This window comes from Cotesia typhae, unplaced genomic scaffold, assembly GCF_013202065.1.
Source record: "Cotesia typhae breed Kobodo isofemale line unplaced genomic scaffold, CoteBio_Ctyphae scaffold_13, whole genome shotgun sequence".
Taxonomy (NCBI): Eukaryota; Metazoa; Arthropoda; class Insecta; order Hymenoptera; family Braconidae; genus Cotesia; species Cotesia typhae.
The window spans coordinates 11,282,182-11,391,335 of record NW_027423774.1 but is presented as its reverse complement, the minus strand read 5'-3'; the positions used below and the strand labels follow the sequence as shown (position 1 = coordinate 11,391,335).

At 33.7% G+C, this 109,154-nt stretch overlaps 5 protein-coding genes and 2 long non-coding RNA genes across 7 annotated transcripts; 5 read left to right on the top strand and 2 right to left on the bottom strand.

The window, feature by feature from the left end:
- Window positions 1–28,840: 28,840 nt before the first annotated feature.
- Window positions 28,841–29,905, bottom strand: LOC141535436 (uncharacterized). The gene is made up of 2 exons (XR_012480590.1): window positions 29,721–29,905; window positions 28,841–29,063 (listed from the first exon to the last, which is right to left on the bottom strand). It is a non-coding gene; the product is annotated as an uncharacterized LOC141535436 (long non-coding RNA).
- A 472-nt stretch (window positions 29,906–30,377) lies between these two features.
- Window positions 30,378–31,613, top strand: LOC141535164 (uncharacterized). Its single transcript, XM_074254987.1, has 5 exons — window positions 30,378–30,454; window positions 30,601–30,784; window positions 30,894–31,095; window positions 31,180–31,362; window positions 31,444–31,613. The coding sequence occupies exons 1-5, from the start codon at window positions 30,378–30,380 to the stop codon at window positions 31,611–31,613; spliced, it is 816 nt and encodes a 271-aa protein (XP_074111088.1).
- Window positions 31,614–33,276: 1,663 nt separating this feature from the next.
- Window positions 33,277–35,455, top strand: LOC141535435 (uncharacterized). The gene is made up of 3 exons (XR_012480589.1): window positions 33,277–33,348; window positions 33,493–33,576; window positions 35,259–35,455. It is a non-coding gene; the product is annotated as an uncharacterized LOC141535435 (long non-coding RNA).
- A 22,828-nt stretch (window positions 35,456–58,283) lies between these two features.
- LOC141534034 (uncharacterized) lies at window positions 58,284–60,863 on the top strand. Its single transcript, XM_074253178.1, has 4 exons — window positions 58,284–58,340; window positions 58,436–58,567; window positions 58,640–58,811; window positions 59,002–60,863. Exons 1-4 carry the CDS (start codon window positions 58,284–58,286, stop codon window positions 60,861–60,863), a joined length of 2,223 nt encoding a protein of 740 aa, XP_074109279.1.
- A 440-nt stretch (window positions 60,864–61,303) lies between these two features.
- Window positions 61,304–62,332, top strand: LOC141534033 (ATP-dependent DNA helicase PIF1-like). The gene is made up of 2 exons (XM_074253177.1): window positions 61,304–61,492; window positions 61,823–62,332. Exons 1-2 carry the CDS (start codon window positions 61,304–61,306, stop codon window positions 62,330–62,332), a joined length of 699 nt encoding a protein of 232 aa, XP_074109278.1.
- Window positions 62,333–71,061: 8,729 nt separating this feature from the next.
- Window positions 71,062–72,378, bottom strand: LOC141534032 (uncharacterized protein F54H12.2-like). The gene has a single exon (XM_074253176.1). It carries the CDS (start codon window positions 72,376–72,378, stop codon window positions 71,062–71,064), a length of 1,317 nt encoding a protein of 438 aa, XP_074109277.1.
- A 17,549-nt stretch (window positions 72,379–89,927) lies between these two features.
- LOC141534031 (uncharacterized) lies at window positions 89,928–90,596 on the top strand. The gene has a single exon (XM_074253175.1). The coding sequence runs from the start codon at window positions 89,928–89,930 to the stop codon at window positions 90,594–90,596; it is 669 nt and encodes a 222-aa protein (XP_074109276.1).
- Window positions 90,597–109,154: the final 18,558 nt, after the last annotated feature.

The following is a 109,154-nucleotide window of genomic DNA, read 5'->3' as shown; positions in this document are numbered from 1 at the left end:
AAAAAGGCGAGACTTCGACAGCAGTAGCTATTAGCAGTGTTTATAAACCAAAACATCGTTCCAGTTAACAAGATCATCAAAAATCATTTCATTGACTATTCAAGATATTTCTATTTAATTTTCCCTTGTACATTGTGATGAAACACGCTGATACTTTGAATCCTCTAGCACCGGTTAAAGATGAAGGATGATTTTGTAAACTTTAAGACCCAAAAGTGCCGGTGCCACTTATTCGTGTTGTACCTTTATTTTGTCATAAAAATGATATAAATTTATTGTCTATCAGCTTTGATATAGAGGAACCACTTCCAGTAAGTTGGGCTCACTTGATGGTCGCTGATAACAGAATAATAATTGTAATCTTAAATTGTGGCTAATATTACAATTAGTTTTACCACTGAGAAGCCAGGTTATGAAGCACATGTATCGTCTTGCTAATAAAGATTTATGAACACCAGCTGTTAGAACAAGTGCTGATTTTATGTGGAGCGCTGTTAAAGATGCTACTGATGCAGAACTCCCAATTTTACATCGTGATGAATTATATTTGGCTTTGAAATATTTTACAAGCATTAACAATGAGACTTGCGGGAATCGCTCAAGTAAATGCACTCATTACTGCGTTCAATGAATTATGTAGTAGTGAAATATAAATAGTTGCTGAAGTGGAGCAAGTGGATCACAAGTTGGCTGTCCGGATAACTGAAAATATCATAATATATATTCGGACTAAAACTAAACGTTGATGATTAAACAGAGTCGTATTGTTTTGAGTTTCCTGGCAATGAAGGGCTGAATATCTTCGCAGATTTTGACACTACGTAGCAAACTGCATAGTTGGAACACTGCGCACGTCCAGTTTACGATTTATTAACTATTCTAGTTAAACATTTAGCAGCAAAACGAGTCTTGCATCTTTATTCACTGCTTGAGAAACTTGAACTGAAAGATTACACGAGACAAAGTCTTTTTGCCTCAGAATTGACCAAATTTATATGGACATCAAGAGCTCGAGGTTATAATGGAGGCTTGTCAATTAAAAGTCGAGATTTATCACGTGGTCTATACTTTAAATGTTAAAGAGATCCGTCAATATTCACGTATGTACTTTTAACTTTAAAAACTGTTTAACTTCAAAAACTGTAGTAACTTGCTAACAACTATTTTATTTTTTAGCTCAAAGCTGGATTTAAAAAAAAACTATAAACCAAAGCTAATTGTGTGAAGAGAATGTACTTGTATTTCTAGGTAAACACCATTGACATTCTATTTAGATTATTGTGTTGTTTAGTATTGAATTAATATTTTTATTGTGGTTTTTCAGAGTATAAGTATTGAGTTTTTAAGATATAACAGAATTCAAAGTCAACATGGTTGATATTATTAGCAATAAAGCTATGCCTGAAAACTTGATCCATGGTATTCTCGACCGATGTAAAAATGGTAATTATTGATATATATTTAATTTCAAATCGTATTTACTTTAAATTAATCACACCAAAAAATTTTATTGATTCAGTATAGTACTTCTAAAATACAGAAACAGAAAATTATAAATATGAAAAAATATCCCTACTTCTAATTTCTTTTATTTTTTAGAAATATAAATATGAATAAGTTGAAAAAAATGTTAGTTTCTTGGATAAAATAATATTGCTTATTTTAAATTATCGATATATAAAAAATTGTTTTTTTTTCTTTTAAGTTCCGAAGTCGCCATCTAATTGTATAGTTTAGTTTTCAGATAATTATAAAAAAAAATATAATTAGATATTTAGCAGGTTCTAATTATAAATTATAGAAAATGTTTTATTCTAAAATCACAATTTCGGGTTATGAATTAAAATTTTTTTATTTAAAAATTAAAAATGGCGCCATTTAAGTATAAAGAAAGTCATGGCTCAAAACAGAATTTAATAACAAAAGACAATCGGCGTCAATACACTTTGCATGAAAATAGCCCATATATTATATACACGTTTATAAGTTCATAATAGTTAATAAATGAATTATTTAAAGATCATTGTTTATCTCAGTATTCCGAGATTTTATAGACTTCATTAATTTTAACATTCCAATTGTTAAATTATAATAATCAATTATAAATAAGAAACCATCTATCATCCTGATATCTTTGGTAATAATACGTCAAATTTTTCATTAAAGTAGAGGATATTGTTAATATTTTTTTATGTTCATTTGTTAATAATAATTATCAAATATACCAGTACATTATTTATAAAAGTGGTTTTTTTTTAGGATATCCAGAGATGCCACGGGTAGCAAAAGTCACTGTTCAAGAAGCTGTTCAAGTAATAAAAGAATTTATCAAGAAAGGAAATTTCCAAGATGATAATTTTCCGATAAAGAGTTCAGAGATATGGAAACAAATAAGTGAGCAACTTGAAAATAAATGGAATGCACGAGATGTTTATCGTGAAGTGCGTGAAGATCGTAGACAAATATTGGGTAAAGCTCGAGAAGAAGTTGGTGTTTCTAGTAGCAAGAGTATTTTAAAAAACTCGTCTGAAGATGAATTTTCGTCCGATATAGAGAGTGACAATTTAGCTGACTCTGGTGATAGTGATTGGGAAGCTCCAGAATTGGAAACAGTTCTAGTGCCTATTACTGAAGAGCTTTTCAATCTTTTGCATGAATCAGAACCAGTGACTTATAACAAACGAAAGTATAATGTTTTACAACGATTCCAATGGACAAGTATTTTAGCAGATCAAATTTACTTACTTACTTACTTACCTTGTTCGTTTGTTTTCAAAAACTCAAAAATTTATCAAGATGAAGGGAGCATTCATTACTTGACGATGCAAGGAAAATGCCAAAGCAAAATTTGTTCTAATAAAATTTTCGGGTTTATTGACAAAAAGCCGACAGATTTTCCGTGCTATCTCAGAATAAGAACAAAAGATACGTTCGGTCAACCCCATGAAGACGTACGTAGACCTGTTCGTAAATTTGAGAGGATAAAAATTGGTGAGCAGGCGTACAATGAAGGTGTTGGTAATTACACAAAACGTCAGGCTGCTATGTATGCTAAAACAAATAAACGTCTACCTCCTATTCATCCAAAACAAAATATCATTAGACAGTGCAAAAACGAATTTATTCATCACAAATTAGGTGTAAAGCTGGGAGATGGACGCGATGTTGTGAATACCATAGAAAATATGAGATATGACCCATTTTATCCTACATTTATTCAAGATTCGAAAAGAGACAAGTTTTATACTATTTACAATACCAAAAATCAGTTGCTTGCATATAAGCACTATTGTATGTGGAATTAAACGTCTAAAATTGCAGTTGATGGTACTGGTAGCATCATTAAACCAATAACTCATCCAAATGGACAAAAGACGGGTCACATATTTTTATATGCAATCGTAATTAATTATAAAAAAAAAACGCATCCAGTGTTTCAAATGTTAACAGAGTCGCAGAGCACTAGGACATTACTTTGGTGGCTAAAAACTTGGCTTTCACTCGGAGCACCTAAGCCCAAAGAAGCTAACTGTGATAACTCTAGGGCCCTGATAAACGCTCTTTCATTCGCTTTTAATGATCAATCGATCAAGACTTACATCGAAACCATGTATTTACGAGGTATCGGTGATGCTTCTTGGAAATCACGACCTAAAATTTTCACTTATATTCGTCTAGATGTTGCTCATTTTGTCCATATGATAAGCGAATGGACATGCTTGAAAAACCAAAAAAATTCTCTTGTAAAAAATTTTATCTTTATTGCGTAGCTCTTATGATAGATTGTCAGAGCATTGAAGAATTTAAAAAATCTTTAAATTAATTTGTATTGTTGCTTTAAATGAACGTGACGACTCAATAATTAAAAGCACAGGACAAACAGTAGCGCAGGCCCGTCATGAGTTAAAAAAATTATTGCTACACGAGATCTTTCTCAGATTTTAAGCAAGTTGGACTCTAGTGAAATAAATGAAAGTAAAATAAATAACTGGCTTGATAAAAAAACACTGAATGCGATATTGACCCAAGTGAACCTAGTCCTATCAAAATATTTATTGAAAATATTTTTAATTCGGCCAAAAATTGAAATTATTAGGAAAAATTGCTAATGCATACTACGCTGATGATTTTATTCAAGTTTTCTTACCGAAAGCTCGTGAATTTCCATTGTGGACTTCTGCATGTTTTTCAGAAGAAGTTGAGCATGCAACGACTAGCTATGTTGAACAATTTTTGGTGATAAAAAAGAAAGAAATTTCAGTAAGTGGAAGAGCTTAGTACGTGCAGATGTGTTTTTAAAACATGAATATGAAGAATACAGTGGAAGTTCAGCTGAGTTAGCATCAGATTTAATAGTTGATATGGAACGTGAAAAATTAAATATTGATAGACAAAAAAAAGAGTAAACTAACTAAAAATTCAGATAAAAGTGAACCAAATAAAAACAATGATACTACTGATGATTTAATACCAAATAATTCTGATCAAACGTTTGAAAAAATGATACTACTACTATAAATCACTCAGACACAGACATTCCATTCACTTCTACACCAGAAAAAAATTCTAAAGCAGATCTAGATAATAGTATCATTAATGACTCCCAGGAAAACATCGCACTTGCTTCTACACCTGATATGAATGTTAGTATCGAATTCGATAATTACTTATGTGGTTCTATAGATGGAATTCCCCAAAATAGTAGCAGCTTTGCTTTCAGTGAAATTGACAAATTTACAACCAATGACAATAAATCAAGCAATACTTCTAATGAAATCCTTTTAAGTGATAAAAATAAAGATGTGACTAAAAACAAGCTAACGGGCATTATAAAATATAAAAATTATGAAGAAAGTATAATTGAAAAAGCAGAAGAACTATTAGAAGACTCTGATTTGGTTGCAGTCGATAATTGGCGAAATAAAGGTCGGCTTTCCCATCGGGATTATTATAACTCTCTAAACAATGATACAGAAAATAATGAATCGCCAGTTAAAGTGTTCAAAAAAAGATGTTTAGCATCACCTGACAAATTAAAAAGCGAAACCTCAGAAGAAGGTATTAATGGAATCGTTTACTGATAATAAAAATATAACTATAATTTCGTCATCAACATCTACACAATCAGACTTACGGAATGAACTGAAAAAAATTGAAGGCAAAGAAGATCATAAAATTAACAATAATGACGAGCCAAGGCAGAAAGGCTTCCACTTTAGACCGACACCTGATATTTTATATCAAACTATTAGTCCAATTAACATAACTAAGACAACTACAAAAGAAAATAATAAAAAAAAATAAGAAATTAGGAATTTTGGAAAACGGCAACAACCGAAATGCTACTTCTGTAAATGGAGTAAATAGTTTACTATTTAATACTTGTGCAATTGATGCGCTTATACATATTTTAGCTTCAGCTGGAAGGGATGATGAAAAATTCTTGAAGTACATGCAAGAGAATTCTAATCCAATGATGCAATTTATTTGTAAGTTTATTGATAAAGGAGCTGTAAACTTGATTTACAAAGAAAGAACGATTTTATTGTATGAATTATTTAAAGACAAGGTTGTTGATAGAAGAAAAGAATCTGTCTTGTATGGAAATGAATTAGACATGTGGTCAAGCATTTGCGATATGTGGATAAGATGCTTTCCACGAAGTGCATGCTTTAATCATGTTTGTAAAATATGTGGTGAATACAAAGTTCCCGTTCCAACGGTAACGGTAAACCATGAAATATTATGGGAAGGTGGATTTGATCAACTTCAAAAATCTATCAGTACGATTGATTCTAATATACGATGCTCTAAGTGTATATTATGTATGATAAATCGAACTCTTCTGTTCAACTGATGTATTTGCATTGAGCTCAATATCCAAAATCTGAGACGTGGACAGTTATCGTGCAAACTAAAAGATATGCCTGCAATCATACAATTAAATAATCTGAATTATCGGTGAGTATTATTTATTTTTATCAACAACACGATGTATTTAAATGCAAAAAATTATTGTTTTTTTTTTTTATATTTCAGGTTACGAGGAATAATTGAATGTAACGAAGGTCATTTTAAAGCATTTTGTAGAAGAGGTCAGGATAATTGGGCTTTGTATGACGATAATGCAACGAAAGCAACAAGGGTTTTAGCTTCAAAAGAAATTGTCCCTGATGCTGCCATATTCACTAGAATTGACTAAAAATTACGCCTTTAATATACTTGGCTTATTAAATACTTTAATTTTATTTTCTGACTGTTATTAATATTTTCATCTCACGTATACATTATAATTACATGCGTGTGTGTAAAGAAAATATTACTGTGGTTAGAAATCTTCAATAAGTATCAAGATCGTTGAACAGAGGAACTTAATTTTATTTTAAAAATGCCAAAAACATGAAGAAAGTACATTTTTAACGATAAAAGTTAATCTAGTCATTCCGAAGATGAGAAAGCCAAAAAAAAAAAGCCAAAGCATGAAGAAAAAAAGTATAAAAGAGGATTGGCAACAAGAATCAGTGTACGTTCATTCAACGTAAAATTTTACATTGATAAAGTACGTGGATTCAAGTGATGAACTTAAGCCTGATGGCGAAGGAATTGCATTGACTCCTGAGAATTAATTGCTCGTCATGAATAACTTTATTTAAATTGTTCACCTATTTCTTATAAATTTTTAATTCTTAATTATAATTAGTATCACTATTTTCATAAGTTATTTAGTATTGATAATTAATAATCTGAATGATAGTTTTCTGAATAGAAAACAAGAATGGAATATATTAAAAATGATTCTAGAGGCAGGTTTAAACTCGGCACTGTGTTTTATAATTCAGTTTTATTACTCAAATTATTTATATTCATTGTGCATCTATAATGGTCACTATTATATATCAGTTGATATAAAGGATCTCAAAAGCTTTTTATCGTCAACTTTTATAATTTATAAAATATTTACTTTAGATTAAGTTTTAGTATTTGTTACACATAACTGAATATTGTTACCAATGCTCATCAAAAGTAATTATACATGAAAAATTCGTTAATTACATCTAAAAGTTATATAAGATTTATTATAAAAATTAAATCAAATATAAATATTTTTGTGCAATTCGATAAAAATGAGATGAGATTAAAACAGTTGATGACAAATAGCATTTAGTATTATATATACAACAAGACGACAGACACGAAAACGTTTTTTAAAACTAACTACCGTCAACATTTAATAATAAATATTGAAAGAAAAATTAATCACTTAATAATAAAATTAATACTTTTTATTATTAATGTAAATTTTTAATTTCTTCTTTTTTTTTTAATAAAAACAAAAATTTTAACTAGAAACATACAATTCATAATAAATATAACAAGCACGTAATGAAACAACAATAATAACTGTATATTCGTGTTTGTGTTTGTTGATACATTCCTTGTAATAAAAATTCAAAATAAATAATTTAATAAATGATACTATAAGCCCAACATTAATTTCCTTTTTTTTAATCGAAATAATTTAGGGTAGTTTTAATGTAAAAAAAGTAATATATGTACTATTATCATTAATTACTATTAATTATTATATTAAATATATATATATATATATATATATATATATATATATATATATATATATATATATATATATATATATATATATATATATATATATATAAAATAAAAAAATGACGTAACAACTGTTTTTAACAGTCTTTTTTGAGATTGATTTGTATTTTATCGTTTTTTTTATTAAAAATTCAACGCATTTCCAATATAGTGACATATTTCTTTTGCACATTACTAACCAACTCTTTATTTAATTATTAAAAGTTTTGTTTCTGTTTTCTTTTTTAATTGATTTAAATTAAAAATATCAAACTATAATTGAGTCAATACGCTTACACCAATAAAAATATTTGCATTAATATTATCATTAATTAATATTAATATTACAATATAAACGAACTTTTGTTTTACATTTAATTAAATTGTAAAACAATAAAAACATCTGTTTAATTATCTTCGATCCATTAGTTTTTTGTTACGACGATTTGCAGGAAGTATCACATCAATTCAGGCCTCTTGTGATCTTTATTTTTAAAATTAACTTTAATTACTTTATTTATTTTTTTTTAAATTACTTTATTATTAAATATTAAAATTTAAAAACACAGTTTTGTTAAACTGTCATCTAATTGTTGACAACAATAATTCGTCATACTCCACAAAATTTAATAATGGGCGCATCGGGTCAATTTGACCCTTGCGCCTGATATATGTTGGGGTCATAGTTACCCCATGCGACGAATCACGGTTGATACATAGTGATTAATAATATTTATTTATTAAATATAGACTATCAATATTACGGTCACATACATATGTAACAGTTTATTATTCGGCGTATTCGGCTTACAAAACCTGCTCCGGGTTAGACCAAACAGATGAAGTCGATTAGATCTAAAAATAAATTTAAAAACTTCTGCTCCAATCAGATGTCTTTATTTTGTTCTACCCCGGGGTAGGTTTTGTAAACCGAACACGACAATTGATAAGTGTATAATAGAAATCATATATTGAAATTGAATCGCGCTTAATTATTTTTAAAGGTATCAGCACTGCTGCTTTGATATTCAATACCGAAAACCAGAAGCAATTTAAATTTCGCGCCACATTTATACGTAGTATACGCATGTGCAGGCCTCAATTAATTTATAATTACTAATAAAAAAAATAATATAATTAATATAAAAATCAAAAGGATAGACCAATAAGGACCTTACGATAAAGAATGTAATTTTTATTTAATTTTTTATTTTTTAATTGGATGAGGTGCTAAAATGCATGCAAAAATTTGAAAAATTATTTTAAAAAAAACCAAAAAGGACCTAACAAAAAAATTGTAGGACCTTAAAGGACCTAACAGGGACCTATCGCTTAAGGGCATTTTCGATTGAAAATTCTTTTAATGAGGTGCTAAATTTGCGTAGGTTATTTTAGTTGATGACTTGAATAATGATTTTTTTTTTCATTTTACGTAATTTATTCCATTATTTCCTAAAATACTGAATTTCCTAAATACTTTCATGTACTTAAATAAAATCTAATCAGCAAAATTTGAGAGAAAAAAATCAAGAAAACCTACATGTAATTGAGCACGATTTTTTTTTTTTGCAAATTGTGTCGATTCTACATTAGCCAAAGGAACTTCGTTCCTACCTAGTGTCCCCCGACACCACACAATTTTTTTTATAAATTAATCTTCTGGACCAAAAAATAATTTAACAATCCAGATCGCATGATTCTAATTCGGTTGCACGAAGAGGGGAGTAAAAAGTTTCCTATGGTAATTGTATATACATTAAAAAACCAAAATTCATATTATAAGCGAGGGAGGAGTTGCTAATGATGAATATTCATTAAAAAAAAATTTTTTCACTGATAAAAAAAATCTTATAGTTACAGAATTATTAACGAAAATTTTGAAGAGGGAGAAAGTTTTACATAAAACATAATTCCGAATAATCAAATTTTTTTGTCTTATTTTGGTTAAAATTATTTCATAGCTAAAAAATTTTTTTCTTAGTTTTATTGAGATTCCTTGGAATCTACCGGTTTAAATCGGTTCTTGTCTATAGAAAATCTAAGTTTAGTGAAGTTCTTTCGAATGCCAACAGTTTTGATTAAATCAGTTTAGCCAATCAAAAGTTATACGAGGTTTACATACATCCACACACGCACACACACACATTGCTTCCAATGCAAAAATTTTTATACATGCTAACGATATTTTCATTCTAGGCGAAGAAATAGCTCCCCGGGAACCAGGTATTTGTTACTGCCAACCCTCAGATTTGTTTTTTTAAATAAATAATGTACTGATTATCCCTTTATTTCATGAAATTTATATATAATTACAAAATGAAATTATCTGGTTACATTTTGGTAATGTTCAGAAAAATTATTCGTAATGTGAAATCTGGAAGTAGAGTTTCATGGGACACCTTGGCCGTGGACTCTACTGTTGCGCCGCTCCAGTACTTGGATTGTGTAACCCGTCACTTTGGCTCAGTCGTTGACACCGCTCCGATACGTGGACTTGGCTATCTGTCTCCAGACTTTGTCGCTGTCTCCGTGACTTCTATGGCCCTAACCTTCAACTTTGGCTACACCAGCTCTGGAATCCTCGTTGATTTCCGCTGTTGTCTGTTGTTAACTCCTCTGTTACTTTCCTTGACTTGGTCCGTCTTTTTCTGCTCCTCGGATAAAAGTGAATTCTACCATCGATGCACCGTCTTCTAAACTGTTAGGTTTGGTAGAGGAAAAGATGCGCGGAGCGCGCCACTCCGTGGTCCTCATTCCTCTGCGATTTTAGCGGGACTTCTTCCACTACTCGTATTTTCTTACTGACTATGTGGGGACTGTATTTTTATCTCTATTAGCGCGCGAGCTCCTATTTTTCTATTGGTTATTCAACCACTTACGAGTAAAATAAAAAAAAATCTATCTATATTTTTAACTCAATTTATAAGAGTTATATTATAACGGGGTAAAAACAATAACTTCCCGATTTTTCGAAAAATTTTTTATTTTCTTAGCGGGATGTTAGAAATTTCTTTTTTTTTTATTTTGGCATCACTTCATTACAAATGTTAAAAGAAAACTTCTGACCAACATTCGTCCACGTCGACAGGAGTCGCTTTGATGTAAAATGCCCTCTACACAATAAAATCTTTCATACGGAATAAGTTTCAGTTGCGGAAGAGCTGAAACACACAATTTTCTAACTTCCTGCTAAAAACATTAATGATTTTTAAAGAATCAGGAAGTAATCGGTTTTAACCCGTTTTGCAAAAATCGAGGTTTCAACAGATCTTTACGACTTGAAGCCCTAAGAAGCTTTCCTGACTATTTTTACGATTATGTTTGTACGTTCGCTGAATGAACAGAATTATGAAATCAAAGTTGACGGTCAAACTGCAAATAAAAACGGAGAAAAATGAACAAAACCGACAAAATCTCCAATCTAATAATTTTTTTTGCATGGGAATTGATATTATAATTTCTGTTGTTTCCTGGAACTTTTTACCTTAATTGACCGTTGCAGCAGATTTTTGCTACGCTGTTTTCCTCTGTGTTGAGTTTTTCGTTGTAGCATCCAGCAGTAATTTGCAAACATATTTACTTCTCACTGTCCTACAAATTGTCGTTCAAATTCACTGAGATCTTGATAAAATATTTCTCTTTGCTCTTCACTAAAGTCTCCATTGTTTTCCGGAACGTAGTTGAGATGCGAATCTAAAAAGTGAAGTTTCAAATTCATTAGGCAATTTAAACGCTGAAAAATTGCGATTATATTCGTTACAATATTTTCGTAATGAGCATCTTTGGTGTTACCAAAAAACTTGGTACACACTTTCTTGAGACTTAGTTATGATGCTTTTTTTTATCATCTCAAGGTAAAGGAACCAGGGTCAAACGCTGATAAGCGCTCTCAACCCTGGGTTGAGGTTTTAATGAATATCCACTGTAATTAATTAACAATTAACAAATATTTATTAGTAAGGAATTAGCAGGCTCAGCCTCGGACCAGCAGAGATTGCTCCTCTGCTAAGTCCTCGGACTGACTGCTCGAGATAAAGTCTGAAGACAAAATGAATGTCGAATGATAATTACAATGAGTTGTTATAATGATTTTTAGCAACGTTGCATCTCAGGTTACCCGACACGGATAAAATTTAATGATAAATACAACTATCCAAGTATTGTAAAACAGGCTTCTTAGTATGAATGATTGCAACAAGTATCCAAATTTTTAACTGAACCACCCAGATAGTTACATTTACCATCTGAATAATGATTATTATTATCTGGCTGGTAACTTAAAGATCGTAAACTTAATCATCATATATGTTAACCGCTAAAATCATGTTGATTAAAATTCTACAAACATGATTGTAAACATTACCATCAGAGCTAGTGGTATAATACATTTTTTAAATTCCCGTCAAAAAAATTAAAAAAATTTTTTTTTTAAATGTCGAGCACTGCAGTCTTATTTCCATGTGTTTAAATAATTTACCGCAATCCAACAGTATTTGTGAACATAAACTCAAAGTTCACGATTTCTTCTGTAGACATCGACGTCAGTATAAATTTTAATCAATTATAATTTAATTAGTCATAATTAAGAAAAATAAATTCAGAAAAGTTAATTTAGCAGATATTTTATAATTTTAAGAATTTATTCAATAAATAAATTATGTCAAAGAAAATGAGAAAAAAAATTGACATTAAAAAAATTAAACAAATAAAAATGCAATTTTTTAGAAATATTTTTTCAGAGCAAATTTATTTATTAAAAAGGAGACTGCTAACTTCAATGTCATATTAAATTATCTGTAATAAAATGGATATATAATATATCCATAAATATTTTTTTAACTAATTTTTTTCAAACATTTATCGGAACTGTGAATATTTTTGTGTAACAGGTTGTAGAAAAGTTAAATAAAATATGAGTGCAGTTGATCGGTGATAGTGATTGTAATAGTGATGAAATTTGAGAACAGGAGAAATACAAATAATTCTATTTTAATGGAGCCGATTGAAAATTAACCACAATTTTATATAATTAAAAAAATAATAATACTCAACAATGAAGAAATTTTTTTATTTCTCAAAACTCACATGATTGTTATTTTAATTGATTAACATGTTACTGTTAATAATCCTTATTCTTGAAAAGTTTATACTTATCCTGATTTGAAGTGTTGTACAATAATGAATTTTAATATTTTAAATAAACAAATCCACGTCACTAAACTATGGATATAAATCAAAAAATTTGAATATATATATCCACTAGTCACAAAAATTAAAGGATATAAAAAAAATTCCAAATTTTTGGGTGATTTTTAACAAGCTGTTACTCCGAGGAAAACGGTCGTACAGAAAAAAAAAAAAAAGAAAATTGTAGCTCCACGTGTCTAGATTTCAGATATGACCATGTAAAATTTTTGTCATGTCTAGGTCTAGAGAAATCCTAAAAAAATTACCGAAAAAAAATTTTTCCAAATTTTTTCCCCTCTAAAAAAAGGTCCACGGGATTCAAAAAAATTTTTTTGATTGTTTCGTTCAAAAGCTGTTTTAGAGAATTTGATACTCTTTGACATAGCGTATTCAACAAGCCTGTACGACGGTTTGCCGCGGATTGATCGTCAATCAAAGCAAAAAAGTTCTTTTTGACTTTGATATCCACTAACTCCCAAAATAATGATCCTACAGAGAATTAAAGGAGGGTTTTGAAAACGACTCGATATTCTCTATGAGAAAATGTAAACATCTTTTGGAAAAAAAATTTTTTGTGAATTGAAAACTCGGACTGTAGAAAAGACAAAAATTCGCATAATTAAGGATATTTGGATAACTTGGTATTACTTTAGATGAAATTGATAAACGAAGGATATCGTCGGTAATTTTTTAACCTCAAAGTGTCTCCTAAAATCCCTCAAAAATTCAAGGCGCTGCGATTTTTTTTTCATTGTGCTCCGAACCTTCAAATTCTTTGTCTTGGCAAAAATCACCATTATGAGCAATTTTGTGATTTTTATTCATTTTTTCAATGAAAAAAATTTTTTTCTCTCTAAAATCTTAATTTTTTCGATTGAAAAGATTGATTTTTTGAAAAATTTGAAAAAAAAACATTTTCAATTTTTTTTCGAAATTTTCTCGATTTTTTTCGACTGCTGTTTTACCGCCGGCATTAGCGTTACTCAAAGAATACCAGGTGGAGGTTGCTCGGTCGGATTTACGCTTCTGTTTGTGTGTGTGTATGTGTCTGTGTGCTTCTGTGTGTTTCTGTGTGTTTGTCTGTCTGTCTGTCTGCAGCTATTGAAGGACCTCTGTACGCACGGCAGTCTCAGTTCAGTACCGTGTATTGCCACCTCTGTTCGGAATCACAGCTCGTAAGCGCTCTTGCATGTTGATACATCGTCGAATGTAGCGTTGCGAAATTCCTTGCCAACAACGTAACAACGCTTGAGTCAACTGTAGAAGATTGTTCAGTTGCAGATAGTCTCGCCGCAATCGACGCCCTAGCATGTCCCAAACATGCTCAATTGGGTTCACATCAGGACTCATAGCTGGATGATTAAGCGTTGTTACGTTGTTGGAGCGGAGAAAAGTTCGCGTGCGAACTGCAGTATGAGAACGAGCATTATCTTGCATCAAAATGAACCGTCTTGCTTCCATGGGCGTGCGCATAGGCAGGACGTGTGGTCCCAGAATCTCGTCGACGGACCTGTCGGCAGTCAACGTCCCACGAACGATGACCAACGGGGTTCTGGTATTGAAGGACACGCCTACCCACACCATGACTGATCCACCATTGAGAGTGGTAACTGGTCTCGTAAAACCATCCTGATCTCGTTCATTACGACGGCGCCAAACGAGAGATTGTCTATCGCTGCCATGAAGACAAAATCGAGATTCGTCAGTCCATAAGACACTGGTCCATTGTCTACGACCCCAATGGTGATGGAAAATTTTTTTTTTAATTTTTCAAAAAATCAATGTCTTCAATCGAAAAAATGAAGATTTTAGAGAGAAAAAAATTTTTTTCATTGAAAAAATAAATAAAAATCACAAAATTGCTCATAATGGTGATTTTTGCCAAGACAAAGAATATGAAGGTTGGGAGCACAATGAAAAAAAAAATCGCAGCGCTTTGAATTTTTGAGGGATTTTAGGAGACACTGAGGTTACAAAATTACCGATGATATTCTTCGTTTATCCATTTCATCTAAAGTAATACCATGTTATCCAAATATCCTTAATTATGCGAATTTTTGTCTTTTCTACAGTCCGAGTTTTCAATTCAAAAAAAATTTTTTTTCCAAAAGATGTTTACATTTTCTTATAGAGAATATCGTGTCGTTTTCAAAACTCTCTTTTAATTCTCTGTAGGATCATTATTTTGGGAGTTAGTGGATATCAAACTCAAACAGAACTTTTTTGCTTTGATTGACGATCACTCCGCGGCAAACCGTCGTACAGGCTTTTCAAATACTCTAAATCAAAGAGTATCAAATTCTCTAAAAGAGCTTTTGAACGAAACAATCAACAAAATTTTTTTGAAGCCCGTGGACCATTTTTAAGACGGGAAAAAATTTGGAAAAATTCTTTTTCGGTAGTTTTCTTAAGATTTCTCTAGACCTAGACATGACAAAAATTTTTCATGGTCATATCTGAAATCTAGACACTTGGAGCTACAATTTTCTTTTTTTTTTTTTTTTTTTTTTCTGTACGACCATTTTCCTCGGAGTTACAGCTTGTTGAAAATCACCCAAAAATTTGGAATTTTTTTAAAAGTGTAATAAATTTGTCAATTTGTGCTGGGATGATGTTATTTAATAAATATGTATTATGTTATATTTTGGCTGTAAAATCAAAAAAGTTTAATTTTTTGTACTTCCTATTTAGGTTTTATATAATTACAATTATGATGATTTTAAATATCTCCGATGGTAAAAGTTACCATCTAGATAATGAACCGTATCATCATAATTGTGGGAATTTATATATACTGTGTCACGGGAATTTGATTTAGATTTCCGCGTCATCTTCTCCCAGGCTTGCCGCTGGCATAAGCGTCGCTAGGGTCTGCCACTTACCGGGCACCAGCCCAGCTGGTCCCAGCGCGTGGGATTTGTTTGTAATGTAATGCGAATTCATGTATGTAATAAGATCGGATCGAGCAGGAAGAGCTAGAATCGTATTTAGTAGAAAGGTTACACGATTGAATTAAAATCTAGTTATTGGCTCATCAGAAGTTGACAGTGAGGGGGATATTGAATATATTTGGGAAAATGATCGTAAGGGGACTATTTGACAGATGCGGAGCGCGCAAGCGCGAAGCTAAGAAGAAGATAATACACTGAAAGAAAAATGTTGTCAAAAATTTTTAACGGGGTCTATTTGTATGGAATCATAAATTTGAGTAAGCCTGAATTTTATAAACTTGCCATGGAAAATCATGTTATCAATTTCAAGGTAATTCCGTCGTCGGTGGGTTCACCCCGGGAGTGAATTATAACATGAAGCCAACTATAGTCAATGTTTTGACTAGCCTCGTGGCGTAAGAACACGAGTTAAGAAAGTAGGGCCGCAGAGGAGAGGCATTCTGGCGGTAGCTATTGTGTGCACGTGTTGTATATTTTTCTGATTTGGCAAAAAAATAAGAATTAATTACTCAAATTATTACCCGTTGGTTTTGGTGACCGGAAATAATTAAATGCACACGAGTATACAGTCCTGCCTGTCTCCGTGAGAGCTAAGATGGGTGAGTGCATACATTAATTTAGTTACATTTTCGCGGTGGTTGTACCGGCACTGGCGACGGCGGTGAGATTGTGGTATTCATCCCGACATGTGGTCGGACCGAGTTAATTGCTAACGCTTCTTACTTAAGATTGTCGACTCTCATGCTTAAATAAATGTCAAGGGATTGCCGAATCCTGATAGTTATAATCTAAATACCATATATAGTTTAACGCACCGTCAGCGGCGTTGACGCAATAAATAAATAAAGTGAATATAGATAAGTGGCTAAGAGAAAAAGCGTTGTTTATGCATATACATATATTCAGGAGTTTCTAATAATTATTTTTGCGGGCTGTTCGATAAACGATCCAACGTTATTATTCTCATTGATGTCATAATATCTTTATCATTATTTCTGGTTTTAATATTATTAAATTTACATTATTATTATTCAGTTGATATCAAGATATAATTGCTTTATGATAATTATTATAACATCCTAAATATTCTTGTGTGACTTATTATATTTAATATTAAAATTATATTATAATGATTATAATTCTTGAAGTATTGTTTCTACATTCCTGATGTTATAATAACATTATTATTATAATTCTAATACTCAGAAAACTACTAAAAAGACATTAAGTTGTTCTAAATCAATTGAATTGGATTCAAGGAGTATTTATCGATTGTAATTAGGTTAATTATTGTTGCTAAATATATGATTTGTAAATTTACCACCACCGTGAGGATAATTGCTTGCCTAAAAATATTTTGCACGATCCTTTATATATTTTTTACTTCCCTTTCTCTCTGTCTTGACTATCTATTGCCTATTATATTTAAACCTCGCTGTCGAAAGGCACTGGAAGAATTAAGGTTTGCTATTTCCAAGTAAAAAATAGCTAGCGCCCAACTATGTGTAACTGCGACGCCTACTCCTAATTACTGGTTACTGATTCCGTTCCGAGGTTTTTGTTTTTAGAAGGCGCTGCGCGTAGGCTGCGACAGCTGATCAGTTATCTTCTTTTTCGAACATATAGGTTACTAATCTTTCTGGGGAAAGCGTGGTGCCTATTATTTCTTCTGTGCTGCTTCTGTAGTCTTTCCACCGTACACACTCAAAGACAGTGTGATCAGGTTTGTCGATTTGATCCGGGCAATATTTGCACATCGGCGTGTCCTGTAGCCCCATCTTGTGGAGGTAAGCGTTAAACTTGCCATGGCCTATCAAGAACTGGATCAGGTAGAAATCCGTTTCCCCGTGATGTCGAGAGAGCCAGATGGTTATGTTCGAAATCAGGCGCGCCGTCCATCCGCCTGTCTCCCCTGACGTCCATCGGTCTTGCCACTCCTGTAGCGTTTCCTCTTTTATTTTTGTCCTTGTCTCCTTGAAGTTGTCACTGTTTCTTTTAGCGTCATGGAGTTTTACCCTCTCGAACGAAAGTAAATTGATAGATGCGGCTCCTGCTATGACCAATACAGCCGCTTCAGAAACCGTACGGTAGGCACAGGCAACTCTGATAGCGCCCCGAAGCTGCACCGCTGCCATTTTACGTCGGTATGTCTTCTGCTTCTGGATTTGAGCCCATATCTCCGCTCCATAAAGCAGTACAGGGTGGACTACCTCAAGCAGGACTCGTCGTTTTTGGATCTGTGGTCCTATGGAGTTGGTCAAGATCCTTGATAGGTTGGATACGGTCTTGCTTGCTTTCTTGCATATATTATCTAGGTGTTCGCGGTAGGATAGTTTCTCGTCTATCATTACCCCTAGATAGCGCTGAGCCTGTGTTGACGTTAATGTTGTACCTCCCATGTCTACTGTAAATAGTTTTGGAAACCATTTTTGACGAGTCAGGACAACCATCTCTGTTTTTTGTTTGGCGAGCTTTAGCTGGTGTTTCTCAAGCCAGGCTTCGATAGCATCAGTGGTGTCTCGAACTAGCAGTTCTGCCTCCTCGGTACTGTCTACTACAATCGTAGCCGCGACGTGATCCGCGAAGCCCATGGTTTCCACCTGCTTCGTCAGCGGAATTCGCAGGAGCTCGTCGTAGTCAGCGTTCCATAGGTCGGCCCCCATCATTGATCCTTGGGGCACGCCAGCCGTTACGTCATGCTCTTGATAGCCCTCTGTTTTTTCTACTATCAGCTTTCTCTCATCAAGGTAATCGTCGATCATTCCCAGATTTTTTGGCTCCACGTCAAATTTGTGTTCCAGGGCGGCTAAAATATTCCCCCAATTCGCGCTGTTGAAAGCGTTTTTAACGTCGAATGTTAGGAGAAGACAGACCTTGCGAACTTTGAGACTACCAGACCATGCTTCTCTTGCTATCTCCGTTACCTTCTGAATTGCACCCACAAGGAAGTAGCACAAGGAAGTAGCCTCCCTTGAATGAGCTTCTCGAGCAGCTTTCCGGCAATGTCCAGCATGCAGAGTGGTCTAAACGACGAAGGTGTTATACGGTTGTCAGACAGGCATTGTAGGCGCTTAAGAGTATGTCTGGGTACTCCAGGGCTACAGTCTTGATGACAGATGCCGGTATGCTGTCAGGACCAGGTGCTTTTCCTGTCTTGATAGTCTTTGCTGCGTGCTGCAGTTCTTTGGTGGTAAAGGGTGTTGTTTTGCCATTTTTCGCATAATGTCTCTTCTCTCGGAGCGGGTGTCTGGGAAACAGCTCCACCACGATGCTGTTCATCAAGGCAGGACATTTTGGCACTTCTCGTAAAGCCTTTCCAACTAGTTTAGTAACAATTTGGTAGGCCTGACCCCAGAGGTCATTGTTGAGGTCGTTGCAGATCTCTTTCGACAATATCGCTTTACTCGCTTTAATAGCTTTATTCGAAGCCTTTTTGGCCTGCTTGTACTCCATCGAATATTTATTTTGGCCGAGAGAATGCTTCGCAGCTCTTGTTGCTCGTTGACGTAGATTGTAGCATGTTTTTCGAAGCTCTGCTATCTCTTGTGACCACCAGTATGCCGGCCTATGGGAGCCTTGCTTTTTCAGCCGTGGCATTGAGGCATCACACGAGGCAACAATCAGTCCCATCGCTTTGGAGACTATTGTTTCCGTCTCTTTGCGGGTACTTGGAATCAGGCTACTCCGTTCAATAGACAAGCTCTGATTCAAGGATTTTCGCAGTGCTTCTTAATCAAGCTTCCTGGCATTCCACTTCCGCAGTTGATTGTCATGCTGTGAACGTGGATTGGGTGCTAGTCCAACACTAAATGTCACATACTGACGATCACTGCCACTATATTCTTCGAATACGGTCCAGCCTTCAATCATATTCGCAATCCTTGGGGTCGCCAACGTAATGTCAAGAATAGATTCCCGGTATCCTGGTCTTCTGAAAGTCGTAGTAGTACCGGTGTTCAGCACTATGAGGTCCGTTCTTGCTGCGAAGTCCGCTACTTCCTCTCCTCTAATGTCCGAGTATTCAGCGCCTCATTCAGCCGATTTCGCGTTGAAATCACCAGCTACGATGACTTCTCCGTCGAACTTGCCGACAGCATCCTCTATGTTTGCCATTTTCTGGCGGAACACACTAATCTCTTCATTGGGTGAAGGGTAGACGCTCACGAAGTACGTCGTGGGGGTTTTGATCCAGACAAAGCCGTCTTCGCTTCCGCTGTCGTTTACGGTGGTCTTCGAGTTAGTAATCCAGATTGCTGCCGTGCCGGATTTATCATCGGACCATGTTCTATCCTGAATATTTAGATATTGTTCGGAGATAAGGCAGATGTCAATCTTGTCTTCGAAGACACGTTGGCGCAGCAGGTTTTGCGCTAAGGCGCACCTATTCAGGTTGTCCTGTAGTATGCGTGTCATTTTTGACCTCTCGTGGCTTCTGCTAGTGCTGTGCGGAATGCCTTGCAAGCTCCGGTACCAGGAATATGGCATAGATCGTCTTTGGCATCTTTGTCCGGAGTGTAAAGGAAGCAGCTTGGCTTCTCAGTGCAGTTTACAGCCCTGTGATTTTTTTCGCCACATTTGTAGCAGCACCCGGTTCTGTCTGGTCCCGCACACTGCTGTGTGTGGTGTCCGAACCCTAGACACTTAAAGCAGCGGGTTACTTTTGCAACTTGGCGTATGCGGCAGTTAACCCAGCCGATCTTTATACGGGCCTTGTTGAGGACTTAAGTCGCATTGACTTCGTCGATCTCGCAGAAGGCTGCCCGATTACCTCGTGGTGTGGGTGTTGTCAAATTCACCCGTTTGATCTCTAGGCTGTCATTGAATTCACGTTTAAGTGCTTTGCGAACTTAGTTCTCGGTAGGGATTTTATCCAAGTCGAGGATTGTTGTTGGTGTTAGTGTTGTTGTTGGTGTTAGCGTTTTGACCGTGCCGATGTTTGCAGTGGCTGACCTTACTACATCGGTAAAAGCCTTGCTGTCCTCGGACTTTCGAGCCATTTCAAGGAGACCGCCTCCGTGCCTCGTCCTTTTCATAGACCTTATGTCTACTCCAGTCTCTGTCAGGCTAAACTTGGCCTTGATTTTCTTGAGGAGATCGGCGTACATTCGCCCTTCAGCTGGTTGGACAAGCACAGCCTTTGTTCTTGTCTTTTTCCTTCTCGGTTTTTTCGAGCCACCCTTACTTGGCTGGTTTTGGGCTTTAGTAGTTTTTGCCCCTGGCTCCTGTTTTCTTTCCTTCTTTTTCTTTTGCCGTGTCACCTTGATCCAGGTATTATCCCGGGGTGTCTTTTTCTGTGCTGGCTTGTCAATTTCAGAGGAAGGGCTGGATGTAGACAGCGGCCTCTTCTTTTTGTTCTCTTTTCCTTGCTGTGGTTTCTTAGGAGTGACCAAAAACGCTTGTGGTTTTGTGGTCATCTCCGGAGATCTTTGCGAGGTTGTCGCCGACATCAATGCTGGTTTCTTAGCCAACTTAAATGCCGTGGCAATGGACGCTACTAATTTTCTGAGTTCATGATGGAGATTTTTCTTGTCCTTCATGAACTCAGTCAACTTTTCGATCTTGCTACCGAGCCGTTTCATTGGAGATTGTTGGCCGGTGACAGTCGGTAGAGAGTTGATCCTCCCTCGACATGTGTTAGTGTTGACGGGAGCAACAGGTCTTCCACTTCTTGGAGGAACGCCTGTTTGCTGTGCGTCTACTTCCATCTGAGCTTTTTGAGTACTTCCTGTAGCATTGCTAGCATTGCTAGACGGTAGAGCCATGGGGTCCACACTGCTGTTCAAACGGTCGCTTGATAACGACGAGTTCAGGCCCGTTTGTAGGCCTTTCCTCGCCGGCACTGAGGTATCCCCCTTCTGCACCGTAGACGATGTTTGAATGTTTTCTGACATTTTATATCATCTTTTTGCTTGGTTTTGGTCCACCCCGAGTATTTTATTTCCTCGGTACCCGACGTATCTGGCCCGCAGGTATGACGAGTATTCCCCTATCCGCCACCTGGGGAGGCGCCCGATGCTGGACCCAGCAAGCCCGACACGAGGTGTGTGTGTGTGTGTGTGTGTGTATAAGTATGTGACCCTCTTATAACTTTTAAACGGCTCGACCGATCGGAACGGGGTTGGTGGCATTTGATTAGGTTCCACTAATCTCAGATTCCTAAGTTATATCTTAGTTCAGAGGCGAACTACTTTGTCAGGTAGACGGTATAGTGATAATGATAACAATGTTCACAGTTACTAGCTATTGACTACAAAATAGCGACCCCAATTCTCAGTAGATCGTTTAACTGTTGAATAACGATATAAATAATCGAAAATCGTATTTGACGATTACTTCAATGGAATATGCTCAAAGTATCTTGTTGCGTTATCATATACGAATTCAATTATAAATTTAAAGCATTACTGCTGATTCGAAGACCCAAATGCGTGATTTTCGGGACACGTACTTTGTTACGATACCCCTTAACTTCCTTCGCGATCAACTTGATCAAATCAGAAATATATTCAACATAAACTAATTTACACACTTCATTTACATGAATGTGAGTTCCCGCGTTTCTTGCAATTATTTTCGCTACGAAAACCTCTGAGGCCTTGTGTTCGATCACGAGGGCCTCTCAAGCTGATTGCCAGAATTACTAGTCCCATTACTCGAAATCAACAGTACTGGGTATCACCCGGGTGCGAGTAAGGGCTATGATCTTTTATCGACTAACAATATTATGCTTTGGCATTTCTATTCTTGTTTATCCCGATATTCATCGTGGGACCTTGAACTTTAAATGCTGTAACAAGCTTACAATATGATTAGATACGATGTGGCATGGACTCATGATGATACATGCATTCAATAATCATCTAAAATCATAGACAACTCAATATAAACTCTTGGAATAAATACACGGTCAACACTCAAGTACTACTTTAAATAATTCAATAATCGTTAGATGTAAATCCTCTAATAAAAAGTACATGACAAAAATATGAGGCCTCAATAACTCAGCTTCTCATTCGTTGAAAGTTAAAACAGCATAAGAATATATGCAATTGACGTCATATTATAGTAGTATATATATTTTAAATAAAATATGGATAACTCCACAATGTGATAATTATAATTATCATTATTATTATTATTCTAAACTATATAAAAAAAAAAATTGTAACTAAATCAATAACACTAACTTTCATGGTAATTAACCAGCTACTTAACTTATTTTGTCAACTTTCATCGCAGTAAGTATATCAGAACAAAAACAGTTTCACTGTTAAAAATTGCACCAAGTCCACGTTCGTAAAACTCATCTCAATAACATCTGCACTTTGCAAAAAAATAAGACTCGTTACAATAATTTTCATTCTATACAAAAAAGAGTTAAATACAAAAAAATACCAAGAAACCGTCATAATGTTGAAAAAATTGAAAAAAATTTGTTCAAAATTTAAAAATTAAGAAAAAATTTTTTTATCGTACTTGGCGCGCGTCATTGAGTACCCCAAATTTTTTCAGGATACATGAACATCCTTTTAATGTTTCAACATTTATAAGTAAGACAACCTATAAAATGCATAAATGTAATGAATGAAATATTATTTTATGATCCGTTTAACAAAAGTTAGGTAAAATCAACATGGCATACGTATTTGAAATTTTTAAATTCTCCGCACATCGTTTATGATTTCAATAAAACGCCCTCTCCTGTTCGGTTATGCAATTTGCTTACAAGTGAATACGCCTGCATACGTTGACTCTGTAGTGGAATCACTGCGAAAATTGAGTTGACTAAAAAATAAAACGTATGGCCGACTAAATTGAGAAAATGCGGTGTGATTGCCAATCAAAATGAGTTAATTACAATTAAACGAAGCATGATCAAGTTTCTTCATGAAAGCTTAATGACGGCACTGAAAAAAATTGAATTAAAAAATTTTGTGTTATTTCAGATATCTTCACCAGACTACCATATTGACAGTTATTTTTACTAAAAATCTGAAAAAAATTTCTGAAACGGATTTTTTCACTGAAACTGATATTGATCCAGTAAGCAGTGTTTTTAATTCGTTGAGTATACTTCAGTGATGTGAATCTATAAACATAACAATGTATGAAATCATATATTATATAATTAGAGCCGATAAAATATAATATATATATATATATATATATATATATATATATATATATATATATATATATATATATATATATATATATATATATATATATATATATATATATATATATATATATATATATATATATATATATATATATATATATATATATATATATATATATATATATATATATATATATATATATATATTATACATATTTACATTACATAAATTCAAGCGAAATCGTATTTTCTCGGGTTGAAATTCGTCCGAAAAAATTTGGGGTACTCAATGACGCGCGCCAAGTACGATAAAAAATTTTTTTCTTAATTTTTAAATTTTCAACAAATTTTTTTCAATTTTTTCAACATTATGATGGTTTCTTGGTATTTTTTTGTATTTAACTTTTTTTTTGTATAGAATGAAAATTATTGTAACGAGTCTTATTTTTTTGCAAAGTGCAGATGCTATTGAGATGAGTTTTATGAACGTGGACTTGGCGCAATTTTTAACAGTGAATCTGTTTTTGTTCGGATTTCATATCTTTTTGTTAAGTGTAATTTTTTGCTCGCCTCTTAATACATTCTTAATTTTAAAATTGAACTTTTCCCGCACAAAATTAGAAATATGTAAATAAATTAATTAATGCAGGTAAAGTTATCATCATATAAAAGGTTATTTGTTCGTTAATTTTGAAAATCAAATCCTAACAAAAAAATTAAAATTCTGTTTCTCTCACAGTAGCTAGTAGCATTAAAAAACTTAACGTGACTGACCCGTGTAAACTCTTCGGTTTCAATCAATTAACTAGCTTATCAATGGGGATTTTAAATTTTTTATGTATATATAGTTAAAGTTTAACATTTTTTTGAATTAAAAAAGTTGTTAATCTAGATTTAATGCTCTACTACACATTAATTTATCATTACCGATATAATAAATTTCATTTTTATAATGATTATCATTGTTATTGTTACAATGACATTATTGTTAATAAAGGGGAGAATGCATCATACGCATAATTGTAATACCTATGGCCTAAAAATTACAATTATTTGAAATCTGTTCGATTGAATAATAATGCCACCTACAGGCAACGACTACAAAGTCGTAGAATGTATACACTATCCAATGAGAATTGCCTAAATCTTGAACTGCTGGCCTGAAGGAAGAAAGTAAAACTCAAACAATCTTTAGCCTGTTGTGTATTTAGTCTAGTTAATAATTGAAATTCAATAGAAAGAATAAGTTTGAAAACCATCCACATATGAAGTTGTTTGATAGTTTGTTCTAGAAATTTTGTATTTATAAAGTAAATGTGATTTTTACTTGTATACAACCTTAGTGTGTTTTTACAAGGAGAGGGTGGGGATTATTTTTACTTCCACTTTTGTCTCTCATCTATTCTTACTATGTTTTTATACATTAGTAACTACCACATTTATTTCCTTCTTTTCCCTCACCCTCTCGGATAGGTAGATTTCTACCCCACCTTAATGCGTTCGAGATAGCGGCTGTGGCCGACTTACAGGTACTGTACGCATTTGCCTGTGCCTGCCCATTTAAGCTTTAGCACAGTGACCAAGGAAAACCACAGAAAACCTGATCAGTACAGTTATTTATAAAGTATTTTAACATTCTTAATTTCAAAATTAAATTTTTCCCGCGCAAAATTGAAAATTCATAAATGAATAAATTAATGCAGGCAAAGCTATTCTGATATGATAGGTTGTTTATTCGTTAATTTTGATAATCAAATCCTAATAAAAAAATTGAAATTCTGTTTCTCTCATAGTAGCTAGTAGCATTAAAAAACTTAACGTGACTTATCCGCGTAAACTCCGCGGTTAAAAGCGATTAACTATCTTATTAATAGGGATTTTACATTTTTATTTATATACCGTAAAAATTTTAACATTATTTTGAATTAAAAAAGTTGTTGATTTGGATTTAATACTCTAATACACATTAATTTAATAATAACAATAATTCATTCAGTAATAATAATGATAATGATATTTTTAACCTCAATTTGGTATTACTGATATAATTAATTTCAGTCTCATAATTTTTATTATTAGTGTTATTGTTATTATGACATTGTAGTAAGTAAATGACACAATACACCATGCGCATAATTGTAAGACTTTTCACCTAAAGATTACAATTATTTGAAATCCACTTAATTGGATAACACTGCAACCTATCGGCAACGACCACAAAATCATAGAATGGTACACTATCCAATGGGAATAACCTCTGATTATGATTGTTCATGTACAAAAAACCTTTGTTCCAACTTCAAATTGTTTATTTCTTGTTTAATTAACATTTTTAATAAGCTGAATATTTGTATTCTAAATATTTGCACTGCGCATGCGTCAACTTTACGTTTAAACGTTCAGCGCGGACTTTTGAAAATTATATTGACCAGCACAGTGATTAGAGTAAGTGTATTTTTCTTGTAATTTCAATTATAGAGGTCACAGGACAAAAGGGCAACGTGTAGTTTTTAATAATTTTATAATAAGTTTTATTTTAATAAAGTATTGAAATTTTTTGTTAATTGTTATGGATTTCTTTTTTTTTTTTTTTTTTTTATAGTTCGTAGTATTCATGAAAATAGAATTGATGAAAATAAAAAAAAAATGTACATGCATTGATTAACACTTCTCTCGATATTTTTAAAAAATTTAGAATGAAATGAATATTTATTAGTTATTTATTTATTTACTTAATGACATTGATATTGGCTGACGTCTAACAATTTTTTTTTAATTATTTGAATTTATTAAATAGTAATTCCTAAAAAATTACACTAGTAAATTTTTTAATTTTTTACACATGAGATGTGCTTTTCACTATAATTTTCAAAAGACCGCGCTAAAAGTCTATATACGTAAAGTTGACGCATGCGCAGTGCAAATATTTAGAATGCATACATACAGCGAATTAAAAATGTTAATTAAAAAACAAATAAAAAATATGAAGTAGAAACAAATGTTAAATATAAATGAACAATCAAAAATACAGGCTTGATGACCTAAATTGCTACCAAAATATTAAAAAATGCGACAGGGGGGCTAACTTAAAGGTACATTATTAATAAATTCTTTTTAAAATAAATAAATGGAGACCGATAAAATATTGATAGTGAATAATAAAGAACAAACGAAAAGCTGAAAACGTGATAGAAAAAAAAATCAAAAATTAAAAGAAAAAAATTTGGGGTTCTAACTTCAGTGAGCTATCCCGTTGAATCTACAGTTTATGTAGAAATAATTCCAGTGCACTCTGGTGGTTGTAGATGCAAGCTGTGAATTAACTTTTTTCAGTGTAGTTGCGTATCTATAGTAAGATTACTACACATTTTTATTTTATCTAGTCTGTGGCGGTGACTTTTCTCCATGAAAAAAATGTCAGGATCGAAATTTCTGGGCTTACTATAGTTTGTGCTGATAAAATTTAATAATTTTAAGTGAATTAAATGTTATAATTGATTATAATTAATTTATATCAGTAAAATAGAGTATGATTTACTTTTATGATATATCATTTTGGAAAAAGGAGTACCATATAATTAAATAAAATTTTGCAACCTCGAAATACCATTCTGTTTACAGTAAACACAGTCGGTAGTCTGGCGCTCCGTTTACAACGGAATTTTTGAACGGAACTTGGCGCCAGATTCTACCGAATCTGTGGATAACAACGTAGGTAGTGACATCTGAAAGCGACTAAAAATATCACACTGATTTTTAAGTGTAGTATAAAAATATGAAACATTGGAAATTAGATTTTTAGTTAAGAAGTGTTTCTATGCAGAGATTTTTGAATAAAAAAATTTAATTTAAACAGTTATATTCAACGTTGTCTGAATCGAAATAATTCTGATTTATTAAAATAAATCATTTTTTCATAAAAAAATTTCTCCCTAGCACTTTTGCTATTGAAAAATGAAAAGATGAATTTAATTTTTTAATTTTTATATTTTTGTAATAAAAAGATAATTTTTTATTTTTCATTTTTTATTTCTGTGATAAGAAGAATACTTATCATTCAAAATAAAATATAAACTTATTTCACGAAAAAATATAAGTATGAAAAGAAGAATAGTTTATATTGATGGACTAAATTATCAATTAGAAGCTTTCCATTTCAGATAAATTTTAAAAGAAAATTAAGTAACTTTGAAATTTTTTATAATTAAGAAAATTGTAAATTTGAATTTAATAATTCAATGATTAATGATTTAATAACAATCATGATAAGAATAGAGATAAATATTTTTATTCCTATTATTTTTGTCATTAATTTAGTATTACCATTATTATTATTTTCAGTATTATCGTTACTATTATTATTATTATACGGCTCCGTATACATGCGAAGTTTTTCGAGTAAAATTTGAATTTCCCGGGAAATTATATTGCTCCGTACACATCCGGAGCCGTATCGTTCATTTGCCGTACCTTTAGGCACATTCAATTTGAATTTATTAATACTTTCTCGCGAAAAGTTTAAAGTAAATCAAAGCAATTAAATAAGAAGGTAATTGTAAGCGAATCACCGTAGTTCATTAGAACATATGTGTGTGAGTCCCTTCAAGATTGGAGTTTACTTGAAGCTACAGTATATGTAAAAAGAACCAGTGCACCCTGGCGAGTGTAGATCCAAGCTGCGAAATATCTTTTTTTAACTGTAGTTTCCCATCTATCGAAGGATTACTATGCATTCTCGAATTATTTAGTCTGTGGCAGATCACTTTGCCCATTGAAAAAAAGTCAAGATCGAAATTTTTGCGTTGCTATAGTTTGTGCTGATTAAATTTAATAATATTAAGCAGATTAATTGTTATAATTGCATATAATCAATTCATATCAGGAAAATAAGGTATGAACTACTGTAAGATAATTGTCTTAACATTAAATATTTATTTGCCGGGACCAGGTGTTAAAAGATGCAGGAGGCACATTCGTGGTTATAATGGTATTTATTCTAAAATTAATCACAGGCATAGCTTTGGTTGTACAGAGTTTGAATAGTTCACAAATATTGAGCACTTTGAACATAGTTATGATCTTGAATTATCACATTAATTCATGAGTACGCGTTGATTGAGTTTAATTGAGTTGTATTAATTAATGCATATTAATTAGACTGAGCATGAGTTGTAGAAAGTTGATCTTCAATTGAACTGTTAATTAATTTACAATGTAATTGACACTAGCAATTATGAGCGAGAAATATGAGTAATGTTGTAGAATTAGGTCACCAGACGATTAATTAATTACACTTAATTAATAGTCATAGTATGAGCGTATAAATTGGATTGACTGAGTGTAATGATTGATAGAGTGAATGAATGCAAGTGTAGTGAGAGCTTGAGCTTGAGTCTGTGGAGTTCACAGTAATGATTAATTGGATGAGCTGTATAAATTAGAGTCACTGGATTATTAATCAATTAACAACATAATTAACTCTCACAGTGTGAGCGAATGAGTCTTAAAACTAACGAGCTCAATTGAGTACTTGAGTCTCGGGATACGAGATAGAACACACAACGTTGAACACGGAATGGCGACAGGCCCAAGAGCTGGTGGCAGTCACCCCCAATCTCCACCAAGCAACATCTGCAATGCGGCATTTGATTTTGCCGCATGATGACGAATTTCTATTGACAATTGTAATATTATCGTTGCTAGGTAGAAGTGTAGGTGACTGTTGTACATGTGTATGAGAGAGAGCGACACATGAGTAGCCATGTGACAATGAGTAGGAGGGAGAGGGAGCATGTGGGTACGGATTGTGATAAAGTGATCTCAGATGATTTACAATAAATACTTAATTGTACCTGAGTTGCCAATGATTGCTGGTGAATAAGATGAGTAGCGATGCTGTAGTTGGCTTCAGTAAAGCTGAATGGATGAGCTTGATGATTTCGTAAATACACAAAAATGCACTGGTCACGGTAAATGCGTGTGTACGCCGTACAATTAGCACGTGTTATGAGGAGTATGGCCGCTTGCCGGTGGGCCAGTTGTGTTGAGGTAGAACACCCGAGGGCGCTTGTGTAGCGGCGCCTCGGTGCTACCAGTTTGTTGCGGGAGGTTTGAATGATTCCGCAACAACTACCGTTATAATACTAATTTAACGAAAAAAAGGACCATAGAATTAAAAATAAATTTGCAACCTCTAAAAAACGTGATGCTTACAGTAAACACAGTCGGTAGTCTGGCGCTCCGTTTACAACGGAATTTTTGAACGGAACTTGGCGCCAGATTCTACCGAATCTGTGGATGTAAAGTGACATTTCTATTTAAAATTTCCTGTATATTGTTTTTGCGCTTGGTGGCGCAATAGTAGTGACCATAATAACTAAAGTGCCTCGTGTGATTAGCGTTCTTTTCGCTGAGGATTTTACCGAGTACGGACGTGTCAACTTCTCTTCTAAGCTTTGTGCATCATTTGATTGATTTTTGTGTTATTATATTCTAAAAGAAATCTAACAATGGCACGACAAGCCCTTATCGATACTTTTACAACGAATGACGAAATTAATTACTGGGTTATAGGTGATGATACGATGTGAGTATTGAATTGAACTTTGTTGATTAAATCGTTTCGTAAAATATTTGAAATTTTCTTTCATCACCATAAATTGCACAAAGTAGCTATTTTAGATTTTTGTATTTATTCTTATGTATTAATTGAGATTTTTTTTTAATTTACAGCGAATTGTGTGGATATATTGACCAGATCGAAGGAATGAAAAAAGTTTCAGGCGGCAAAAGTCAGGGTCAAGGAATGTCCTCTCTTTTTAAAATAATTATTAATAACGGAAGCGGTAGTCGAGTTCGAGTACTCTTCTGGGGACAAAAAGCCATCGAATTTTCTGGAACGCTTCGTAACGGTAACGTACGTATTTTTTTAATAATTAATTAATATTATAATTTTTGAATATAGGTCTTCTTATAATTATATATGCGCTAATAATGGAATATAATAATAATTAATTATTTTACAGATCGTTACAATCAATCGCTCAAGGGCGTCGGAAGTAAACAGAAGATTCAGTAATCCAGCGGATGGCGTAGGACCAGTAGAATTATCGATTACGAACGCCTCAGCAATTGAAATTGCTAACAACTTATTTGATAGTGATGATGATGATTCACAACCAAAAATCGTCAAACTTGAAGATGCTCCTGATTCAAGTGGCCGATTGTGTGAGTATTTTACATTCAAATATTTTTTTTAATTTGTTTGTTGATAGTAGATGATCATTTATAATTTTTTGAAAATTTTTTTAGCCATTTCAGGTTGGTTGAAATTACCATTCGCTTCTGTGGTATCATATGGATCTACGATTGGCAGTGGAGTGATTATTGACGGAATGTATAAATTGCGCGTCTCTATATCAGATTATCGGACCCCGGTGACTATTCTTAAAGGAGCCTACGTGACCATTATTGGTGAAACTACGTTAGACAGCAGTGAGTACAATCTATGAAGTTATTAATTTATTAATATTTATCGGTTAATTAAATCTAATTCCGCCTATTGTTGTGTTCCAGGTCAAAGATCGTCTATTTTAATGGTTCGAAGCAGCGCAGATATTCGTCTTGACACTGATAAGCCACCCCTCGAGGTCGTACAAATGAGATCCTTTGGGTTGATCACTGCATCGAAACGCAAAACTACTGAAGAATCTGAAGTTGCTTATAAAAGACCCCTAATAGCTTAAGTCTACCGTGTGTCCAGTCGCGTCACGTAACTATTTCACTAAAATTATTTTACGTGATCTTTAAAGTTTTTAACAAAAAGAAAAGTAATAATTACTGCAAGTTTTTTATTTTTAATGATCGTTTAATTATTTAATTAAACAGATGTGTGCGACTAAATTTCATTACTTAACCGGTTGACAGCATGTTATAGTGGTCAGAATCTGTGAAATGTTTACTTTTGTTTCTCATAATTATTCTTTATTGATAAAAATCATTACTTTTTCTATAGTCCGACATTAAAAAATGAAAAGTATTTAATTTGCTGAAAAATTTAATTTCAGTTTCTTTGAAAACAATTTTCTTTTATTTTCTTAATTTAGTTTTACATTCACAATTATGTGCATTAAACAATTTACTTATGGATTTTGAAACCTATCGTAGTGTTGTCAGTAAATATGAAGACTGACACCTACCTGGTACCTGACGTTCGGATTATTTATGTAAGTGATACTTAATAAGTGTACCAAAAGTACCCAATGTGAAATTGTAATACCTGATAGATTAGATAGGTAATATCATTAAGACTATAAGTAATAATTATTATTATTGTTATAAGAGACATAGAAAGATAAAGATATTTATAACATATTATAACTATTCAAAATAACATATCAATATAATTTTATTAATATGATTGTGATGTCACTATTATCTATTGTTTATAAGTGAATTCTTTAAATAAAATATAATTAAATCGTAATAATGATTCTAAAAAAGTTAAGTTCAACAAATGTTTTTTTTTTTTTATTTTTAGAGCAGAAGTTATTTTCGGTAAGCAAATTATTATTTAAGAATTTTTATTCTGAGAATTTAAAAACGTTTAATTTTAATTATGCTTTTAATTTTTTTTTTATTTACACTATTATAAGTTTATATTTATTGAAATTTATTTTCTATTTAAAAAAATTTTTTTTTTTAATGATTTGTTTAAAAATTCCATTTCATTCATTTTAGATTATGCATAATTTTTATAATTATCTCCAAATAGCGGTTGCCATTATTATTATTTTTATATTGACTTTCTAAAATGGTACATTCATGAAGTGTGCGTTCAATAGAATAGTATATGATTATTATACTTTCTGTTGTGAACTGCCCTCTTCCCCGTATATTCATTACATTTTTATGAACAACGGTTATTTACCAAGTCTGACAACTTTCACCTTAATACAGATATACATATTTGGCCGTTTTTGCTATTTCTGACAATTGTACTAAGGTCATTATTTCCCCCACCGAAGATAGTATAGGGAGGTAATTTCCGTATATTATTAACCTTAATTTTTTATTGCTACGACAGGGTATAATTTGCATTCGACGAAAAAAAGAATTTCCGTTAAATTTGACCAGCATTTGTATTTCGATACTTATATTTAGACGATATATCAATGTGATTATCGTAATTGCCGTTGATTAGCATCGTACAATAAAGTTATACTGTCATTGAAGTTCTCAGTGCTTACAAATAAAAACATTTTCACCAAATACGTTTGGGTACGTGTCTATACGTGTGATAATTAATAAAAGTACAACTAGAACTTACGTTATCGCGAAACACTACCAGTGTCGGTGAAGTTTTTTTTATATCATTTACTGTTGATATTCTTAAAAAAATTATAGTCATGAGAATTAAGCAATTTATTATGAATCTGATTTTTCTGCATCCGTTATTCGAGTAAAATTGTATGTCATTTCGTAAGTATTTGATTTTCAATAAAAAATATGTCTTTCTTTAAATACGAATATTGTAATAATTGTACTGATATTATAATTTCCGATAAATGTAATAATAATTTTAATTATAGATGTTTATAAATAACTTTTTTTTTTTACTTTTAGGTACGGTCGTGTTTTACGGATTTCCAATGCAACATTTGCTAATCTCATGGGGATAGATTGATCGACTTTTAACTCATTTGATAGGTAAGATGATTTTTCGTTTTTTATATCGTAATTTTATCGCTCCGTATTTTTAATTATTGACAGATATTAATATATATTATCGTGACTGTGAACTGACCGTTGATTTCATTGTTGTCTTTTAATTGTTTGATGTCTCAAACACTGTTACATGGCAAGTTTTTTGAACTATCGAATATTACTACAGTGTAAAATTGATTAATTGTAAACAATTATAAATCAATAAGTTAAATTACTGAACCTTCGACGTATATGTTTTTTAACTCCATTATAAATATCATAAAATTCTTATCATCACTTTATTATCTTTCATACAGTACTTGAATATCATATTCATTTCATTACAACTATATATGGAACCTTCCCTGCTAAATCAACCACTTTTTTTCCTTAGTCTCTTAATTAAGTCTTTTTTATCCTTTCATACTTTGTCAAGAACATTGCTCCGAACTTTTTTTAAATGATTTCACCAAAATAAAAAAAAAGACTTGTGAATTTTAGAGAAAAAGTTATTTGCTATTTTCGTTTATCCATAACGTTGTCGAAAATTAACTTTTAAAAAAATTTTTTTCACAATTTTGTCTTTCAATTGATTTTTCAGAAATGAATATCATGAGGTCATGTAAAGTTATCTTTAATGTCTTTTCGAGATGTTAAGCAAAAAAATATTTTCGAGATTTGTAATTATTTTCTTTACTTTATAAGATCATTGGAAATTTTTTTAAATTGACTGAATTTTTTTGATTGGGATTAGCTTATTTTTTTTACAAAATCCCATTTTCACAAAAGTTTAATCGAAAACAATTAGATTTTTGTTACGATTGACTTATTTTCTTTTATACTCTTTGAGTTTTAAGGCTGTTACACACCTCGAAATTTTTCACGGTCGAGTTAAAAATTATAATTTGAAAAGAGAAACATTCTAATTTATAAAATATAAAGCAATAGAAAGCGCATAAAAACTTCATTTTAAAAATTTTAGGATGATAAGAAATAAATCAAAGTATCTTAAACAGGAATAAAAGTGACTCCAAAAATTTCTACCATTTCATGTTAGTAAGATTATTTCAAAAATCTCGAAATAACATTAAAGATCAATTTGCATGAATTTTTCGTATTCTCCTGAGATAATTAAATATATATATATATATATATATATATATATATATATATATATATATATATATATATATATATATATATATATATATCAAGAAAATAAAATAGCGTCCCGACAGTTGACTTTTCACAAAATTACAGATATTTCGAAATAATGATTTATTTTTTAATTTGTAACTATCTTGAGGTCACATAAGAACATTAAAAAAAATTGTATGAAATGTGTTTGACAGAGTACAAAAAGATAGAAATTAATCAACCACATATGAATGGATCACCCTGGTTACGAATAATGATTGAAAAGAATTGAGAAGCGGTCACTCCATGCAAACTGTATATCTATATATACAAATAAAAGAATTGAAATTATTGAAAAGAATTCGAATTTCATCATTTTTAATTCTTTTCAATCAATATTTTTAAACAGGGCAGGTTCAAAAGTGATCGATTTGGTGTAAAGTGCTTTATGTCAACTTTTTTCATCATTCCTTAATTGTTTTTTGTATTGGTTTTCTATTATCAATCTACGTAGGATTTAGTTTTAATGAATCCTTTTTTTGTTTCAGATTCAAAAAGATCACGGTACAGGGATATCTGATAATCTGATTTGATAACAAGAACAGAACTTTACCAGTAAAGAACAGATACGACTATAGAAATATATTATTTTATAAAGACGAACATTTATACCATCGTACTAATTAATGCCAGAATCTACCTATTAATACGAAGATATTACCGACCTACCTAAGATTAAACAATACGAATTTGATGAAAATAAGATCAGATTAAAATTAATAAAAAACCTAATACAATTATTTTTGTAGTGTATCTTATAATTTTTTGTTATTGTTGTATCTTATTTCAATAAACTTATTGATTCTACTCTGTAGTTCTATTGTGAAAACTTACTCTATAATAAAAAAATCTTCCCATTGCAAATATTGTAATAATTTCTGTTTTACTTTTTACTTGATTTAACTTCTTCTATAAGAATGCCACGCCGAAAAATCATTCGAACACCTACCGAAGACGCCGAATTTAAAAAAGCACGGAGAGAAAAAAGAAATGAGCAACAACGAAACCGTCGGATGAATAAACAACATAACGATTGGAATTTATCACTTTGCAATTTAACTGATGAAAATATTCTTCCAGTAAGTAGTGAAAGTGATTCTAAGAATAGAGAGAATCCGAATATGACAAAGAAACGTGAAACTTCATCAAATTCCTCCAGTATACCCTTGCGTACTATAAATACATATCACGATATTTTTGCAACAGTGATTAATGATCCAACACAATATATTAACGCAGGTGATTCAATTTTTCATGTACTGAATGATCTTAATACAATACATGAGAATTATATAGGCCAAATGGATATAATATGTCAACATTGTGGGTCAAAACATTTCGCCCTTGAACAAGTTATTAATAAAACGAATTCTTTTAACGAGTGTTGTCGTCATGGAGAAGTTAAATTAGAACCGATGCCTGAACTTCCGGTAATTTTAAAATCTTTATTTGAAGGAACACATCAAAACTCGAGACACTTCTTCGAACGAATACGTAATTATAACAGTTCTTTTTCATTTGCATCATTTAATGCTAATTTATACAATCTCAATTCTCAAAGGAGAGGACCATATTGCTTTAAAATTCAAGGACAGATTTATTATCAAATGAATACGGCATTGTATCCATCAATTAATGAAACACCAAGTTATGGTCAACTTTTTATTGTAGAGACCAATGAAGCAGCAGAAATTCGTCTACAGCAAAATATTGAATGTGATTTAGATTTATTTAGAACTATAGATTCCATAATTCGTGATCATAATGTATTCGCAAAGTCATATCAAATGATGAAAGATGTTATAGAAAATGATTCTACGCATGATTTGCATGGAAATGTTATTGAACCTGAATTAAATCTATTATTTACTCTAAAACCCGGCTTAGATGCCCGACGGTACAATTTTCAAAAGGTAAATGAAGTTGTAGCAGTTTTTTCAACGACTGCGGATGGTGACATACCGGAATCATACATCACAGTTGCAAATAAAAATACCAAAACCCTTCAGCGTTTAAGTACAATGGACCCTAATACAGAGCCATGGGTGTATCCCTTATTTTATCCTCATGGCAATCAAGGTTGACATTCGAATATACCATATACTAAGAAGACGACACGAAGAGTAACACATGCGGATTATTATAAGTATAAATTGGCAATCCGTGACGAATTCAATGTTTTTTTGATGGGTCGTCGTTTAACACAGCAGTGGGTGGTGGATAATTATGTGAAAATTGAAAAAGATCGATTGAATTTTTGTCGGTTTAACCAAAAAAAATTACGAGCAGAATCATATCAAGGGTTATTAGATCATTTGAAATCGAGAAATGAAAATAGTAACACATCCGGCAACATTGGTAAAGTAGTGATACTTCCATCAACATTCACCAGTTCTCCGCGTAATATGTTACAACACTATCAAGATGCAATGTAAATTGTCAGACAATTTGGTAAGCCAGATCTTTTTATTACAATGACGTGTAATCCGAAATGGCTTGAAATTACGGAAAACTTAATGCCGAATCAAACAGCATCCGATAGACCAGACTTAGTAGCACGCGTATTTGACATAAAAAAGAATGCATTAATTAAATTAATAACTGAGAATGATCTTTTCGGTAAAGTTATTGCCTATAATTGGGTAATCGAATTTCAAAAGCGTGGATTACCACATCTACATATGTTATTTACATTACAAAGTAATTTTAAAATTAAAACTCCCGAAATTGTTGATAAATTTATATGTGCTGAAATACCAAATAAAGACCTAGATTTCAGGCTATATGATATCGTTACAAAAAATATGCTTCATGGTCCTTGCGGTGATATCCTCTTTATCGTCGCAAAAATGATGGTAGAACGTTTACTCGAAACAATGAATTTTTTTTTGATAATCGATACGTAGTACCATATAACCGCACATTGCTTTTGACGTTCAATTGTCATATCAATGTTGAAGTAGTTTCATCCGTAAAAGCAGTTAAGTATTTATATAAATAGGTCTATAAGGGTCATGACAAAGCTGCAGTAACAATTAATGGGAGTTTACATAGTTTAAATGCAGATAGAACACATAATGATCCACATCCTCAAAATGAACCTGGCACAACTATAAACCATGATGAAATCCGCGATTTTGTTGATGCCCGGTATGTAGGTCCCGTTGAAGCGGTTTGGCGGATTTTTTCAAAAGTATTGCAAGATAAAAGCCACTCAATTATTCGTTTACCGGTACACGTACCGAATGAACATAATATTACAATAACCGAAGATTGTGATGAAAATGCCTTGCAAGAAGCATTACAAAAACAAACCATGTTGATAGATTATTTCAAATTGAACGAACGAAGCGTAGAAGCTAGACAATACACTTACAGCGAAATCCCACACCATTACGTTTTTAAAAAGTTAGACAATACGAATACTTATAGTTGGCAACCGCGTCAAAAACACTTTAATGTAATAGGTCGCATGTATTCAATAAGTCCATCCCAAATAGAATTATTTCATCTTCGGCTTTTACTTGTCAACGTCAAGGGTGCAAAAAGTTACGAAGAAATCAGAACAGTCGATGGAAAAGTACTCGATACTTTTGCAAGCGCATGTTTAGCGTTCGGTTTAATAGAGGATGATCAAGAATGGAAGCGTGTGATGAGTGAAACCGTAGTATGGATGATGCCGCGACAGCTGCGCTGTTTATTTGTACGCATATTAATCCATTGTCAGCCTCTTTATCCAGAAGATCTATGGGAACAATTTAAAGAATACATGTCTGAAGATCTCTATAGTCGATTTGGTGTAAACGATGGGATTCGAAGAGCATATAGTTTCATAATTTTTATGCTTAACAAAGAGGGCGTTCATCTATCAAATTATCCGAAAATGCCTCAAATAACCGAAACCGAGAGTATTTCTGATGACTTTGAAACACACACCTCAAGTAATGATGAGTCCGAAGCATATTATCAGAAATTAAATGTAAAACAAAAAGAAATCGTAGATTTTGTTATACAGATTATCAATGAGAAAGGCAATCACCGTTCTAATTGCGTTTACATTGATGGACCAGGAGGTTCAGGAAAAACTTTTGTATACACGACGTTGTGTCATTTGTTGAAAAGTCAAAACAAAATAGTTTGTACTATGGCTTATACCGCTATTGCAGCTACTCTCTTACCTAACGGAAAAACAGTCCACAAAACGTTCGGTTTACCGGTTCCAATGTTCTCCGATTCATCGTCAAATATTAAACCCAATTCCATTCAAGGTCGATATTTAAAGAGTGTGGATGTTTTTATATGGGACGAGGCTCCTATGTCTTCTAGATATGCATTAGAGATAATCGATCGAACCCTTCGTCATATCATGAATGTTAATGAACCATTTGGAGGAAAAATAATGATATTAGGTGGAGATTTTCGTCAACTTCTTCCCGTTCTAACTCATGCAACTCGAAGTGAAATGGTTAATTTATCAATAAAATATAGTAATCTGTGGAGAACGTTTCATAAATTCACATTAACATAAAATATGCGGGCGTTACCAGAAGAAATTGAATTTTCACAATTTTTATTAAATGTCGGCGATGGCTCATTGAATGATATAAATGATAACCTTCTGTTACCGGACGCATGTCCAACTTCAAAAGCTAACGATATCGTAGAATATTTATACGGAAATATTATCAAAACACAGCGTTTTGAAGAACTAACTAAGTTCGTAATTTTATCCGCTAGAAACGTTGATGTTGACATGATCAATGAACAAGTTATTGAGCTTTTACATGAAGCTACAGAAAAAATTTATATGGCTATAGACAGTACCGAAAACTGCGATAATGGAGACATGACTGACGCGATTTTGTCAGAATATCTTAATACTTTAAATCCACCAAACTTCCCTCCTTATAAATTACGATTAAGAAAAAATACTATAATAATGTTAATAAGAAATTTAAACTTAAGTGAGGGATTATGCAATGGAACGAGGCTCATGGTACTAGACTTATCAACTAATGTCTTGCGATGTAATATATTGACGGGCGATAAAGCCGGTGAAATCGTTTTTATAAATCGTGTGACGTTATATTGTGAAAATGTTTACCCATTTACATTTAAGAGACGACAATTTCCCATAAAAATTGCATTTTGTATGACGATCAATAAAGCTCAGGGTCAGACATTTAATAGAATAGCAGTTGACCTCATAAAAGATGTATTTAATCATGGTCAATTATACGTAGCTTTATCCAGAGTTCGTTCTTGGCAATCATTACGTCTTTATTTAAGTCGAGAAAAAGTAGACAATTCGGTGAAAAACTTTGTTTTCAAAGAATTGTATTCATGAAATGTATATTATGAGTTGCATTTTTATACGCAACGAAATTAGTATTCATAGACGCGCGCGCTTGCGCGCGCCACATAATGTAGTAATGATAAATGATTGAAAATGGATAAATTGACAAAACATAATAAAAATCAGAGACATACCGAATGTGGATCTCTTGCTCATTCTTCGCGCAGGGAGAAACGCAAACAGGAAATAGAAACCCCTGTGACAATGTATTTATTGTAAACAGTAGGTGTGATAGCTTACACTCAGATTAAAAATTACGTTTTTTTTTTTTTTTTTCAGGTCATCGCGGAAGCCCGCATCTATCACACTCTCTTTCATGGTCAAGACAAGCTGATGTAACTTCAAATGGTACAATGTTTGCAAAAATATGGACTCCAGAAGATCCTCGTATTTTGAAAATCTCCCATACTGCTTATTTGAAAAGTGAAAATGCTAATATAAGAATTTTACGTTCGAACATTAATCGACAATTTTCACGTAAAACCAACATTGATACATGTGAATAGTTATTTTCTGCATGATTTGTTAAAGCTACTAAGCTAAACATTAATTTTTCATTGCTTATGTTGCTTGTGTTCTGACGCACTTCTGTATTTTATGGAATTCGAGATAATTTTTTTCATTTAATTACTAAGAATAGTTACAAAAAATATAGGAAAAATTGCAAAAACGATTCAGTCACAGAAACAAATTAATACAAATATTAACATGTGGAGTTGAGTCATGCTTGCAGTTGAAAATTGTAAATATTGCCGAATAGAAGAAAAAAAGAAACTTTTTTTTTTACATATCTCGAAACGTAATTATCTTTATTCAGTATCAAATCAATTGATCGACTTTTTTACAATTGGATATATGATATTTACAAAATTGATGTAAATGGTACTTTATAGATATGGTTAATAAATAACTATCAACAAGAAACAGGAACGTTTGTAGTAGTAGGAGCGCTGATACTTTACGTGTATTTAAAAACTGTGAATTTTCAATATATTCACGAGGTTAATTACTCTCACGTAAAATTCATGTAAACTGTTCATTGCCAATAGAATAAAGGTACTTTCTAAGTCTCATTGTGTGGTTTAATGTTCCGATTCTCCAGTACCTGTAAAAAATATCCTTCTGATCAATCCTACACCGTTGCTATTCCATGATGCGATCTCTTCAGCAATACTTCGTAAGCGTTTAAGTGATAAAATAGCTTGTTTTTGAATTTTTTTAGCAGTATTAATTAAGTTGCCTTCGAGAACTGATGGAAGTTGCGCGATATTAGTTTATTAGAAACTTGGTAATTGCTTGTAATATCATAATAATTCTTTTTGTTAAACGGTTAGGATCGATAATTGTTGGGCATTCTAAGGTATCTTTGTGACACTTAAGAGTAATCTATCCATTTCGAATTGTCATTATCAAATTTGCCTGTAGAGGATATCGTACATTTCATCATCAAATTTTTCTCAAGTTCTCAACATTAGCAGTATCCTATTTCGAATTATGTCTAGAGATGAAACGTTCCAAACTGATACTCTCAGCATTTTCTTCTGATATTAGGACCATTTAACCATGATGCTCCTTATTCATCAGGCTGTGTTACAGGTCTACTCATATAATCTCTACTCACAGCATGTAACGACATCTGTACTCAGATACATTTTGATTCTAATTTATTTTTATTCGGATACAACTTAATTCATTTAAATATCTAGGCCAATTCAATTTCACTAAGTAACATTCATATTCACGTGAAACTCTAAACAGTTAAAAATCTACTCATATACAACGGTAGTCGCCTTCAACCCTGCACAGTTTCGTTTATATTCATTCTCAAGTCTGTTTACTGAATTTTTAACTCAGTTACATCTCTATTCATAAAAAATTTCATTTACTTAAATTTGTAATCATTTACAACTGTACTCAAGTTCATCACTACTCACAAATTTATGGTCAATTGATAAAGTAGAAATTTATTGATCAGACTATCTGTAAAATGTATAACTTGCGGGAAAACAACGAATCGGGTTTAGACTGGTTATCAAAATTATATCAGCGAAAATATTATAAATAATATCAAATATGACTCTATTTGCACTAATTACACTTAATATTTTATTATAAAGTTAGCGGATTGTTGTTATAAAAGCGGATCAGTTTGTCTGAGTGTTACGTTCTGGATTTTCCGAACTTCAAGATTTATTTCCAGGCTGGCCGCGTAAGCTGATCGATAGATCTCCGGTGGGCCGCACAGATAATGTCTCGTACCATGATTTTTATTTATAAGGTTATCATTAATTTTCTTTGATAAGAACAGGGTGAAACAGCTCATAAGCGCTCGCCCCTATTGAAATATTAGGAAAGAGGGTGGAACGCTAAGAAGCGCTCGCCCCTATTAGAAGTAATTAGTCAAGATTAACATTGTAACATAAAAATTTAATGTTAAGAAAAAGGTTAGATAGTAGTCAGTGGACAAAGTCCAAGCTCGAGGAGCTCTCCCGATCGACTGACTTAGATAATTAGTTAATTTTACAAATAATCAGTGGCAGCCATTGTTGGGCTCAGGTTACATTTCGGGAACGTCGTCGAGGCCCGGATCCCATTCTGACGTAGGTACATTCACGTTTCGCGGGCCGCGATGACTTCTTATCGTCAAAAATTTCCGTTGCCGCGTTGCCAATTCAGCAACGAAGCAACAAATCTCATTTTGAATGTAATTCTGAGAAAATCATTTAATAGTTTTACAATAAATTATCGATTTAAAGTTCAAATTTTTGCCAGAACGTCACACTGAGCGTGATTGGAAAAGCCAAGCCAGTTGGCACGTGGTGTTCACGAACTCGGTATTGGAAAAAGCTGAGAATAAATTGCACAAATAACTTAAATTATCTGTAACTAATTAAAAAAAGGATTAAGTACAACTTATTAAGGCGAATTAGTAATCAATTAAGCCAAATAGCGTTAAATTAGCACTAGCAAATTAATATTTGCGGAATGGCGGTGCGTTTACTCAAAAGGTTGCAAAACGATAAAGATAATAATGTGTCCTCTTTTTCGTCAGCTTCAGGAAGAAGTCTGACTGCGCATGTCAGCGGAGCACGCGGCTAATCAGAAAAATTTGGTCTATCGATGTCGACATCGATAGCCAATAGAATAAATCAATGCATCTGGCGTGATCGTGTCGTCAGAGTGACTCGGTATGCGCAAGCGTGAGAAAATTCAGAGCGTTGAATTTTCTGATTGGCTAAAAGTTGCGGGAACCAGCGGTTGACAGGTGCGACTCATTAGTTTTGGAGTCCCCCAGGGGCGAATTTATCGCGGCTGGGCCTGTTCACCGAACACTATCAAAAAAAGTGAAAAAAAAATGAAAGATGTTAAAATAGCTCTCTTGAATTGAAACAGGAGTGCTCAACTTAAATATCAAACGTAAATACCTTACAAAAAAACAATATAACATTACTACAATTAATTTATATATTCGGAGACAAGCGAAAAAGTTTAATATTAATTACAAAATATAATTGACTTACAATAATATTTTAATCTAATGCGCCTATTATTCTGTTCCGTCCCGGTTACCTCATGGGTTTGTGAGTAACCAGTAGAACAACTAGAGCTGGAGATAAAGATTTTAAGACCTCCAGAGTCGTAAGTAGGGGTTTTCGAAATAACTCCGAAATAACTAACTTCGGTGAATTTCATTAATAGATGGATTTATTTAATTATTAAAATACACTTTATGAATACATGACAACTTCCGTGGCGTACGTGGTTATTATTCTTTATGGTCTCCCGACAAGAATTAATTATCGAGCGTATTAAGATCGTAACTTTTAGATCAAGAAGAGCCGCGAACTACTCGTGCCCCCTGCTTATATCTCCTCGTCCAAAGGCCGCGCATTAGGAGGAGTAGAGTTGCGTATCAGGCCCCGAATGTCCGCCTCTCTTGAGTTGATGCGTGTCACGTTTCCCAGATTTAATTGGATGATCCGCGCGCTGACTCAACTCCAGAGTCCAGGACATACAGGCGTTCGTTATCAATTATTTATTTAGAACAATCTTCGAATGTTCTTAAGCATACTTATGTACTCAACACTAATTGTCTTACAACGAATCATTTCAATAAGTATCGATTTTCCATTAACATTCTTCGTAAGAAAATGTTAATGTAAACTCAAAGATATTTTTGTTTACTCGGCTATTGACTGAGTTACTTTTTCTTATCAGTTTCTATTTCCTGTGAACGATTATATAATATTTAACATTCTTGACTTATTATTTAGCGTAATTATTCATAAGAAAAATGAATGTTTATGAAATTATTATATAATTCTTAGCGATTGATTTAGCGCGCGTATTTGCTCTCGGTATGTATAATTATATATTTCTAATTTGTTTTTGAAATTTCATCTATATAAAAAAAAAAAAGTTTAGAAAGGAGGAAAAAAAATAAGGGGTGACGATTCTAACGTCTGTACGTATCAGAGGGAGTGGTCTCTGCGCGTGGTTATACTTTTCTTTGGTTCCGGTTCGTGTTATAGTTTCCACCTAATATTGCGCATCTATACCGGATGGGGATACATGTTCTATTGTCAATTACTTTTATTATTTTTTTTTCTTGTCTTTTTGTTTAAAAGAAAAAAAAAAGAAAAATTTGTCGTCGTTGCGATTCGTGCCGTCCTGCCCGAGTAAGTAACCAATAACATTTCATTAATTTTTTTTTTTTCATACTAACAAAAATTTTTTTTTGGTTTTTTTTTTATTATTATAGAACATATTCGATATTTTTATGTGGGTGTCAATGGTCAGGGATTAAACTGACCATGGCCGCGACCTGTGTGGCGGCTTTATTACCTGGTGGTGTTCTGCTCGGCTGTTGGAGGGCCTTATCCAGAAGTTCCTCCGATTACACGAGGAGTCGCGCCTTCTCGTTCTTCCGGTAAGTTTTTCTTTATTTTTTTCTTTGTTTTTCATGAATTTTTATTTAGATTTTTTTTAACTTCCCGCTAAAAATCTCAGATTTTCAAAAATCGGGAAGTTATTGTTTTCATCCCGTTTTGCAAAAATCGAGTTTTCATCATATCTCGACGTTAAAAGGTCACAGGAAGCTTCTCTGACTACCCCTGCAATGTTGTCACTATGTGTGTATGTGTGCGTGTGTGTGTGTGACTCGCTTATAACTTTTGAACGACTGAACCGATCGGAACAAACTAAACGGTGTTCTAAAGAGTTCCCTCAAACTGAGATTTACTGGGAATTTGAACCGATTCGGACCGATAGATTTCAAGAAATCTTGAAAAATCTAAAAAAAAAAATAAGAAAAAATTCATTTTTGAAAGTGGTTTTTTTGGAATACCTTTTAAACGGCTATATCGATCAACTTCAAAAAATAATCCGCCCTTAAGCTTGAAAAACCACATCGATCGCCACTAAGCTGGACGGAATTGATTGTTTCGTTCAAGGGATATTATGAACGAAAAATTTCAAAATAAATGTTTTTTTTTTTTATATATAACTCGAGAATTTTTCAACCAATTTTCAACAAATTTCTTCTATTGTTTTGAATCTTCCAAAAAATTTGGAACACTACATCAATCACGATCAACCATTCAAAAATCGATAAATTCGTTCAAAAATATAAATTTTTCAAAACACTAAAAAATGTGATTTCTTAGAATTATCTAATTACTAAACAGATTAATTTTTGCGATCAAAGAACTAATTAAAAATTGGTTTTTTTCTTTTTGTTTTCGTTCGTAATTAATGAATTTTATGTTAAGTCGACTTTTCATTAATAAATTTGTTCTGTTTGAAATTGTGGTATAATAAAAAAACCGACATTGAATACGATTTTCAAACGAAATTAAATGATTTTATTACAATACATAGTCGTTAAAAAAATTTCAATAGGAAATAGCATTATATGTATTGTATCCGATCGAAAATTAATTAAAAACAAATAAGAATAAAAAAACGAGCTAAATGAAATTTTCAAATTAAAAAATTCACGTAATTAAGTATTGATTAATTATAAGAACATAAAATCAAAATATTGCCCATACATATACAGCAAATATACTCTCAGTAGTTAGATCTTTTTTCAACACTTACTTTCTGATAAATATTCTTTCACCAAAATTTAAATCAACGTATTATTTAAATTTTCAATAATTTATTTTTTTTCTGGCTACCGCTATATTCTTTTCAATTATTTATTTATTTTTAAAAACTATAATTAATCCAGATTCAATGAAATTTTTTACACGTTAGTAAAAAAAAATAAATTAAACATAATAGCCAAAATCTTAAACTGAAAATATCATTTAAAAAAATAATAATTATCTTCAGTGAAGCGAATAAATTCATGATTCAAAAATTTACTTAAACGAACAATAATTTCTTAAATCAAAATTCAATTCTTTGAATCGAAAAAATCAGTTCCTTAAAATTAGTATCTTTAGTAAAAAATTTTTATTCTTAACTCAAATTAACTGTTTTTTTTTATCACTAAAGTAAAAATGTTCTTTGAACTAAAAAAATGTGTACATACAAAGTATACTTATAAATAAATACCCTCAATGCAGACTAATATTAATAACATATTGTAAACTTAATAATAATAAATTAAATATTGGTAATTACAACTATCATTTCGAACTTATGTATCACGTCAATAACTTCGTAATGATTTATTGTTATTATCATATTATTGTTAACAAATAACACAATGCACCAAACTCATAATTAATATCATAATATAATATTATAATATATTGAATATAATATCATAATATAAGTATTATATAAAAAATATCATCGTTTGAAACTACCGCTCAATAATCAAAGTACCACCTACAGGTGACCACCAAGATATCATAGTATCTGTAGTCCGCTCAATCAGAATTCAGAATTGCCTAAACCTTGAACAGCTGACTTTTGTGAAGAAAATAAAGCCCAAACAATTTTAACTTGTTATGTATTCACTTTAGTAAATAAATAAAATTTGATAAGAGAAATGGAGACACTACAAATGTCCCGATTTTGTCAGCCTGGCGAACTACCACCCGAAATTTTCGTTACCGACGCTCGCTAAATTAATGTGTAGCTCCCGTGATGTCACAGCACGACACGATAAGGGAAAAAACGGTTACAAACCTCGAGCATTGATCGACACTTCGATCTATCCCTCGGTGTTAACCACCACGCTAGATTTTTCTTAGTCAAAATTTATATACCACTATCCCGGGAGAAAATGATCAGGACTGATCAGACCTGTTCATATCTGATCAGGCCTGAAATTGGACCTGATCAGGCCTGTTCATGTATGATCAGGCCTGAAATTAGACCTGATCAGACCTGTCCATGCCTGTTCATGTCTGAAGCGTTGAATACGCTCAGACCTGACCAGACCTGTCCATGCCTGCTCATGCCTGGTCATGTCTTTTATTATTAGTTAAATTGTTAGTTATATTTTTTTAATAAAATTTACAGACAAATGCGCGACCCAGTATTTCGTATTATTCATAATAGATCCGCGGTGTGTTTTTACACGAATACTTATAAATAATAAGTACATATGAGTGCTACGGGGTATACACATATCTTACAAATCAAGTGTGAGATTTGGCGGGTAAGTAACACTGTAGCGTCACGTGGGTTATATATTTCCAATATGGATGCCGCATAGTCTGTTGATCTCTTGAGCGTCGTAGTATTTTTGTATTTTTATATGCTTTATTGATTTGTAATCAGTCGTCTTACATTATTTATATATAATTAAATAATTTCATCTTTTTAAATTGTTTGTACGAGTATTAAACAATAAACATGTTTTTGGTACAATCATATGATGACGAAAAGGCTCACATTGTTGATCACAATGATATCGAATGTATTGGTGAACAAGTTCATGAAATAATGGCTGGTTATGAAGTGTTATTTAAATTGGGAAAAAAAGAATTTGAAGGAAAAGTGATTGATCATTCAAGTCAGTTATTTTATTTATTTCTTTAAACTACCGTAGAATCATTTTCATTTGAATAAATAAATATTTTTGAAATTTTAATAATACATAACCTAAAATTTATGAAAAGGATAAAAAAAATTAGTTGAAATTCAATGCATTTATAGAAACTTATATAAAATTAAATTTAAAAACACTTATTCTTATTTCCAAATGATTGATTAATATTCATGGAATTTTTCAAAAAGTAAGTTGATTAATAAGAATAATTTTGAAAAATATTCGATGTGGGCTGATTTGTGTGTGTTATTAAAAATTCTTATTTGTATTTGTTTATTAAACTTAGAGTTAAATCACATATTTTATACATGCAATAATTCATAAATAATGTTTATAGGTAATTCAAAGTATTTAAGAATGGAATTGACGACGTTTAATAAAACGATTGAAGGAAGTAAAAAAAAAGTAGATGATGAGGTACTTAGGTCGAAACGTAAACATGTCCCTAAAAAAAGTTGGTCTCCATCCAATTCGTCCTCACCAAAAAAATCTAAGAAAATGATAAGAAATTTATTTCTATTGTATTATTTTTTTTTTAAGACATTAATTATTTCATAGTTATTGCTTTAATAAAGATAGCTGCAGTTAAAAAAATCAATTTAAATTTATATTAATACTAATATTTATACAGGATACGAAGATGGAGAAGAAAAGTGGAAGAAATAAAGATTTTCTGAAACCGAAGTCAGCAAAAAGCCAATTGACTCTTCGCCAAGCTCTAGTGATTCGTCTCATATTTCGGAAAGTGATGGTGACGAAAAAACGTCAACCACGCCAGCTCAATGTATTATCAGTCCAACAAAAGATGATCTCAAGCGGCAAATTGCAATACTGGAGACAGAAAAAGCAAAAAAAGAGAAAATTCAACAGGAATCTCATAAACTGAGCTTAAACATGAATAATGTTTTAGCAATAAAAAATTGAATGATTCGAACAAATCCAAAGCTACGGATGATTCTGGAAAAACCGAAGAAAACAATGAAAACAAGGTATCTCCTGAAATACTACCAGAATGTGATGACGCCGAAGAGAAGGCCAATTCTGCGGATCTCTTTCGTCTAGAATTCGACGGTGAAAAGGTACTTATTTTTCTCTATTTTGTTTAATTTTTATTGCAAAAATGATTGTCTAACTAACAAAAACCGTGTGTGTACTTGTGTACGCACGTAAGAAGTTATACTTCTTTGGCGTAGTTTGAGAAAAAATTTTCTTCTCGATTTCAATAAATTATAATGGTCAAATCGCGTATAAACTAATAAACCATACTATTAACGAAAATTTTCATAAAGAACACTTAAATTTGTAGAAATCCAATTCGAATTGTTATTGTTTTTTTTCCAAAAAGTTCGAAGTCATTAAAATGTTCCTTATTAATTAAATAGTTAGTAATTTTCAGATATCAATCGGCAAAATATTTTTTTAAGCTTGAAAAATGAAATTTAAATTATTAACACGCGGACATAAACCTAAATATTCAATAATCAAATGGTTTTTTAAAGCAATTTACATTGTTCATTGAATAATTACTGAAATATACATGCAGCATTTATTTTTAGATTAAAAAATAAATTAATATATTTTTTTCTAATGAACAGTAATTTAATTTTTTAAATGCTACGAACGCGCGAAAAGAAGTATAACTTACTTGAAAAGAATAATTTAATAATTAGTTTTCCAATTTTATAGATGACGAACACCGGGAACAGTGTTTATTGTAGAAATGTAATTTATGATTCAGCAACAAGAGCTTCTAAGAAAGCAACACACATCGCGAGGAGATTGTTAGAAGGGGTTTTTACCCAGGAGTCTTTTTTGAAGTGCACCTTAACAGGGCAGGCTCCTCGTGGTAAAGACACAAAATCAGATTTTGCAATTAGACCGCTTAATAAGCAGGGCAAAGATGCAATTCTTGGTGAGTGATTTTTATCTATTAAGTAGATTTTCTGTATGCACACAAAGAAGAAAAAGACCTGTAAATTTTATAGAACTGACAAATTTATAGATTATCTGTAGATTTTATAGGATCTTTTCTCTGTGCGTACATATGTTAATTTTTTGATTTGCAGATTGTTCTATTCGCTATGCAGCCACAAAAAATTAGCCAAAACAAGATTTTACTGTCATTTTGAAGGAAATGGGCCAGAGGATAACGGAGTACAGAAGAAACCATAATAATGCCGTTGAAAATCTACTAAAAAAGATAATATAGTTTTATAAATACTTTCCTTTGACTTATAACTAGTTAATATTATATTTAATACTTTATTTAATTGAAAACACTTAAAAATCATTTATGATTTAAAATTATAAAGATTAATCATCTTATATCATTATTTATCTTAAACAAAATTCAGTGAACTCTTTTTTTTTTTTTTATTATTTTTTTGAATATTTAGATTCAAGTTTAAGTTATTTATTCAAAGAACAATTCGAAGATTAGTAGTACTTGTAAAAATGATTTTATAAAAAAAAAAAATAATGATATAAAAAAAATACAATAAGAAAGTGATGTTACTATTCAAATATTTTATTTTTATTTATATTTTTAAATTATTAATTTGAAAAAGTTAAGGTGTAAAAATTCAAAGGTTAGCAATATTTAATCAGCATTATTTGATAAGAAGTAAGAATAGAAGAAGTAATATATCAAAATGCTGAATAAATATATCGACATTTCTATTTGTGTCCAGAAAAATATATATTGTTATGCCTTGAGAGAAAAGTTCAATTTCCTATTAAAATAACTTTCACAAATTTTAATGTCAAAACTACAGTCACTTTTAATTGTTTATTTTATAACATAAAGTTGCACTTCAACTGGAAAACTTATTGTTAACTGTTAAATTTGAACTAAATTGGTAATAATTATTTTTGGGTTAATTTTATAATATAATATTAAAGTAAGATCTTTGATTACAATTCTATAATTGTTTCTTAAAGATTTTCTGTAACTAGGAATGCATAACAATCCGTAGTAGTGTATTGTAACTGATTAAAAGGTGTTAAAGAAAATACATTGCAGTTTTAAGTATCATTACGCCACGGGAATAAACTGGTAATATGGTGTGTTCTGCCCAGACGCTGGCGTATGAACATCACTGCCAGCAATTTTGAAAGATAATATTAAAAGAATAAGGAAAAAACTTACAGAGGCATAACAATATATTAAAAAAACTTCATGTATGTTAGCATATATTACGATATGTTGATAAATAATAAAACAATATTATGACTAATAATTTCATAAACACTCTTTTATAATTTTTATGACAATTTAATTTTCATATTTTAGAATGTTTACAGGAGAAATGTCGGGCACGAGTATCTCGGGAAAAAATGATCAGATATGAACAGGCATGAGTCTTCAGGTCTGATCAGATATGAACAGGCATCCCGGGGAAGAAAAGATCAGATCTGATCATTTTTTCCCGGGATATCACTGTTAGGTGACGACTCACCAAAATCTTACATAATCTAAAAGTTTCTTATTTAATTTAATATTCTTTCTCATTTTCTATCGATATTATTATTTTATATTGGGTGATTATATCACAACGCTAAGTTCAAGTAAGTACTATAAACACGTCTTTCTGACCGCTCTTACCTTTTGAACATTTTTCTGCTTTATATGCCCTCGGGCTATTTTGTTTCCAGTTACCATTGTAAGCGTTAAATTGCAATCTTCTCAGATTGCGTATCAGTCTTAATTTTGATAAACTGGAAGCTGAGCTGTAAATTTTTCTTTTAACGCATTGTAAATTTGGAGGTTATTGAATCTACTCAAGACGTGAACAAAGACATTTTATTAAAGTGTTGTCAACGCCGTTACTAAAGCACCTTACCGCCATAGTGTAGTTCTTACCTGATACCAATATCATAATAATGATGGCGCCACGAAGCACATAAATAGCACATAAATATACAGCACTTACTTACCAAGATCACCTGTGTTCTTGTTTTGTTTACATCTAAACTGACAGTTTGGCTGTTAAATTTCTGTTATGTGATAATATGCGTCTGTTATGAATTGTTTTAGATGTAAGAAGCCAGTTGTCAAGCCTATTAAGTAAAAAACTTGTAAGCAACCGTATCATCCAAGTTGTGCTAAATTAGTTGTGTCATCAAAATTAGTAATTTGTTGTGCTACGTCGTTTGCTTCATCTCAGCTCAGTCACCTTGTAATTCTGTGCCCATTATTCAGAACCAATTCTCTCTTAGACCATCCAGTTTTTCCAACCTAAAACGTAAGGAGTCCACTCACTCTAGCTTCAAATCTATAAATTCATCGCGAAAAACGCCACCTGTTATTATGGGTGACGATTCTGTCTTCTTATCGCTAACTGCTGTAGACTCTCCCAAGATGGATGACGTTTCTAATGATGGTGGAAAATCCAACTAAGGAATTTTAGGTGATACAAATCCTGGTGCAGCCAGACCAAACTGGACAAACTATAGTCTAGATGACAAATTAAATCTTTTACTTGACATGTCTTTCAAGAATAGCGCAAGTATTCAAAATGTCGCCAACAACCTTGATAAACACAGTAGAGGGATTCAAAGTCTTGATTCATGGCTGGATATCATTATTGTTCATAGTAGTCATAAACTAGAAAGCTATTCTAAGTCTAAATTGCCTTTCATTGGTGGGCATGATTATCTATGCTGCAAATATAAATTTGAAGTGGCACCAAAATATGATAAGACTGTCAAGTTTAGAGATTTCAAACATTGTAATCATGAAGCTCTTACGAATGATTTGAGTCAAAAATTAAACCTTGCTAATGCTAACCTTGATGGTTTGGATCCTAACTACTTAGTTGGACATTTCATCAACGCAACTACATCAGCCTTAGATAACTTTGCTCCCTTTGTCACCAGGAAATTGAGTCGTCGAAACTGGAGATCGAAATCTTCTTGCTCATTATAAGATAAAACGGAAGGAATTGAAATTCGAACTGGCATTTGCTCGAGATGCTTATTTAAAGCAAGTTCTTGAAAACACATGTGAAAATACAAACCTGTGGTCAACCCTAAAGCGACTGGGCATTGTTAAATCTAAAAGCTCTTCGCCATTGGACAGCTTCAATCCTAACTCTTTAAACAATTTCTATGCTAATATCTTAAAGAAACATCCTTCTTGTTCTCGTGAGTTCGTAATGGATTTATCATCGGTTACTGACAGGAAAGCAAACAGCATTTTCAATTGGTCCAAGATTGATATTGTAGATGTTACAAAGAACTTACAAATTACGGTGCAGAAATCCAAAGATTACGGTGCAGATCCATCTCGATCTTTCTCATGAACATCTACAATAGGTTTATTGATACGTGCATTTTTCCTGATGCCTGGAAGCAGGTCTATATTGTTCCTCATAATAAAATAAGCGCTCCGAAGTCTATGTCAGATACTAGACCTATAGCAAATGTATCTCATCTTGCCAAAGTATTTGAACGTATATTGGCAAATCAGCTCACGAATTACCTTGAATCGAATAGTATCATTGATGAACATCAATCAGGTTTTCGGAAGCATCATAGTACACAAGCAGCCCTGCTTCGTCTGACTGATGATGTCCGCAAGGCCATTGACAGAGACGAATTAACCTATCTCATTCTATTCGATTTTTCAAAAGCTTTTGACTACGTCAAACCAGAAGTGCTATTCGTAACAATGTACCAAATAGGTTTCTCGACTGAGGTCATTCTTTGGTTCTTATCGTATCTCACAGGCCGATCGCAAGCAGTTCTAAACCATGATTGTTCTACATCTGATGCCATAAATACTACTTCAGGTGTCCCTCAAGGATCTATTCTGGGCCCCATTCTTTTCCTCATTATGACAAATGGAGTGTTGAAACGTCTGAAATTTTGTAAATGTGTTCTCTTTGCTGACGATAAATCTGCATATTACCACTTCAATCTTTCCCAACTAGACGATGCAGCGTATAAAATCAATACTGATGCTCAAGCAGTAGCTGATTGGGCTAGGGAAGTGGGTCTTGAACTCAACCTTGGGATAACTAAAGTTATGATTCTAGAGAGTAGCAGGAAATTGAAACTACTTAACAATTGTGACCTTCCCCAAATAATTGTAGATGGCAATGTTATCCCGTATGTTAGTTCAACCAAACATTTGGGTGTTCACTTATCAGAAAATCTTTCCTGGGATCTTCATGTCTCAAATGTCTCTCGAAAAGTCTATTGTACTCTAAATAGCCTCAAATATAGGAAGAATGTACTATCTACCTCAACCCGGAAATTGCTGGTCGCAGCAATGGTTATTTCAATTATTGACTACTGCTCTCTGGTCTTGATAGATATATCCAAAATACTAGATTACAAATTACAGCATCTGATAAATAATGGTATAAGGTTCATTTTCAATCTGAAACGTGATGAGCATATAACATCACATAGACGCTCGTTACAATGGCTCACAGTCAAATCGAAGCGGTACTACTTCTTGGCTTGTTTTTTGTACAAACTTTTTATCTCTGGTGAACCTAGATTCCTCAGAAGCATGTTTGTCGAGGAATCACCTGATATTAGACGTTCTGATAGAGTGGCTGCCAAACAAAACAATATCACATTTAAAATTCCCAATTTCTCAACTACTGTCTACGAACATTCATTTCTGATCTCATCGATATGCCTCTGGAGAGAATTACCACCTGATGTCATAAATGCACTTAGCATTGATACTTTCAAGACAAAAGCCTACAAATTCTTCCATGACCTTGAGCTTAAAGAGAACTTGATTCCCGGCTTCACTGATGACGATTCAAATCATTAAAATATATATTTCTTTTGATTGTAAAAAAAATGATTATATTTTCCTAAATTTTTAAATTGTTCTTAAATTTTTATTAGCAAAATCTCAATATTGTTACAATACCTATTTAAAGACGTTTATACTCTTACATATACTTTATATTCTTATATTTTTATATTTTTGCCATTCGGCCATTGCCTTGGCTTACAAATTAAATAAATAATAAATAATAAATAATAAATAATAAATTATTGACCACATTTATTATTATTACTATCTAATGAGTTATAGATCTAAGTATAAGTATGCAGTTTTATAAATATTTCGTTAATTTCGTTACCGATATATTACAAGTCTTGTTTAAAATGTTATTTTGTGAAATAAAGTTAAATTTATCGTTATCATCGCTATACATCATTACTGAATTACCGCCATTCACTTGTCCATTTGATACGACCGTTTATATTCAGCCAAAAGGGTCAATCAAGGACGCAGAGTATTGTAAGTAAATAGAACAATTTAACTGGCAAACGAGGGAATTTCTGTAAAATCTAATTTAATAAAATTACTAGACAACATCCATCTGGGAAGCGGGATATTCCCGGGCAGTGAGTCTGAATATAATTAAGAAATCGATTTGATCATTATCTCCCCCTGGAGGTTTGATGGGATAAATAATTAAATTTTTTTAGATACACAAAAATTTAATGTTTCAAAATATTTTCAAAAAAATAATCATGGGAGATTGTTTGATAGTTAGTTTTAGAGATTTTATATTCATCAAAAAATTTTAACTTTCTTAATTTAAATTTTGTATTTTTTCCTCGCAAATTTAAAAGATCATACATACTGCCATATTTATTACTCGTTTATATTAATCAACATAACCACTAGATGGCATGACACTCTAAAGATAAAATCTCTTTACTGAATTTGTGTGACTACGTATAGTAAATACTGTCACGGTCCGAACATAGCCAATCCAAAATGTAATTCACAATTTAAAGTCAATACTACGTATTTAGAATTTTTTTGCAAAAAAATAACATTATATTGTTTATCTGTTTAAAAGATAATTTTTGTATCAATTACAAAAACTTAATACCGAATGTTATAAATTGTTAAATAATACTGTTTAACGAATGATAATAATATAAAATATAACAACTTTATTTTTAATATTTCTAATAAGCGAATGTTTATGATATCATAATCTACATATAAATAGTAAATAAGTGGAATAAAAACGTGAAAAATTATTATTTCACATCACAAGTAAGTATCATTTGAGTCAAATAAATTGCAAAATTGGATTACAAATATTTTTTACATATTAATGTAAATATGTTAATTACGTATGTTAATTACATATTTAACATTTCTGACACAATCGAATAAATCTACGGAATTGAAAATTTTTTATTAAAATTATTACACTTTTTAATGACTTAATAATAAAATTCAACTAAAATTTACAATATAAAATAAAAAAACTCCATATATATGAATTAAATTTTCATGGACAATGTGTCATAAAAATTAAAAATAAAAATATTTATATTCATGTAATCAAATTGAAAAAAATATCATTATTTTATTAAAAATAAGAAAAAAACGCCTTTTGAAATAATTATTATTATTATAATTAATTAAGTTTTAATCTATATAAATAAAAATAAAATGCCGCATGTATGTACTCGCATTACTTGAGAACGGCTGGACTGATTGAGCTAAATTTTTTTTTGTTGTCTTCAGAATTTTTAGGAGAAGGTTTATATGTAAAAAAATTATTGAAAAATCATCCCCCAAAGGGGATTGCGGGGGCGTTAACAATGAATAATTCCCGTTTGTAAACTATTGCTCCAATAGCTTCCAAATTTGGTAGGAACCTTCTGTAAGTGATATAGAAATAATCTTTGAACGAATTTTATGAAAGCTCGCTCCACAGAGGGTTGCGGGGGTGGATATTAATAACAATGAAAAATAAAATGCCGCATGTATGTCCACGTATCACTTGAGAACGGCTGGACCGATTGAGCTAAATTTTTTTTTGTTGTGTTCAGAATTTTTAGGAGAAAGTGAGTATGTAAGAAAATTTTGAGAATATCCTCCCCCAAAAGGGATTGCGGGGGCGTTAACGATGAACAATTCCCGATTGTCAAATATAGCTCCAATAGCTCTCAAATTTGGTAGGAATCTTCTGTAAGAGATATAGAATTAATCTATGAACGAATTTTATCATAACTCGCTCCACATTAGAGATCCTACAGACGGTAAATTTAGGTGGAGTCTTCTATATGTGATGCGGAAATGATCTAAGAGCGGATTTTACAACAACTTACCCCCAATAAGGATTGCGACTCGTGTGTGTTAAAATGTTAAATTTTCATTTCCACACTGTAACTTCTAATGCAGATTTGAAATTTGGTAGGAATCATTTATTTGTCATGTAGAAATCATCTCGAATAGGATCTTACGAAATCCCTTTCTTCATAAGAGTGCGGGGGTATTAATTGCTAAAAAGTTCATATTCTTTAAATACAGTTCTAAATTCAGAACTGTCAGGATAAGGTTTGTACAAAAAAAAATTTTCGAAAATGTTTTGATAAGATTTTAATAAAAAAGTGACGTTCAGCTTGACAGTTCTGTTATCACGTGTATTTATAATAACACAAAAAACTAACCATTAAATATATTAAAAGTTTGTTACAAAAAATCATTTTAAAGGTAATATTTTATTGTGATGTCGGTAATAATTATATTTTCATCAATTAAAGGCTGTGAAATCTAATGGTTTGGTGTATTTAAATGTCTAATTGACTTCAGTTAGTATTTTGATTATTTCAAGGGATGCCAACAGTAAGACGTTGAAATATCGGTCGCCGTACTCATAACAACAATCAGAATCATAAATATCGAGTTAATAATGAACCTGAGGAACACCGTCAACAGCGTTTGGAAGCAAATCGAATAAGAATTACTGAATCACGATCAATGATGACTCAAGAACAACTGAAACAGTCAAGTTCTACACGATCTATTTCTAGTTACACACGAAATAATTTAGAACGTCGACAAAACAAACAACCTAAAAGGATAGTTCAATATAAATGGTTGGCGTTCAGATACAATCCAACAATCAACTACGCTGCTAATATCGCGGTTGACATTGGAATAATGAACACCGTTTGTCAATATTGTGATGCATTGAGATTTCGACATGAATCGCCAGGATTATGTTGCGCAAGCGGAAAAGTGAAATTACCACAAGTATTATCGCCCCCAGAACACTAGCATCACTGCTTTCTTACCAAGGAACTCAGTCCAAACATTTTTTACAGAATATCCAAAGGTACAATAGTTCTTTTCAAATGACATCATTTGGGGCAAATATAACTGAAGAACGAGGCTTCAACCCTACTTTCAAGGTAAATTCTTTTCGGAAGAAACAGACTTTATATATATAAGCATTAATATTTCTCATTATCTTATCCAGGCTCATAAATTATGTCTTTACTTACAGATTCAAGGCCAAATTCATCATCGGACAGGAGCGCTGTTGCCACCAGCAAATGCTGATTACAAATTTCTTCAAATTTTTTTTCTCGGTAATTCTGATAATGAAATCAATCGGCGTTGTACCGTCAATCGAACGGTAAAGCGGAAAATTATTACATAACTGCAACAGCTCTTGCATGAACACAATCAATTATTTAAATTGTTCAAGACTGCACTAGAAATGATGCCTTCAGATGATTATAAGATAGTGATCAGAGCAGATAAAAGACCAGCAGGTGAACATGAAAGACGCTTTGATGCACCGACGTTGAATGAAGTTGCCGTTGTAGTTGTTGGAGAGAATTTGGAAACTCGCGACATTGTGGTTAGATGGCGTGACGGTAATAACCTTCGGCGCATCTCTGAAACCCATCGTTCATATGATGCATTGCAATATCCGCTAATATTTTCGAGAGGAAAAGATGGATATCATTTTTTGATTAAGATGATTAATCCATTCACTGGTACTTAGTAATGTTGTCACTTATATTTTAATTTCATCTCTAATAAGAGTCCATTATTCACTTACAGGGCAAGAAACTAACAAAAAGGTTAGCTCTATGAATTTTTATGCTCATCGTTTGATGATTCGCCAGAAAATGGACAATCATATACTGAAGTGTCGCAGATTGTTTCACCAATTTGTTGTTGATATGTATGTCAAAGTTGAAACAGAACGTTTGACATATATACGATTAAATCAAAAAAAGCTGCGTTCGGAAGAATACATTCATCTCCGTGATGCTATGAATGTAGATCAAGATCCAAATAACATCGGTCCGCTAACCATTTTACCAGCGACATCTGTTGGAAGCCCGAGACACATGCACGAGTACGCGCAAGATGCAATGACCTACGTGCGCCAGTACGGTAGACCAGACTTATTTATCATTTTTACGTGTAATCCAAAATGGGAAGAAATCACCCAACTGTTACTACCTGGACAACCATCTAGCGATCGTCATGATATTACAGCACGAGTATTCAAGCAGAAACTTAAGTCACTCATGAACTTCATCACAAAATTTCATGTCTTTGGAGATGTACGATGTTGGATGTATTCTGTGGAGTGGCAGAAAAGAGGACTGCCTCATGCACATATCCTCCTATGGATGAGTGAGAAAATAAGGCTGGACGAAATTGATGCCATTATTTGCGCTGAAATTCCTGATCCAGAAACGGACCCAGAGTTGGATAAAGTAGTGACGACAACCATGATTCATGGACCGTGTGGGAGTCACAACAAGGAGTCACCATGCATGATCGAGAACAAATGCTCCAAACGTTTTCCACGTGCTTTGTTGGCTGATACAATCACAGGCAATGATGGCTACCCCCTGTATCGTCGACGCTCTGCAGAAAATAACGGTAGAACGTTAATATTAAAGGTGAAAAATCAAAATGTTTTAGTGGACAACAGCTGGATTGTTCCGTATTCACCATTGCTTTCTAAAACATTCAAAGCACATTGCAATGTTGAGTACTGTAATTCCGTCAACTCCATCAAATATATTTGCAAGTATACGTTGAAAGGCACTGACATAGCGGTATTTGAAGTTGAAACCCTAAATCCTAACGATGAAGTTTCAAGATATCAAATGGGAAGATATCTCAGCAGCAATGAGGCAATTTGGAGAATTTTTTCTTTCCCTATTCACGAACGTTATCCTACTGTAACTCATTTAGCTGTGCATCTGGAAAATGGACAACGAGTTTACTTTACCGAAGCGAACGCTGCACAGAAAGCCGAAAAACCACCGACGACAACGCTTACAAGCTTTTTTGAGATGTGCACAAAAGATCCATTTCCAAAAACATTGTTTTACTCAGAGATGCCGAGATATTTTACATGGAATGCATCGTCGAAACAATTCCATCGTTGGAAAAACAGAAAGCCTGTTCCTGGATATCCGGATGTGTATTCAACCGACGCATTAGGATGCATGTATACAGTTCACCCGAAGAATAACGAATGTTTTTATCTGCGTTTGTTGTTGATTAATGTTCGTGGACCGACTTCATTCCAATCTTTACGAACTGTCAACGGTGAATTGTGTGCGACATATCGAGAAGCCTTTCAGCGTTTAAATTTACTCGAGGATGATAATCATTGGGATTACACACTCGCTGTTGCTGTTATTTCTTCAACCGCGCATCAAATTCGATCACTATTTGCTATTATTATTTCAACATATTTTCCTTCAAGCCCACCTCATTTATGGGACAAATATAAAGATAGTATGGCTAAGGACATTCTGCATCGAGTGCGTACAACGACAGCAAGCTACGAGCTTGACTTTAACAAAGAGATCTACAACGAGACATTGATTTTAATAGAAGATTTGTGTCTGTTGATGTCCGGCAAAATGCTGCGTGATTTAGGAATGTCATAACCAAATCGTCTCATGCATGATGCATTCAATCGAGAATTTGAAAGAGAACACCAATACGATAGAGATGCTTTGAGCCAATTAGTACGAACGAAGGTCCCACTCTTGAATCAGCAGCAGAAAACCACATACGACATTTTGATGGAAGCAGTCAACAAAAACAATGGCGGAATTTTTTCCTCGATGCACCTGGTGGAACTGGCAAAACGTTTTTAATTTCATTAATTTTAGCTTCGGTTCGAGCAGAAAATCAAATTGCACTGGCCGTCGCATCATCTGGGATCGCTGCTACACTGCTAGAAGGTGGACTAACAGCTCATTCTGCATTCAAAATGCCGCTAAATTTGCAAACAATAGATGATCCGACGTGTAACATTTCTAAAAAATCAGCAATGACGAGAGTACTACAAAATTGTAAAGTAATTATTTGGGATGAATGTACTATGGCGCACAAACGAGCATTGGAGGCACTTGATCGAACTTTAAAAGATTTGCGCAGTAACCAGAGCCTCCTTGGTGGTACTATAATTCTTTTGGCCGGTGATTTTCGCCAAACACTACCCGTTATTCCAAGATCGACAGCTGCTGATGAAATAAATGCTTGCTTGAAATCATCAAATTTATTGAAATATGTTAAAACTATAAAGTTAACGACAAATATGCGAGTTGCATTACAAAATGACATCTAAGCAGAAGTGTTTTCCAAACAGTTATTAGATATTGGAAATGGAAATATTCCGATTGACGATTCTACTAGCTTTATTTCATTTCCTGCAGATTTTTGTCAGTTAACAAAGTCAAAAGATGAATTAATTTCAAAAGTATTTCCTAATATTGGTGCAAATCATCACAATTATGCTTAGTTGAGCGAACGAGCCATTTTGGCAGCCAGAAATAAGGATGTCGATTATTTAAATAGTGAAATTTAACGTCAAATTGATGGCCAACTATATTCATTTAAGTCAATCGATTACACTACCGATCCAGATGAAGCCGTCAACTACCCAACTGAATTTTTGAATTCGTTAGATGTACCAGGTATACCACCACATAATTTGCAACTCAAAGCTGGCTCAGTGATAATTATGCTACGTAATTTGAACCAACCGAAACTGTGCAATGGTACCAGACTTGCTGCTAAGAAGCTAATGAACAACTTAATTGAAGCAACGATAATAACAGGAAAATTCAAAGATGAGGATGTTCTGATTCCCAGAATACCGATGATTCCCACTGACTTATCGTTCCAATTCAAGCGTATTCAGTTTCCAGTTCGACTTGTATTCGCCATGACGATTAATAAGTCGCAAGGGCAATCGTTAGAAGTTTGTGGAATCAATCTAGAATTGTCGTGTTTCTCTCATGGGCAGTTGTATGTAGCATGCTCGAGAGTTGGTAAACCATCGGCTCTATTCATTTTCTCTCCAGATGGAAAAACAAAAAATATTGTTCATCATCAAGCGTTGCGATAAACAACTTCAAAGATTTCTCTTCAAAGTCTGAATAATTTAAAGAATTTGATTTTCTTGAATCAAGTTGATTAATTTTTTATTTAAGATATTTTTATGAGTTCAAGTTAATCGTTCTTTATGCAGGAAATGTTCGGCTTGATTAAAAACAAATAAATTCTTTAAAATTATTTTCTTGGCTCAAGATTTTTTAATATTAAATCATGAAAATTTTTTTATCAAAGCAGTTTGATTAATTAATATAATTTATTTATGAGTAAGATTATTTTCAGATAATATCGATAGTTATGGAACGTAGCTATCACTATATATTTTATTTTAAAACTTTAAAAATTTATCGAATATAGAATATAAACCTGTTCTATTTACTGATTAATACAACCTATATTTTTTTTTTAATGAAAACAAACAAGTCTACTCTGACATTCGTAACTGTCATTTATACTAGACAATAATAATTTTATTTATCTTTTTTGACAGCTATTAATTAAAAAACATTATTATCATATATTTACCATTATCTTATAATTTTATTTTTAGAAGAAAATCGAGTTTTATTTTAACAATATATATCTTATAATTTTAACCTTTTATCTTTTATAATAATTTTCGCAATTTTTAAATATAAATATTAATAATGTCTGGATTGCTAAGTGTTGAAAAATTGTGCATTTGCGCAAAAGAAGCATTTGGTGCAAAAAATTGGTCATATAGCATCACAAATCAAATGATAGGTAAGTGTTAAAAAGTAAATTATAATTTTGAGTTCTTAATTCTTCAACATTACAATAACGTGTATGAGTTGTTTTAAATTACTAAAAGAGAAAAATAACATTATTCTTAGATTACGTTTCGGAAACCGAAGAAACGATAGAAATTTCATGTACAACCGCCACAAAATTCTTTATTCGTAATGGACCTTTTAAAGAATCAATAGGAATATGTTCATAAGTTTTCAATAATAAATCATATTCATTTGGCTCAATCAGACAGGTAAAAAAATTAAAATTTATCAACTTTAATTAACATTATTTTTTTATTGAAATTTTTTTATTATTGTAGTTGTCACTTCGTCAATCACTTGAAAATGCTCTTTTTAGCTTTCCGGAAGTTAAACCTTTAATGGAGAAATCGAAAAGACTGCAGAAGCAAAAAGAAATGAAAGAGCTGTGGGCAGCAAAAAGTATATTTTTCTTGCAATCATACTCCGTAATGAATATTGAGTAAAGATTATGATGAATTTACGCATTATTTATTATGAAAATTATTAAATTACTAATATTTATTGTTGATGCATTCTTTCATTTTTATTAGATCTAAAATTTACTTCAAAGGATTTAAAAGAAATGGAATCTGACATATAACTTAATTTAAAATTTTCTATGTGTTAATTTAGTATATTTAATTAATTACCGTAGTTACGTTAATTCCGTTACTATGGTAACTATAATTTTATTATTAAACAGATAATATTATATTTAAACATACATAAATACTGCTTAAGTAATCTTTGTGTTCTTACTAATAAACATCTTAAAAATAATTAACGTTTAACGTGTAAAAATTAAAAATATTTAAGATCAGCAATATTTGAACTTTTTGCTCAATTTATTTTTGTTAAAATAAAATTGGAAAATTGCAGCGATCGGACAAGGACGAATATTTCAAGTGAATCAAGTTTACCAGTGAGTTCATTGATTAAAAAAAATTCATTAATGAGATATTGCTCGGGATTAAACTAAATGAGCTCATTCAAAAATGTCGCGTTAGTATTATTCAATAATAATTCAACAATTATTGAGAATTTTTATCTTAATAAGGTTAACTGCGGTTATATCTGAGATAATTGGCATTAGAACATCTGCCAACAGAAAATATTTTATGGTTGTCATTGAACGATGTTGAAAAAACCCTCAAATTCATCATTCGGCACTAACAATCGCACGGACCATGACTAGAGAGCTAGTCATAGTCAAGATCTTCATGAAGTACTAACAATCGCAAGAACCATGACTAGGGAGCTAGCCATAGTCAAGGTCTTCATTAGGTACTAACAATCGTACTGATCATGACTAGAAAGCCAGTCATAGCTAAGATCTTCATCAGGTACTAACAAACGCACGGACCATGACGAGAGAGCCAGTCATAGTGGGAAAGTATTCTAAGTTGTAATTGAGCCGCTACCTTCGATACCCCCACTCAGTCCATCGGAGCTAGCGAGCCGATGTATTCATACAATTCAATCCCCTCTCAAATCACCAGACCGTTTAAAAGAGGCAGCGAGGAAAGCTGCATACGCAGTCTACTTTTATCCATCGAACTACGAGGATCAAGAAAAGGAAGAATCAAGAAGTCTACAGCAAGCGAGCAAGGCTTGCATATAAGAAGAAGTAAATTCATCAAGGTCAAGCGAGCAAGGCTTACCTTTTAGTGTTTCATATCAATAGTTCTTTTCAGAACTCACAATTCAAGTGTGCAAGGTCAACTTGCACTGTTTTATTTCAACAGCTCTTTTCAGAGCTCACCAAGTCATCTCAAGAAATTAAGACTACAACGTAGTCTTAATAACAACGGTCGTTTTCAAGGCCACTTTAATTCAAGGCCCCTTTTCAAGAGCGTGTGACTAACAAGTCATCTCAAGACTACTACGTAGTCTTAATCACAACGGTCTTTTTCAATGCCACTAAATAAGTTCATTAGTAAGAAAACCTACCCAAATTTGAGGGAAAGTACCGGCATTTCTACCAAAACATTTACTGGTCCCTCGAGCCGGATCCTTCTCTCAGCTTGGGTAGTTACTACAAGACATCTCTTCAAGCCGGTGTGATATTCCTTGAGATTGGATTTCAAGACTCTGCGCATTGCGGAGCACCAAGTGCTGCGGGGAATCTAGTCATTCAAAGCCTCAAAGATGTCGGCACTTCAGGCAAGATTGGCACTGCAGCAGTCCAAGTACACCTTCATCATGTCTCTCAGCAAGGAGATCAACACAGGAGCACACAACAATTTCAACATTCACGTGGCCAAGGCAAAGCTGCTAATGCTCAAGACCAACTGGGAGAAGTTTGAAGCTGAGCATGAGATCATCTTATCCAAGGCTGAGATCCCTCTGGATGACCCATACGTTAAGAATAACGCCTACGAGACGGCAATGCAATGCGTTGTTAATACTCGATCTACCTTTGACACAAGAACTTCAGTAATCCTAGCTACCTGTAAGGCAATAGTAATATCTTCTGATATGACAAAGCACATAATTCGTCTTCTCATCGATCCAGGATCAGAACTGACATTAGTCTCAAAAAAATTGGTCAAAGCGGCAAATCTCAGTCAAATAGCAGCTGAGATTCCAATTCTAGGCGTGGGCAATCACTCTTCAAGTAAAACTGTTGGCCAAACAAAATTGATAATCAAGTCCTGTAACTCAAACAAGCAAGTGAGTCTCAGAGCATACATCTTGCCGCAAATAACAAGCAGAATTCCATCAGTCTTCATCGCAGACCAAAATTGGTCTCACCGCAGTACCTTAGAACGAGCAGATCCAGACTTCCTTAAGCCTGGACAAATTGATATTCTCATAGGAGCTGATACGCTTAATCAAATATTAGAACCATCGCCCATAATTAAGGGGAAATCAGATGAACCTTTAGCCATTCATACCATCTTTGGATGGGCGTTCCTCGGACCTGCTTCATCTACATCAAATGGACAGCCTCTCAAGTCTTTACATACAATCACGAATGACCAACTTCAAGAATCGCTCACTCGATTCTGGGTTCAAGAAGAAGTTCCAGTGCCAACAAAGTCATCTCTCAACTCATAAGATGCTCAATGTGAAGAACACTACGCCAGTACGCACTCTAGACTCAAGAAGGCCGTTATGTAGTGCGTATACCATTATCCTCAGACACCTCAAAACTGGGAGACTCCAAAAAGACAGCATATCGATGTCTTCGAAGACTGCTAAAGCGATTGGAGTCGGACGAGATCCTCAATCAACGATACCTCGAATTCTTAAAAGAGTACGAGATGTTGGGACATATGGTTGCTGTTCCTAAAGATGCTCCTGAACCTAAACAAGTCTACTACCTACCTCATCATGGAGTTCTTCGAGAACAGAGTACTACTACAAAGCTCAGAGTCGTTTTCAACGGGTCGTGTAAGACCACCTCACAAGTATCACTCAATGACATTCAGCATGCTGGTCCAAAAACTCAAAGAGACATATTTGACGTATTGCTGTTCATCAGACGTTTCAAATTCATCTTCATGACTGACATAGTGATTTTTAATTCCGTTGTTTTAATTATTTATGTGGGACGTTTTCGAGATACGAACTTACCACGCCTTCGTTTGAGACCGACGGATTTTTATGAGAGTAGATGTACTTACTGTTACAGGAACTTTATTGATGATCAGATCCGTAGTTTAAGGGCAGCTGTTAGCGCCTGTTCCTTGATTGGGCCCTTTGGTTGGTTCTCGCAGCGGATGGAGTAGGATGGATTTGGGATGCTTATATTACGGGCTTCTTATTTTATGAAATGACTTGTTGAATGGAATTTCACTTCTTTTTAAGATTTATTTTAATAAACACCTAAACTTTTACACTTTCACAAATTTTATTTAATCGAAATTATATTAATGAATTTTATTTATTTGAGCTAACGTCCTCCAGTCCCCCGTAGGGTAAAGTGCGCAAATTTAGCTTTTTGCGATGTTTTATTTAAACTTAATGCCCGGATTCTCGCCTAAGTGCAGGGCAAATTAGAACTTTGAGATTCCGGTTCTCTAGATTTTTAAAACTAATAATTAATACGTGGCCTGCTGGTTGAACCGAATCTGAACTCGTCTTAAGTGCAGTGCAAATTAAGATGAGTGACTTTTACAAGGCACGGGTCCGTCAAGTAAACGCGGAAGTCGAATTACTTGCTCAAAGACTAATACGTGGCCTGCCGGTTGAACCAAGTCTGAACTCGTCTTAAGTGCAGCGCAAATTAAGATGAGGGACTTTTACAAGGCACGGGTCCGTCAATTAAACGCGGAAGTCGAATTAATCGCTCAAAGACGAGGCGTTGGCTGTTGATCGCCTTTTTAAATACTCGCGGTGCTGAGATTGCAGAAGTCCCCGCTAGTCAACCAGCAGTCGCGTAGCTTATATTTTATTGTGGCTTTCGCGCATGGAGAAGTCTTCCATCTGCGCGGGTGATTTAAATTTAAAGAAAAAAAATTTTGGGGTGGACATAACAGTGCTAATTATTATAATCACAAATTAGATAAATTTATGAAAATGTTGACAAACGAAAATAGTGTATTTTATGAACTGACTGTTAAAGATTATTTTATAACAATTGAGTTTCAATTACGTGGTAGTCCACATGCCCACATACTTCTATGGTTAAAAGAATCAACACCTGCATATGAAAATAAAAATGAAAACACGAGAAATGAAATTATCAAATCGATAGATAGATTTATTACTTGTCAATAAAATGAAAATGATCCTTATATAAATTTACAACGCCATAGACATACATGTTATAAAGATAAAACGAACAAAAAATGCCGATTCAATATACCATATCCAGTAATGAAAAAAACAATGATTTTAGACCCACTTGATAATAATGAAAAAGCACTTCAATCATACGAGAGCATAAATAAATTAATAAATATTTTATATAACAACAAAAATACATTATTGTCATACGAAGAATTATTGAGTGAATTAGAAATGACTAATTCAGAATTTATATTAGCTATACGAAGCACATTTAATAGACCACAAGTATTTTTAAAACGATCAAGTTTAGAAGTGGGTATAAATTCTTATAATAAAGATATTTTACATTCATGGGAAGCTAATATTGATTTACAATATATACTTGATGAATATGCTTTAATGTCATATGTAACAAATTATATATCTAAACCTTTTGGTGGCTTAGCTAAAATTTTACGAGAAGCTGCAGAAGATTGCTCAAATAGATATTTAAATCCAAGAGAAAAATTGAAAAAAATCACGAATGTATTTCTAAATTGTAATCTTATGTCAGCACAAAAAGCAGCTTATCACGTATTATCTCTTTTCCTGACTAAAAAAAGTAGAAAATGCATTTACATGAATACAAATCCCATTGATGAACGAGTTAGAATGTTAACGGATACTACAACTTTAAAAAAATTATCAGAATCAACACCAGATTACACCGAAATTTTTGCTGATAATATATTTAAAAAATACAGTACTCGCGAAGAACAATACAATGAAGTATGTCTCGCTGATTTTTCTTCAAATTATACACTAAAACAAATTAGGAAAACGGTTGACCCTACAGGCCAACCCTGCAACTTCCCGCTGGTTCTATATTTAAGCGCTCAAGATTGTACTTATTATGTTTATGAGCTTTTCGAGCTCAAAAATATAATTTTCGGGTCATTTTGAGCTCTATATTGTTATGCCTCCATCTAGTTGCGAATTGTTTTATTGACTCGAGCGTTACCTACCGTCGTTTTTTCGCCCGGGAGTATTAAAATACTCGGTTCCAGTGCGGGAAAAGGAAATTTGAATTTAAATTAATTAAACTGAACGACTTGTTATTTGGTTATTAAATCGTGTAAAATGTACTTATTTCATTTATTGACTAAACATTTAAATATAAGATTATGATTGGAATTACAGGGGGTAGATTATACAGTTCTGGGCTCTCAAGAAGAAGTGAGTTACAAAAATGTCGGCTCGAAACCTCCGACCTCACGTCCCCCCTCCATACGTCACACATATGTACTCAAACTATTACAATTCGTACTTCACTTGACGCTTACACTAATACATACAACTAAACTTATCTCGAAATACACTTATACTTATTGCTTTTTACATGTATATCTACAATATAAGAAACTGAAAATATATATATATATATATATATATATATATATATATATATATATATATATATATATATATTAGGTAGGGGTTGTCTTATTACACCAAGTTTCTTATACCTTAAGTTTCTATTTTATTAATTAACTTAGATTACTATCATTATAAGCAGTATGGTGCAACTTTGGCGCATCCCACTCCTTTGAGGTGGGGGGGTAACGTGTGTGTATGTGTGAGTCCGCAGCGCTAGCAGTAGTAGTAGTAGTAGTAGTAGTAGTAGTAGTACTAGTAGTAGTAGTAGTAGTAACGGTAATATAAACTATTGCAAGGTCGTTGAGCTTGCAAATTCTTTTTACTCAAGGTCACTGACGTGGTTGCTTTTATAAGCGTGATGATGTTACATACATACAGTTATAACCGTTATAGAAATAATGCTGAATTTACAAATTCTTTTTTGCCAAGGTTATCAACGGGCTTGATTACAACTCTTTATACTTATCAAGTTTTTATATTTAAAGGTATACTTACCTTTTCATAATATGTTTATTACTATTATATCATACTTATTTATTATATAAACTAATAATTAAATAAAAGATTTTAAAGGAGAGGCAATTATATCAAAATAAATAAAGATACAACTAAAATTTGCATTTTTGATATTTAATTTCACATAAAAAGAATAGGAGTACATAATTGATTATTAGCGATTATTGTGAATACAAAATTAAGAACATGATTGGATATTAGCTATTATGTCACTTACACAATTATTGTTATATTTTTTTGGCTTTATTTTCATAAACGTATTGTAATATTCTTCGACGATCTCATCATTTCTGTCAAGTCTTCCGTCAAAGATAGATATAAATCTATCAAGTGAAGGATAAGTAGACATATAATGCAAAAACATGATACAGTATTGACCGCACACTTGAGAATTTTCTTTTTGCAACTGAATGTGGTTATATTTGAACCATTTACAGTTGTTTTTGAGGCGTTTAAGATGCTGCGGATATACGGTGGGAGTCCATAGCTATCGAAGTACCATCCACAGCCATCTCTATCGACGTATATGGCGACCCAGTGCTGTCCTGGCTTATGGCATCCATCTGTGTTTATTACGAAGGCTGTAGGCTTAGTCCAGACTCTCGGGATCCTGTCTGCAGGATACACTCCAATCGCGTGGTATGGTATATACTGAATAGCTTTTAAGACCTGCACCGTGTTCATTACAAGCTTCACACCCCCAAGGACAAACGAGTGAAGGTTCGTAGCTATTTTCACTAGCTTCAGAATTTGCTTTCTTACTTAACCACTGTTTCAGTAAGTCAGCACAAGACAAAGCACACTGATTATAACCAAGACTCCGATTTCTTCGAGATTCCAAAACACTGTGTAAGGCACAGGTTAACCGTGGCTGATGCAGCGTAGATACTGAGGGACTGTCTTGCAAATCTTCAATATTTATAACTGGTCTGCAGAGTAGAGATTCCAAGTATGATTTTTGTGCCCTCCCTCTTGTATAAATTTTCATAGAATTTTGACAAAAAAGCGTAACTGTGTATGCACGTATTTTACCATTGATTCCCCATCGTACCATTCAAGACCATGTTTTCGGGTTAAGGCGTTGTTTTCGAGCTGTCTTTCTTCGGATAGCAGGTTAAACGAGAATTCAGGAGCCAAAATCCAATGTGCAGTATCACCGTTAATTAGAGAGGTTACACCTATTTCTTTAGGTAAAAATTCACGGTCGTTATTTATAAAGCCTTGGATATATATAACAACAGAAGACATATCGGTCTCCACCGTACTACAGCAAAGCGTATACTAAATTTTAAATACTTGCTTACCCGGCGAAATCTATAGTTACTTGTCTCGAAGCATCTATTTCTAAAACACTTTCATATTCGGCATATACTATACAGTTTGTAGTTGTAGCCAGTGCTTTATCAAATCTGACCTCTATACGAACTGTACCATGTTTGATTAAATTCCAATGAGTGTTACTATTAGCTGATAAATCGGGCGTTAAATCAAAAGCATATAAACAATAGCCGTTAGCGTAATCAAATCTGTCTATAGAGTTCCCTTCGTTCAAAAAATGAATACCTGTGCCTGAGAATAACGTGTGATAAGCGTCTATGTAATTCATACGGTTTCCAAAATCAGGCTGGAGTGGTTTTGACGGTATTTGCCGACCGTCAACATACAGCGATAAATAATTAATCCCAAAATTTTGGAAATTGAAAGGATTCATCGAAGCATCGCCGTTAAATGCTTTATTATCAACAAAACCGATGATTAAACGTCTAGGTATTTGGCCATGAAGGATATTGTCCATAGTCTCGCCATGTACACCAGCTGCCATTGAAACAGCTTTAACCTCAACTCTGGTCAGTGGATATTTAGCAGTAGTTTTAGCTAACATACGGGCGTGTGCTAAAAGTGTTCCTGGTGAAATTTTTGCACGACACACTAATAAACTAGCGTCACTAATATTGTATACACAACCGTTTACTGTGTCATCCATTAGACAAAAAGTATCACGTGCACATGTTAATCGTAATCGCATTTCTACACCGTTAATTAAAAATCTTTCTTGATTGAAAACGTCACAATGTAGATGACCAATAAAATCTGCTGTTTTATCACACGTTAATAATTCTTTTCGTTTTTTCAAGCCTAAATTCTCGTCGGTTAAACTATCCATTTTTCCAGGGGTATCACAGCACCACCCTACAGTAGTTAAATGCGATTTTTTGGCATCTGCTCCGTAGTTCAATAAAGTTTCTATGTATGTCCGGTACGGATATAAATTATTAGGTGTTGATACAGGTTTTTGATTGAATAACACATCAACTTGACTGAATATTGAATGCATAAAATTGTTTATAGGTGCTACTTTAGGAGGGTGAGCGCTAGCTGTCACAGGGCTTCTTCGGGTAATACCCACGCATAACCTTAGCATCGTATGTGCTAAATCAATGTATTCATCCCCTTGACCTTGAACAACAAATTCTATCGGCGAGTTATCAGTCAATGATGAAATTGGTTTATAATGAACCCATTGGGAACTTTCAATTGTTGTTTGGGTCGGCGGTAGAGTAAATAATTCTAACTCAGTTTTAGCACACTCACACGAATGTACATGTAAAAACGACATTTTAGAAATTTTTATCAAAAATGTCAGCCACTGTACGTAGTTTTTATTTTTATTGTTATTGTTTTTCTTTTTAATAGCGATCTTTTTTTTATTAACTTTACTTTTATTTTTCACTTTAGATTTGACAATGCGCCTTTTTTTTTTTTTAACAATCCGTTTTCTTGAGTTTGGTTGTGTGTTGCTCATACCGTTGGTTAAGGCAAACTGGGTAGGTATATAGCCAGACCCGTTCATAAGACTATCAATTTTTTCCTGGGCTTTACGTTTTAAATTTTTACCTGACTCGCGCACGCGCGTTTTAAATGATTCTTCAACGGGGATTTGGTGATCCAAAACATCTATAGCTATATTTACACCTGATCTTAAAGCTTCTTTACCAACGGTCTTAAGACCGCTTTTTAAAAAAGGTAATACTCTTCTGAATAAGCCACCCAAAAACTACCTATACCATGCCCTCTTTGATAAGGTGATCCTACATAAACATGGCTTATTCCAGAATAACTACGGGTACCGTCACCGTATTGTATCATCTCGAAGTCTATCATCGTAGAGAATCTTAAAAACTTCTTTTGAAATGTAACGTTACTGTCAACGTCCCGTATTCGAATGGCACGGGTTTACCATATTCGTCTCTTATATCAATTTCGATAGTAGCCATACTTTTACGTAATAGAGGTATATATTGGCCAGGCGAAAAACTTTTAATTTTAGTTGAACCGTAAATGTATTGATCGTGATCAAGAGGCACAACACGTAGTAGAGGGGCCTGAATATCTCCTGTTATGTAGCCTTCACAAATATCTGTATAAACGAATAATTTTCCTGGTATAGCTTGAGATAGAGAGGCTGGATTAGATCCGCAACAGTCATCAGGGCCGTCTGTTATAACTTTAGAAAACGAACTTTCTTCAAAGCCTAATATATGCCAGAGCCGATCACTTAATGCCAGCGTATGTCTTGCATTTTCACACTTGCATGTTGTATAAAATTTTATGAAACCGCCAGCACTACAAGTAAAATTGATATGCTCTGAAACAGATTTAAGTTTGTTGAGAGAATCCAATAAAGAGCCTATATTTTGATATTGACCATGTGGTATGTTGTTAGAATAAAGGAATGAATCCATTATTTTATTAGTATCTTCTGTATCTATATATTCAACGGTTAATGTAACTTTCGTGAAATCTTTAGGAATATGTAAGATTGTCATTGGCGTCTGGATTTCCACTAAAGCAACATCCCACCATCCGTTAAGTTCTAAAGGATAGGGCAAACGCGTTATAAAATGAGTAGTTGTGTTGTCCGGGAAGTATTTCATGCTGCTATTGCTAGGTAGCACTATGTAAAAATTATCTCTTTCTAAAGACATTTATTCAACCTTAGATAATTCCTCTTCATAAAATATACCGTTGATTGGTTCGTTTTGAAGATCGGTTAATATAAAAACCGGTGGTTGGCGATATTCAGAAATACTTGATACTTTAAAAACTTCGCTACTCCAGCCACTCTCATATCCTTTCGTAAACGCTGCCTTTGCTTTACTGATACGTACCAAGTCACCAACAGCTTTAAGCTTACGGTTTTTCAAGAGCGCAGAGCGCTTCTCATTTTCATAACGTTTTTTAAGGTTATTAAAAGCTATTTGAGCTGTATTATTGTTAACATTTACCGGCGCCATTTTGATACCAGTATGCGTTGTGTGATTGTAAGCGTAAATAATTTTTGTAATATGTCTAAATACTTTTTGTGCGGGAATACGTAAAATAACGCCATATTCTCTCCTTTATCGTTCTATTTAGACGTTCTACAATAGCTGCTTTGACGTCAGGGTTGCGTGCTGTTCTAAAAAATATTCCTTTTTTCTTAAAAACTCTTGAAAAGTCTCTCCAAGAAACTCCTTTCCGCTATCTGTCTGCACTAAGCGGGGTATTCTTTTGTTACTTCTACTTAAGATTTTTGGAATGCTTGAGTCACACTTAGACTAGTTTTATTTATTAGAGGCTCAGCCCACGCATACTTACTCAATACATCGATCACCATCAATTTATATTTATAACCCTTGTTTTACGTAGAGATACTTCGTAAATCAGCTAAATCAGCTACCCAGACATCATCTATTGATTCAACATTGTAAGTCCTTCTAATAAAACGTTTCCTATTCATACGGTGCTTTGTAAAAGTTTCTTGTTTATTTAACCATTCCTTAACTTCATCTTGAGATAGCTCTGATTTGTTTTCAGCAGAGTATTTTAGAATATTTTTAACACCTGAAAAACTTTCTGGTCTTATAGGATCATAATAGATGTTTTTTGGTTTTTTATCTATCTCAACTTTATCCATGGTATTTTTTTACTTTGACTGTTTTTATTTATAGAACCTTCACCGTTTTGATTTAATTGTAATTCGTCTAAGGATGTGTGTTCTGTAAGTATTTCAGGCACGGAAAAATTAACAGATCGACTTCTAGGTGTAGAAGTTGACATTTCTTCGTTAAAATAAGCTCCATTACCGATGTATTCACGCGGAATGTTTAACGTTTGCAGTACTTGAGCAAACTGTTGACGACCTATCGCTTTCACACTCTTTCTAGACCTCAACACATCGTTTAAAAGATCAGTGATATTAGAAAGTGCTACTTTTTTACCTCTAATTGTCACAAGACCTCTATCGTCCCAAGATATTAACGTGGCAGGTGCACTTCTTAGTCTTTTTAATAGCCGCGCTGCATTTCCTCTGAATCTTCTAGGTACACTGTCTATAACCGAATTATCGATAACTACATCATATGAAGAACGATGATCAATTTCACTTTCGGAAGAACCTGCACTACTCTCGAAGAATTTAGAGTTGTTGTTGTCTACAGCCAGGTCTGAAACATTTATGTTGGTATCTATATTAGCAGCGTTGACAGATTTTTTTCATTTTCAAGAATCCTAAGATATCGCTCAAGTGTTTGTAAATAGGCTTGACATTTTTCACGGTCTGAGTTATATTTACCCGTAGAATTTAAAATTTCATACATTTCATTGTCGAGCCTAGTTAACACTGTTCCACTAGTAAGACAAGATTTATTTTTTGCGATATCTTCATTTTTTCTGAGACTGCCAATTTCTCATGAATTTTATCCTCCGGTACTAACACCATCTTACGGGCGTGTTCCATGATTTTACTAAATGTTTTATTTAGAAATTATATTTGCAACCAAAGCACCCAGAACAGGTGCTAAAAATAAAGGTAAAAAGCCGCCTTTTTGAATAATTATTTTCTTTTTAGTATTTAGATTGCTTCCTCCTGATGATAATTTTCTTAAAATCGTAATGTGACGTTTTAATTTTTTCTTATGACCCGTTGTTAAAGGTACGTTACCGCGTAATATGTTTAATATACACTCGCAAATACAACGTATTAAAGCAGGATCAGCTTTACGTAAAACAGCTAAGCGTTGCGTATTATTTAGATAGCACAATGCTTGTAATACACGTAGCTGTTTTTTTTTATAGGTGTGAGCTCGCCCATTATCAAAGAACTACTGGTACATTATTCCTTTTAGTTTTATAATTTATACTTTTTTTCGACACATAGACCACCTGGTATGGGTCGTCCGGGAAAATAGAGCATCGGAAACGGCAGTTTTCTGGAGTTGATTGTTTTAAATCCAGTAGTAAGTAACCGTGCGGTAAAGATGTCGCTTCGTAATAAATCTCTTGTAGAAAACGTGTATTTTCCGGACTCACTTGACGCACTAGATGTTGAATTTGTGATCTATCGCGTGGGTTTTTAAAAACTACAATGTAATTCGCATTTAATGATATATCTCTTGGACCTCTACCTTGATGGAAAATATTTTGTGTCAAAAAAATAACACTCAAATTCCTATGATGACTACCTTTTGTAAAAAGATCTATTATAGCATTATTTGATGCTTCACGCATCAAATCGTCAATAATTACTAGTTTTGGATTATTATCACAACCGTATTCTTCACCTATTGGAAGACCTTCATGAAACTCAATGTTTTTATCATGAATATACTCATTGTAGCCCGGTTGCCATTCAGCGTAATGAAATATTATTTTTGAGAAATTTGTATCACTCATTAGAGATAAATGTTTGATGAATCTTTTTACGAATACTGTTTTACCGTATTTCAAACCATGATGATTAAAAGTTAACCATGTGTTTTGATGACGGTCCTTTAGGGGTAATTTATTAAAAGGAAACGGTGATCTAATCAACCAGTGCCTTTGAATACCGTGCTCTACAGTATTTAAAGCAACTTCTTTTGGTAAAAATTTGCCTCGGCCGTCTGTGAAGCCCTGGATATCAATAATTAGATCCATTTAAATTTTTAATGTGTGTAGAATACTTGAAAACACAGCGTGTATAACTATCACTCTCGGTAGTAAAAGAAAAACTGTGGTATATGAATAAATTTATAAAGCTGCGGTGTCGGTTAAGGAAGGCGTGGTTAAATTTTTTTAACCAATAACAATTGAAAACACATTTAAATAGGTTGTCAATGCGAAAAAAGGAAAAAGCGGGAAAAAGCCAGCGGAAAGTGAGGCGTTTTAAGCGTTTACTGTATTTGCGTACTTAGAAAGATAGTTGAACACATTTATTTCATTGTATACATAATTACATTTACAATATTAATTTATCTGAATTTATTTCGTTAAATACATAATTCCATTTACAATATTAATTTATCTAAATTTATTTCCTGAAAAATATATAATTACATTTTATAACCAAACGGTAATGTCATGTATTTATTTTCAAACTTTCTTTTCTTAAATTGCGGGTACGTTTTTTTCTTTTCTTTCTTTGTAACAACAGCGTGAAAACATGTTCTTCGTATAGCGTCAAATTTTATTTTAATAGGTTTTTTTCATTCACCTGTGACAAGAGACCTTACGGTTTTATAATTAATTTTAAGACGGGTTGAAACACTTAAAGTTATACCTTTAACCTTACACACTTCTTTTATAGACCCGTCAGGTGTAAGTATTGTAAAAGCATAAAATTTAGGGCCTCCTGTTACAAATGATGTGATATAACTACCTATACCATATTTCTCTAGCTCATCGGTCAGCTCACCTAAAAATTTACCGGTCGGCGGTTCGTACAGACCATTTGATGAAATATAAATACATGAAACAGTATCGCAATATAACGCTCTCTTACCTAATTTTTCTAAGTAACTATACAGTTTAAGTCGAGCTTGAGCCGTTGTATAAGCTGCTATCACAACATTCGTTGTACGTGACGGTTTGAGAGCGTCTTTACTATGAATAAAATTTATGTACAATGTTTTATCATTTACTGGTAAGAAGCCGCAAATTTCGATTTGACTGTCTGTTAACATTTCCATCAACCGTGCACGCGTCGTGACAATTTCTGTCTGCATCAAATTTTCGCGCTGACCGAACTTACCCCAAAGAGAGTTTAAGCTGAGCTTCGCTACAGAACGTAACCCAGGGTTTACTTCAACTTTTTCACTATCTAATTTAATACCCTCAGCTTTTTTATAAGCAGCAATATATTGTGTTTTTGTTGATCTGTAATACAGTCTCTGGGGTATCCAGAAGCTTCAGTTTTAATTTTTAAAAATGTATTAATATCATCTGCAAATATTCCACCAATACCTGTTTCTGGATTGTACTGCGTTATTTTATAATGCCATATCTCATATACTTTAAGTAACTTATATCCTTTCTGAATGGCCTTTCTTATCTCATCAACAACCCATGTGCCTCTTAAAAGCCTATCTTTAATTTTATGGGTACAGTTTGTTTGCTTTAATTCTTGAGCACAAGAACGACATAAAGTGAAAAGAAGTCTATTATGGAGCTTACAAGGAAGTACTGGGTGGTATAAATTCTGCGGTGGTAAAATAGTGCATTTAACTAGCCCTTCTACTTTTGATAAATCCTTGTTAGGACCTATAATTTCAGAACATTCCTTACCTATATATATTTTAGGGTGGCCTATTGGGAATTTACCTGTTTTACAAATGTAAGGATACAGCGAGCAAACATCTACGTACTTAATTTTTTCATTTTCTTTTGCATCATATAACGATATAAAGCTTTCCGTACGACCTCCAAAAAAAGCATCTCGTGGGTTTAAGGGCTCTATATTGATTAAAGGGTGATTTTGCAACGCTATAAGTGTTTCAGGATTGTTGGTTAAGTATAAATCAAAATCACATTCCCACTCCTCTATTAATTTATAACCCAAGTTTCGAATTCTTTCGGATATAGCAATGGTACGTTCGTATCGAGTATCCATATTATCTATTTCTTGGTAGTTATTATTTAGTTTTCTATCACGGTTTACTTTATAACATTTAAGACACCCGTGCCAGTAACACCCGTGAAATTGTAATACGGTTTTTTTACCTGTTCTAGAATTTTCAAAGTAACCATCCACCACTATACCGGAAGGTAAACGCTGTTCTTTACCACGCGCTGCTTGTGTAATTCTATAACCGTACTCACGTTCTTTTAAAATTAACCATTTAATAGCTTTCAATGATTGATTCTGAGACCATCTGTATGTACCTGTAGCCGGTAAAATACCTATTGTATCGGGTTTAAGAAAATTACGGCGATAAATTTTTGAGCAAGCTGACGCTATTGTAGTGCACTCTGAAAACGGGCAAACATTTCCACACTTTATAAACATATCCCGAAACTGCATACAAGCTCTTCTTAACACAATAACATCGTTTCGACAATAAAATTTGATTTCGGAATCAAAATTGAAAACATAATTTTCTTCTGATTTTTCATTATACCATGCAATAAATTTTTCAAGCTCTTTTTGAAACATAGTATCAGGAGAAAAATATTTGACAGCAGGGATAGGACCTACATAACCCCTATTACAGGGTTTGTTGAATAAATGAGGAAAATATCCTTTCGATACTTCGTTATTATTGAAACCGAAAGCTTCTGGGAGATCTCTCAAAGGCATATGTAAATAATTTAGACTGTCTAAAAAAACCGTGTTACCTATACGCATAACAATTATTTTGGTACCATTTAATATTAAATCCGGTAGCCTTGTTTTATTCTTTTCTATCATACATTTCAAAATAAATTGAGCATCAAAACTTCTAGCATTGTGAGCTATACATATAGTTTTCGAAAATTTTTTAGTATTTTTTAAAGCTAGATCGATTAATTTTTCTACAGGTTTGTCGTTAAAAATAAATTCACGCACACCGCATTCAGCACAGTTTTCAGAAACATATTTGTCATCCCAACAATAAGTACAAGTTTTTTGAACTACACACAGATTAGGTATATGAATTCTTGTACTACGGTTACCTTTTACACGTTCATTTTGCTGTGTTTCGAAATCATAAAATAAAAATAAGACTTTTGGTAATTCTTTTTTTTTCAAGGGGGCCATAAAACAATAATGATTCAGAGGCCTTTCGCAGCAGCACACTTTGCAATAATTTATGTTGCATTTATGTTCTACATTATGAAAGATATAACGATAACAAACACCGCATAATTTTAATGCTTCGCAAACTGTGAAATTTTTATTTTTACCTCTCAAATTAGCCGAACCAGTTTTTAAGTGATTTGAGTAACAATCATCGTTTGAAAACCATCGCTTACAGTTAAGGCATGTTTTTTTACATATTTGTCTACACACAGGTGCCGCGTTGCAGCGCGGGCACTTTTAGAACACCTATGACCACGTGCTGATTCATATCCTTTATTACAAGTTTCGCAAAATGCACGACTGCCTAAAGCACCCGCTAAATTTATTATTGGTTGAAAATGATTAGTGTCTTGGTAATATAATAAATTAATTGTATTGCAAACGTTTCCGAACGCTTCTTGAACAGCATTACGACCGTCAAAAAGCGGTTGACCTTTACCAAAAGTTAAAAATTCATAAACAACGATAGCTGTACCCTCGCGGGCAAAGTAGTGTTGAAAATTTTGTATTTGATTTAAACCGCAACCCCTTCGCGGTATAACGACCGGGTAAGTTTGTAATAATTTAAACGCTTCTTTCTCTTGAAAACTCCTTCGTCCATCAATTATGCTTTTCCATCGTTTCTGCAAATACCCTGAACGGATCTCACCACGTTCTATATATGCTTTTGCAACAACTAACGAACGAGGTAAACATAAGTTATCATTGTTATTGATTGTTATAATGGATCGTTTAAATATATTTTCATGAGATAAAATTACTTTCCCATACCCCGCGACACCGGCGACAACAGCTGATGTAACAATTATTTTATCGTTGGTTGTTAAGCCTCCGGCACTTTGAGAAACGCTAGTAAGCAAATTCCATAAATCAGTGCTTGTAACAGCGTTTGCACATTGAAAACGCGACCATATTACACCCTGTGTGAGTTTTTCATAATTAATTGTAAAACCTATGAAGTCATGCGCATTACAACCCGCTGTAATATATGTTACAATATCGCTCAATGCGTCGTGAAACCATTGTAGGGGATCTGTATTAACCGGCGGTTCTTGTATTATTAAAGTTGTTTCTTTACCTTTAGCTTGAAACCGCTTATAATGTTTAATTATTTCACGTTCGATTTTGAATCTTTTACCAGGTGGTTCAACAATATGCTCTTCAATTGAAGTATGATCTTCAATTGAGGCTTCGTGATCGTCTGGTAAGCCTGCTGTCGATGTAGATGGTAAGGCGTTCTGTGTGGCTTTTGCTCTCTAGCGTGTTGTTACACCGCCATATTGGGCACCTATATATATGTATATTTTCAATTAAACTATTTATAAGATAGATGTTCATGTTGTTAGTATTTTAAACTTTTATTTAAATCGCATAAGGTGTCATACAAGCAGTAATAATATTTAATTAAATTTAAGCAGCGAAGGGTGTGTGAATATTTGTAATATCTTGTAAAATACCTAGAGCGTGTGATTGTACAAAGGAACGTATATTATCATCACTAGAGTCATCACTATTGTCGTCATAATAATCGTCAGGGTCATCAAAAAATAAAGGCGTGCTCTCTTCTTCTTTTTCTTCTTCTTCTTCTTCTTCTTCTTCGTCTTCTTCTACAATAATCTCTTCAGCATCGCTGTTGTGATGATTATTATATGCTACGTGTTGATAATACTCTTCTTCCGAATCAAGATCAGCCGATAAAGTCATCATATTTTCATCAGTATCCGTAGGATATGATACATGCGTATCATCGGAGCTAGTAGACGATGCACGGCTCCGTGAACGTTTCACTCCGATAAAGCGGTCTAGCCTTATTATCTCACCTTTTAGAGCTGCAGATGTTGAGGTTTTTTGACAGTTCTATGAAACAATTGCGATTATTATTATTATTATTCGATTGGTTTACATCTTGATTAAATACACCGAACTTACTTTTTTCACGCTAATGTCAATATCATCCTCATCGTCATCAGAAGTATTATCAGAATTTAGGAGTTCATCGCGGCAATAGACTTCTATAAAACCATTAAAAATGAGGTGTGAGATATTTAAATTAAACGCTGTACGGTCTAGAAATAAAAATACTTACCATAAGCTGTTAAGAAGGGTTTTAAACACTCAGCGTCTGCTTTTGATGTTTGAAGGATTGTATTAACGGCAATTGTCATTAATAAAGTGTTATTTGTTAATAATCCTTTCTTATAAGCTCTTGACAACACACGGCAAGAAGCTACAGCCACAATTCTACGCAATAGTTTTATTAATCTGTCACGCTGTAAAAGACCCAACTTGAAACACGCGTTTCGGTGTAGATAGACCACAAACGAGGTGATTTATCCCGTATGTATCGCACTAGCTGACACACAGCCCTCGTAAAGGGTTGCTGATAAATATAATTATCTGCGTTCATTATGTCTTCAAAAATACTTTAGTAAGTTACAAGAAGCTGATTGAAACTGTCTTATAATTATAAGAAAAATTGTGTGCAGTAGCTGGTCACGTTATGCTGAGACGGCTTTTTTTAAAAACCCACGTGTAGTCTAGACAGTGAACGCATAGCTCTACTCTACATTTGTTAATATTATATGAAAAAATGCTTAACCATCATATTGAGTTGTGGGTGTTAACCGTGAGTAACCAGCATCAGTTCGCTTAAGAACATTGTTGGTGCAACAACTATTAATTTGCAATGGCTAAACGCTCTTTCTACGAGAATTTTCAAGCTGACGAAGGTGTTGAAGAACACCGTTTTATACCATCATGGGAACGTTTTGATTTCTTATTGACTACATCTTATAAATTAAATGATTCACACTCAAAGTCAATCATTGTTGGTTTAAAATTGAATAGTGATGTTTACAAGTTTGAACCATGTATCGCTATTGTTGACGAAAAAGCCTGCGGTATTTTATGTGCATCAGCGAAGTGGTTAAAATTTACGACTGTTCTTAAAAAACTAGCCCGTAATCTGAATTTAATCGAATCACAGTATAAAAAGTTACCGCTCGATACAACATCGCTTGATGGATATACTTTTCAATATTCTCTGCTGGGGTCCATGTATGGGAAAGCTAAATTATTCTCCATCATTGAAAGAACCGATCAACAACCATCATCATCAACATCTACTGCTATTCAGCGTGGCCGAAAAGTGACAATGAAAGAGAACACACTCCAAACTATCTACGGTCTTGAAGAGCTCGTGAACGCCCGCTTGAATTATCTTCAAAAATTCGTCGAACCTTGTAATGTGTGTCTCAATCACCTTTTTACACCTGTTCAAGAGTTCTTACCAAAACTTCTTGGCAACATCGAATTACCTGAAGAAGTCATTCGTAAATGTGTGATATCAAATTTGAAGAATAATACCGTCAAAGATAGTGTGATTAGTGAGTTATCGGCTAAAGAAGGTAAATCGTACGAATGGTTTATTGAAAACTATATCGATATTGTTACTTATGAATTAATGTTGCTATTCGATAAAGAAATTATAGCTAAAGTGAAGAATGTTTAAATGATTATGAAAAGTTTGAAAATCTAAAATTATTGCTATTATAATTATAAAAAGTTAAATGTTTATTTTATAAAATTTAAAGAGTTTTGTCTATTGCTATTGTATTCTGCGAAAACTTATGTATCAATAACTAATAATACATGTATTGATAATTTATGCTTATTATGAATATTATTATAATAGCTAATAAGAAAAAATCCCTTCATTATCCTTAAAATAAGATCTGATATGCAGGTATACGGTAAGTAAGATTTTCGTTTATCAATGGAATTATTTAAGATTATAAATTATATAATAATTAATTATTTAATGCTAAACGGTTAGTGAATATACATATACAAAATATTTGCAAGCTCAGCGACCTACTACTACTAATACTACTACTACTACTACTACTACTACTACTACTAATAAGGCATAAAGTGTAGGTATACGATCAGTAAGATTTTCGTTTATCAATAGAATTATTAATATTACAAATTATATCATAATTAATTGTTTATCGCTAAAAGGTAAGTGAATATACATATATACTATTATTAATATACTATCCATTATATATATATATATATATATATATATATATATATATATATATATATATATATATATATATATATATATATATATATATATAAATATATTCATATATAATGTATATGTACATTATAATAATTATTATTATTTAATGAGAACCTCTACTACTAGCGCTGCGAAATCACACACACACACACACACACACACACATACACACACGCTACCCCCACCTCAAAGGAGTGGGATGCGCCAAAGTTGCACCATACTGCTATCATATCTACTTTAAATATCGTTAATATCAACACTAATTATTATTATTGTTACTACAATTATTCGTATGTTTGTATTTTGTAATTCCTATTATTGTTAACATTATAATACTATTATACTAACTTATTATTATTATTATTATTATTAAGTTAATTTTGAATACTATCATTTACTTATCAACAGTGATATTATTATACATAATTATGTAATAACATAATTATTCATTAATTAATTTCTATTGTTGCGGCTGTGGTCTGACTTGTGCATGGTGTATCGCATTTGCCCTGCTCCTCACCCCTTTCTCTCAGGCTCTTGGAACAGTGACACGGGGAAACCACAGAGAAAACCCATGTCGATACATATATATATATATATATATATATATATATATATATATATATATATATATATATATATATATATATATATATATATATATATATATTAGGGAATGGGTCAAAAAATCGAATAATTTATTTTTGATTTTATACTCTGAAAAATAGGTTCGTAGACACCTAAAAAGAATTCTCTCCAAGTATAAGCTCTTAATTATAACGGGAAGGTCCTCCGCTTTGCGGGTTTCTATTTTTTTCGAATAATCAGATAAAAAAATTTATATCTCGCTTCCAACTGCTTGGAAAAATATTCCGTGGCATAGATTTTGTGAGAAATTGAATGCTTTACAAAAAAGGTCTCTTATGACTTTTTCAAAAACTCAACCGATTAAAAGATATTCATAGTTGAAGTTTGGCTATTTTAAAGAAAATATTCGTTTTTATTATGAATTTTATAAGTCGATGAAAAAAAATTATTTCGGATTGCGGAACTCATGATTTTGTAGGAAATTTACTGCTCTACAAAAATAATTTCTTATGATTTTTTGATTAAGTGAAGCCGTTACGAGATATTCATCGTCAAACATTAACGAATATCAATATTTCCAGTTTTTGATCAATAATTCGATAAATTTTAATTTAAACTATGAGTTTCAGGAAAATTTACATAAATTTGAGTTTCGATCGATAAAGAAATGTTATAATAAGTTAGATAAAGAATTATTGGAATTATCATTGATTTTCCTTGGAGAAATGCCTCAAGAAAAGATTTCTTTCAAACGTCCTGGTGCTGTTCATCATGCTAGATGGATGGCTAAGGCCATTTATAGTTTGAAAATGTATCTATTCAGAGATGAATTCAAACTCTCTCAGAAAGAATTGCATGGTCTTCGTCATTTCTGTATTTTTATAGTCACATTGTATTCAAAAGCTTGGTTTTCATCAACTTCTGCAACAACTGCTGCTTATCATGACTTGCAGTTTATGAAAAATTTATTGGAGTACAAACATATCAATCCTTTGATTTCTTCAGCTACGTGTGAAAAAATGATTTCGCACTTATGGTATTTGAGCGATGAACTTGCCATTTTATCACTGTTTGACGATGGCGTTCCATTAGAAGTAAAAAAACGTATTGTTGAAGCTGTTAATACTCGTGAAGGTACAGATTCTAAAGCTAAAAGATTTGTAATTGCTAAAAAGATTCGAATTCATTGGCGCAGAGAACTCTGAGTGACTTTGTGTCTAAAAAGTCATTAAATCTTTTCAAAATCTTCGATCTACCGTATGACTTTCTTGATGTCGATGTTGAATTATGGCCTACTAATGAGAGTTATCTCGAAAATAAAGAATACTTTCAACAACTAAAAGTTGTCAATGATTCAGCAGAGCGAGCTGTTGCATTAGTCAGTGAATATAATCAATGCTTGACAAAAATGAAGAACAATTCCAGTACTTATTACAAGTTGTCAAAGAACATCAAAAAACATTCCCAAATTGTAATAAAAGAAATTATTTATAGTAATAGCGTACTGTTATGTTAAAAATATAGACAATTATATTGCAATTGATAATTCAATAAAAAATTTATCTATAAAAAAGTTAAATACTGGTTGTTTCTCACTTGATTCAATACTTTTCATATTAAATTTGACAAAGAAATATGTCATTCACTTCAAATTAAACTAATCATTGGCTATATGTCGAAAAAATGCTCTAATTTCTTGTTTTAATGCAATCAAACAAGCTCAAGGCTGAAAACAATATTAAAAAAATTGTTTATAACATTTCTTTATCGATCGAAACTCAAATTTATGTAAATTTTCCTGAAACTCATAGTTTAAATTAAAATTTATCGAAATATTGATCAAAAACTGGAAATATTGATATTCGTTAATGTTTGACGATGAATATCTCGTAACGGCTTCACTTAATCAAAAAATCATAAGAGACCATTTTTGTAGAGCAGTAAATTTCCTACAAAATCATGAGTTCCGCAATCCGAAATAATTTTTTTCATCGACTTATAAAATTCATAATAAAAACGAATATTTTCCTTAAAATAGCCAAACTTCAACTATGAATATCTTTTAATCGGTTGAGTTTTTGAAAAAGTCATAAGAGACCTTTTTTGTAAAGCATTCAATTTCTCACAAAATCTATGCCACGGAATATTTTTCCAAGCAGTTGGAAGCGAGATATAAATTTTTTTATCTGATTATTCGAAAAAAATAGAAACCCGCAAAGCGGAGGACCTTCCCGTTATAATTAAGAGCTTATACTTGGAGAGAATTCTTTTTAGGTGTCTACGAACCTATTTTTCAGAGTATAAAGTCAAAAATAAATTATTCGATTTTTTTGACCCACCCTAATATATATATATATATAAATCGATTATAAAAATATATTACTTATTATAGAAATACAATTTCCAATTTACGATGAATATTTAAAAGTTATTTTAATATTTCCTTAATTATTCATGTAACAACCGTGCCATTGTTAGTTGAATTTTATAATTTTAAGTTTTCTTATTTTGTATTTATATTTTATTGCTTTTGGGAAATGTTGTTGTAGGATATCTAAATGGTTAAGGGAACCCCTTGAAAGGTTCAACATGTGTTTTCTTTTTATGCGTTTCCACAAAGGTCTAATTGTTAGGCGACACGTGTGGGTCATATTCGAGTGTATATTTTTTCGTTTTGAAGAGATTTACAAGGATTTATTTATTTATTGTTTACTCCAAAAGAGTGTTACCCAAAATTTATGAGCCATAAAGATTTCTTTTTGGACGTTGATTTAACCGGATGTTATATTTGTTATTAACAATTATAGTTTTACATATTATCGGACAATTTAAATTCGCGCCTCCTGATTGCAGCGTCATCTTACGGATTCCGCTGATGACATTACAATATACAGACATAGTGACACCCTCTTAGGGGGAGTCAGGGAAGCTTCCTAGGGCCTCAAAACATCGAAATTGGTTGAAAGCTCGATTTTTTCAGAACAGGGTAAAACCAATAACTTTCCGATTTTTTGGAAATCATTGATTTTCTTAGCGGGAAGTTAAAAAACGGTTGACTCTAAAGGCCATACCTGAAATTTCCGAGTAATTCCATACTTAAGCGCTCAAAATTGCACTTATTACGTTATTGAGCTCTTCGAGCACAAAAATATAATTTTAGTGTCATTTTGAGCTCTCCGAGCTCAAAGAAATAGCTTTTCGAGGCTTTTGAGCTCAAAAGTCTCATAGAGATTTAATAAAACACTATTTTTGAATTTTCAAATCGCAATGACTTTTGACTGAATGCACTGATTCTCACGTTTTTGGCGGCGATCGACGCGGTTTTTAAGGCCCCATGAAGAACTTTTAAGTTCGAATTGATCGATCTAGGAATTTCGAAGTAATTCTGAAAAAACACTTTTTTTGGTTTTCTTTCGACAACGATAACTCACGCACGAATCAACCGATTTTGATTTTCAAAACGGCATTCGATGTAGTTTTTCAAGGTTAAGAGCTGATTAAATTTTGGAGTTGATCGAAAAAGCCGTTTAATAGTTATTCCAAAAAAAAACAACATTTAGGAATAAAATTTTTTGTAATTTTTTGGGGTTTTTTTAATTTTTCTCAAAATCTATCGGTCCGAATCAGTTCAAATTTTTTAGGAAATTTAAGTTTGATGAAACTCTTTGGAACGCCACTAATTTTGTTCGATTCGGTAGGCCGTTAAACAGTTATAAGCGGGTCACATACACACACACACACACACACACACACACACACACACACACACACACACACACACACACCGTGTCGGGCTTGCTGGGTCCCGCATCGGGCGCCTCCCCAGGTGGCAGATAGGGGAATACTCGTCATACCTGCGTGCGAGATACGTCGGGTACCGAGGAAATAAAATACTCGGGGTGGACCAAAACCTAGCAAAAAGATGATATGAAATGTCAGAAAACATTTTCGAAACAAACATCGTATACGGTGCAGAGGGGGGATACCTCAGTAATGGCGAGGGAAGGCGTACAAGCGGGCCTGAACTCGTCGTTATCAAGCGACCGTTTGAACAGCAGAGTGTTCCCCATGGCTCTGCCGTCTAGCAATGCTAACAATGTTACAGGGAGTACCGAAACAACTCAGATGGAAGTAGACGCACAGCAAACAGGCGTTCCTCCAAGAAGTAGAAGATCTGTTGCTTCCGTCAACACTAACACGTATCGAGGGAGGATCAAATCTCTTCCGACTATCACCGGCCAAAAATCACCAATGGAACGGCTCGGCAGCAAGATCGAAGAGTTGACAGAGTTCATAAAGGACAAGAGTAATGTCCATCATGAACTCAGAAAATTAGTAGCGTCCATTGCCACGGCATATAAGTTGGCCAACAAACCAGCATCGATGTCGGCGACAACCACGCAAACATCTCCGGAGACGACCACCAAACCACAAGCGTTTTTGGTCACTCCTGAGAAATCACAGCAAGAAAAATCGAACAAAAAGAAGAGGCCGCTGTCGAAACCCAGCCCTTCCTCTGAAATCAACAAACCTGCACAGAAAAAGACAGCCCGAGATAATGCCTGGATCAAGGTGACACGGCAAAAGAAAAAGAACGAAAGAGAACAGGAGCCAGGGGCAAAAACTACTGAAGCCCAAAACCAGCCAAGTAAGGGTGGCTCAAAAAACCGAGAAGGAAGAGGACGAGAACTAAAGCAGTGCTTGTCCAACCAGTTGAAGGGCGAACATACGCCGATCTCCTCAAGGAAATCAAGGCTAAGGTAAGCCCTGTCGAGACGGGCGTATACATAAAGTCTATTAAAAAGACGAAACATGGAGGTGTACTCCTTGAAATGTCTCGAAAGACCGAGGACAGTAAGGCTTTCACCGATGCAGTAAAATCATTCACTGCAAACATCGGCACGGTCAAGACGCTAACACCAACAGCAACGATCGAGATCCTTGACCTGGATGAAATCTCTACCGAGAGCGAAGTCCGTGAAGCACTCAAACGTGAATTCACTAACAGCTCGGAGGTCAAACGGGTCAATTTGACAAAGCCCACACGACGAGGTAATCGGGCAGCCTTCTGCGAACTAGACGAGCCCAGTGCGATTAAGGCCCTTGACAAGGCCCGCATACGGATCGGTTTGGTGAACTGTCGTATACGCCCAGTAGTAAAAGTAACACGTTGTTTTAAATGTCTTGGTTATGGACACTACACACGTCAGTGTGCGGGACCAGACAGAAGCAAGTGCCGCTACAAATGTGGCGGAGAGAACCACAAGGCCGTAAACTGCACGGAGAAGCTAAAATGCTCCCTTTGGGCTTCGGACAAACATGCCCAGAATAGTCTATGCCATATTTCTGGCACTGGAGCATGCAAGGCATTCCGCGAAGCACTTGCAGAAGCCACGAGAGGTCAGAAATGACACGCATACTACAAGGCAACCTGAATAGGTGCGCCTTGGCGCAAAACCTGCTGCGCCAGCGTGTTTTTGAAAACAAAACTGACGTCTGCTTTATCTGCGAGCAATATCTAAACATTGAAGGTAAAACATGGTTCGCAGACAAAATGGGTACGGCAGCAATTTGGATTGTGAACACAAAGAATGTTACTGTCAACAACATCAGAAGTGGAGCAGGTTTTGTCTGGATTCAAACCCCCACAACCTACTTCATGAGCGTCTATCTCTCACCTAACGAAGGGATTAGTGTGTTCCGACAGAAACTGTCAAATATAGAAGATGCGGTCACTAAGTTCGACGGTGAAGTTATCGTAGCCGGAGACTTCAACGCTAAATCAACTGAGTGGGGCGCTGCTCTCTCCGATACCAGAGGAAACGAGGTCGCTGACGTCGCGGCTAGACTCGACCTCATAGTGCTGAACACCGGAAGCACAACAACCTTTAGAAGACCAGGGTACCAAGAATCCATTCTCGACATCTCATTGGCGACTCCAAGGACTGCCAACATGATCAAAGACTGGGTAGTATCCGAAGAATACAGTGGCAGTGATCACCAGTTCGTAACATTCAGCGTTGAATTGGCATTTGCTCCGGTTTCTTGCACGAAGTTGGTCTATTCTGCAGAATAACCCGACTCCGGATACGTGCAGCGAGACGGAAAAGGCAGTGCTAAATACGATGAAGGAAATTGCTGCCGCATGTGACGCCTCTATGCCACGGCTGAAAACTCAGAGTTTTCACAGACCGGCGTACTGGTGGTCAGCAGACATAGCAGAACTCCGGAAAAAATGCCACAAACTACGTCGGCTAGCAACGAGAGCTGCGAAACGCTCCTCTAATCAAGATCTACTTCTGAGCGAGTATAAGCAGGCCAAAAAGAACCTCAACCGGGCAATCAAAGCGAGCAAAGCGAAATTGTGGCAAGAGATCTGTAATGACCTTGATGATGACATCTGGGGTAAAGCCTACCAAATTGTCACCAAACGACTTGGAAAGGCTTCACCAGAAGCGCCGAAATCACCTGCTTTAATGAGCAGCATCGTAGCGGAGCTGTTCCCCAAACACCAACCAAGGGAAAAAAGACATTATGTGAAAAACAGTGTAACACTTTTCACAATCGAGGAGATACAGGATGCAGCGAAGACCCTCAAGTCAGGAAAGGCATCCGGCCCTGATGGCATATCAGCATCGGTGATCAAGACTGTAGCCCTGGAATATCCAGACATACTCCTGAACACCTACAACGCATGCTTGGCAACTGGCACGTTTCCCGCGTTCTGGAAGCGGCAGAGATTGGTTCTGCTAGATAAAGGCAAAGGTGGCACTGTAACACCCTCATCGTTCAGACCACTCTTCATGTTGGACATTGCTGGGAAATTGCTCGAAAAGCTTATACAGGGAAGATTACGGAACGATATCGATCGTGCTGGAGGTTTTGCCGCAAACCAACATGGCTTCCGGAAAGGACATTCAATAGTCGGCGCGATCCAGAAAGTCGTAGGGACAGCGAGAGAAGCATGGACTGGTAGCCTTAAAGCTCGTAAAGTATGCATTCTCCTCACGCTAGATATCAAAAACGCATTTAACAGCGCAAATTGGGGAGACATTTTAGACGCTCTGGAGCACAAGTTTGACGTGGACCAGAAAATCTGGCACTAGCCGACAATTACCTTGATGATAGAAAGCTTATAGTTGAAACTACTGAAGGCCCACAAGAATACGCCATAACGGCTGGAGTGCCGCAAGGATCAATAATGGGGCCTGATCTATGGAACGCAGACTATGACGAGCTTCTAGAAATCCCGTTGCCAGAGCAAGTAGAGCTAACAGGCTTTGCAGACAACGTTGCAGCCACTATAGTGGCAGACAGCGTAGAAGAGGCCGAACTGCTAGTTCGGGAAACCACCGACACCGTCGAGACTCGGCTCGATAAGCATCACCTGAAACTCGCCAAACAGAAAACCGAGATGGTCGTTTTGACACGTCAAAAATGGTTCCCAAAACCATTCGCTATGGACTTGGGAGGAACAACACTCACGTCAACAAGGGCCCTGCGCTATCTAGGAGTAATGATAGACGAGAAACTATCTTTCCGTGAACACCTCGACAGTGCATGCAAGAAAGCCAGCAAGACTGTGTCTAGCCTAGCACGAATTATGACCAACACCATGGGACCAAGAACAAAAAAGAGAAGAGTTCTTCTAGAAGCAGTCCACTCGGTACTGCTTTATGGAGCGGAGATATGGGAGACATATTAAAGCAGAAGACCTACCGGCGAAAGCTAGCAGCAGTACAGCGGCGAGGCGCTCTTAGGATTTCCTGCGCCTACCGCACAGTTTCAGAAGCGGCTGTATTGGTCATTTCGGGAGCCGCGCCCATCGACCTATTAGCGTTCGAAAGAGCAAAACTCTACGACGCTAAAATCGGCGGCGAAAACATGAAGGAGGCAAAAACGAAGATAAAAACGGAAACGCAGCAAGAGTGACAGGACCGATGGACGTCGGGAGAGACAGGCAGATGGACAGCGCGACTGATCCCAAACATCAACTCCCGGCTCTCTCGGAAACACGGGGACACGGATTTTTTTCTGACCCAATTACTGACAGGACATGCGCAGTACAACGCCTATCTCTTCAAGATGGGTTTACACAACACACCAACATGCAAATACTGCCCGGTTAAAATCGACGATGTCGAACACACATTCTTCGAGTGTGCTCGGTGGAAGGACTACAGAAGAAGCACCGAAGAGATCATTGGCATCAGGCTCTCCCCCTCAAGCCTGGTGACCAATATGATCAAACAAGAGAAAAACTGGTCTGCTGTTGCAGCTTATGCACAGCACCTCTTGAAAGACAAAATCGCAGAAAGAGACCAGTAGCCAGGAGTAGGCGTCGTGAGACGCAGCACGGCTGGATTGAAGTAATGCTAACGCGGTTCCAATCCAGCCCTCCCCGTACCATCTAGGGGAGAGGGGAAGAGGAATGTTTTTTTTAGTGGGTAAAAATCTCCACACTACCGACTATCGATATCTGCCGTAAGGTGGGCGACAGAGTTAAACGATAGCGGTGTCTTTTGAAGATCTTTTTTCGTACCTCTTTGGAAAAAAAAAAAAAATACACACACAGAGACATCATCGCGGGGTTAGTCAGAGAAGCTTCCTGTGACCTTGAAACGTCGAGATCTGATGAAAACTCGATTTTTGCAAAACGGGGTGAAAACAATAACTTCCCGATTTCTGAAAATCTGAGATTTTTAGCGGAAAGTTAAAAAATAAAATCATATTTTATATTATGTCAATTTACCCATAATTTTTCATTCTACTTAAAAAATATTTCATTTTTTATTTGTTTACAAATTAAAACTTAAAAGATTGTAAAAAAAAAGATCAAGTTACTTTAAATTGAACCAGATTAAAATATAAATTTATGTACCAAATTTTAAACCAATACTATTATTTAACATAACTCGTAAAAAACAGATTTTATTATGTATTTTTTTTTAATCATTACATAAATTCAACAAAAATAAATTTTTCAAAAACTTTTTTTAAATAGTACGGAAAATTAAAAATGTAATTAAAAATTCGAAAATGTACGGACAAAAATAGTTTGACAAACACATTAGAAAGTTATCAGTTTCTAAAATATATCATTTAATCTCTTTTTCCGTTTTTTTTTATTTTTTTGTCCTACACATTGAACATTTATTAATCCAAATCAATTTTTTTAATTATATTCTACATTAAAAAAAGCGGCAGAATGGCCGAGCGGGCTGAGTCATTATATCTTTAGTTCGTTCGTATATGATGCCGTGAGGCAAGTGTTCGAGCCCCGACGGTTATTAGAATAGTTTCAAACCAACCGTCGGGGGTTGCTCCGGTAGCCGACTTGTACTTTCATGGGTTTTCTCTGTGGTTTCCTCATCGCCACTATTCCAACAAGCTATTCGAAAGAGGTGAGGAATAGGGTGAAAACAGTACAGGAAGCACAGGTCGGTCCACAGCCGCAAGAGATACGCAGTAATTATAAAAATTTGAAAAGAGCTGGTTGTGATATCTATGTGCGAAATTGAAAAAGGCTGAAAAACTTGAACGCAGTGAAAAATTTGAAAGAAATTCGAACGCAGTGAAATAGAAAGAGGCAGTACAATTGTGATGAAAAAATTGTAAAAGGCAGTTCATACTGCTGTACAATGTGACAAATCTATCTATCTATTCGCTCCGAGGCCAACTGCGCGCAACGCCGCCTGTGGTCATATTTAACACTGTATGACCAACATTTATGTATACAAGTAATTAGCAAATGAGTGAAAAATTTTAATTTTTAAATAATCAAAGATTTTTCGTGAACAAAAAAATTATTTTTAACAATTACTATATTTGTATAATTAAAAAAAAATTTAACCGCCTAGCAAAAATAATAATTTAATTGCTTAATTAAATGTTTTGTATCATTTAACCTCTGATGGTGACACGTATTTCACGAACAGGATTTAAAAATGTTACTCACTCGATAGAATTTAATCCTCAAAGAATAATTAATGGAAAAAAATTAACAGAAACAAATGTCACAACGGTAGAAGAGAGTAGTGACCCCAATTTTCCAACAATAATAACAGCTAGTGTTATAAGACAAACAAGTGTCACCAGTCCTCCATATAAAGTATAATTGGAGGTATGTCAATTACAAATATACTTTTTAAGTATTTATTTTGTTATGTAAAACAATTTTTTCTTTAAATAATTTTTAGAAATAATTTCTTTTTATTTTTCCATTAAAAACCGACATAATTTTTCCTTCGTCTGTAGATTAGATAATAAGATATATAGGGCCCATGTCCCTTACTCAGTTACTTAGTCTAAGACCTCAATGCATTTAAGACTTCAAAAACCTAAGTAAACAGATAAATGGGAGTTTTATTATACAAGAGAAAAACTAAATAAAAAAAACATTTAGAAGATAATATCCGAAATTTTCAAGGACATTCTTAAATGCATTGTGGCATTTGAACTTAGACTGGGAAATATTTTTTTTTCTCATTAAAAACTCATAAAAAAAAAACCCCCATTAAAAACTCATAAGAATAAAATAGTTTTACTGCCTAGACATATAATAAAAACTAATAATTTAAGTTTACAAATAAACTAAGAAATTTATTTAAAACACGCGTTGAATTAAATAATAAAATAGGCAAATACTGACTCAATATAAATAGTCTAGTTAACAATTATAATATAAAACAAGTTTTAAATGCTAACATATGTAAATGAACAAATCAAAATTATTAATTAAATCTTAATAGGGATTGATAAAAAATTTAATATCAGTTAATTGTTCGATTAAATTATTTAAATATTAACTAAGTTTAATAAATAAAGTCTAATATTTAAAGTTCTAAAATAACGTAATGTACATTAACATTGGGGTCTCTAATGCATTTAGTGTGTGTGTATAGATGCGCCTATACACTATCACAGATGTATAGTACGTAACCTGTGACCTGTACTTGTACGCCAGTATACTGGGTAGACCGCCCTCGCAACATTTTCCGACGCCTCCGAAGAGAGGGAAAGCGTCCCCGAAACTCGAATGTTAATTGGACATTGAGTTCTCCCTCCAATTAACATTCAAGGGACCACAAAAATCTTAGACCCGGAAAACTGCTGGGTGTTCCGTCTCTTCGTGCTTTGGCCGTCCTAGTGGTAACATCGCCTAAGTTTTAATAAGTCTTAACCGACCACGCGTTAATTTATCATATCGAAACTTAAAACATTGTAAAAGAAAGTAAAATAAAGTAAAATAAAATCGTAGAGGAAACCAAATAAAATTAAATTAGATCGACAAGGCTCATCAACCTTATCAGGTATATTCTGAATTATTCAATATTTGTAGATTTGATATCATTGTAGAATCGTTATATGAAAGGAAACATTTATAGTTGATCACTGTGTAATAGCTATAATAATTGTAATAATTTTAATTCAACTAAAATTATAAATTTTCATTTATTTAATATTTGTGGACTTGACATATGAAAGAAAACATTAATAGTTGATCACTGTGTAATAGCTATAATAATTGTAATAACTTTAATTTAACTAAGATTATAAATTTTCATCTACTTAAAATATATATTAAAATTATTCAACGTCCAATTTATTCAAAAACCTATTCTCAATAAATAAAACCTCAGAATTCCCGGTCTATTAGCCTAACACGCTAGGACCAAATATCTTACATTTAATAAAAAATCAAATAATTTTTTACATAACAATTTGGCGCTCGAACAGGGACACTGAGGTTTATTAATTGAGAAAAATACATTTATTAGAGAATTTTTGAGAACTAAAATTTTTGTTAGTAAGACACAGAGAAATATTTTTTTTTTTGAAAACAGTGCAAATAATATTTTCTTTCAATTTATACTTTATATTATTGTGAATAATGAATTAATGTGTATAGTGTTTTATTATTTTCAAACGTTTGGAAATTGAAACTTGGTTGTTCAAATAAGTTGAAGATTGTGAATTCAAATCATTCATTTTGTTACGGTCATGAATTAATGTCGGATAACGATAAATCTTACGATCTAAGAAAACACGGACGAGCACCTTTTTCAGAAGGGTTACCCCCAACCACTAGGAAAAAATTTCAATTCTCAGATTCACCCGACGCGAACGCGACCGTAGATTCAGGGATTGGAAAATCTTTGATTCGACCGGAAATCACTTCAGACGAGGACTCAGAGGAAGATCCGATCGCCAAAACCCCAAATAATTCTAATTTAGATAATCAAATTATTCAAAACGATTTAAGAGATTTAGACAACATGGCGTTAACAGCTAACCAAAATATCTCACTAAATGACGCGCTTACTTTTGTTCCTCGGTTTGATGGAGTCCCGAGTGAATTAATTGACTTTTTAAATTGTTGTAGGGACGCAAAGTCCGTTTTACCGGAAGCTGCGGAGAGTAATTTAACAAAGCTAATATACGGTAGTAAACTCAGTTCCAAAGTACGAACTTCCCTTAATAATCAAATACCGGAATCAATCGCGAATTTAACAACGGCTTTGAAGAAAATATATGTTCCTTCCAAAACCTTATTCCAACTGCAAGGGGAATTAGGTACGATCTACCATTTAGACCACGAATCTGTTGTCGATTTTGTAAACCGCTTGCGAAAAAGGGTCGCGAAATAGTTGAGTGTCACGTGTCAACAAATCCCAACTTAACACGTGAACAATTAGAACTTTTTAAAGAATAGTATAAACACGTCCGTTGCAGAATGTTTTACACAAAACTTGCGTAACGAGATTGACCAACGCATGCCCGTGTGCGCTAATGTTGAAGAAGCGTTAGAAAATGCCATTAAAATAGAAAAAAAATTAAACGCCCGAAAAGAACTGCGCCGCGAAACCGAAACAAAAACCCCTAATAAAGAACAGAAAAAGAGTGATGAAAAACTTAAAAATTCTTTTAAAAATGTCAATTTTTTATCAACAGAAACTCAAAATAATTCTAAGATGTCGAGCAAACCCTCCACATCCCAAATTAATAATAAAAACAAAAATAATAATGGTCAAAATTTTAATAACAATCAAAAATTTAATAGAAACCAGAATAATAATTCGAATACCGCAACTTGTTACAATTGTCATCAACCAGGCCATATTAGTAGGAATTGTCCAGACCTTCAATGTCAAATTTGTTTTGGAAAAGGGCATTCTGCCAAAAATTGTCCCCAATTAGCAGGGAGAAATAATCAAAATAACGTTTATACTCGCGCGCGGTGTCAGTTGTGCGGAATCCAGGGGCATACAGCGAAATATTGCGACCAAAATCCGAATAAAGTAAATTCAAACACAAATTCAAGTTCGCGAAGTAATAATAACTGCAACGCTAACACGAGAAAGTTTTGTAGCATCCATCAATCGACAACTCATAATACTGAAGAATGCAAATTTGCAGAACGACTACAGAATGCTCAACAAGCTCCTTTTCCAAGGGAGTCAGAGAAAAACAATCGACCGATACACATGGTAAAAACAGCGGGAACATCGAGCGGAGACGACTCCGAGTAATGAAAGTAAATTTAAATTTAGATTTGGATAATTTACCGTACGCCGTAGTTGGTAAATCATCCACAACGGGTGACGTGATAATGATGCTCGATTCAGGCGCGTCACCAAACTTGATCAAAGCTAAATATCTAACAGACAATACAGAAATTGATGTAAATAATATAATTGAATTGCATGGGATATCGAACGTCTCGGTTTTTACTTTGGGTAGTGTAAAGATTAAACTTTTTGATAAGGAAGCTGTATGTCACGTGGTTCCGAACGATATGACTATTCCCCACGCTGGTTTAGTCGGATCAGACTTTTTTGCGAAACATGGTGCGGAAATAGATTATAAAAATCGCGTTTTAGAAGTGGATCACGAAAAATATCCCTTCAAACAGTCTAATAGAGTTGAAAACGGGGTCATGTATGTTCCGCAACGCAGTGAATCCACCTTTTTTGTTAATGTTAAGAACCCAGAAGTTAATAAGGGTTATATTCCAAGGTTAAAAATTTGTAAGGGTGTTTTTGCCGGGGATTGTTTAGTTAGAGTCCGGAAAGGACGGGCCTATTTACAAATTTATAATACAACCGATAGTGAAGTCGGTATTATGATCCCTACTCTCAGGGTCCAAGAAGTCGAGCAAATAAATGAGTCTATCCCTGTTGATCCAAATGATTCCCAAAAGGATATACATCAAAGCCTGGGAATTTCTAAGCGTATTTTTACAGTTGTCAAAGATTTTGAATTCACTAACAGATTTGAACAAATTAAACCCTTTTTGCAGTTAGATTATTTAGATAACGATGAAAAAAGACATGTCGAACGTTTAGTAAGAAAACACGCGGACCGGTTTTACATTCCAGGGGAGCCTTTAAAGTCTAGTAGTCTATACAAACATAGAATCCCAACAAATTGTAATTTTCCGATTTCTACAAAACAATATCGAATCCCCCATCATTTAAAAACTGAAGTCGAAGCTCATGTTAAAGAGGGCCTCAAAACAGGCATTATAAGGCCTTCTGAGTCGCCCTATAATAGCCCCATTTGGATTGTCCCGAAAAAACCGGACTCACAGGGAAATAAGAGATGGCGTGTCGTGATAGATTTCCGTTTGTTAAATGAAAAAACAATTACTGACGCGTACCCTCTCCCAAATATAATAGAAATTTTGGATCAACTAGGTGGCTCGCAATATTTCTCGGTCTTTGATTTAGCGTCAGGTTATCACCAAATCGAGATGGACCCTAAAGACAGTCATAAGACAGCTTTTTCTACTCCACAAGGGCATTGGGAGTATACTCGCATGCCTTTTGGATTAAAAAATGCCCCAGCAACCTTTCAGAGGTTGATGGATACTGTGTTGACAGGTCTCCATGGAGTCTCGATGTTTGTGTACCTTGACGATATTATTGTTTTTGCCAAAGACCTGGATGACCATGAAAAGAAAATCGACGAATTAATGAATAGATTGCGACGAGCGAATTTACAATTACAATCGGAAAAATGCAATTTTCTACGGCCAGAGGTGAGCTATTTAGGTCATATTATAAGTCGCGAGGATTAAGACCAAACCCTGATAAAATAGATGCAGTCAAAAATTTTCCTGTTCCAAAGAAACAACGAAACATCAGGGAATTTTTAGGTTTAACTGGATACTATCGTCGGTTTATTAAGAATTTTTCGAGAATAGCTAAACCCTTAACAAGGTTATTAGAAAAAGACGTGGATTTTAAATGGGACGATAAAACTCAAACGGCTTTTGAGGAATTAAAATCAGCTCTATGTACCGCACCTGTATTACAATACCCAGATTTTTCACAACCCTTTATAATAACAACTGACGCTTCTGGACTCGCGGTCGGGGCTGTACTATCACAAGGGGAAATCGGCAAAGATCGACCTATCGCGTATTTCTCCAAGGTATTAAGGGGGGCAGAATTAAGATACGACACTTATGAGAAAGAAGCGTACGCCATGATTCAAGCGGTTAAAAATTTCCGAGCGTACGTGTATGGTCGTCCATTTGTAATAGTAACGGATCACAAACCTCTAGTTTGGTTTCGCACTGCAACGGACGGAAACTCTCGCGTTCTGAAATGGAGATTAAAATTAGCTGAGTATGAATACAATGTTCTTTATAAACCCGGCAAGATCAATTTAAATGCGGACGCGTTATCCAGGAACCCCGTGGAACTGGTGAATGTCACTACCCGAGCACAAAAAACAAGGGAAGAAAGCAACGAAAAATTACAGCCATTAAGAGATTATTACAAAGAACCTGCAGTAGAAACACCGAAGACTTCTCTGCAGGAAAAGGAACCTGCAGTAGAAACACCGAAGACTTCTCTGCAGGAAAAGGAACCTGCAGTAGGAACACCGAAGACTCCTCTGCAGGGAACAGTGGGCGCCCCAGCCAAGAAGAGGGGAAGACCGCCTAAACATCGAGAGAAACCTGATGAAACCAGGATCGACCCGAGCCAGTTGATGCCTTCATTAGGCCCCGGTGTTAATAACGAATCTTATTCGACGTCCGAGGATGAATCCAGTTCCAGCGAACCGGACAGTTCAACTGAAACTGCCAGCGAGTTAAAAAGGAAGGAATACGATAAAGCCGCGAATATTATAGTAACGAGAGATTTATTTCAGTATCGACATGATAATATGGTTTACTTTTTAAATGGAGATGGGCAACCTTGCGATGAGGGTGCTCGATCATTGAAATCAATTGGTAAATTTCCTAATGTTGGGTTTATCGACACTGGTCAAGTGTATTGGACCAAGAAAGGGAACACGAACCATTTCGGATTGGTGATTCGCGGAACAAATGGGGAATCAATCATACGGATCAGAAGCAACATCGCTAAATGTCTAGTGAAGCTCAAGGGAATATTGAAGGACAAAGGAATAACAAATTTTTCAATAGCATTCTCAGAATTCATCGAAAATATACCTTGGAAAGGAGTGTTATCGTTAATCCATGATATCTATGAAAGGGAACCGATAAAAGTTATAATCTGTCTTGGAACAATTCGCTATGTTCCATACGACAAACGCGATCAAATATTCTACGAAGCCCACAAATCAGCAATTGGGGGACACAAAGGAGTCTCGAAGACGTACAATCGTATTAAAACAAGTTATTATTGGGAAAATTTGAGGCAAGATATCCAGATACGCATCCAACAGTGTCTGGAGTGTCAGCTCAAAAAGCTCGTTCGCGTCAAGACAAAGCAACCGATGTTGATAACCGATACTCCCGGAACGGTTTTCGAAAAAATCGCTATGGATATCGTTGGTCCATTGCCGGTTACTGAACAGGGTTTTGAATATATTTTAACTATTCAAGACCAACTCTCTAAATTTTGCCTAGCGGCACCATTACATAATATGTTAGCAACGACAGTTGCTGACGTATTTATCAAACGTTTTATTTGTACATTCGGGGCCCCGAAAGTCTTATTGACTGACCAGGGCCGAAATTTTATAAGTTCCTTCATGCAAAGAATTAGTAAGAGATTTAAAATTAAAAAGATACAGACAACTGCATTTAGACCGCAATCAAATGGCTCCCTAGAGCGTTCCCATCACGTTCTGGGAGAATATTTGAAACAATTTGTAAGTCGAGACAATGAATGGGATAGCTGGCTTGAACTAGCGACCTTTTCCTATAACACTTGTGTTCATGAGGGAACTAAATTTACTCCCTATGAACTTGTGTTCGGAAAAGTCGCTCGTGTACCGACTAGCGAACCCCTTCATGAACTCGACTGCTTACCAACCTATAACGATTATATTAGTAAATTAGTGAGTAGATTAATAAACATTCGAGAATTAGCCCGCGAAAATTTAATTAAAGCAAAAGAGAAATCTAAGGAAATATACGATAAACATATAAAAATTGTAACCTTTAAAGAGGGAGAAAATGTTTTTCTTTTAAAGGGGCCCAAGGCCAATAAATTCGGGGACCATTACGATGGACCATATAAGATTTTAGAAGTTTTCCCTAATGGAAATATAAGTATAAAAATAGGGGGTAGAACGAAGGTCGTACATCCGAATCGGTTAAAGAAAACAACCATTGAAGTTTCAACTCCCAAAAGGAAACGAACTAAAGTCGTGGACCCAGATCCCGACTTTAGACCTTAATTATTAATTTTTGTTTCAGATATGAATATCCAACTACTTATTGTAATGGTTATGTGTTGGGGCTGTTCCGAGGCAATAATCGGGTATGACTGTGGTAGTAAAATTTTAAATATGACTACGATATCGCTGGTAGACATCGATGAATGTGACATAGAGGAAGATCGGGTAGAAACGTCTCTCCCTGATATCGCACTCTTACAACTGAACGAGTATCAGCATACTAAAACAATCCAATGTAAAATAGAAATTCGTCGTGTCATCCAACATTGTGGGTGGCAGTCATATAATTCCATAGTCAGCCAGGGAATAAACGAATACATCTACCCGATCTCCCGCGAGCTATGTCAGGTCGCGCATGACCATAAGACGTTACGTATAGGAAATACATTCATCGATGGTCTCGAAGTAAATACCACCACAGTACGTAGTATCAGTTTGGCAGGCAGTGTTAACTCTAACGCTGACTGTACCAATTCCCAATATTCTGATCCCTTCGGTACGTGGGATAACGTTTTTGTAATAGGAACGGCTAAGATCACACTTAAGGTACAATCAATTAGAGTTAAAGTTTCAGAAAATAAGGTTTATTTCCCATCCGGACATCAATGTAATTTAGATAAAGGTAATTGTATTGATCCCGAGTACGGATATTCATATTGGAATTCGCTTCCACAAAGATTTTGTATTACCAATACATATTCAGTATTGTTTAAGGGTTTTGCAACTAGATTAAAGTCCAAAACAGAAACAGTATACTCTATGAATGTAAAAGATACTAGTTTTTCGCTGAATACTATTGGAGCTGAGACCTCGTGTGGCGTAACGATTATCCGAACAGAACATCCTAAATTATTCATTGTCACAAATAAAGATCTAGAGTCATTGGAAAAACAAACATAGTTCAATCAGATCCAGATAATTTGGATATCTTTATGTACACGAACGTTAAATTTGTTTACGTCGAGCGGTACATCCGGTCTCAGGTCCAATCGTTATACTTAGACGTAATGAAAAATAAATGTAAGCTAGAGAAAGAAATCTTGAAGAATACGCTGTCAATCGCCTCTACGCAGCCGGACGAGTTCGCTTTCCGTTATATGGAAGGATCTGGATATATGGCGGTTGTGGCAGGGGAAGTGATCCACATCGTGCAGTGCGTTCCAGTAGAAGTTAAGGTTCAACAGCTAGACAAGTGCTACAATAGAATGCCCGTTCAACGTGGGAACCAGAGTATGTTCTTGACTCCAAGGACCCATGTTCTCACAAATTTAGCAACAGAATTACCTTGCAACTCACCACTTTTGCAGATTTATAAACTTGGTACCATTTGGTACAAGTTCATGCCGAGACCAGTAGAAGCTTTACCACCAAAAACTTTGAAACCCAGTACAAAGATGACATGGACTTATCAAAATCCCGCCAATTTAGCAGTCGGGGGCATCTACACCGAAAACGACCTTGACGCAATGCGTGGACGTATCATGTTCACAATGGAACAATCCGCTGTTCTCGAGACTATAGCACGACAAATCATCAAAGACTCTCAAGGATCACCGTCGATTTTTAATGCATTCAATGAGGACGTCTTGGACAAATTAGCCGAAAGTGCATGGTCAAGAACTTGGGGAAAATTCACCGGGTTCGGCACCTATTGTGCTGGCATTATCGGAATAGTCATGTGCCTGAGGATCATCAAATTGGTTGCGGATACCGTCATCCATGGGTATGCCCTACACACGGTATACGGGTGGTCCATTTGTCTCGTTGGGGCACTGTGGGATTCATTCACTCATCTGTTGCTGCATTTAGGTAATCAGCAACGACGACAAGAAGAAACTAGTTCTATTAAACGGTCAACCTCTGAAAACAACGTTGAAAGAAAAGAAACATCACCCACTGCACCTGTGGGCTACCCCTGTCTGACCAACGCCACTATGCGAGTTGATCCAACGGATTCATCGACAACGGAACCGAAGAAAGGAGTTTTTGTTTAAGAATACATTTTAAGCGAATAATAAATTAAGTTAATAGGTCAACAAACAAAGGAAAAATTTTGGCGTCGCACTCGTTCATTTAAGGTTCATTCGTGCTTCCGTCTAACGGCGGGGGTGTTATGTAAAACAATTTTTTTCTTTAAATAATTTTTAGAAATAATTTCTTTTTATTTTTCCATTAAAAACCGACATAATTTTTCCTTCGTCTGTAGATTAGATAATAAGATATATAGGGCCCATGTCCCTTACTCAGTTACTTAGTCTAAGACCTCAATGCATTTAAGACTTCAAAAACCTAAGTAAACAGATAAATGGGAGTTTTATTATACAAGAGAAAAACTAAATAAAAAAAACATTTAGAAGATAATATCCGAAATTTTCAAGGACATTCTTAAATGCATTGTGGCATTTGAACTTAGACTGGGAAATATTTTTTTTTCTCATTAAAAACTCATAAAAAAAAAACCCCCATTAAAAACTCATAAGAATAAAATAGTTTTACTGCCTAGACATATAATAAAAACTAATAATTTAAGTTTACAAATAAACTAAGAAATTTATTTAAAACACGCGTTGAATTAAATAATAAAATAGGCAAATACTGACTCAATATAAATAGTCTAGTTAACAATTATAATATAAAACAAGTTTTAAATGCTAACATATGTAAATGAACAAATCAAAATTATTAATTAAATCTTAATAGGGATTGATAAAAAATTTAATATCAGTTAATTGTTCGATTAAATTATTTAAATATTAACTAAGTTTAATAAATAAAGTCTAATATTTAAAGTTCTAAAATAACGTAATGTACATTAACATTGGGGTCTCTAATGCATTTAGTGTGTGTGTATAGATGCGCCTATACACTATCACAGATGTGTATAGTACGTAACCTGTGACCTGTACTTGTACGCCAGTATACTGGGTAGACCGCCCTCGCAACATTTTCCGACGCCTCCGAAGAGAGGGAAAGCGTCCCCGAAACTCGAATGTTAATTGGACATTGAGTTCTCCCTCCAATTAACATTCAAGGGACCACAAAAATCTTAGACCCGGAAAACTGCTGGGTGTTCCGTCTCTTCGTGCTTTGGCCGTCCTAGTGGTAACATCGCCTAAGTTTTAATAAGTCTTAACCGACCACGCGTTAATTTATCATATCGAAACTTAAAACATTGTAAAAGAAAGTAAAATAAAGTAAAATAAAATCGTAGAGGAAACCAAATAAAATTAAATTAGATCGACAAGGCTCATCAACCTTATCAGGTATATTCTGAATTATTCAATATTTGTAGATTTGATATCATTGTAGAATCGTTATATGAAAGGAAACATTTATAGTTGATCACTGTGTAATAGCTATAATAATTGTAATAATTTTAATTCAACTAAAATTATAAATTTTCATTTATTTAATATTTGTGGACTTGACATATGAAAGAAAACATTAATAGTTGATCACTGTGTAATAGCTATAATAATTGTAATAACTTTAATTTAACTAAGATTATAAATTTTCATCTACTTAAAATATATATTAAAATTATTCAACGTCCAATTTATTCAAAAAACCTATTCTCAATAAATAAAACCTCAGAATTCCCGGTCTATTAGCCTAACACGCTAGGACCAAATATCTTACATTTAATAAAAAATCAAATAATTTTTACATAACAATTTAATTTACTCGCATTAATATTTTGATGTATCATATATTTTAATGACACTGAAATTAGTAGGGACTTGATAATTTTTTTTATTTTTCTATCAAAATAAACTAAGTCTAGAAAAATATTTAAAAAAATTGCATTTAAAATTTTTTAGTTTTTAAAGATTGAATTTTTTAAAAATTTTTCTAGTATAATTTGTTTGTTAAAAAAATTCTCAAAATTATCGTATGTCTCTCAATTTTAATATCATTATATTTTATACTTTCAGAGTAGTCAATAATTAATTTTTATTTCTTTTAGCTTGACAACAACAGACATGTCATTGACAGATCATGTACTTGTGTATTTCAAGCTGCTGCCAAGTGTAAACATATTTATGCAGTTATCGATTATATAAATAACAACAGAAGTGAATCAAAAACATCCGACGAACAACGCTGGGGGAAACCTTCAGATGCTCAGCTGGGAAAAGAAATGTATTCAAAGCCTCTTGCAATTACTGACGATTTTCCAACAACTAGAGAATATGGACCTGTTTATAATGTTAAATATTGTGATGTTTTGGAGATAAACTGTCCGTTTCGAACTATTTTAAAATATGAAAATGAAACTGCGATTCAAACGACTGTTAGAATTTTTGTCACCGACTTGTGTGATTCGGTCATTAAAATAATAGCTGAGAGGAAAAGTGAAGGGTTGATTAAAAATCTACTTGACATTTCCAGGCAGAGCAAATATTATTTATGTGATATTATATTTTCTGATAGTAAACAGTATGATTATTACAATCAAAACATTTAGTTGTATCATCATGAAATTGCTAAGTTGTGTCTGAGCACAATAAATCAAAGTGAGAACACAGTGGTTTTCAGCTCGTCATATCCGATTAAGTGCTTCCTCAAAAGCACATAGCATTAAAACTATGAAAAAAAAGAGCTCTGAAACTTTATCTTATGATTTGATTAATCCGAAGTCTAATTCCAATCCAACTAAGTCAATGGAATATGGTTTAAAAAATGAACAAAAAGCGATAGATGAATATTCATTTAAACTCTCTGTTGATGTGATACCAGTTGGTTTGTTAGTAAAGCCATTGCAATCTTGGTTGCGCTAGTTTAGATGGTTTAGTTGTGAAAAATAACGAAATTATAAAAATTTTAGAAATTAAATGCCCTTCAACGTGCGCATCTAAACCAATATTTGATGAAAAAAAAGGAAAATTTACTGTTGGCTACTTATATATGGATGATGGACAAGGATATTTAAAAACTAGCAATGCTTATTACACTCAATGCCAAGTATTGATGTATGTATCTGGTTTTGACCTCTGTGATTTTTACGTTTAGTCACCAAAGGGTAGTTATTTAATTATTGTAGTTAGAGATGAAATTTTTTTGAAAAATTTGATTCCTATGATGAAATTATTTTAATTCATGTATTATTTAAGACAATTAGTAAACAATGATCAAGAGAATGCTGCATCCTAGATCAGAATTTTCTACTTAAAATTTATTACAAAGATTACTATCAAGACTGATAGATTAAGTTTTGCTGCAATTAAAAGATAACTAAGTTCGTACTTTAAAATATTTATATTCATTAATATGAATAAAAATAATATTAATACAAACAATTTATTAAAACAATAAATACAATAAAATGCATGTGTTTAAAATTTATAATAAATACAAACATTTCATAAAATCTTTAAAAATTTGAAAGACTCACTATTGTTTATTTAATATCTTTAAGTATTGGTGATTGTAGATTTACTAGACCGCAGCACATGAATATAATTCCATCACAGTAACGTAACATCTCGATAGTAAACTTATCAACTATTTTGTTAAGTACGGATTCTTTGTATCACTCTCTCAATATGGATTCTGACACTTGCGACTTTATAAGCTTTTAATATTGCTAGCATTTTCTTGAATAACTGCTTCTGGGATCACAACTTTTTTCAGCTTAGATTTGTTGATTTCTGGGCGATACACTTGAATTTCAACATCGCAAAAATCAGTTGAATAATATTCACACAGGTATGATTCGCTATTTTGTCTGCTGGTATCTGGACCATCGTCATCGTTATCATCACTTAGAAAATCAACTTGAGTTCCAGCATCGATGGAATTGAGATTTTCAACGTTTTCAATTGTTTCATTGATTGGGAAACTACTCATAGAACACATTTTCTTCTTTTTAGGTTCTGCAAGGCTTTGAGAATTACTTTCTTTAGTGAGAGTTCGTTTTAACCTTCTTTGAAACCTACATTTTTAGACAATTGAGAATAAAAAATAAATTTTACCAAATCATATGACCACACAAATATTTATAACAATTTTACCTATCAACAACAGTTTTGGCATCAGTTTTTATTTTAATTGAGTTTTTAAAAATTGTTGGATTGTAACTCGGGCTTTCAGGGTGATCCGATTTTCTATCTCCAACAAAATGTATACTGCAAATGGGATTGTGATGACGTGGTACCCAGGGTGCTCTATTTACCCTCTAATCATTATTTATTATTTAAAATTTTATGAGTGATAAAAATTAAAAAATAAACTCAAAATCCAACTACAGTGAAATTAAAAAAAAATAATTTAAGTGAACTAATAATTAATTAATTAATTACTATACTTACTCCTTTTTTTTTTAATGCATCTTACCAAGCTTGACGTCTAACCCCTCTAAAAGGGAACTGTGGATTAGCCGTTGGAAAAGAATAAAATTCGTAATTAGAATTGACTGTAGTATTATTACAATCATTTACTGAGCAATTGTAATATGATTTTTTATTTATTTTCATGATTTCTTATCGATAATTGCACTTTTTTTTTATAAAACAAATCACTTATTTACATATAATCGCACCAAGGAACTGTCATAATATTCGTCATACAGTGCGTAAAAGCGCCGCCTCTGGCGCTGGCCTCGATGGCCTCGGAAAGAATATTCTACATTGAAGAATTTTCTTTCTTTTCGATTATTGATATAAGTAGGGTATCAGGGGGAGCTGGCTCTGTCGGTAAAACATATTTATAGGTCAGCGCCCATGCTAAGTACCATCTGTCGATATGTGCGACCCGTTTTACCGACAGTTTGGTGATATGGTCGAGGTTTTGCAGGTGGCGCTGGTGGTGAATTCCGCTGCCATCGTACTGTCCGCCATTTTCCCGCCATTTTTAAAATTTACCCACCATTGTGAATTCGCTATCCGTCATCTGGTGGCTGCTATCCGTCATCTGGTGGTTGCTATCCGCCATCTGGTGGCTGCTATCCGCCATGTGGTGGTAGCTATCT

What these genes read in the sequence shown, in the direction of transcription:
- LOC141535164 (XM_074254987.1), top strand. Translation starts at nt 30,378, where the DNA reads ATGGCACGACAAGCCCTTATCGATACTTTTACAACGAATGACGAAATT. An exon ending in TGATTCAAGTGGCCGATTGT is followed by an intron (nt 31,096 to 31,179) that starts GTGAGTATTTTA and finishes AAATTTTTTTAG; the next exon opens with CCATTTCAGGTTGGTTGAAA. An exon ending in TGAAACTACGTTAGACAGCA is followed by an intron (nt 31,363 to 31,443) that starts GTGAGTACAATC and finishes GTTGTGTTCCAG; the next exon opens with GTCAAAGATCGTCTATTTTA.
- LOC141534034 (XM_074253178.1), top strand. Translation starts at nt 58,284, where the DNA reads ATGACATCATTTGGGGCAAATATAACTGAAGAACGAGGCTTCAACCCT. An exon ending in GTTGTACCGTCAATCGAACG is followed by an intron (nt 58,568 to 58,639) that starts GTAAAGCGGAAA and finishes AAATTGTTCAAG; the next exon opens with ACTGCACTAGAAATGATGCC. An exon ending in TGTGGTTAGATGGCGTGACG is followed by an intron (nt 58,812 to 59,001) that starts GTAATAACCTTC and finishes ATTCACTTACAG; the next exon opens with GGCAAGAAACTAACAAAAAG.
- LOC141534033 (XM_074253177.1), top strand. Translation starts at nt 61,304, where the DNA reads ATGGCGCACAAACGAGCATTGGAGGCACTTGATCGAACTTTAAAAGAT. An exon ending in CATCAAATTTATTGAAATAT is followed by an intron (nt 61,493 to 61,822) that starts GTTAAAACTATA and finishes TATTCATTTAAG; the next exon opens with TCAATCGATTACACTACCGA.
- LOC141534032 (XM_074253176.1), bottom strand. Translation starts at nt 72,378, where the DNA reads ATGTCGTTTTTACATGTACATTCGTGTGAGTGTGCTAAAACTGAGTTA.
- LOC141534031 (XM_074253175.1), top strand. Translation starts at nt 89,928, where the DNA reads ATGACACGCATACTACAAGGCAACCTGAATAGGTGCGCCTTGGCGCAA.